Genomic DNA, 115,153 nt, shown 5'->3' with positions numbered 1-115,153 from the left:
ACAGTACAAATATCTAAACATTCTTAAAATAAATGAGTTTAGAGTTTAAAATTATATTAAGACTTGTTTTCAAAGAATATATCATGAACAATTAGGCATAAAGCTTTAAAATTTATGAGGTTTTTGCTTGAAACAATACAAAGTTGTGAGGTTTTTTTGCTTCAGTAACTTTATCTTGTTTTAATAATGGTTAGATATTTTTACTGGAAAACACACACACACAGGCCCATCATAATAGCGATATGTCGATTAGTCTTAAATTGGCAGGTTATATTATTGCAGGTCTTCTTTGTTTTTTTTAATACTGAAAGCACTTCTAGGTTGAAGAGACCACAATGGTGTGTGGAATTATTGATTTTTTTTTTATTACGCATACATTAATGAAAGCATATCTGTGTGACTATGTACTTTATGCCATTAAGAGACAGAAACAATTTGAGCCTGTAAAACGGGACGAGTAATGTTCCAGTTTGATATTGAAGAACGTTCCAATGGCTTGAAATCACATCAAGCTTTAATGCTGAAATGAGAAGATTCTGGATTTCCTGCTAAGAAACGTATGGTAATTCTAAACTCCTGGGATATGGTTACCATGCCATTGCTAAGTAACTGACCACATCACCTCATCGACACATTAAATGACATCATAATGCTCCACAGGAACCATGACATCATTTATTATAGCACAGATGTTCGTGATGATAACTGGACTGAGGTTTTCTATATCTCAACATCAGGACAAAAAGCACATCATATATTTGTTTAGTATTTTCACAGTGCCACAGTCACTTCCAGACGCCAGAGATCTGTGGGATATGGGAATTATGTGCAATGCAAAACTGTTTATACCTCCTTGTTTTAGTGTTGTGATAATGCATTTCATTTCAGCATAATTAACTTGTTTGTTTTCTGTGATTTATGTCGATATTACACATCTGTGAGCATGATTTATGAGAGTAGTCTTTATACAGACTACACCCCTTTTTAAAAAAAAACAACAACTGGTCTGTGTATATAAAAAAGCTGAGCAACCACCATATCTTATTTTGCACAGACTAAGGTGTCGCAGTATAGACTTTTGTAAATTAGTTTTTCTAATGCATCATTCAGTCATATTGTAATCTTCTGTTAATTAACTGTACTATAAAAACTGTAAAAAGTGTTTATTTGTTAACACTTGGTCAAGAATTCTGTGTTTAGTATTGCCTTTATATAGGTTTAAATATTTCTGAATATGGCATGGTGCTTTTATTATTGCCTAAAAAGTGTATGTCAAGTCATGTGGTATGTGACGCTATTCATAAGGGCTGCAATGTCATTAACAGCAAAACAAAGTATGGTAAATAATATTTAGAGGAACTTAAAATCACAAAACGATATATATATACAGTTGTCTTACCTCAATTTGGAGCATTAAACATTTGACAATTGGTATAAAATTTGTCATTGGAATAAAGTACTGTCTGTTTCTTAAATTGGAAGATTTGATTAGAGACAATTTGAGCGGAAAACAGTAGACCTGTTTGTGTGAATTTCGTATTGGAGGAAGTTTCTGACAAAATGGTTAGCTTTAGAATTTCTGAGTACACAGGCAAGTTTAGCTAGCTTTGTTTTGTTCACACAGTGGTCAGTGTGTACAGACCTGACAGTGCAATGTTAGTGTAGTCTTTTCAGAAAGCCCTTTGTTTACATAGGTCCATTGTGTGTATATGTGTGTTGACACTGCATTTCAAATACACTCCTCCTTTGAGCTCATCTCTATGGAGACAAGTTTACTGTATCATGGGAAAGACCTAAATGAATCTTCAGAAATGCATGTAAGATTGTTTGTTTGTATTCATTCGCTACTTTCTGAAGCAGAAAACATTATCTACTTAAAGAAAATCTGAATGAAAATGCGTTAGTTTTGCCATAAGCACAAATACAGTAAGTAAATGTAAAATTGGATCCATGTGAATAACTCTGCCGTTGTATAGGCAGGAGGGGGAGATGTTTCTCAAAGACTCTTTATCTAGTGAAAAATCAGTCCTGACAGCTCACTGAGAGAAGGAGAGATTGTTACAGGGATTGAGATTGAGCGCAGTGTGGCAGCCCCATCTTGAGGATACTGTTGAATACAATAGCTTAATTATGGACAAACTATCTAAATTCAATTTATTAAACACCAAAACAAGATTCAACGTACAACAATTTAGATGAATTAGTGTGTAGGCATAATGCAAATGGGTTTTTGTGTAGTTAATTTTAAGTTGAATTCATTTTAAAATGACTTATTTTAATTGGACGTTTTTATGATTTAATTATTAGGTTTTCATTAAACTCACAAATCCCCCCCCCCCCCCCACCTTCCCCCCTTGCAGTTAATTTGCGAATCCCAGTTTAGGAAACCTAGATGTAATGCAATGTTAAAGCACTGCATGTTATTAATTATAAAAAATTTATATATATGGTACAAGATTATCTTATTCAAATCAATGTGATAAACAAGTTAGGTCAAAAGTGATCTAAAGGTTGTCTGATTATATTACCTAAAATGTGTAATGTAATGGATTATGTGACTAACTACAATTTTTGTCATGTACTTTGGAATCAGTCATGGACTACAATTTGTAAGTAATCTACCCAGCTCTGTGTAGACAACTTCATCGATTATAAAGGAAATTTGTGCAGCATTTAGTGGTTATAGAGGAAGCGCACTCCATTCAGAATGTGAACAAAAGTTGTTTTTTATGCTGCACCACACACACAGTTTCGGGAGTGACATGTGCATGTGCGAAATTGTAATAAGTGAATTGAATCTGGAACCGAGACTGTCGTAAACATGAGCCACAAAAGCTTTTTAGTTTCATCACCAGCGACATAATCATATAAAACAATACATACATAACAATGCAAATGTGTAATGTGTGGCATATTAAAGCTCACACTCACCATTAAAACAGTTGAAGGCAGTGGGTCTCTGGATAAAGTCTTTCCAATGATGGCATTTTGCTACAAAATTTTATTTGTCGTATATATTGCCGAGATCACATCCGCAGATGAGCAAAGTTTTTTTCTTCAGAGTAATCATGACATAAACCTATCTTATATGATTTTATGCATCATGCTACACCCAAATTTCATGCGGTAATCTTATTAAACAAAACTACTTTTTAACACAAAAATATAAATACTGAAAATTGCTGGAGAATTGCCACTCGGTGTTGTATTTGAATAATTAATGAAGTAGGTCTGTTCAAGTTTTGAGTGCTATTTTTAGTAGTCATTTATAATAATAATTCATTACATTTATATAGCGCTTTTCTGCTTTTCTAAGCACTCAAAGCGCTCTACATTGTGAGGGTGGTGTCTCCTCGTCCACCACCAGTGTGCAGCATCCACCTGGATGATGCGACGGCAGCCATAGTGCGCCAGAACGCCCACCACACACCAGCTTACTGGTGGAGAGGAGACAGAGTGATGAAGCCAATCAGTGTAAGGGGATGATTAGGAGGCCATGATGGTCAGAGACCAATGGGGAAATTTGGCCAGGATGCCGAGGTCACACCTCTACTCTTTTCGAAAGACATCCTGGGATTTTTAATGACCACAGAGAGTCAGGACCTCGGTTTAACGTCTCATCCGAAAGACGGTGCTTTTTGACAGTATAGTGTCCCCGTCACTATACTGGGGCGTTAGAACCCACACAGACCGCAGGGTGAGCACCCCCTGCTGGCCTCACTAACACCTCTTCCAACAGCAACCCAGTTTTTCCCAGGAGGTCTCCCATCCAGGTACTGACCAGGCTCAACCCTGCTTAACTTCAGTGGGCAACCGGTCTTGGGCTGCAGGGTGATATGGCTGTGGCATTTATAAATATAATTACAGTACAATTTCCATTTTGTGTACTTTATGCATTAAATTTGTTGTTGTTGTTGTTGTTAAAGGTGCGTTACCCTCCTCTATAGTTCCTATAGTTAGTGTTCCTGTGAGCTAGATGCTGCTGCTGAATACCAGCAGATTCGTAGTTCATTAAAATGTTCATTTTAGGAATTTGATGACTGGCACCTGGTTTCTCACGTACTTCCGTAAAATAATTTTCTCTTTAAAAATGTAGTAAAAGTAAAAGTAAAACTCAAGTTTTAAAGTTGAAATATAGAAAAACTGTACTTAAGGTCAGCAAAGAAATGTTTGTACTTCATTTTTATCCTTCTCTGCCCACAGGCCGTGTCAGACCCTGTTCATTTATACAGAGCACACATGATCCATCTGAGAGACAAAGAGAGACTCATACAGCTATCTGCCTGTATAAAGTACAGTACGAATATTTTTATATGACATTTTTGTATTTGTAGAATCAAATCTTCACACTGACTATTTTATTGAAATAACCCCATTTTTATGTTAGTGCAGCCTGTGGCCACCAGATGGAGGTATTTCATTAAAAACATAATCACTACACAGCCTAGCACTAAGGTTTTATACTGTATAATTGAACCTGTGCACCCACCTTAATAGCCTGTGATCCCTTTCTTCATACTGTGCTTGATAAAGTAAATATAAGATAATATCAGAGTATTTTAACTTCTACTTCCACTCTGCCCATTCATTAGGTAGGTATATCAAATAGAGACAGAACTTTGCAAGAAATGTTTTACGGAAACATGAATCTCTCCAGTGTTTATTGAATATATAATTATTTACATATTTCTCAAAGCACTTTCTCACCTTATTGAGGCAAATTGTTTTCAAAAATAAAAGTCACATTTCAAATTCAGCCAACCAGTTGCAGTCCAGTGGGCGGGGCTAAGGCTACCTGGCTACAGCCTAGACAAACACACACACACACACACACACACACACATGGAAGGGCTTCTGTATTTACCCTTACACACACACACACTGAAATCATTTCCACTCTTCAGGCCATTGTGTCTAGAACAACAGTAACTGGGACGTGGACTGAGACATTGACATCACATCACTCCATTAACCGGTTTAAAGCTGATGCAGAAAACTTGACTGTGCTCTTTATTTATTTCTCCATATTGATCCTTAACATTCTGCATCTTCACTTTGATTGGCTGATAGATTGATTGACTGATATATTTGCAAGAGTGAGGTTATGAACAGTGGTTGTGCAGTTCTCTCGATGATGATGTATAAAATCTAAAGCCGTACCTTTATATCCAGTGACTGATGGGGGAAAGTATATATAGGAGGAAGTCTGAGAACATTTTCATTTTTCAGTTACAGTCTTTATGCAGTCTTTGTTTTAGCTGCATCTGAAGTTCAAGGGTCACAGTTACATCACCGTACCTCACTGAAAAAAAACCCTGACCTTTTGCAACAAAAATGTCATGTTGCCATGGACACACAATACTGCTTTGTTTGGATTTCCAGAGGCACCAATGATTGGTGAGTTGAATTTCTGACCTTTGCTCTGCAAGCTCACAGGTAGGTGGCATTGAATACCGTTCAAGTGTCTAGTTTCCATTGAGGGGTGAATCTGGATCTTTGACCCAGAGGAGCGGTGGTTTTGTTAGGGCTACCTGACCTTCTGTAGTTCCTCTCTGAGCCAGGCTGGTAGCGGCTGACCCAGTCTGTGCAGCAGCTTAGATAATTCAATGTTCTGATCCCTGTAGAATCTGGAGAGAAATGCTCGTGACTAGAAAAGGAAAGAGTTAAAAGAATACATTTTTAGTGTGCAGAACATCTACAGACTTTCGTATAGAATATAGGGGTGAAATGGGACACATTTTCAATTCGGTACGGGTCTTTAGATTTGGCATCATGCACCTGTACTGAACAAATGCAGTGTTGTTTTGACTAACTTAATTTTAAACTCAGTTTTCCCCCTAGCAACTTTCACAAAGGACCGGATATTGTTGGATTAGCTAGCAAGGGCTAGACGATATATAGATTTTGTAAGGTGTCAATTAATTTCAATAGCATTTATATTGATATAATTTGATGTTGTGAGCGAAAAATAACAGACTGAACTGATTCAGGAAAAGCAAACAATTTAAGTTGTCCTAAACAAGAGATGTGCTTTAAGTGCTTCAAACTAACTAAAAGCATACAGTTGAAATGTTCTTGACCTCATGTCAGATGCATGATATGTAATGCTTTTCTAAAGGTGTTTTCCTCAGCACATAGCTTGCGTCTTATGGTTGTATTCTTATCTGTAAATGTTAGAAAGTAACGTATTTCCATTTTACATAAAGATTGGCCCGTGTCTGTTAAACTTGTTAAAAATTACTGCAATAATTCAGGATAAAAAAAAACACATTTTGAGCAAATATTTTGCATCCAAAAATGGAAGCACTTCAGACATCTGTTTAGTAAACCACTGTTTAATAAAAAAGGAAAAACAAAAGGATTGTTTTGGCTGTACCAAAAACATACCAAAATATGACTTAGTACATACTAAACCATAATTTTTGTGTACCATTACACCCCTAATAGTATATATACAATATTATTAAAGGGATAGGTCACAAAAAAATAAAATAAATAAATTACAAAAAAAAAAACCATTTATTCATCCTCATTCCATTTCAAACCTGTAAAACAAGATGTTTTGGGTAATTTCTGTTTTTTTTTTTTTTTGCAACATACAGTGTTGTTTTAAAGTCCACTGACTTTTACAGTGTGGGCAAAAACAGTTCTAAAAACAGTTCAAAACCATTCTTCAAAATATCTTCTTTTGCGTTCATACACTCTCAGAAAAAAAGGTACAATAGCTGTACCTTTAAGGTACCATTATAGACTCTTTAGATACAAACGTGTAGCTTTTGAAAAAGTACCTCCAGAGCGTTTGTACCTTTTTTGTGAGAGTGTAGGTTTGGAATGACACAAGTGTAAATGTAAGATTTTTTTTAGGTGAAAAAATAGAAGAAAAAAATAGAGAAATAAGAAGCGAGAGTCAGAGCTGTTCTGTTGGTATCAGTTATTCAGTACATGAGCTACAGACATGTTAGCTGCTGCAAAATTGAACAGTCAGAGGTCAGAATGAGATTTCTCTCTCTCTGTGACCCATATTACTCAATTATGGCAAACCTCTATAATGCAGCTGTAATCATTAAAGATTAAAGGCTCCATTTTGCTCAGTTTACTGTTGTTAGGTGGTACCTCAGAGTCCATGGGTGGGTATTTGCGGCCCTTGCTCTTCCCCAAACATTTAGTCCTGCCCCCTTCCAACAGCTGACACCAAAAACCCTTCTGAGGATCAAACCTGTGAACAAAGAGAGAACTATTTACAATTTAAAAGACTTCTTTCCTCAAAAACACCTTTTCAATTTGCATATTCCTTGTAATATACAGGTGCATCTCAAATTAGAATGTCGTGAAAAAGTTAATTTTTTCTTGTAAGTTATTTCAAAAAGTGAAACTTTCATATATTTTAGATTCATTACATGTAAAGTAAAACATTTCAAAAGTTTTTGTTTTAATTTTGATGATTAGAGCTTACAGCTCATGAAAGTCAAAAATCAGCATCTCAAAATATTAGAATATTTACATTTGAGTTTCAATTAATGACCATCTCTACAGTATAAATTCACAAGGAGTGGACTGAAGCTGGAGTCAGTGCATCAAGAGTCACCACGCTCAGACTTCTTCAGGAAAAGGGCTACCAAGCCACTTCTGAACCAGAGACAACGTCAGAAGCGTCTTACCTGGGCTGTGGAGAAAAAAAACTGGACTGTTGCTCAGTGGTCCAAAGTCCTCTTTTCAGATGAAAGTAAATTTTGCATTTCATTTGGAAATCAAGGTCCCAGAGTCTGGAGGAAGAGTGGAGAGGCACAGAATCCATGTTGCTTGAAGTCCAGTGTGAAGTTTCCACAGTCAGTGATGATTTGGGCTGCCATGTCATCTGCTGGTGTTGGTCCACTGTGTTTTCTGAAGTCCACAGTCAACGCAGCCGTCTACCAGGAAATTTTAGAGCACTTCATGCTTCCTTCTGCTGACAAGCTTTATGGAGATGCTGATTTCATTTTCCAGCAGGACTTGGCACCTGCCCACACTACCAAAGGTACCAAAAGCTGGTTCAATGACCATGGTGTTACTGTGCTTGATTGGCCAGCAAACTCGCCTGACCTGAACCCCATAGACAATCTATGGGGTATTTTCAAGAGGAAGATGAGAGACACCAGACCCGACAATGCAGATGACCTGAAGGCCGCTATCAAAGCAACCTGGGCTTCCATTACACCTGAGCAGTGCCACAGGCTGATTGCCTCCATGCCACGCTGCATTGAGGCAGTAATTAAAGCAAAAGGTGCCCCTACCAAGTATTGAGTACATATACAGTAAATGAACATACTTTCCAGAAGGCCAACAATTCACTAAAAATGTTTTTTTTTATTGGTCTTTATGAAGTATTCTAATTTGTTGAGACGAATGTTGAGTGAATTGCCGGGTTTTTGTTAAATGTGAGCCTTAATCATCACAATTAAAAGAACCAAAGGCTTAAACTACTTCAGTCTGTGTGCATTGAATTGATTTAATACATGAGTTTCACAATTTGAGTTGAATTACTGAAATAAATGAACTTTTCCATGACATTCTAATTTATTGAGATGCACCTGTATACTGTATTGAGTTTCTATCCATCAGCCTATATCAAGTCTCTCAATGCCTTTTTGATTTCTACACTCAGAAATGGAGGGAATCTGGAAAACTCCAGAATGTTGTTCAACACACACACACACACACACACACACACACACACACACACACAACAGATCTGACTGACAGATGTCTGCTGTAACCTTGTCTGTCTGTCAGATGAGACATGGCCTAGTTTGATACACATTCAGAAACACATCAGCAATCTCTAACAGCTGTCAGCAAAATGTGATAGAAAGAGAGTATGTGTGTGTGTTAGTGTTCATTCTATGGCAAAGCAGTAAGCAGAGGGTACTTTGAAACATGACCTACAACACATTTGTGACTAATATATATATATATATATATTTTTTACTCTCTCACTGTCATTTTTTGGTCTCACCCAATCCTATTTCTTTTAGCTGCTCTACAGTTTTCTCAGATATTCTGTGTTTAGTCTCAGTCTCAGAAAATACAGAGAGAATAAAGAACATAAGAACCCTGGGCACTTTTATATCCTCAGGGTGATTTATTTTAAAAACTATTATTTTTTTTTTTTTGCTTTATGAGGGTCATATTAAAATTGCCTTGGAAACGTTTTACTTTGCTCTCTTTTTTTTTTTTTTTTTTTAGCAAGGTAGAAATATTTTATTTAAATGCCTTGGTTGCGCCCTTAAAATATTATTGTTATTTCACAAGTGATAATCGAATTAAAAAAATTATAAGTTAGTATATAATAATTTATAGTCATTTAAAAGTTTTATAAAGTCTTATTAAAAATAATATTTAATCATCTGTAATTTTGTCAAATTATCCATTCGAAGCTGATTTGGGAACATTCAGATCACACACTGCTCAGTAAATGAAGATTCTTTATTTATAAATCAAAGCCAGACAGAATGTTTAACAAACATCATTTGGATTCTTTGTGTGGTACAATCAACAAGCACCAGCTAAGGACTGCAGACCAGTGCCTAAAATTGTTTTATTATCGAATTACTGCAAATTTGTATTTTCTTGATTGCGTTTCCGGTGTGTTTTGATGCACAACAGTATGAAAATATAATTTAATTTTGTGTACTTAGGATGAATAAATTGTTAATAAATAAAACATTTAAAATGTCATTTCCATCACTGAATGCTATCAAACACATATGAGATGGATATAACATGGATATAGCACAGTTAGTGGATTTTAGGGCTGCAACAACTAATCGATAAAATCGATTATTATCGATTATGAAAATCATCGACAACGATTCTCATTATCGATTAATCGGGTCTGCCCACAGTGTACGTCCAACTTCAGCTGGTTAGTCAAATTACGGCACTGAATAATGCATTTCTATGGACAAAATGCATCTAAAAATAGTGGAGGAAACAGAATGAGATTCTGCCGGAGAAGCACGTGATCCAAGCTGCCCAAAACATGATAATTCTTTATTTTAAGCTTTAAGTTAATGCATAAGAGTAATGGCTTGCCCTGTCAGGCGCTTTGACAGATGCGTGTGCGTCCTCAGCGCAAAAACGTTCAGTTTACGGTCATATCCTTGTCTATAAATGCCACAAATTCACGCGAGCATTTCCATTTTTGCATAAAGGTCCGTCCTGACAGTCTGTGTTAAGTTTAAAATACCGAATGAGCGCCGGCGCGGCGGGCGCGCGCACGCGCGTCAGACGGACAGAACACAGTAGAGAGGGAGACAATTAATAGGCTTTTCAGCGCAAACATATCCATTGTGCTGAATTATCTGTTGTTGAAAGTTAATTTAAGGTTTAAAAGTCAACATGCAGTGCGAATATTTTATGAGAGTAGGAACTTTAAAGGGATAACAGCGTGTAATTGTCTGTCTGAATATAAACATGAGACGCTCCATAACGGCCTTTTACAGGATAAAGAAATGACGAGGTGACTGTGATCAAAGTAGTTCCTGCAGAACATTACTCTTACCTGTTGGTTAACACTGAGTTTGTGTTTTTATTCGTCTTTATTATTATCTTTATTATTTTAATTTTTAATAGAGGTTTAAACTATATTCAATTTTTACAATGCTTAACAAATTTATGTAAGTTTTTTAACAATGTGTTTATGTAAGGTTTGTGCCACTGCTGCTCTAAAGTAACAGTATTGGTGATAACCAAAATCATTTTTCGGCTTTCTGTACTGGTTAGTACTCCAATATGTGTAAGCTCTTTAGTAACAGTAGTAGGCTATTTTTAATGCTATAATATCATTATTGCTGTTATCTATGAAAGAAAACCAGAGCACTTATTTATTTTTATTTTTTTATTTGAGTATTTTTTTTTCGCGATACCCAATTGCAGTTAAAAAGTACATAAACAATACCAGCAAGAATGCAAGCTGTTATGAGGCCATTTTTTTATTATTATGTCCAATAAATGACAATAACATTTTTAAATTTAAACAAATTTTTGACAAATTTCTAAAATATGTTTTCTCTTTATTATAAGTGGTCTAATAAATTAAGCACTGTATGTTTTCATAGCATTCAGTTGTCACGTTTGTTTGAAGGACATTGGGCAGAATGTGGAATAGTGGTTTTTTTGGTCAATATTTTTTAATCCGATTAATCGATTAATCGAAAGAATAATCGGCCAACTAATCGATTATCAAAATAATCGTTAGTTGCAGCCCTAGTGGATTTTACAGATAAAATTAATTTTCAAAATTAATAAAACTACCCAAGAACCACCTTTAAAAGAGATGAAAGCACCAGAGAGGCAGAGGGAGTGATATGACATATGAGACGAGAGACAGGCAGTGGAACTGCAAAAGACAATTGTGGAAAGACAGAGACTAAAACAATATGAATGAGGAAGTGAAGCCACAAAAAAAAAAAGAAGTGATAGTAACTGAAACTGACAGAAAACAAGAAAAAGTAGAAACAGGCATGATGAGAGAGAGAAAGAGAAGAGATGTGTGGAGAGACGAAGTGAGAAAGACTCAAACAGAGGGAGGTTATTAATAAAAGCCAAAGATTGATGGAGCTGTCTGCCGTAGAGAACGCATGCAGAGACTCACAGAACGTTCAAACGAGAGAGAGAGAGAAAGAGAGGGAGAGAGAGAGAGAGAGAGAGAGAGAAAGGGAGAGAGATAGAGAGAGAGATATTATATCAATGGCTGTAGAATGAAAAATTTGACACAACCATTGCTACATTTCAAAATACCATGTTTTTTTTTTTCTTCTTTTTTGCATTTTAATGCATTTTAGGTTGTTTAGGACCCACTAAAAATATTTTATATTTATTCATTTTTATTAATCATAGTGTAAGCACATTATTTTAAAGAAAATATTTATTTTTACAATTAAAAATAATTACAATTATTTAATAATTTCTTCATTTTAATTTGATAAATTTTCTGTCCCAAAGATGAGATGAGCGAATGTCATTTTCACTGAATTTCATGAAATATATTAACTGTATTACAGTACAATATGATTAATACATATGGTCCAAAACAACATTTTAATCACTTGCCAAAGATGGGTGAAAAATGGGAGAAAATGTACCTGCCACAAACCTTTCTCACTGGCCATGTATTATGATTTTTTTAAATATTTATTTTTTGGTATGTTCAGCTATTTTTAAAAGCATGAATATCACATTTTTAATAAACATATGTTTTTGTCACTCTGTGAAACTGCACCTGGGACAAAAATCTTTTTATGCTTGTGGTTTCATGTGAGGAATATTCCAAACGTGTTCTGGAGAAGAAAAAAAAAACACTTTTGGTATTGGATAAACTTCTCGGGTAAAATTTGTTATAAATCGCGAGTTGTGATAAATGTTTTCTTTTTGGCAATCTATATGAAACTGATTTGAGTCACAAGTTATAACAGCAAGAGTCAGTTCAAACATGATTGAACATGCTGAGTGTTAATTTTGAAATATTAATTAGTAGAAGGCGTGGCCTCATCCTCTGACAGGTGGTTTTCCAGCTATTAAGAAGCATTGTTTGACAAAGAACAACACTGCAAATTGTTAGAATGACACTTTAAGAGCAATCTAACTCAGAGAGAAAGTGTCAGACGCCTAACGAGCCGTTTTTAATTGGAGAGGCAAGATGAAGTTAATCTAATCTCTCTTGCTGTGTTAATGGCTACAGCCAGATTATCACAATTAATCTCATTCAGGCTCTGTACAGATTATACAGGCATCAACTGCTGGGAACATGGATCTATCAAATCATTTTATCAGCTGATTCTCAAACACATGGGACCAGGGACAGCATGGATGACAGGCTCGCTCCTGTATCATATCTCTGGATGAGTTTGTGTCCATCTGTGTGTGTGTGTGTGTGTGTGTGTGTATGGTCTCGTTTGTGGATCCAAGTATGGACCAAATGTTTCCTCAGTGATGGTAAAACCTAAAAAAAAATCTACCATTTCTGGACCTACAGCTGCATTAGAGAAACATATTATTTATAGAGCTTTCAAAGTTAATGCTTGCAATTTATTAAATATGTTTTGTACTTCATACGGCAAATTCATTTATTGCATTTGATATTATAATCATTTCAATCATTTTCAACACATTCACCAGCAAAATGTCACCAATTAGTGAAACATCATTCACTGAAATGTTAATGCGAACACCAGAAGAGGACTGCAGGCTAGTGGCTAAAATATCTGTACATATTTAAGATTACATTCATAAAGTATGGGGAAAGTTATTTTATAATGAAATTTTGTTTAATGTTTGACATTTCTGTGCATTTTGATTTTGTTTAAGAGAATTTCCAATTTTGCACACCACCACTCAAATGTTTAGGATCAGTACTTTTTTTTTGAAAGAAATTAATACACTGTAAAAAAGAAAAAAAAAGTTGAGCCAACTTAAAAGTTTAAGGCAACCAGCTTCAGCAGATTTTTGAGTTTTCTCAACTTATTTTTTAGGACATTTCTCAACTTTTTGTTGCATAAACTTAAAACAAGAAGTTGAGGAAACTCAAAAATCTGCTGAAGCTGTTTGCCTTAAACTTGCCCAACTGTTTTTTTACAGTGTAGTTTTAAAGTAAAGTAAAGTAAAGTAAAGTCGTGACGTATTGTCAAGTATGGTGACCCATACTCGAAATTGGTGCTCTGCGTTTAACCCATCCAAGTGCACACACACAGCAGTGAGTAGTGAACAAATGCACACACACACACACACACACACACCGTGAACACACACCCGGAGCAGTGGGCAGCCATGCTGCAGCGCCCAGGGAGCAGTTGGGGGTTCGGTGCCTTGCTCAAGGGCACCTCAGTCGTGGTATTGAGGGTGGAGAGAGCGCTGGACATTCCCTCCCCCCACCTACAATTCCTGCCGGCCGGGGGCTCGAACTCGCAACCTTTCGATTACAAGTCCGACTCTCTAACCATTAGGCCACGACTTCCCCCGGAGAATTTTATTCAACAAGGCTGCATTATAAAGACCAAAAGTGTGTTACATAATATATAATAGTAATATACAATAATGTTAAATTTTTAAGTACTTGTTATTCTATTCATAAAAGATTCTTTATAAATATTTTGTATAATAATAAATATTTTCTACAAAAATATTAAGCAGCAAAAATAAATAATAAATTTTAAAAATAATAATAAATTGTTCTGTGACACTGAAGACTGGAGTAATGGCTGCTGAAAACTCAAGAATAAAAACATTTTCAAATCAATTAAAGTAGAAAACAATTATTTGATATTGTAATAATATTTAACAATTTAACTGCAATTATGGAAATTTGTGAGGTCCCTACTTCATATAAAACATATGGTGTGTGTTCATGTGTGTGTGACCCTTACGTGAGTGCCTGGGAGTAGTTGTAATAGGGAGTGACACCCAGAAATTTCTGAAGCTCGTCCATCACTTTAGCTGGGTCATTCCTCAGCTGCGGTCCATCAATAATCATCAGCTACAGGAAAAGATAAAGAGAGACAGACAGGTAGTACAAGATTCAGAAAATGTAGTGTAAAAATACTGAAATCAGCAAGGGTTGGTCCAGACTGGTTACCTGGTTTGGAGGGTAGTATGTGAGCCATCTCTCCAGGTGTGTGGCGTAGAGTCCAGGTACGAGACAACGGTTCTGGAGAGAGCGCAGCTCAGGTGGAGCGAGCTGGTCTGCTGAAATAACCTCATAGAAACTGAACTGCAATGCTGCTGGGTCTTCATGAGCCCTCTGATGCTGCCAGTGAAATTAAAACTATTTTACAAACCAAACCCAACTGCACAGTCATTTAAATATTATTATAAAACAATCTAACTCTGCATGTATTATATGTTAAGTAGCTATGTAATAAGCAAGATAATGTACAGGGCTTCAACCGTATTTAATTTGGAATAATATTCTTTTAATGCATTAGATAAAAACTCTTGTGGTGTGTGGTAGCAGCTTCATGCTGTGCCCTCCTGTGCATACTGTTGATGAGATTTCTGCCTCACACAAACTTGTGTTTACACCCAGTGATGTTCTCATTCACACTTACACATATTCAATCTCTCCACAGTATCACACATGAACATGTGCACGCTTGCTTCCTAAGGAAATCCACCAAGCACACCAACACGCATTCACAAAATACATGATTTCATGTGTTTATGCTGTGTATATACTTTGCACTAAAAGACTGAAAATCTGTATTAAAGGTGTAAGACAATAAACACACTGCCCTCTATAGGTCTGACAGAATAATGTGTATCTGCACAGTTATTTTTTGAGCTCCTTCAGATGCTTTTTCTCTTTTTTGGCTCTATTGATGTATTTGTATAGCCTTTTTATTTAAAATTCAAACCAGCTAGCTCTCCTTAAAGTCAAGTCTCCTAAAGTAAACATGCACATTACTTTCTGATTCAGCTTGATATTTTTGAATAATATATTTATAATAACACAAATAAGACAAAAAAATCGAAATAAGAAATTAATACACAACACCAGTCCCATACTAAAAAACATAATAATAAATAAACTTCAATTAAATTTTTTTTAATAATAAATGACAAAAAGTTCAAAACATCCAGAAGAATATTCTTATCATATTTCTCATAAAATAAACAATTAAAAGATACCAAATGCTCAGTAGCAGAACATAATTGCATCATATCTCCTATATTTTTTTATACATTTCTAAGAATTAAAAAAAAAAACATAATTGAAAAAAGGTTACAAATACATCAAAACATTTCTCATATTTTTATAATAAATTTTAAAATAAAATTTTAAATAATTTTTTAATTAAAAAAAAAAAAAAAGTTTCCTTTGAGATGTCCATATTTATAAAGCATATTGTATGACACTTTAGACAACTACATGCACACCTGTATCAGGCATTATGATGCAGTAACAATCTACCATTGACCTCTTTCTGAATTTCCCTTCAGTTTCTGGCTGATGAAAGAAAGGTTTATGTCACAAATAGGTCTCACAGGTCCTGAGGCCTGAGTCTATCTACACAATACTGATGACATAACACTGCAGCACACCTGCAGTACAGTCACTCCATTCTTAATCTGAGTGGTGTTTGTAGTTCCCCTTCCCCTTCCAAACCCCTCCGATTGTGCATTTATTCCCTCCATCCCCTCATCCATTCAAAGACACGTGAACATTGTCTACCTGGTGGTTCCTCCCCATCCCACTTTCCAAATCTTCCTTTTTATCCCCTTTTCTCCTTTGGGCAGTGAATATTGTGTTTATGCCTGAGTGGTGCTGCTGTTATTCTTTTGTTTATTTTTCGGCATTTATTACCCTTCATTTTTGTAATTCTGCACAGCATATTAATTCTCATTCTCATGTACCTCATTCTCACATTAAAGTTTTATGTATTCTGATGTATTTGTTTGATATCTTGACTTTTCACAACTGCCACTGTTGCAGCTTCGCAAAGCAGAATTATATTTGTCTGCATATGTATGATATAAATGACTACTTCACTGAAAATAGATATTTTCTATTTTAATATCTTTTAAAATATCATTCATATACTAGCAAAGCTGATTTGGTGTTCAAGTAAAATTTCTTATTATTATCATTAATGTTGAAAAGAGTGGTGTTGCTTAATTTAATATATTTTTCTTAGTATACTTTTTTTTCTTAAAAAAATAAAATAAAATTGAAGAGTAGTGTACATAATCAAAATCTGAATTAATCCTAATTAATATTGGATAACTCATGTGCATGTCAACATGGGCAAAGGCATTAACATTTTTTTTTCCTTTTTGCTGTACAGTAGTCTCTTCCAGCAATCCACATAACACTGATTGGGCAATTCTACTAGTCTTTGCTTTGTGATTGGTCAGTGTCATACCTGGTACCAGCTGTATGCCCTGTCTGAAGGGTTGATCAGCAGAGTAAGGATTTTGGCTTTAGGCAAGAGAGCAGCGGCTCGCTTGGGCGTCTCCTCAGAAGGAAAGTAATTTGCACTCTTCTCAAACAGGAAATCTGTGCTGACATTAGAGGGTACAGGAAAGAACTCCATGTACCTTTGAGAAGAGAGGTGTTTTGAGTTAGAGAAAACTCACACAAAGGCAAATGCACAAACAAGCATAGGTGTCATTTACAGTGGGACATTTTGTCATGGAAGATTCTGTCCTCACCACTTTATGAAAAGTGCTTGCGGCAGGAATACTGTATATCTAGGTCAATGACAAATAAGAATGTCCAATATAAAAAAAGGAAAATCTTTAAAATTCTAGTTTAACCATCAAGTAAAACATTTCCCTTACACCTTGTGTATGGAGCCCTGCGCAACATATTGTGTCCACAAATGAAGAATTTGTTCCTACAACTTATTAATTTGTTCCCTAGTTTTACATAAATCATGGCCATGTTGTACTAATTTGTTCCTCGAGGGAACAAATTAGTACAGTGTGGCCACATTTTACATAAAATGAAGGAACAAATTAATTAAATGTGTCCACGGATTAATAAGTCATGGAAGTGAATTTGTAATGTTAGGTCACATGTTAGTGTACACTATTATAAAAAAAAAAAAAAAAAAAAATCCACATATTTTGTTCGAAGTAAAATAACTATCAAATTATTTTAAGAGATATTTTTTATCAAACTTATCAACCTTGACACTCAGTCATGAGGGTCTTCAGGGGTTCTATCTATGATATCACATTCTGCCCGTGTAGGTAGCACTATATGATTTGATTTGGTCTATTTACAATTCAAAATATTAATAATGAATAAATGTCTTGTAATTAGCAGGTTGCCACAAGACATTAAGACTAGACCAACAATTTATAATATAATAATAATTTATCAACTGACTTAAACACTAAAATTGACAGTAGCAGATGAAGAAATGAAAGTTTCGCCACAAAAAATATGGCACAAACATATTTAAGCACTTAAAGGGATACTCCACCACAAAATGCAAATTTTGTCATTAATCACTTACCCAAATGTCGTTCCAAACCCATAAAAGCTTCGTTCGTCCTCGGAACATAATTTAAGATATTTTGGATGAAAACCGGGAGGCTTGTGACTAGGGATGTGCCCGAATCCGGTATTCGGAAAGTGTACTACGGCAACCGTAAAGGGAATAAATACGATATATACAAGAAAAATATATTTCAGTGGTTTCAGGGAGCTGTTATTAATATGCGGGACATTGAAATCACTTATAAATGCGCGTTTACTTTCACTTTTGAGATTCGCAATGACACGCAGCCTAATCTACTAAGGAGCGGCACTACTTACCACACATTTCACAAGATTAGATGTTTGTCAGTGGTGCTCAGGATCTGCAAATCATTTGACATCGTCCTATCGGTCATCTGTCCTTACCTCTCTGTTTATGTGGTAAGTTAAATTTTATGTACTGGAATGTAACAGGCTACTGTTCTAACCATTTCCCTTTTGTGGCTCCGTAGAACGCATTATTAATTTTCCGTGCCTTTCCGAATACGGATTCGCTATTCCGGCACATACCTACTCGTGACTGTCCCATTGACTGCCTAAATTACACTGTCAAGGCACAGAAAAGTATAAAAAAACATCATCAACATAGTCCATCTGCCAGTGGTTCAATCTGAATTTTATGAAGTGACGAGAATACTTTACGAGAATGTACGTATTGTTAGTTTATTTACGCTTTGTCATCAGTAACGCATGGATACGCTGTTTCTATTCAAATCAGAGAATAGCGTACGCACTTTGCGTCCATCGGATGCTCTCCAAAATGGCGCTACGGTGACACAGAGAGGAGACAAATTGTTGAATAAATGTTATTTTTATTTTCTTTGCGTACAAAAAGTATTCTCGTCGCTTTATCAAATTCAGATTGAACCACTGATGGCAGATGGACTATGTTGACGATGTTTTTTATACTTTTCTGGGCCATGACAGTGTAATTTACTTGGCAGTCAATGGGAGAGTCACAAGCCTCCCGGTTCCCTTCCAGGAACTCGAGCTGCTTCGAAAACACTAGGGGAACGCCTTCAGCGTGGCCGCGCTCTGAATACATGTGTAATCTGTCCAATGGAAGGGCGAGATGTTACGGGCGGGTGACGTAATCGACCAGGAAGCATAAAAGCACATGCGGTGGAACCGGCATCAGCTTTTTGTCATTCAGCAACCGCTACTCTGTGTGTGTGTCTGTCAATCTGTGTTGTGAGTCTTATTTAGTGTTGTTTGTCCCTTACAACCACTTGAAATATGCTCAACAATGTGCGCAAGCACTTGGGCGAGAGCAGATCGCATTACAGGCTGTATGTTCCTCCCTGCAAATGTTACATCACTGCTGGGGATACACACAGTCCGTGTGTACAGTCTTGAGAGCAGAGCACGCCGAGTCAGTTCTCGAGGGAGCTGACTCCCGCTTTGTGAGCGCTTGTCACTGCGTATGCTTGCTCTCGGAAGGCTCTCTTTGAGGAGTGAGCTTTCACTAGCGTTCCTCTTGGTGCCGGTCCCGCTTCTGCCGAAGAACAAAAAAAAAGGCGGAGCGGCGGCTGCGCTCGTGGGAATCGCAGATGGATCAGGTGGAGGGAATGAAGACGGGCGAGCCCCTATCTTCTTCCTTTCCCATCAGATCCATTGCCCCACTCTCTGTGTTCGGAAGCCCGCCCCGCGGTTTCTTCCCCCCAGAGAGAGGGCTCGACGCTCCGCCTGTCTTCCTCTGAGGAGGTGGACGTGTAGGACGTCGATGAGCTTCGTAAAGCTGCAGTGTTTGCAAAAGCATATTATGAATGACAACATCATTATATTCGCGCTGTCAGCTCTAAAGATAAAGGGCTGATTGTGCTTCACCCCGCCGTATGATCTTGCCGTTCCGGTCCGCCACTGCTGAGGCACGGCAGCGAGTGAGATCGCGGGGATCGCAACATGGATCTGGCGGACGGGTTGGAGACGGGTTTGCTCTATCTCCTCCTGCAATTCCCCAGATCTAGCACTCTCACTCTGTGCGGTTCTTCCCCCTTTGAGTGAGAGCTCGGTGTTGCAGCGTCCTCAGTGCCCTCAGGAGATCAGTCTGCCAACCCTGCCAGAGTTCCAGGGCACAGCTGGCTCCAGTGAGCGCTTCTCTCAGTCACTTCTGCCCGGAAACGTAACGGAGCTGAGAAGCTCTCTAGAGCTCCTGGTTCGGCCGTCTCCTGCCGGTCCTCCGCTTCAGGGCACCGAGCTAGCAGCTCTGAATACATCAGAGGCCAGTCTCGAGAGACTGGTTCCCTTAGTAGACCATCTGGCAGCGTGGAAACTACTGCCAATGTGTCTCAGCGGGTCCAGCGTACTGTAGAGAAAGGCTATCGTATTCAGTTCGGCGCTCCGCCGCTGCCTTTCAACGGGGTGATTCCCACATTGGTGGGCCCCGAGCAGGCTCTGGTCATGGAACAGGAAATAGACACTCTCGAGGAAGGAGGCCATCGAGGTGGTCCCTCCTCACGAAGGAGAGTCCGGGTTCTACAGCCGATACTTCATTGTTCCAAAGAAGGATGGAGGGTTGCATCCCATTTTAGATCTGCGTCAGTTGAACTGCTCAGTCATGCGACTGAAGTTCAGGATGCACCGTCAAGCAGTTTCAAAAACTGCTGGGTCTGATGGCAGCTGCGTCCAACGTGATATTTATTGGCCTGCCTCACATGAGACCCCTACAGTGGTGGCTCAGAACCAAGGGGTTCTCCCCGAGGGGAAACCCACTTCACATTCAAGGTCACGCGGCGATGCCTACGTGCCTTAGACATGTGGAGACGTCCTTGGTTGTTGTCTCAGGGCCTGGTGCTGGGAGCTCCTATTCGCCGCGTAATGCTAGCGACGGACGCATCCCTCACCGGTTGGGGAGTGGTCGCCATCTCACATGGCACGTCAACTGCCTGGAGATGCTGACCGTGCTTCGAGCACTCAAACATTTTCTCCCAGACCTAAGAAACCACCATGGAGATCTAAGAGACCACCATGGAGACCTACATTTCACTGCTGGTTATACTCTGTATAATTGTGTATGTGACAAATAAAAATCTTGAATGGAGAGCAGACATCCTGTCGAGGCAGGGGCTGAGGCCCGGGGTCATCCAGCTCCACTGGGACTGGATGCTAAGGTACAGACTTGGCAGAGGCTTCTACTGGTAGCACCGTTCTGGCCGGGCCGAGTATGGTTCTCGGACCTGATTTCTCTCCTCGACGGCTCTCCATGGGAGATTCCTGTCAGGAGAGATCTCCTCTCACAGGCGGGGGGCACTATCGTCACCCTCGCCCGGAGCTGTGGGTGTGGCCTCTGAGGAGGTTGCTGAGACCATCCTCCAATCCAGAGCTCCCTCTATGAGGAAACTGTATGCTTCATGGAGCAGAGACCGCCACCTCGACCCAGTTAACTGCCCGATTGGTACCAGAGAGCTTATGCTATGTGGTGGATCAGGATGCTATTCCATAGCCTCGAGTCCTCTGCTCTCCCCCTTCTTGGTGATCAAGACTTACTTCTCAGAAGTTGGCCTTTGGGACGCAGGCCCGACCACCTTAGCCACTCGTGGCCCTTTTTCTCTCGCCCTCGCAGTGCTCCTGAGGGATAAACACAGGGCAGGTACTTGGAAGTCTGGTGGCGTGGGCATCTCGCTCCCCTAGCGTTTTCGACGCAGCTTGAGTTCCTGGAGGGGAACGTCTCAGGTTATGTATGTAAACCTGGTTCCCTGAAGGGAACGAGACGCTGCGTCTCTAGGCCATACTTCCAGCATCCCTGCCGGCGTTTGCTTCATTCCTAGAAGCTGATGCCGGTTCCACCGCATGTGCTTTTATGCTTCCTGGTCGATTACGTCACCCGCCCGTGACGTCTCGCCCTTCCATTGGATACATTACACATGTATTCAGAGCGCGGTCATGCTGAAGCCGTTCCCCTAGCGTTTTCGATGCAGTGTTTCATTCCCTTCAGGGAACCAGGGTTACATACATAACCTGAGACGTTTTCATCCAAAATATCTTAAATTGTGTTCTGAAGACGAACTAAGCTTTTACTGGTTTGGAACGACATGGGGGTAAGTGATTAATGACAAAAGTTGCATTTTGGGGTGGAGTATCCCTTTAAGTCTGAGAATAATTGCTCCTACAAATGACTGTGTAATAAGAACTTAAGAATAGCAATTCAAACAGAAAGAGATATTATAAATGATTTTAAAACATTTCAATTTGTAATAATATTGTTTATATTACACTTTTGACTTAGAAAAAGAGACAATACTCCAGATGTGTCTTCCAGATCAATGCATCACACGGACACTGGAAGATCATGTTTAATTATTTGAGCTTGACCTACTTAATATTAATGAACTACGCCTTAACCACTTACGTAATTTCAGAACCATTGTATATTCCTCCAAAAACATTTTAACAAGTGAAACCCTCGCACAAATATGTCTGGTGCACAGGAACACACTTTTCACCCACCAGTCGATGCCTTTGTGGTAGTTGTTGGTGTTGAAAAACTGAACTTCCTCGAATGTTTTCACACTGGGGAAGTTGCTGGAGATGAAGGGATGCATGATCAGGAAGAGGTAGAGCGCTGTCGTGCCTGGTGAGAGAGAGAGAAAGAGATGAAGGGAGAAAGGAGGAGGGCAGGAAAGAAAGGAAGGAGGAGGAGAAGTAAATCAACGAGCCCTTCCCCTGCTAATGATGAAATTATATGTGCAGCTGATAGCGCTGAAGAGAAACATTTTAGGCCTGGAGATTCAGCCCACAGACCGAGAAACTAAGAGACATGGAATCAATACACCATTTACCTTATGGATTTTTTTTCTATGTGTGTGTTGTGAGTTTGTGATACAGCAGGAAAGAAGATGAGTGCAGAGAAGAGAAGTGTTTAACAAGACAGTGTCTTGACACCAATCAAAATCTTACAGCCCCAAAACAGCCCTCTGTCTTTTCCCTTGTTCTACCCCCCAGCCCTCTAGGGATGTGTCTGTATTGTTCTCCTCTAGAGCTGAACGCCCGTGGTTGCACTTTCATCATTTCCAGCGGCACAAGGTGAGATATGAAGCAGGATCAAGGGGAACAGCGAAGTGAGGAGATACGCACGCACACACACGCGGCTTTGAAGCCCTGCAAATGGAAAGACGCAAGAAACATGATCTCGTAACGGAAGAACAGACTTACCTGTTTTCTGAGGCCCGACCACCATGAACTTGGGCAGCCTGTCGCAGGTCTTCTCTTTGGACCAGATGTCCTTATGCCGTTTATCATCACATGGGTTCTGAAGAACAACACCGTAAATGAGATCAGGCATAAAATTCTATCAAATTAATACAGGATCTCTTAACTGAAGAGACAGTGGACGAGACAAGGTCTGCAGCTTGACGCCTACAGTATATGGAGATCATCTTCAGATTTCATATGACAGATATTAATAGATATTCTAGAGCCCTATTCAGATGGGATTTGTTTTCAGGACATACAGTATGTGTTTAAAAACATTTTTACTGCAGACGACTGTATGTGTCATCAATTTGCACATAATGAGAAATATGTCGAAAACAGAACAATACAAAAATTATTTTTTGTAGTTCAACAACTATAATGTAAACTGTACTAGCAAAGCTTTAACACATATATGCTGCATCTTTTCAATATAAAACATAATTGGAGCAACCAAACAAAAATATGATAAAATTGCACAAAACCCCCTTGAATCCAAGCGTTGTCCCTGTGAGAAGTTATAAAGTGCATCTTTTCATTTTCTGGTGGGTTTTCATTGGTCAACATTCACTTGAGACACATGGAGTGCTTCATGTACAACAGTTACAAGGCCTACAGGTCACAGAGAGTGGGCTTTTTGTGTCAGTTTGCACAGAATTGCTTTTACCTGTGATCATTTCTTAAGGACATTTTATGTAAGGTAAAAGAGGCTGTAATCTTTAAAGCAATCATAAAAGAAGCCTTAAATTATTGACTGGCATCCATTGAAATAAAATAAATAGATTGGGAACTGTTTTTAACTGTTTATTTATTTTTATAGTTTATTTTGTATAGTTCGAGCATATGGCTAAAATGACTGACCTGCCACATCGGGTGTCTCTGCTCTGGGAAAAGAGTGAAGTACTTGTGTGCGAGCTGCAGGGGAGGAAGTGTGTGCAGCCTCAGGTTGGTCCAGCATTTCAGGAAGTTAGCCAGATTAGTGAACGTATACAAGCCCAAGCGGTCGTTCCCATAGTTGGAAAGATGGGTCATAAATATACTGATCTACAGAGAGGAAGAAAAAGAGAAATTGAGTTTTCATTCGTTCGTCATCATTGAACAGCTACTATTCTAGTCTCTGCTACTATAACATTTCCGCTAATATAGTGAAATATGTGAATGTAATGACCTTAGTTGTAACACCCCAGTGTTTCCTGTAGGTAGCAGTATTGTACATATTAATGTTCAGGTTTTAAACCTTTGCTCTTCCATTATACTAACACCTTTTCTCATAACTGCGAGTCCATAAACGTGCATTAGTTGCATTTGTGCATGATTTCATTTGTCAAAAATGCATCGTAAACGGCCCAACAGATGTTGATCATTTGGTTTGGTGGCAGTCTTTGATAAAGGCTAAATGTCGCTTGGCAACCCTATACACTGCATCGGGGTGTGCTGATTTCCTGCGTCTGGCCCTTTATGGGGTGGTTCAGAGCACCCGTGGGGCACATTCAATTACAGCAGGCCGATCAGCGGTCTTTCATATGAGGTAAACCCAGCGGATGCGTCCACTTCATGTGGAGTGGAGCTGAAATTCTGATGTAATCCACTAGAGTAAGGTCACTCGCGGACAGTGTCTGTGGAGATTAGGATCAATACAATTAATAAGGGTCTGCTGAGAGAAGAGAAAAGATGAGAGGAATGAGGAGGGAAAGACAGGAGAAAAAAAGAAAAGCGACAAAGTTTTATTGGGTCTCTATGCTTGACTGGTTTAGTAGGTTGCATTGCGAGAGGAGAGGAGAGGGAATATGTGGCCTAGTTTAAAACAGACACTCCCGGTAATGCCAGGCAGGGCTGACGCTAAAATTCACCTGACCCAGGACAAAGTTTTTATGGGTGGGCCCACACTTGTCCAGGTGCAATGAGTAGTGCTATGAGATAGGGGCCCTTAGGGGCCTCCCCTATGTCCCCAGATGTCCCTCCTCAATGACGGTCTTGAAGCTGGGCAATAAAATCTCATATTAACCTTAAAGATAGACTAATAATTGATTTATATACTTTTACTTTTATATCTGTTCTTTTATATCAGATTATAAAGAATGGTACCCAATAATACCATTAATAATAATAATAATAATAATGTATACACTACCATTCAAAAGTTTGGTGTTAGTAAGATTGTTTTTGAAGAAATTAATAAGTTTTGCTAAAAAATTAAGCATTCAATTGATCAAAAGTGACAATAAAGACGTATAATATTTCAAACATTTTCTGCACAACTACTTTCAGCACTAAACAATAAGATAAGTTAAAATAATATTAATAAAGGATAACATTAATAAATGTTTATTTAGCACCATATCAAGGCAGCAGAAGTCAGTCAGAAGCTGCACAAGCTGTACAGCCAACTAAGCATCCACACGTTTTAGCAGAACTTTACCACTGACATCAATTCATTTTCCATATAACTCTTACATTTATCTCGAAATGAGATCAGCTATATTATACAACTGTTTATTAAATTGAAGGTAAAAGAGAAGACTATGATCCATTAGAACACACTGTCTCCTGTAGACTAAAAGTGTTTTATAATCAGCCAGGATCTGGTTGGAGCGTGTAATGGACTCTGTATCAGGGCCTAAGTGCTGCTCCCTCAGAAGGCTGCCGTGGATGTGTTGGAGGCACGGCAATGGCAGCAGGCTTTGATTGATGGATGGGATGCTAGGTGACCGTGAGCAGGGCGGGGAATATTTATGGGATAATGAGACAAGTTTAGCAGCTTCTGTCACACTGGCATGCTTTATGCCGGACCAGTGTAACACACACACACTCGTAGCGTACATACTCGCAGCCACCGAATTCAATTTAACCCTCACGGGAAAACGAATGGGAACCGTGATATTAAAAAGATGTCAAGCATTATAAAGTATTTTGGTGGGATTGTGGTGAATGTTCGCCTTCGCTCCACACACATAAGAACACAGGCTTTTCCCATATGTACAACATCAATCTGACCACTGAACAAGTTCTGCTGTACCACAAACAGACTGATCAAGATATGATTTATGCTGCGCTTTCAGCAATCAATAACAAACACACACATAAGCTTTGTAAAATAGACACCAGAAACCAACAACCCCAACACATACACACAGCCATAGGTCGTATGATTCATTTTACCTTGCGCTAGCAACCAGGGCAAAGAAAGAGAGCAAGCAAAAAGAGGAAAAGAGAGCGAGTGAGCGAGAAAAAAAAAGCGTCCTTAAAGGATCCAAAGGCATCTATCCTGCTTGTCCAACACACACTTGAGAATGCCAGCACAAGCCACCATTTTAACAGCTAAATTTGGACTACCTATTGAACATGCACACACACACACACACACAAACACAAACACACACAGCGAGAGGATCTAAAGGGTTCCAAACAGATGTTCCTTCTGGAAGAGGTTCAGGACCTGACAGAATTATAAATCACTAGCCTGGAAAAGACATGAAAATTTAACCAGCAAACATATATGCACACTCAAACACACACTCACAAACAAGGATGAGAGCCTTCAATTACCACTGCTCACCTTTCAGTGTGACTGAGTATTACAGGCTAGCGTTTCAGAAAGGTTACTTAAATTAGAATGTGAAGTTCACACAAGGGGAATAAAAACTACTAGTTATTGTAACTACAGTAATTGTGTACTTAATTTGCTTGCACCATTTGTCCTTAAAGCAAGACTTAAGCTTTCTGTAATGTCACATAACAGGACATTTACATTCATTAATCCAACAAACATCTTGTTGTAGCTGATGTTTCAAACTTCTTTTGTCTCATGTTTACAGTCAGTGGCAGCAAAATTACATTTCCATAGAGTTTAAACAGAAGAACTGGAAATGCAATACATAAATTATTAATATATAGTCAATTTAAAACAAATTTTAAACAACTTTCTACATCTAAAATTAAAAACAGTGGCAATAAGTAAAAAAAACCCTTATAAACAGTATTTTACGAATTAATTTAATTTATTATTTTTTGTTAAAATAAAGTACAATAAATTGGTTAATTTATTACTGTCACATTATTATAATTATAAAATGATATCATAATCTTTTAATATATCTTATTATATTGATGATTTTATTCCAACCGTTACTTCTGGTAGAAGGATAATTACTTTATATTTGGCATTATGTCTCAGTTAAAGCCAGATTCAAGCTATACAATTCTGGCCACGATTTTATCTGTCTGAGGCAAATTTTGATCCACCAATCGGCTGGTTAATTGCCTGCAATAAATGTAAGTTTAATGGTGCAACACATAAATACTCAGTAACCAGGCTAAGTTGTAACATAAAGCTTGTGCCCTTGCACAATCAAACTAACAAACAAACACAAACCCAAACACAACATAAGAGCAGGAAAAGTCATACTTCTATTGTATTCCCCATACAGTACACCTGCAAAATCCAACTTGATTTTCTGTTCTGTGTAGTATTAATCTAGACCTACTTGTTCAGATAGGTGCTACATGATTATCACATGTACTTATAATAACTCGGCCTGACCATGGCATTAACACACACACCTACACACACCTACACACATGTTGGTTTTTGTGGTTTATAGGGACTCTCCATAGGCGTAATGGTTTTTATACTGAACAAACTGTGTGTGCTATTGCCCTACACCAACCCTACACCTAAACTTAGCCCTCACAGGAAACTTTGTACATTTTTAGATTTTCAAAAAAACACCATTTAGTATGTTTTTTTTAAGCCTTTTGAATTACGGGGACATAGGCAGTGTCCTCATAAACCACCTTCATATTGTAATACCTCTGTCATACCCATGTCATTATACAAATTTGTGTCCTCATAAACCACATGAACATGCACACTCACACACACACACACACACACACACACACACACACACACACACTTCCTCTGCCAGCATATAATATTAAAGGAAAAGTTAACCCGAAACTGTTAACTGCTGCAGACCATTGATTCAGTGAGCTGAACTCAAGAATTCTCCAGAAGTCAGAATGATTCATGAGAGATCAACCAGTTTCATTCCAAATTTATATGACAGTCACTTCATGGGTTCAGATGCCTTGTGGACTCATGGTTTGGCATATTATGTATGTATATTTATATGCATGTATTTATTTATTTATTTTTAAGATTAAAATCTTCCCAGTCCAGTTCTTCAAAAATTGTGATTTTGCATTTCATGCATAAAGGTTGGCCAATTCAGCAATGCAAGAGGGGCATTCTACAGCTCTTCTGATGCTATTCTACAGCTGTTCCTTTCATGGCTAAATGTATTGGCATATTTTAATACAGATTCAAACAATAGTGGTGCTGAACAACCATTTTGTTGTTTGTATCATTCTCTAACTTTCCCTAAGCTAGCATAACTTAATAAGACCCAGAATCACACACACACACACACACCCCATCGGCTCATTTAACAGGAGAGTCCAGCTGGAAAATTTTGTCCTCAAGCGTTTTTCCTCTCTCTTTCTGTCCTTTATGCTTTCTCTCTCTTGCTTAGACACAAACAAACACATACTCCCTCTCTCTTTTTCTCTGATTTGACACCCTTCCATTTCCTGTACAAACTGCTTAGTTCCGCTTATAGTCTCTCTCTCTCAGTGCTGCTGTTCTATGACCATCCATTATCAGGATAATTGAAAGTTGACATTAACATACATAATGTTCTCAGCTGAATATGTTGTGTTGCTCTTAAAGGGACAGTTAAATTTTTTTTAATTCATCACCCTTATGTTGTTCCAAATTCTGGTATTTTTCCTGTTAAAATAGAATATATCTTAAGAATTATTTTCCAATGAATTTACCTAGAAGAATAACCTGCCACAGTCTAATCGGTTCTGCCACAGTTTCATGATGAACCCAAAATATATTTACACTTCTTATAATAACATAAAAGATAACATTGCATTTTGCACCATAGCTTTGGCAAAGCATGTCAATCAAACTAAAATCAAAACTGTGATATGGCTTAGTGTGCATATCAAATACAAAAGGCTGCAATTTAATTAAGTATATAGACTGTTGCACTGTGTGTTCCAGCGTGATGCGAGGCATTGCGTTCATTTACACGTGAACAGCTCATGAACTGCTATTTACATGTCACATTTTCACTGTAAATGCAGCGAACTCCATCTCTGCATGCCCTTTGAGTTTAATGTGCATTATATGCACTAGTTAGGTTTTATTTTCACATTCACACAATTTCCAAGATGTTTGTGAACAGTTGATCACAACATTTCACTAGATTTCCACTGAGAAGTGTTTGTAAACCTGTTGTCACAGATACTTAAAAGTCATATGGTCCATTATGTTAGGCTATATAGCCTAACGAAATGGACCATATATATGTATTTGATCTGAGAATATAAGGGGAATATAATATGAGTTAAGTGTATATAATGAAATAAATTTAGGTCTGTTCATTTCTCATTGGGTTCTACAGAAATAAAAAAACAGGATACGAGTTTGGTACAACATAATGTTGAGCAAGTAATGGCAGAATGTTCATTTTTGTGTAAAATATTCCAGTAACAAACGCCCCATGCATACTGTCCTGTTTTCTGGGAAGGGCATAAATGAGGGTAAAACGGACTGTCAAAAACATTGTGTTCTCCCCTCTGTAACTGATCTTATGCTCTGTTAACCTCATGCTCTCAAACACATACTACACACTACACACACACACACACACACACACACCTCGTTTCAGGGAGAGGACCTCAATAATGAATGGGCAGATAAATGAGTTTCTCTTAAAGCCCTCTGGACAGAAAGACAAAGAGAGCACAAGGCACGGTGGAAATTTTTTCCTTTTTCAATCAATGCTGTACCAATGTTTTTTCAATATAATAACGTTTTTATCACCGCCATAAAATGTTTAATCAATGCTGATACTGAATGAGTGAGGAGAAGAGAAGTGTGACGTATGTCATTAATAACTAGTGCTCTGTCTTCATGTTAACGGTGATTCATTTTAACACAGAAGAACGTGGCTGTAATGAATAAATCAGAGAGCCTACGGTCAGATTAATGTATGGATGTGATGGGTTTGAGTTTAATGTAGAAAGACAGATGTGTGATCATGTTACTGGTAATGCGCTTCTACAGAACTCTCACAGCACTTTTAAATTCAATAATAGTTTGGTTTGGGTGCCTATTGTAGAAAGGTATTCAAACAAAATCCACAAAGGAATCTAACTGTCTGCTTTAGCTTTCATTCGGTGTGATGTTCTGATTGAATTAGAACATTGGATTACTGTTGCTTAGGGATAGAAGACTCATGTTTAATTCACTAGGGGTGGAGTCCAGACTCTAAAGCCACACCCACATGACTTCACCTATATTCCTCAAAACATTACCAAACAAACTAAACACACATTTGACAACAATCACACCATAAATTGAGCAGATGCTACAAGTATTTAGAAATTCATATAGAACAATTGGTAACACTTTACAATAACAGTACATGAACAATCATGAACTAATACTAGTAATAAATATAATGTAAAGATTAAAAATGAAATATTTTGATATATTAAATCATTGGCAGAGTAAAATAAATTTTTTTAACCAAGCATAAAGCCAATATCACACTCCTGCAGTTAAATAATAATTAAATTAAATATAAAATCTAATATATAAATATAATTAATAGAAAATATAAATTAAAAATACAGTTAAATACAGTATACTGTTCCACACTATGAAGAAGAAAAATTAATCTCAATATCTTTTTCTCATCGACTTTTATTCAGACAACCACAAACACTTAACACACTATTAACACACACTATCACACACTGTTGGCTTTGGCAAGGTAAGTGTGAAGTGAACAGTCTCATTCCACATACACTGACTACAATATACTACATCTTCACACCTCCATATCTCCTTATGTTCATTTCACCCCCTCTCTCTATCTGTGGGTTGTTTATTATTGCTGGTATAAGCAGATGATCAGGATCCGTGCGAACATGAGAACACACACAATCTCTGATTACATTCAGCTTGTTTTTCAGGTCAGTGCTGCACCATGGGAATGAGTCAACCCTTACTCATGGCCTTTAGCAAAAGGAGAAGATTCACTCTAATGCTTTCTTCACACAAACAAACACACTGACTCTTACATTACATTTTCATACCTTATACACAAAGAATGCACAGGATGTTAGTGCAAGAAGTTCACAATATATATAGTACTCTATCTATTTGTCAACCCATTTACAGTATCCATAAATGCTCCACAGTAGTCCTTCAGGATTTTACATCAGACAACCAGTGTTATTTTAGTAGCATTTATAAATGATTATAGTATTTATTGATATTTTTTTCATTTGTATTTTTATACCAGCTTTCAAAATTTTGCTATGCACTTTTTAATATTTCTATTTAACTTTTTCAGTTTTAGTACTTCAGCTTATTTCAGTTAGTTAACAATGCAACATTTAAATTTTTTTGTTTAAGTCATTTATTTTTTATTTCACTTACCAATAATGATTTATAATAGAACAGTACAGCAACCAAACAAACATAAACCAAGCGGATTTGGGCCAAAATTGGATGCACGACCTTTGACATGCACAACAAAATGTGTGGGAAGCATTCTTTCCTTTTTTTCAATTTAATAACCTCTTTTTTCTATCCATACTATGCATTGTTATATGGTTAGATGCATTATTATTTTTTCCTACAGTCCATGACCCTATCAGGATAGACCTGTGAGTCGCAAACCACTGGTTGAGAAGCACTGAATTAATGTAGAAACACACAGTGCACATACACGATTGTACACGCACGCTATTGTTTTTCATTTGAATGCTGATTCAAGTAGAGCAGAGTTTCAACATAAGAACAGTGATTCATGCTGGGAGAACAAATCTATAAGCAACACTAACATGGAAACCCAGAGAGGGAGAGAGAGGAGGGGACATGAGGACATAATAAGACAGAGAAAAACAATACAACTGGCTGATAGAATGAAATGAGCAGAGACGACAGGGAGTAGCGGGGTGTGTGTGTGTGTCTGTGTTTTACACTCACAGGGTTGAGAAGAACGGTCAGAAACAGCTCTCCTCCTCGTATGCTTTTGTCCAGTTCTTTAGGGCCTCCCGGATACTCTTTATAGAAGATGGTGTGTGTGAATAAGCCGCATGTTTGACGGGGCAGCACCTGCTCTCACACAAACACACACAGACAGAGTTTAAGACTACAAAGATTTGCAGTCAATAAAGTGCAAACCAAATTATGAAACTTTTAATGGTGTATTAATAAACCTCTGTCATTTATCCTCTAATACTGCCAGTTTGAGTTCTACACATGACATTTTATTAGGTCTCATGTCAATGAATCTGTATTCAAGTGTTGCGAGGAAACAACTTCATATATATTCATCCATTCACTTTCTGTCTAGATCAGTCAAAGATAACAGAATCATTTCTCAGTGGGAAAAAGCTGAAAGCTTCAATAAAATATGTGGCAAACAGGCAAAGACTGACAAGAAGAAAAGAGAAATAGAATAAAAATATACAGTGACTCAATGTGACAAAATTACTGCTTGACAACAACAGAAAAACTGCTCTCGCCTTTTCTAGCTCATGTCCAGGTACAGTAAAGCACATTACATATGTGACATACGACAAAACAACTGCTCTTTTCAATGTAATTACAAAAAGAATGTGACTGAGGTTTATCATAAAATAGTCTATGAAATTCATTGTGCAGTATATTCTAAATGTTCTGAAGTTGTGAAATAGCTTTGTGTGAGAAACAGATTGAAATTTAAGTTTAGTAAAAATTCACTAGAAGACTAGACTGCTTATTTTTTTGTGCAACTTTTGTCCTTTTTGAGTTTTCAAAGTGTCTTGTTTCCATACAGCATTCCAATGAAGTAAGAAAAGAATATGGTTTAGAATAACGTGAAGGTGACTAAACAACGTTTAATTTTTTTTTATTGTAATTTTCCTTTAATATCTCAACTTTTCCCTTACAGCAATGAGATTAAAAGGAGAGGAGATTTTTCTTTGCTTTTTCAAATTTCTTGAACATTTCTCAATAGAGTCTTCCAAGGACTTATCTAATTTATAGCAGCATGACATTTTTGAACATCAAATATAATAATAAATATTTCTTGAGAACAAAATCAGAATATTAGACTGATTTTTGAAGTATTATGTGACACTGGAGAACTGGAGTAATGGCTGCTTTGCCATCACATAAATATTACATTTTAAAATATATTAAAATAGAAAATATTTATTTTAAATTGAAATGAATTACTCCAAGGCACTCGTAGTAACAATAAAAAGCCTTTAATTAACTGGGCTAAATCATTAAAATAATTAAAAAGGTAGATTGGGAATTGCATTTGAAATAAGATGTTCAAAAACATTAAAAAAAAAAAAATCTTACAAACTCCAGACTTGTGAACAGTATAGTGTATGTCTGACTTATTGTACTTGTACTTCCTCTGATAGACAGGTTGAGAGATGCTGGTACATGTATAAGAACCAACAGAGTCAATTTCTCAACACTGTAACAGTGTGTAAATATCAGAGAGGCAGCTAGACTCCTCCAACAAACTGCTAAAACAGCAAAATCTATTACATTAACACATCCACAAACACACTGGGCTCTAATGCACTGATAAGAGCTTTCATCACCCATATGCTTGTTTTCGGACTGCTTGATTGAGCTGGAACAGATCTTTGGGACTCTCTCCAATCTTTCCATCTAACTTAAACTTAATTGCTTTTCCCACTTTAACATCTATCTCTGTGTATTATTGTGTGGCACGCATGTTCCACTATACGTGTGCTGTTTGCTGAAACTATGCATAGACCCTTGACGGGCAAAGAACAATTGTATTGCACACATTTAGTCTTGATTTCATATTTTAATCTACTCCATAAACTGTCTGTCCCACTAACATGCCTGGAGAATTTATTAAACTCTATTCATGTGCTCTGTCCTTGCTATTCGCTTTTCTGCCACCCACCTTCCCTGCCGTTTCTTTTCATTGAATGCTACTTGCCCTGTCAGTATATTATTGTGGTGGTTTGTGAAAGAAGCAGTTAGTTCTATGGCATGCTGTCGACTTGCTGTATTGCAGAGCCAGCTCAGACTGTAACATTCTGAGATGCTTCATAGCCCCATGGATCCAGACTCATCAGGATTCAGTGCTCTGGATCTCTGATCTGAGACCGTCATGCTTGCACCGAGGAGGCCAGTACTTAGGCCACAGGTGTCCAAACAACTGACCTAAAACCTGTTTTGGAGCATCTGCTAAATAAAAAAAGCCAGAGATTTGGGCTCACAAACACCTGCTTCAAAACATCTGTCTTTGGCTAGATTTAGAATGCTCATAAAAAGCTATAGATGAAGACAGCTAAATTGCATGGCAAAAAAAAATCTGATCTGATTTAGGCCTGCCAACGTTTGTTCTTTTGTATTGTGAATGAGGAAAAAGTGACATTTCTAATTCACTAGAAAGAACAAAGAAAGACATGTTGTAGTGGGCTGGTGGTCACACAAAAGAGAGTACTCTAATTAGTTTGTCTGAACTTCAAAAAGAAGGCACAAATATTCATAAGAAACAAATAAAGGGTGCATTAATTCTAATTATTAATTAATTAATTTAAAATAATCTAATTTACTAAAATTGAATAAAGAATTAAAAGCGGTTTTATTTTTTAAATATTGCCTTTTCTGTTTCATGCATAAATCTAACAAAATCTAGTTATGTTTATGTTTGTCCTCAATGAAAACAATTTGGCAATTGGGTAAGAGAAATAAAATTATTTCAAGACATTGTTATATATTATTAAGAATTATTACGAAATTAAAGGTCTTCTACATTTATCTTGACTAAAGGAACTGGAAAATACATAAATGATAACAAAACCAATAAAAAGTATTATTGTATCAAAGAAAAAAAAATCTTCCTCCGTCTCTCATGCTGTTCCAAACGTTTATTACCTTATTTCTTTAGAGGAACACAAAAATGAGCTATTACTCAAAATGGTAAAAAAAAGAGTCCCAAAAACATTCTGCTTAACATTTCCGTTTGTGTTTAACAGAAGAAAGAAAGTCATCTGAGTTTGAACGTTACATGAAGGTAAGTAAATTATATACTTTTATTTGAGGGTGAGCTATCCCTATTTAAAAAAAATTGATTCAAAAAATTGATTCAAAGCTGATTCAAAGTTGGGGACATCAAAATCTGTGTGTGTGTACCACTACTAGATTTGGCTGTGGTGGATGTACTATGGGGTATTTCATCTGAGTCCCAGTGTGTCAACATTAATTCTTTTGGAGTGTATGTGTGTTTCATTGATTTGCTATGCTAGCTGTTGGCAGTCTCTTGAAGGCAAGTCTCACTGCTTTTTCACAACACTACCTGTGCAGCAACCAGTGGCAGATTGCTAATCTATACAGCCTCCTGCAAAGTATCAGATGGGTCTTGTCCATTATCACTGATGTTATGTATGTTAAGTAAGTTTGTTATTGACAGCTTAGCTTGCTAGCACAGCACTAAAGGGTTAAGAAAAGTTATTTTAGTTAGCTAGATCAAAATATTATAACGCTGCATTATTAATTAGGATTTGAGGAAGGATCTTGTACGACACTGCCTGTGGCTGAAATCAAATATTAAACTATTACACGCTCCAGTATTAATATTCTGTGATATTAACCTTTCGTGTGTGTGACTGTTTCCTGCAATTTTATGAATTTTATTCCACATCAAAAAAACGATAAACTTTTATCATACGCATATACAAGAATTCTGTGTGGTGCAATGATGTGTCCTCTTTATGTTGAGCCATACCATGATGTCGTTATGAATGAATCCCTTGCGGTGGCGTGCAGGTTTGAGGTGTGGGTATTCCTCAGTACTGGTCACTCGTATCCCCCATGCTTTCTTCCAAGCCTCATACAGCTGAATATGGACTGGATATACACCAGAATGATGAGGGGCCACGGCATATCCCAGATCTACTGGAATACCATGCTCCTGTAAAGAGAAATACACACAAATAAATATATTTTATAGCTGAATGTCATGCACATACACAAGCGTATTACAATCTTTTATAAACACATATACACACGTATTTGAATACTGAATTGGATGACTTACAACTTCAAAACATTTAACACCAATCAAAATTCAGAAAAGCTCCCACTCTTTTTCAGTGATCATTTTTTAGGACTTTGAGGACTTTTCCAGGACATTTTCAATTTAATTTATCTCAAACCTCTCCATGAAGTACCCCCAGCACTGCACATTCTGTATGTCTACCTATATCTGACACACCTACTTCAGTTCTTGCAGTCTCCACTAATGAGCCGATGAGTTGAATCAGGTGTGATAGATGAGGGATACAAGATTCAAGAGTTTTTATTTGTCACATACACAATTATACAGGGTATAACCAGCAGTGAAATGTAGGTCCAGCAGTGAAATGTAGGTAGAAATGTGCAGGGCTGGGGGTACTCCAGGACAGGTTTGAGAACCACTGAATTAAGGCATTGAATAAAAGACCAGGATCACTTCCTTAAAATATGCACAGTTTATGGCCATGACTTTAAAATCAGCTCATTAATATGAGCTCTTTTAAATTACAACAAATGATCTTTGGAACCAGTTTCAATATCAAATTAAAAACTATTTGAAAATGATTAATGATAATATGTGTGTATTATATATATATATATATATATATATATATATATATATATATATATATATATATATATATATATATATATATATATATATATACATACACACACATAATATTACACAAAGATAACCTGGGTAAAAACAAAATGCAGTTTTGAAATAATGATTTCATTTATTAAGAGAAGAAATCTGTCCAACCCTGCCTGGGACTAACTCTAATAAATGGTTGTGGGACCCTTTGCAGCAATAACTGCAATCAAGCCTTTGCGATAACTGGCAGTGAGTCTTTCACATCACTGTGGAGGAATTTTGGCCCACTCTTCTTTGCATAATTGTTTTAATTCAGCCACACTGGAGAGTTTTCGAGCCTGAATGGACTGTTTAAGGTCATGCCACAGCATCTCAGTTGAATTTAAGCCCGGACTTTGATTTGGCCACTCCAAAACCTTAATTTAGCCATTCAGAGGTGGACTTGCTGGTGTGTTTGGGATCATTGTCCTACTGCATAACCCAAGTGTGCTTGAGCTTGAGGTCACAAACTGATGGCCGGACATTCTCCTTCAGTATTTTCTGATAGAGTGCAGAATTCATGGTTCCATCAATTATGGCAAGTCGTCCAGGCCCTGAAGCTGCAAAGCAGCCTCAGACCATCGCACTACCACCACCATGTTTGACTGTTGGTATGATGTTCTTTTTATGAAATGCTGTGTTGGTTTTACCCCAGATGTAACAGGACACACACCTTCCAAAAACTTTTGTCTCAATATTTGCCCAAAAGTCTTAGGGATAATCAAGATATTCTTTGGCAAATGTGAGACGAGCCTTTGTGTTCTTTTTGGTCAGCAGTGGCTTTTGCCTTGGAACTCTCCCATGGATGCCGTTTTTGCCCAGTCTCTTTCTTATTGTTGAATCATGAACACTGACCTTAATTGAGGCAAGTGAGGCCTGCAGTTCTTTAGATCTTGTTCTGGGTTCTTTTATGACCTGGATGAGTCGTCATTGAGCTTTTAGAATAATTTTGGTAGGCCGGCCACTCCTGGGAAGGTTCACCACTGTTACAAGTTTTCTCCATTTGTGGAAAATGGCTCTGACCGTGGTTCGCTGGAGTCCCAAAGCCTTAGAAATGCCTTTACAACCCTTTCCAGACTGATACATGTCAACTATTTTGTTTCTCATCTGTTCTTGAATTTCTTTAGATCGCAGCATGATGCGTTGCTCGTAAGCATGCTTTACTTTGTCAGACAGGTTATATTTAAGTGATTTCATGATTCAACAGGTCTGGCAGTAATCAGGCCTGGGTTTGTGAAATTGAACTCAGCTTTCTAAAATAATGTGTTTAATCACAATTCTTTCATGATTTAACAAGAGGGGCAATTAAGTTTTCACGTAGGGCCAGGTAGGGCCATTTTGTATTTACTTTTATTATCTTTGTGTAATATTAAAATTAGTTTGCTGATCTGAATCTTTTAAGTGTGACAAATATGCAAACCCATAAAAAAAAACAGGAAGCGGGCAAAAACCTTTTCATGTATATACAGACATTTTTTATGTCTGCTACACTAAGTAAACATTGCTGTAAAAAGGAAAAATGAAAAGTGAGATGAATCTGAATAACTTGGCCATTGCGTTACTTCTCTAAAAGCTGACAACTGAACAGAATGTTGGGAAACTAATGTTAATTGTTTTTGGCCAGTGGTCTGTTCTTGGCTAAAGGAAAACACAATTACATTTTTTTTGGTAATACTTTTCCAGGAAAACTGAATTTTTTATTTTACATGATCCGATTTTCCATGTGTTTTCCAGAAGTGAAAAATATGTCATCAACTTTCCAGGTTCCACAGTGTAACCCTGAAATTTGGGTAAGATTTTTTTAATGTTTCTGAAGGAAGGCAAAGCTGAATTTTCATTACTCCAGTCTTCAGTGCCACATGATACATCAGAAATCATTGTAATGCATGGTATTGATTGCTGCTTGTCATGATTGTGGCTGGATATGACAAAAAAATCCCTCAGAATTACACTAAAGAGAAAGCTTGTTGTATGTCATAACTGGTTAGAACACATTGTGATGCATATATGTATATAGACAAACATTTAGAACTCAGTTAGTACTGCATTAATCTATCTGCTGAGTGCTCGAGTAAACAAAATCACCAAAAACCCCATTTCCCAGACAGAGATGCACACACATTTTTATAGCTGGTGTACTCATTCACACTTATCTTCAGAGTTACACGGAGCTACCTCAGAGCTATTGATTCGAGGCTTTATGATTTTTATGAAAAATCCATTTTCATTTTTAAATTTCTCTGGGCTAACTAATTAAAATCAGATAGGTGAGATAACAGACATCTAAAGAACAGCTGAGTCGATAACTGTATTTTGAGGTGAATTCTCACATTTAACTTCCATATCATGAGGATCCAGTAATCCACAGAATTTCCCTCAAGAGAATGTGCACACACACACACACACACACACACACACACACACACACACACACACACACACACACAAACACACACACACACACACACACACACACACACACACACATTCTCCATCCTCTCATGTACACTCGTCTGTTAGCTTAGCTGCACAGCTCTCTGATTTAATCAAACCCCCAAACCAATAAAGGCAAATCAAAGCAGTCTTCTCTAGATTATCAAACTTCTGCTCGTGGCCCATTAAAATTCTCTGTCAGCTCGACTCTCACAGTCTCTGCCCTCTGAGCTGACAGACACTAGTCTGTTTAACTCTGCGCCCAGAGTCAAGAGCATGCTAACTCTTTGACCTTGGTCACTCATGTAGGAGATTTTTCCTGGGAAATTTTTCAAGTGTGCAGTTTGTTGATTGTCATTGACTATGAACAGATCCTTATGGCAGCTCTGAGAGAGGAAAATGTATTAAAGTCAGCATGAAATGGAATCTATTTTCTAAATGCATATTGATCTCATTGTAAATGATTCATCCATGCATATGTTTCATTTTTTTAAGATAACATTAAGCCTGCCTACATCCAATCAGCAACCAATGAACTGAACCAAGACCCCATCCTACATTTTTCTTTTAAATAATCTGCTTTACTCAGATGTGCGTCACAATATTGAAAAGAGGATGCGTTGCTACTTCTGTTACATCTAGACTTCAAGAGAGAGAAACAACTCACACACATTCACATATTTGTTTTTCTATAATGGTGTAGACTTTTCACGGGCATCTATTTTTTTCATACCGATCTAATGATATTTTCTATTTCCTAACCATCACATAAACCTGCAAATCACATAACCATCACATAAATCTTAATTAAGATATTATTTTCTACATTTATTGTGCTTTTTTCCTTACAGGCACTGTTGGCTGCTCCCCAAAATGTAGTTGATTTCAGGATTTACTATCCTTGTGGGGACATTTGGATTGCATAATACCCTCATACACACAGAGCAATAAACACCAGTGTTGAGGACACTACTCACTACTTAGTATCATGCTGTGATTTTAAAGTAGTTAATTTAATCTCAAAGGAATTTCTATTTTCTGTTCATTTTCACAATAAACAGTTAAACTATTTATAATTATTCTACTTTATTTATTAATTATAAACCAATTATCATTTTTATGATGCATATCTTAAGATAGAAAGTCTGGGTTTGCAACAAAACAATGTTTTATGAATAGGGTAAATAAACCATTAAGCACACTTTCATTTTTGAGCTCAGATTATAAAAAGAAAAAACAATTTATTATCCTACTTGATGTCTTAACCAATTGATATGTTTGTTACTATATACCTCCTATAATTTCAAGTCATTTGGATCATTACACACTGAGATATGAGTCTCCTTAAAAGCTGTCTAAATACTTTCATCAAAAGAGGAGCTCCTTAAATGTGCGTTTTTTTAGATGTTTAAGCCTTTATTTTGGGTAAATTTCACTACTTATTGTAAAATTAAGAGATTAATGTTCAGACTTTTGCATATTATAACCTGTAACTTGGATGTGGGAAATAATTACATTGGATCCAAAAGATAGTTTTAGCAACACAGCACAGATGCTACAGAACACAGTTAGCTGACTAGCTGTATAAGATTGTGTGCTACGCTAACATATTACTTCACAGGCATTACTGGCTTGTGAAAGTGAAGTGACATACTGGCAAGTATGGTGACCCATACTCAGAATTCGTGCTCTGCATTTTACCCATCCAACGTGCACACACACAGCAGTGAACACACACACACTGTGAACACACACCCGGAGCAGTGGGCAGCCATTTATGCTGCAGCGCCCGGGGAGCAGTTGGGGGTTCGGTGCCTTGCTCAAGGGCACCTCAGTCGTGGTATTGAGGGTGGAGAGAGCGCTGGACATTCACTCCCCCCACCTACAAACCCCGAGACTCGAACCCGCAACCTTTGGATTACGAGTCCGACTCTCTAACCATTAGGCCACGACTTCCCCACTTTTGAACTTTCACATCCATAATACTATAAATTGACAGTTCATTGCTGGTCTGTGGTTTTACAGTGCTGTAATTTTGAAAGATTTCATATTATGCTCCAATTAAGCTCAGTGTGCTCTCTTTAAGCTCTTTCACATTAACCACCTATGTACATACTTCATAAACAAAGGGATAACCACCAGTTAACATTTAAAGTCTAAGGTAATCTTTATAAAATGTCTAATAACTTATTTTAACAGCTTTTAGATGACAAAATCGAGACATAACTATAGTTTATGCCCAAAGATGAAAGAGGCATGGCGTCTATCAGAAACCTGTCGTATCTCTCCAGGAAAAAAGCAACTAAAGGCTGGAATAAACTACATGTCTTTTAAAATGTGAACAAATCCCTTCCAATCACAACAAACTCACACAGAAATGTGAGCTTTGTTTCTGTGTTCATCCCCATGAATTAAATGTTTTATTGGTGTGTTTTATTTAATTTTTTAATATGTGTTATTTAGCTGAATGTGGACTAGTCTTGATGTTGCAGTGTGCTTAAATGACATTTCACTATGAATATATAACTGATCAAATTGAATGCCCTGTTGCTTGATTTTAGTGTTTTTTTTTTTCTTTTTGATTGACTTTGTACCTTCAAATAAATTTTTTTTTTAAGGTAACATTTTCAAGTTTTTTTTTTTTAAATAAACAAGAATTTTTAATAAAACCTGATGCGAGCTTAATGGGAACAGGGGTGTGCTTAATGGGTACACAAATGTACCCATTAAGCACAGCCAGACTTTTTGCATTTAATGATGTATATCTTAATCAGAATTATTTTGTCATTGAAAATAAAATTTTATATTTTTATGTGAGAGATTAATATTTTATTTTAACATTTTTTTGTACCAAAACCAATATCATGTGCACTAAAAATGTCTCAATGTAGATTTTGGTGAGCTTAATAGGTACGTTTACCCTAGACTTTTAATGTTTAAAGTGATTAAAACATTATTAAACTTGAACAGTTACATTTAAGGTCTTCGCACACTGAGTCCGAAATTCTCGTCCAAAATTTTCACCTGTTAAAAAATAAATACGACCTCATGCGGTGTCAATCACGTTTACACACTGCCTCCGAAACTTTTGTCCGTCATTAAAAAAATTGGACCAGGTTCGATTTTCTGCGTTTTTGTATCCATAGCAATATGAAAAACCTGGAAAAAAAAAACGCATAGGAACATTTTGGACTCAGTATAAAAGGACCTTTACACTAAATCACTTGAACAAAGTGAATCACTAAAACATATCTGACTCCAAAACTGCAAATGAAAGAGGGACATTGTGGGACAGCCTTATAGGAGAATGTGTTCGATTATTGTCTGAGATCTAAAGCAAACAATGTGATTTATAGAAATGTATTGTTTTGTTACACTACATCACTTGACAGAAAATAGTGGCTTGTTGCTGCTGAAAAATGTTGTTAAGATGCAGTTAGTTTTTGTGCAAAACAGTTAAACACAAACACACCCACAGTAAAAAAAAAAAAACATATTAGGCTAATTTAATTTAATTTCTAATATTTCTATTTCTCAGACGGCTAAACACACAAAGCCATTTAAAGTTCACTGTAATATGAAGACCTCTTTATGGATAAAGAGGAAATGATTGAAAATGATAATGTGGGGGAAAATAAACAACAAAGATAATAAGTAAATGGATAAATCAATCAGTAGCTTTATGAAACAGACTATTATTTTCAAAATAACTTTTGTTCAATCTTAATTTTAGTCACATTTTAATGCAAACTGCATTTGCATAAAAAACTATTAGCTAAACTGCTCAAGCCATAGCGCATGACTCAAATTATAATTTAGCTGGAGGTTATGTTTTCAGACAGAGGCTGTGCTTGTTTGTGACTTTCAGCAGGGGCACTTTACGCTCTGTAGTTTATCACTCACTCCGCCATTCACATCACACGGCTGTATTTGTAATATTCAAACAGCCAAGTGACAGTGATGCTAATACGCAACCTAACAGTACAGATGAAGTCTTGACATAGACAGCTAGTGAGTACACAACCATCTACAATACATTGCTGTATAAATATCAATATATAAACTGAATTTTGAATAATTTTTTCCTGTAACTCACCAATAAAGGAGTAGTTCACCCCAAAATGAAAATTTGCTGAAAATGTGAGATGGTCCTCACTGCAGAACACAAGATCCAGGGGGCGAGGTTGGATCTAGATCCAACTCCTCCCACCTTACATAGACCTAAACCTACCCGTCTCCACCCCCTGATCCCTAAACCTACCCATCTCCAGAGGTGGGTAGTAACGAGTTACATTTACTTGAGTAAATCTTTTAGAGTATATTTAAAAATGAGTACTTTTACTTTGTTATTGTGGGCGACGCTCCTCTCGTTACTTTATTTGAATGCAATACAAATTAAAAATGCTTCAATTTATTCCAAACGCGCCTTCTACTTTTCTCTGGGCAATAAGCGATGCCCGTTCGCGAATGATTTATTCTTTTGAGTCAATTCTGTTCGAAGGCTTGATCAAACCAGTTGGTAAACCAGTGAATTGGTTCGCGAATCAGTTTGAATGATTCATTCAGTTCCCTGCCGCACGCGTGAGTCGTCTGAAGCGGTTCTCACTCAGAGTTGTAACAGAAAGTTTAAGAACATCAAGAGCGTTGAAGACGTGGCTTTGGATCTACAGTCAGTTGAAAGCAAATCTGCAAAGGCTATAGTTTGCTAGCTATAATATATGTGTTGCTAGCTATAATATGTGTACATATATATGTATATGTATATATACATTTTAGATAAATATCTATATATCTAAATAACTGAAGTGACATACTGCCAAGTATGGTGACCCATACTCGGAATTCGTGCTCTGCATTTAACCCATCCAACGTGCACACACACAGCAGTGAACAACCGTGAACACACACCCGGAGCAGTGGGCAGCCATTTATGCTGTATTGGCATGAAAACCCCAAAACCCCACTTTTAAAAAAATATCCAAAACCCCACTTTTCTAGGGCGTTTCCAAACTTTTGGAGGTCAGTGTAGTTGAATTTGTTTCTTCATCAGAACGTATTTGGAGAAATTTAGCATTACATCACATGCTCAAAGTACTTGGCTTTTCACGTCACACACAGCTTTTCACTTTACAAGACATTAATTGTCTTGTCAAATGTCGATTATTGTGATGTTGTTATCAGCTCTTTGAATTCTCATTCTGTTGGCACCCATTCACTGCGATTGTGATGTTTTTATCAGCTGTTTGGACTCTCATTCTGACGGCACCCATTCACTGCGATCGTGATGTTTTTATCAGCTGTTTGGACTCTCATTCTGACGGCACCCATTCACAGCGATCGTGATGTTTTTATCAGCTGTTTGGACTCTCATTCTGACGGCACCCATTCACTGCGATCGTGATGTTTTTAACAGCTGTTTGGACTCTCATTCTGACAGCACCCATTCACTGCAGAGAATCCATTGATGTTCTGATGAATAAACAAACTCTTCTACATCTCGAATTGCCTGAAGGTGAATACATTTTCAGCAATTTTAATTTTTTTATTTGTAGGTGTTACAAAAAGAAAAGTGTTACAAAAAGAAACAAAAGGCCAAACTACACCACATGTGCATGAGTTGTACTGCAATGGATGGGTAGTTCACATGCGTGACAATTTACTTGTTTAGTGGGTCGTGCAGATATCCTCTCTAACGATTCAGCTGCAGTGTTTGGCTTCCAAACAACTCATAACTAAATAAAACAGGCTGTGTGACAATGAGAAATGCCAATGATCACCCCACTGTGTGCCAGCATACAGCTGGATTATTTTCCTTTGAAATTCTCTTGGAAATCTGAATGTTTTTGTCACGTTTTATAGGGTAATTCGTCATTTTTTAAATATGATTTAGGAGATATATCTTGTCCATTTAATAGACAGGGAACGAAAAGGAGCAGGCGGGTGAAAGGGATCAGGAAATGGAATGAGCCGGATTTACACTCGGGTCCCTTGCATCAATTTACAGTATGCGTATCACTCTGAAATACATGAAGGGTAAATATATGTGTCAGAGTATTACATTCTGCTAGCAAAGTGTCTTTGAGTGTGAAATGAGAGTGCTGCTTCACAGAAAAAGGGGACAAATAAATGTAGGAGTGTTACCGAGAGATAACTAAATGAGAGCACACACACGCTTACACTCACACTCTCCACCATTCGTGTGCAGGTTTCAATGATTCTGTCAAAATCATAAGAGGCACTTCTCTATTTGAGGAACAACTGAAGTCTCAAAGCACCTGTAAAACATGCATAATTAGTGTTCATTTTCTCACAGTAAATGACACGACTCGCTGGCAGGCTAATGGTTCCTCCAGGGTGGGTATTTTGCTGGATATGATAATACCTGGATGATGGTTTTGTTCACTGATTGTGTAGGGGCAAGTTAGAAGTGTAGTTTTTCTCACCAAAGCAAAGTCTTTGTTCAGGATCATTTGTTCCATCAGAGAGGATTCATTGTGGAAGAGATGAGGCTGCATATGACTCCACATATGAGGAAACCACCAGAACTCATCAACATATTTCAACAACAGATCATCTCCATCATCTTCCTCCTGCGTACCTATACAAACAAACATTAGCTCATTAGCATGCTGGGCATTTCCTTTGGGCCTGTGGAATTTAAAAAAATAAATATCTCTTAGTCAATGTCTAACAGCATCATAGAAGAACGAATGTAATTTCCATTGCATTATCACTTCCACCACAGCTCAAACATTTATTTAGTTTAATAGGATTCTGTGGTGGAAATGATGGTGAGGGAAATATCATTTTAGACTCCTTTGTTTTGCTAAAGATAGTTTCATAGTTAGCATTTTATGTATTCTTACACAATTAAATATTTTCACTTTTTATATAATTTGACAAAATCAGATTTGAATGGATATGCTATATGCACACACACAGACACGCACACACACGCACGCACGCACGCGCAAACACACATACACACACACATACATATACAGTATAATTAGGAGTTTATTGCGGCAAAAGTTTTAGTTAATGGTATGTTAATATAGGGAATTGGACCTTAAAATAAAGTGTGACTAATAAAACATAAATACACTTAAACTTATTTAATTTCTTATATACTTATTTAATTTTAATTTAATAGCTTGCCAAGGCAGCACTGATTTAAAAATCCATATAGACATTAAAATAAACAAAAAAATATCTTAAGTAAAGTATCAATGATACTAAAATAACACTGGTCTCTTTTTGTCTACATACGTGGTTCATGTCCAGAATAAGCTACAATTTGCAAAAGAAGTCAGTGTCACTAATATAAACTTAATTTAGTTATCCACACAAACACACATACACACACACACTTCAAAAATAGAACATGTGAACTTTAACATGATGAACCAAAGAAACTTCAGAGTTGCTATGGTAGAGTTCTGTTACCATGCCAATCAGAATATTACAAAACGCCTCTTTATAGCAGTGTGATCATGCATGTTGCAACAAATTAGTTTTTACATTTGATCTTTTAACATATTTTATCTTTAAACAGTTACCTGTATGGAAGAATTTCCCAGAAAATCCCAGGTTAAAGGTGAAGTTAGAAATGTATGACCTCAACATGTTCTGTGTTTCCAGAAGAGCCTGGAAGATAAAAACATCAACCATTAGAAGCTGAAGATTGCACTGTTGACTGCCTATCCACTGCTTAATACACGCCCATTTATCCATTATATATCAATCAACCATAATATACACCACAATATTGAACTTTTTGAATTAACATCATGCGGTAGTATATGTGTGCACGGTCTGAGTATACGCGTATAAGGATGTGATCGATCTTTCCGGGATGAGTAATTGCATTTGGGTTTGGCAGGTGCCTCATTGCAGCAGTTCCAATAAAACAGTCTTGTATATTTCTAGCCTAAGACACCATGCAAATACAATCAATATCTGTCTGACAACTGACAGTGAGTGTGAGCGTGTGTGTCACTGTTTTGTTGGATATATGGTAATATCGCAGAAGGCAGGAAGGGGCGTGTTGGCTGACTTAGACGGTGTCATCAAGTCATTACTCACAGAGCTCGGGGAGATATGCTGACACACACTCCGGCACACAAGCAGACACACATGGACAGGACCCAGGAGACAGGTGTAATATATTTGATTTTATCCTCCAGTGAGAGTGTGGCAGTTATCTCTGATGACATTTTGGTAATTAATTCCATTTACATTCAACTAAACAACTGCAACAAAATCAGCACAGGTACTCGCATCCTGGTAATCGAATCAACTCACCCACTTGACTGTGCGCCAGTCTATGTGCGCTTTGCATCTTAACCTAATAGAGTGGCATTTTGATCGAGCGCTCATTAATTTAAAATGATCTGGCCTCATCTAATTCAATGTTCATGTCGTGATGTGATATTACTAAAACGGAGGGTTTTGTTGAGATGCGTTTTTGAATACTGAGTGGAATGTGTTATGTGTCTTTTGGGAGATTCAGCCTGATGTTCGATGGCTAGTGGCTTGGTACGCAGGAAGCAAGGTAAAGGGGAGTGAGTAAGATGAACCTGTGAGTAAGTTAACCCAACTCCTGCATCAAGGTATTTGTACATGCTTTTTGTTTTTTTCATGTAATCATATAAACAGGAAGTATCCATCAGTATTCAAGCACATGGCAAAAGGTCTATGAAAGAAATTTGGTGTAGAAACAATTTTCGGTTACACTTTATTTTAAGGCGCCTTTGTTATGGTGTAATTATACATTTAAGTACTGAGTAATATTAATTAACTACGTGTACTTACTATATGGTTAGGGTTAGGATCAGGGGTTGGCTTAGGGTTACTTGCATGTAATTATGCACAATTTATTGTTATTATAATAGTAAGTACAAGTAACATGTAACAAAGACACCTTAAAATAAGGTGTTACCTAATTTTCACTCAGAAATTGCTAGTAGATTTTGCAAAAGAAGCAGCAAGTAACACATTGAATTAAACAATTTCTATAAGTATAAAAACATATTTTCTTGTAAAATGTACTCCAATAATCTTTGTTTTTTTGCAACTTTTAAAAATATTTTTTACAGTGTGTGATTTTACATTGGCCAAATTTTGGCCCCAATAACGGCCCAGTTTCTAATATTTGGAATTAATAAAAATACCTAAAGGAGCAGAGTTTTTTCAGGCAAATATTTTAGTCTAGCAACTGTATATGTTTTAATAATAATTTATAATGTTTAAAAGTAAAAAAATAAATATTTTTATGGCAAAACTTTCTGATATGTTCAGTTTGTGGTTGACCCAATTTCTCCATCACATTATACAAAATAAATATTTATAATTCAAATATTCATAAGAATAATTAAGTAATAAATATATATACAAAAAATGTATGTAAGTAGTAAAAAGCACCATGTGAGTCAAACTATGTGTTTTATCTTATATTAATATTAGGGCTGTCAATCAATTAAAATATTTATTTGCAATTAATAGCATGATTATCTTGGTTTTACTTGTGATTAGTCACAACTTAATTGCATATTTTTATTTGTTCTAAATGTACCTTAAATGAATATTTTTCAAGTTTTTAATTCTCTAATCAACATGGGCATGGACAAATATGGATGCTTTATGCAAATGTATGTTTATTATTATTTAAACCATAGTCAACATAGAGCATGAAGACTAGACATGTTTCAAAGGTCATAGATGTTTTTCAAAGGACTTGTTCGTGTCTATTAGACACACGAAAAAAGAAATAACAGGTCCCCATTACTTCTCTTTCTTTGCACTGAGCAATTTAGCCTGCTTACACAAACCTGTTTACATTTTTGCTCACTTCTTCTGAACATGCAAAATGTACATTTATTATTTATTATTACATTTGTTTGCCTTTCTGTGCCTACAGACTGTATTTTGATGCAGCTAAATTCTCAATAAAAATATTTTCATTGATATATTTTACTGTTTTTGTTGTCAGATAACAGAATGAATTTGAAATAGTGACTGAAACGCGACCCATTAAGACTACATAACCAGCTCTCCCTTTCAAGATGTTAATCTGCACAAAAATCCTGATATCGAGCCGTCGTTTGATGAAATCAAATACACATAAGATGGTCCCACTTTATATTAAGTGGCCTTAACAACCACATACTTACATTTAAATTAATAATTTAGTACAACACACTTATTGTGTAAATACATGTTTTTACCTTGTACTTATATTTTAAAAATACCTGCATGTAATTACATATGTAATTAATTTCTGTAATTACATTTATAATTACACTGTTGACCCGTCCCTTACACCTTAACCCACCCTTAAACCTAGACATACCTCCAAACCTGTCCCTAACTTTACCCGTATCACACCTAATAGCAGCAAAAGTGATTTGCAATACAATATGAACACAGTAAGTACATTGTACTTATTTTTTGATGTAAGTACATAGTTATTATGGCCACTTAATATAAAATGGGACCCATAAGATAAAGACAATAGCTGTGCTGTGATTTAGGCTATACTTGCATGTAAAATTAGAGAAGCAAGATAAAATCTGTTTAACTGAAAGCGCTGCTCCTCTCTGCCGCTCGCTGAACAATGGAGATGCACAGAGAGAGAGAAAGAGGTGCGTTTGAGTGCGATGGGAAACCAAGACCTCACCCGGCTTGTGCTGCAGTACCGGCGAGTCTCAGAAACTAAATAAGGTTTGTGCAAACCGTAAAGATTTGTCGCTTTTTTGAAGGAAAAAAAAAAAGTCGCTAAAGGGGTCTGCAAAGTTGCTAAGTTGGCAACACTGTGCATCTCCATTTCTCTAACTATGGGCTAGGCCATGGGTCAAATAGAAAATGCGAGCTGCATTAATCGCACGTTAATAAAATGAGTGCTGTTAAAAAGAATTTGCGTTAACGTGTTAATTTTGACAGCCCTAATTAATATACATGTAGAATAAAATGTAAATATTTCAATAAATGAAAGCACATAAGAAAAAGACAATTACTATATTATAATTAATAAATAGATGAAAGATAATTGATGTGGTATTTTACTTTACTTGAAAAGTACATCCTCAGCTTATAGCTACTTACCAGAAGCCACTACAGCCAATGAATCACATTTAAAAAAGCCCTATGTTTGTGACATTCTGTCACAGACACTACATTTTAATTTATCCAATGAGATTCTTGTTTTATCCAATGATAATAGACGCCTTCCTCTACGTTTTCTTTGTATAGATGACAACAAACAGGACCTCATCTTAGCCTGCAAAATGTAGATGGGATGTATTCCGTTGCAGGAGTGAGAAGGAAGAGTTCAAATAAAAGAAAGAGAGAGAACACATTTAATATTGATGTGGAAATCTGGGATGTTGGGAATCTGACATCATAAGAAAAGAACGGCAAGTGCAGGAGGGATGGGAGGGGAATGACAAGATGAGAGGAGAGAGTGAACCTGAAATGGATGACAGAAGGAATAAAGAGATAGACAGAGCTATTCTAGGAGATTTTTAGACACAAAGTTTCCTGTTCTCTAAGCAAGCCGCGACATGCGCATGCACACATGCATTAATCGCAAAACTCTTCCAAAATGTGACTCTAAAATAGCAACGCAAACAACAAACATATCGGAAAAGTTACCGAAACGTCCTCAGCTCATTTCTACGCTCTGCACTCGGATCCACTGTCAGGGTCCTCTTGATTAAAATGCAACAAACTGAGCTAAATTAATTATTTAACGGTTAGGTTTTAAACAGCTCTGTCTTAAATCGATTCCTTACGTTTACTGCGCACACTTCAAAAGAGTGCACATGAATCATTAATGCTTTAATAAGCCAAAGAAGCAGCTTCATAATGGCATCATAGTTCTGATGCTTCCCGTCAGCTTGGAGATGCAGTGCATAACATCAATCATAAGAGCCAAAAATTGTTTATTTTGAATAATCTATGTTTAATAGTTATTTATAATGACCAAAACCTTCACATGCTTTACCCCAGTATGATATTATTGCTGGTTTTGAGGTTTGAGGGTTACTGTAAATTTTGAACCTTCGGCTAAATTTTTATAAACCAGTCTTTTGGGTCTCACTCCAGGGATAGTTTATGGTTAAGGGTGTTTATAGGGTTCAGCCTATGATTATTTGGAGAGAAGGTTGTTCCAGGACAAATAAACAATATAAGACTCTGAATCTACTTAACACATTGTGCAAAGCGTTCACATGTACAGGATTTATCACAACAGTTTTGCACTGGGTGTGAATTACAAGGAGGTTGAGGGAGGACTGGGGGGATCTGGACCATCTAATTAAAGAGGAAACCTTCTACAATTGATGTCAAAATTAAAGATTTAAAAAGCATATATGCTTAGCAGCCTTATTTTTACATATTAAGTTTAAACAGCTTGTGAAATTTAATATAATTAATATATATTATATTATAACAATACAACATAATTTCATCTGCTCCTTTGAGTCATACTATTGACACTGCCTGAGCTGTCTAATATATAAATGCACAGAACAAAATGACATGGAAAAATCTAGACAATAAACCACTCAATGAAATTTGAATGAGTACAATTGTATCTTATTATACATTTGCCACGTGTAATATGAAGCAAACATTGTTAATATATTTTAAACTTCTTTTAAAATATGCGGTAAGACTTTATTTTAAGGTGTCCATAATAAAGAGTAATTACCTAGTTAAGTACTTAGCAGTAGACATTGTACTTACATGAAACAAAATGTAACTAAGTTATGGAACAGCCTGTAATTACAGTTTGTAATTATGTAGATGTAATAGGCAGCTACTGTTACACATACGTAACAGACTGAGTCTGTTACAGCTACTTATGTAACCAAAAGATTGTTACATATGCTTTGCAGACTTTATGCAACATAATTATAAAAGTACACAGACATACTTAAAATAAAGTGTATCAAGATTGTACTTAAGTGTACTTCATGTGTAACTATACTGTACACCTTATCCAGCTGCACCTTAGTTTGATTTAACCCACCTGTAAGTGACCGCAAAATGGTCATGTCACTTTGTTCTGAGCATGTTACGTGCTTATGCAGTTAGGGGTGTAAAAAACGCAAAGTAGTCAGATCACCAGAGAGGAGCGAAGATTCATGTTCCTCCATAGTACATGAAGATAATGTGGAGTTTTACTGTGAATGGTGCCTTGATTCTACTTAATTACAACTTAGTAGCCTTTGGTAAAGCGGAGTGAGGTATGTGAAGTTGATATACATTACGTTTTGTTGTTTCTTTCATGGTTTTATGAGCTCTGCTTGTTAATTAGTTGTTTCAAACTGTCTATTAATTTCATCGTTATTTTTTCTTCTGTTTCTCCTTAAATGTGTACTTTATTTATTGTATGTTTCTGTTTATGAGTTGTATTTATTGGTTTTGTTGTTTCTTTGTGTAGTTTCATGGTGCTAGCATATGCAGCGAAAGTTTAATGGCGCTTTTAACGGGCGAAATAAAGAAGCATCCGTCAGAAACTCTCTGTGTCCCGTTGATGGATGCCAAAGGGCAGCTACACCACCAGTACACAGTTTAAATACACGTAATACCTTTCTAATTACATTAAAATGACAGAATATTACACAGGCATGAGCTACTTAAAATAAAGTGTATCAAGATTGTACTTAACTGTACAAGTAGCTGTGTAACAGACTCGGCCTGTTACATATGTGTAACAGTAGCTGCCGATTACATCTACATAATTACAAACTATAATTACAGGCTGTTCCATAACGTAGTTACATGGTAAGTACATTTTATTTCATGTAAGTACAACGGCTACTACTAAGTACTTAATTAGGTAATTACTCTGTATTATGACACCTTAAAATAAAGTGTTACCAAATATGCTAATACTATCTACTGAAGCAGCATATTTAGTTTTAAAAAACTAAAAGTTAAAAAACATAAAAGTTTCAGACCTTCAGAAGACTAACCTCCACAGACTGTCATTAATTTTTTTTTTTTTTAGTTATTTTTACTTAAAACTTTTTACCCAACTGCAGTTTGATTGAGATTAATTGTAATCCACAATGAAAAAACATAATTTTTGAAAATGGTTAAAAATGGAGTTATCTGTTTTTGCAAATGAACTCTTCATATGAACATCAGAAAAACATATATATATATATATATATATATATATATATATATATATATATATATATATATATAAATATTTTATTTATTTATTTATTTATTTATTCTAATATTTTTAGCAAATCAAAAATGCCATAAAATATTTTTCTGCATAATTTGTCATTTTTTCTTGGATAACTTGTCATATTATATATATATAAAATATTTGTAACTTGTGTATATCAACATCAGCCACTATGAACGGGTGTTTCTGCCAAGTTTACAACCGTCATCACTTCTATATCCTTCATTAATCCAGATGCTGTGTCTGGATACTAGTGGCATTGGAAGCTTTCAGAAAACACACACATACACAAAAGCCTAATTTCCACACTCACAAGCTGTCTTTGCCAACTTCAAATAGAGATCGCACACAATTAAGCTCATTTTTAAACTTATTGTCTTTGGTTGACCTAAACTGTCTTGGATTAACTGAAGTGGTGGAATTGCTAATTTGAATTCATTAATCAGCTTCAGCCTAATAAGTAACCGCATACGCTCAGATCCACTGAGCAAGTAATCAGACAAAGTAATCAGAGCTTACAATAATACAGTTTCTTCAAGGAAAGTTCACTCTACTGACTTTTGCTCCACAGAAATTGAATCAGTGCCCTTAAGACGTAATGGAGAGATGTATAATTCACTTGCTCAATACAGGTGTGCAGTACAAATGGACAGTTTGATAAGACTTTTTTGCAAAATTGTCTTTAACTGAAGGCAATGTTTAAATAAAAGCTCAATATTCTTGCATAAAATAGACTTCATTAATATAATGTTGGAGAGTTTCATAAAAAAAGTTTTGAAAAGTAATATTTAGGGGCTTCTTTTCCTGGAGGCAACACTAGTGACAATGGCAAGAAATTAATCAAACTCTTTGCCATAGCTGAATATCAAACACTGCTACATGATGGAAACTAATGAAAATTGTCTTTTTTATTTTATTAAATGCTAAGTAAATACTGAAAGGTAGATATTTAATATTGGACGACAAAAACAAACAAACATGAATACCAATCATGCTGGCTTTCGTTATGTTCATATCCATTAGAGTGTCACACAAATTGCTTCTAGGCAAGATATAATTAAAGAACTGCAAATAACATACAATTAATTTAGATTAAATGTTTCAAATTGAAGTTTACTCATTAACAAATGTGAATGTCACACTTTCTTTACTGAACATATTATCGTACATGCATCATGTGTTTTCAAAGCAAACTAAATTTGGTGCAAAGTTTGTTACATATTGTTCAACAGAAGGTTAACAGAGACAGTCAATGTGTCAAAGTGATATGTGATACATAAAATTATTCCAAACGTTTCCCCTAAACTACAATCAAATGTAAACAACTGTAAGTTTATCAGTGAGTTCATAATGTTTAGATCCTCATAAAATAACAGTGAGGGGAGAAAGAGACTGATAACCAGAGTTAATCAGATTGACTGACTTTTATTAGACTGCAGAGTGAGCAAATTATATTTAAAGATTGCCACCACAGCTGTGCTTCATTTCATTTCACACACATATGTAGACAACCCTGTAGCGAGGGATAAAAAACACACATCCATGTCGAAAATGGCGTATGTTGTTTATCACTCATTCTTTATATCTTTTACCTATCAAACTCACTGTCCTCTTTTGGGTTCTTACATAATCTCTTCTCATCCTTCACTCTTTCATCTGAACGTTTCTTTTTCTCTCCTCTCTTTTCGCGTCTCTCTGCTGACATTGAGAGCCGATCAGGGAGAAGATAGAGTGACAGAGATGCATGTTAATGACCTGAAAGCACTGATCGATTCCTCACAGGGGAGAGATAGAGGGAGAGGGAAGGAGGGAGAAAAGAGTGAAAGTGGTGGAGGGAAGGAGGAGGGGACCTGTTGAAATGCTGACAAATAGCTGAAGACATCTGGGCAGGCAAGAAGACGAACATGCCCCCAGAGAATGACAGAGAGTGAGGGACAAAGACAGAGAGAGACAGCCATTTCTAGAGTTTTGTTAGCAACATGTTTCTTAAATACTAAACTGACAAACCAACATCTATCTATCTATCTATCTATCTATCTATCTATCTATCTATCTATCTATCTATCTATCTATCTATCTATCTATCTATCTATCTATCTATCTATCTATCTATCTATCTATCTATCTATCTATCTATCTATCTATCTATCTATCTATCTATCTATCACCTCAGCCAGTTCATGTTAGGTCTGTGTTTAATGACTTTCAAAAGCCATAAAGCTCAACATGGTCTGTTGTGGCAAATATATTTTTCGGTAACGCTTTAGATTACAGCCCGCAGCGTACCTATTTTGTAACTATACACTGTAACCGATTTTTGTAATTTGAACAGTATTATACTGTAATATGTACAGTTGTTAAGTGATGCTGATATTAACGCCGCCATAACGGTGATAACATCGACTGGTGAGTAAATGAAGGTCACCTATATTAGTCAAAATAAACCTTAGTTAAACCGAGAAACACGTTTGTAGGTTCTGCTGCCCTTTAATGAAAGTTAGTTAATCTGGCAAGACCTTACTTAACCTTAACAACGAACTAACCTGAAATAACGTTACTGAGGTAAAGTGCGTAGGCAACAACACTGTTTCAGTGGAGATTTTAAACAGTATTTTCAAGTAATTCTTTTGTTGGTTCTTTTCGCGTTTTTAGTCTAGATTTCGTCTGCAACGTCGGAGGTGTATTTTGGAGCCTCTTCTTGTGAATGCCATCGATGATAACATCAACTGGTAAGTTAATAATGTCAGTTAGCCGAAGTTGACGATCACAGAGAAGCATAATATCTTTTGTACACTGCCTCTTTATCGCAAGTGTAATTCTGTTCAAATGCTATTTAAGTTAGAAACGTGTGTACCAATGTTGTATGTAACTTTAGAGACGGTCCCTATTCAGTGAGAGACGTAAAATAAAACCACAAGCTAACATGAAATACTGAGGAAAACTGAGTTAAGAACTACCACTGTAAAGTACATCTTTTGTATTTTATTTTCAAGTTTGTGGTCTTGTCATCTGCATCGAAGGAGTATTGGAGTCTTTTCCTGTGATTGCCGTCGTAACAACAGGTGAGCTTTCATCAACTTAACTAATGTTACTAAAGTAGCCAAGTTAGCCACGGGCTGCTGTTCTCCACTAACTCCAGAACAAGTTTACTTTTTAAAGAGAGGAACGAGCTAGCAATATATTAATATAGTACGTTTTGCTTATAAATATTAAAAATGTGGTAACACTTTACAATAAAGTTCATTAGTTAACATTAACTTTAGTTAAAAACATTAGTAAACATGGAATAAGTATGAACAATACTTCTACAGCATTTATTAATCTTAATGTTAATTTCAGCTAGGGCTGGGCGATATGGCCCAAAAAATTATCACAATAATTTTTTTCATATCAGTCGATATCGATAATTATCACGATGCCTGTCAAATCTTTATTTCTTTCAAGTTTAAAGCCAGAATTTTGCTCCATTTGCTAATTTTCCGTAGCAAAATAAATATCTAAATTTCTTAGTTTCTGCACATTCTAGTGCATGTTCTAATGAGTGATATTGTTTCAAATCAAGAAACAGGTTTGGGTTGCCTGATAATATTGCTCTGGCTGATCTAGCCTGAAAAATAAGCTTCTTATAATGCTATTTGAGCAAAAGAAACAACATTTATGACACAGTTGTTGTCCAATTTCATTGGTGATTTCAAATATGAAATTTAATCGTAAGCTTAGTGAACAGTTTTGGAGAATTTGATGTTTCCCCATACAAAGTGATAGGAGCTTGGATGCCCTAGAGGCGTTTTAAAGATGGCCGCCGAGTGACATGACTTGTCTTAAAGAGACTTTGACTTTACAAAGTGTCAGGGCAACAAAATTCAATAAACAAGAAGTTAATATTAAGTGATTTAAATCGTGAAGAAAATATTGTCTTTTTGCTCTATTTTGCAAAAATGGTTCTAAACAAAGCCATGTTATGCATCGCTGCACACAACAGTGTTTCATTACTGAAAGAATTTACCTTTTTTGATGGCCTTGAATCAGTGATTCACTGATCCATTCATAAAAACTGTTTCTTCATTCCTGAATGAATCAGCAGTTTTTAACGAATTGATTGAATAAATTACTCAATGGCTCAGTCATTAAGACAGTGGCTTGCTGCCACCTACTGGTACTGGTTTTAGTCTAATTTTTAAAAGTATCATTCTATTTTTTTTTTTCTATCAATACATATTTTTTGTGTTCAAATTTTTTTGTGTTTATATTTAAAAGAAATTCTGTAAACACTGCTTTGAAAAATAATGTTTTTTTTTCTTGTGTTTGTGTTTGCAGGTTCATTCAGACAGCCAATATTTGTGGCAACAAATGCATTGAAAGTCACAGATCAGCTGGAATTCTGGAAAGAGGGTGCAAAGAAAAAGGATCTGTCTGAATCTCATCCTGCTGTTTCTCATCTGAGAGCTTGTCAACTTTGACTGTCAAAATTACTGAAATTTAACACAAAAACACAAAATTTTATTAACACTACCAGTCAAAAGTTTTTGAACAGTACGATTTTTTATGTTTTTAAAGAAGCCTCTTCTGCTCACCAAGCCTGCATTTATTTGATCCAAAGTACAGCAAAAACAGTACAATTTTGAAATATTTTTACTATTTCAAAATAAATGTTTTCTATTTGAATATATTTTAAAAATGTAATTTATTCCTGTCATCAAAGCTGAATTTTTTTAATTACTCCAGTCTTCAGTGTGTCCTGATCCTTTAGAAATCATTCTAATATTCTGATATGCTGCTCAAAAAAAACTATTATTATTATTATTATGTTGAAAACAGCTGAGTATAATTTTTTCAGGTTTCCTTGGTGAGTAGAAAGTTCAGAAGAACAGCATTTATCTGAAATAGAAATCTTTTGTAACATTATAAGTATCTTTATCTTCACTTTTGATCAATTTAAACCATCCATAAGAGTAGTAATTTCTATCCCCCCCCTGAATGTTATAGTGTATAATTTTATAACATCTTTTTATTTCAGATAAATGTTGATCTTTGGATCTTTCTATTCATCAAAGAATCCTGAAAAAATGTACTCAACTGTTTTAAATATTTATAATGATAATAATAATAATAATAAATATAGCTGCAAGCAGCAATTTTCGGGGGCTTTCTAATGGTTGGACATTAGAATTTTTCATTAGGAACTTTTTGAACATTTTGTAATTTACATTGGTTCAGCACTTCCTTCACACTGAATTTAATTTATCACTCAAGGATATAGCCTTTTGCATTACACAGTATATGCTGCTCATTGACTGTGGTTTGTTTAAGTTTATAGAGACTTTAGCTGTTGAAGGTAGAACTTAAGCAACTGGCTCCAAGTGACACATTACATGCAATTTTATAAAGTTGCAGTCTGGGCATGTGTCAACCGTGATTCGAACCCACAACCTGAAAGGTTCAGGGCCATTGGCTTAGCAGAGTGCGCCACTCGATCGCTGCACATTTGACAGGCTGCCGAGGAGAGGTTTAGGTGTGAAAATGAGCTGACAAAAAGTTCTTTAGCATTTTAACCAGCATAACACGCAAAGTAAAGTTAATTGTAAAGCAGCTTATGGTTAATTCGATAGCTGAAGAGTCACATTAAACAGAATGGTAATTGTTTAGCCTGTAACTTAGAAGAATGCTAAGATCATGGTGTTGAAGAAGCGTACCAACTTTTGTTTTGATTGATCAAAGTTTGGCTGAGATACAGCCTCTGAACCAATTTGGGTCAACCTCGTGAAGTTCACAACATCATAACTTTTGAACAAAGATGAATAAAAAAAATTTGTTCAGTCATTTCTGTGCGGCTCAGTCAAAAGATCAGGAAAGTCAGTTCTTGTTTTTATTTTGCAGTTACCTGTGTACTTTTGTAGTCCTTTGTTATTATATTATTTATTGCTTTACTGTATCACAGTGTTGGCAACTCTTACAGATTTTCCTTGAAACATTGCTGTAACACAGAGTCCTCACAGAAGTCCTTATTTTATATATTTGGTTAAATATAAGCTTTGTGCAACATTTCTTTACATTATGCAAACTTTACATGCATTAACAATTTTATTTTTATTTATTTATTTTTTTGCAGTGTATTTTTGTCTAATTGTGATCATAGGTGAAAACTGCATCAGAGGGGGAGGACTTTTCTGCTCCCTCATATACTGCAGGGACAGCGTTGCAAGCATATGCAAAATATCTCCAGAAATTCGTCGATTCCTGCCCACAGCTGAAAGGAAACATTGGCAATATGCCTATTAAAAATAAATGTAGAACATGATTTTTTTTTGTGTGTGTGTGTGTTTTTTTTTTTTTTTTTACAGTTGTTTGTATTTTGTATAAGTGGTTGCAAATTAGTTTTTTTTCTGCATTCTGTTCTTGGAAAAGATCTGTTAAAATTTTGTTAAATAACAAAAATATTAATTTGTTAACCTAAGGTCTTTGGACCTTACATTTAACTATGTAATACAGTTCATTGTTAATAAATTTGAAACACATCTATTGTAGCATAATAGGGCTGGGTATTGTGACCAATTCTGCGATTCGATTCGATTCTTATTTTTATGGTTTCGATTCGATTCGATTTCGATTTCGATTCGATATCGATTAGCTATCAATATTTCATTTAAAATGTTAGTTTTGCAGACATGGGATCCATATTTTGATATAAATGCTGGTAACTGAAACTCTCCTACTTAAGTTTTTTACTGAAATACACATCTACATTAATAATAGGGTGCACACAGGGTGAACCGCCTTCTTGATCATGGTGTCTCCCCTGCCAGGTAAGTATATCTATAGATGGTGACACCTTCAGGACGAGAGGTGAATATTCATATCCTCTTACGTGAAGCACGCGCATTAAGAATCGATTCGGGGATTTCCCGAATCGATATCGTTGCGTTAAACTGAAGATCGATTAAAATCGGAGAATCGATATTTTTTACCCAGCCCTATAGCATAACTAAAATTTTTCATGTTACACTAATGTTACACGGTAACTACATTTAACAAGAGGGTAACAAGGCATTGCTTTAGATTACAGCCCGCGGATGTTACACTTACTCATTAACTACACGTTACAAGAGAGTAACAAGGCATCACTTTAGATTACAGCCCGTGGATGTTACACTTACACAGTAACTAAACGTAACAAGAGAGTAACAAGGCATCGCTTTAGATTACAGCCCGCGGATGTTACACTTACTAATTAACTACACGTTACAAGAGAGTAACAAGGCATCACTTTAGATTACAGCCTGTGGATGTTACACTTACACAGTAACTAAACGTAACAAGAGAGTAACAAGGCATCGCTTTAAATTACAGCCCGTGGATGTTACACTTACACAGTAACTAAACGTAACATGAGAGTAACAAGGCATCACTTTAGATTACAGCCCGTGGATGTTACACTTACACAGTAACTAAACGTAACAAGAGAGTAACAAGGCATCGCTTTAAATTACAGCCCGTGGATGTTACACTTACACAGTAACTAAACGTAACAAGAGAGTAACAAGGCATCACTTTGGATTACAGCCCATGGATGTTACACTTACACAGTAACTAAACGTAACAAGAGAGTAACAAGGCATCGCTTTAGATTACAGTCCACAGATGTTACACTTACACAGTAACTACATGTAACAAGAGGGTAACAAGGCATCGCTTTAGATTACAGCCCGCGGATGTTACACTTACACAGTAACTACATGTAACAAGAGGGTAACAAGGCATCGCTTTAGATTACAGCCCGCGGATGTTACACTTACATAGTAACTACACATAACAAGAGGGTAACAAGGCATCGCTTTAGATTACAGCCCACAGATGTTACACTTACACAGTAACTAAATGTAACAAGAGGGTAACAAGGCATCGCTTTAGATTACAGCCCGCGGATGTTACACTTACATAGTAACTACACGTAACAAGCAGGTAACAAGGCATCACTTTAGATTATAGCCCGCGGACGTTACACTTACACAGTAACTACATGTAACAAGAGGGTAACAAGGCATCACTTTAGATTAGATTAGCCTCGTTACGTGTAGTTACTGTGTAAGTGTACACAATAACTACATATAATAGGGGTGTATGTTTGCAGAGTCGTTAAGAAAAAGGTTGTAGTACATTTTATTGTACTTGCCTCAAACCACATACGGAAGCCTTAAGTGCACCAACAGCACTACTAGGGATGTAACGGTATGAAAATTTCTAATCACGATTATAGTGACCAAAATTATCACGGTTATCAGTATTATCACGGTATTGTTAAAATGTGCTGGAGATGTTCAAAAAGTACCACACATAAATCACTTCACCAAGTTTCATACTTACAAATCAACAAACAGCAAATAAAATGACTTTTTGTTTGCATAATCACTAAAACAATAACATTACCAATGAAGTCTGTATTTTAAATGACAACTTGACTGACAACAGTTTAATAGCATGTTCAAATAAATAATGTAAATGTTCAAATAAAGCTTTGAAAAAGTTTAACATAAAGGTAGACCTCACATTTCAGCCTTTAAAGAAAAGGGTTAAGTTAAAATGATAATTGATTAATAAATGATTATATGTATTTTATCTGCTCCATAAATAATTCTATATAGCTTATCTGAATTGTTTAAATGTGTAGAATCCACATAAGCTTGGTTTTTATCAACCGGTTAAAATTTACAACAGGGCATGCAAATTTGGTCCGTTTTTTGGCCAGACAGAAACTGCACACAGGCTGAATGTAAATAAAATGTCTGTAAATCCAGTCTCTGACAGCAGGTGGTGCTTTATACGGAAAAGCTGAATTACAGCTGATTCCCGTGAACTCCGCAAACACTTCCTTTAGGTATTACATGGAGCGAAGATGAAAACAAAATGCCATCAAATCGTTTCTGAAGACAGTCAGAACCTTCAGAGGTGCATTCATATAATTAATTCATTGATATATTCAGTTGTATAATTCCCTTAGCACTCTTTTAAAACCTCCCAGCTTTTCCGTCCTGTTTTCACTCAGAACGAAACTACTGTGCGCACGTTAGACTGTTACTGAAAACTCTGCTTTATGCTGGACAGTATTTATTTATCTCGAGTTGTTCAAATCACGGTAATCGAATACGGTTTTAATGATAAATAAAATATGAAACGGTAATACTAACGTGGGGAATTTTATCATGATTTATCGTCAAACCGGTAATCGTTACATCCCTAAGCACTACAGCTATCAAAAAACATCAATTATACAGTAATTATACGTGTTGTGTATTATGCTGTTATTATATGGTATTATGTACTTTTCCACTGTATTGCACCTCGACAGTACAATGCTGGTGACCTGACTCGCTGCTGAGATGACCATAAGCAATATTCTTTCATCAGGTAAATTTTCATATGGGAACTTCTAAACCAAATCATATCAGAAGCTCATCACATAATTGCCCCATACTTTCAGCTGATTTGTTCAGTAATCTCCATGACCCCACATAAATAACACTAGTAAATAATATAGCTTATATTCTTTAGTAAACTGTGGTAAAATTTTATAAAGACTATGGTGGTTTTGAACTTCACTATAATTACTAAATTATACAATAGTTTACTATTTGTATTAATGCCATGTAAGATATATGTTGTAATAATACAATAAGTAGGCTACCCAGTACATAGTGTAAAAATATTTTTAATCATATATTTTGTGTTGTTACAATAAGGCAACTTGTTCTAAATCATAATATTGTTGCCTAACACAGTAGGATATAAATACCACATAATCTTAGAATAGTTACACCTTACTTTTAATTTTCCATGTCATTACCCCCTTATTTCCCAATTGTTTCCGTTTACCTACATGTACCTTCAGCTTTAAGTTATGCTGACGTGGAAAATCGCGGACTCTACATACAAGTAATTTCAGAATAGGTACCCTTTAGTTATAAAATAGTTACAGTATAAATGCTTTATAATTTTGCAGGTTATTACCCACTTATTCCCCAAACGTTGCACATTGTTCCCTTATATTTACGAGTAGGTACTGTGGAAGTACTCTATAGTTACAAAATAGGTACGCTGTAAATTCGGGCTGTACTCTAAAGCGTTACCTAATTTTCAAAGGCAGACTATGTGCATATGTGTACATGTGTGTGTGTGTACCAAGGAATCCGGGAAAGGCTCCACATGTAATATTTATTGGACATGAAATCATTGCTTATTCCTGAGGCCATGAGAAAAAGGAGCATGCGCATATATAGTACATGCCTATTAATCTAACACAGTGAAGCCTCATTCTCAGACTACTGGAGAAAAAAAATGCTACTTTTATGTCTGTCAATTGTTTTTTTTGTCTGTGTGTGTCTATGTGTGCATTCTTTATTTTTGGTAACACTATTCATTCGTTACGCATATATTCAAAACATGTTAGGGGTAGAAGAATACAGTGGGAAGATGAATCCATCTAAATGATGTAGGGTTGTGTGTGACATTGGACTGCTTCCTGTGGGACCAAAAGTGGTCTTCCACATGGGGGCTCAGAAAGCTGCTAGTTTTGTAAATTGAATTTTTTTCTAGTACACTAAAAGGTATAAGGATTTAAATTTCAATGACTGGTACCCATATATGAAACATATGAGCATAAGATATCATGTGACTATGCCATTTATAAGCGGTTTGAACTGTAATTCAGAAATATTTATTTATTTCTTCTTCTTTTTATATATATATATATATATATATCTCAGCAATAGCACTATTCTGTAGCGCAATAGAATGGGTGACACAATTATTCTGACTAAAATATACTTTTTTTCCTAATATATTTTGCATCCAAACATCCAAATGCATATATTTTCTTTCTTCTGTACAGAAAGCATACTGAACTGTGACTTCAAAACCAAAGCACACACTGAAGCATCATCAAATAAACAGCCAGTGATTACATGCAATGTTCTTATGGAAAACAGCAGCTCTGACATATGGGTGGACAGGTGATAAAACCTCCAAAAAAAGAAAAACATTTTAAAGCTGCGAAAAAACAAAAACAAATATCTTATCAAAAATGCAAACATTGTTTTTTGCCTCTGAAGTTGCATTTAGAATTCACTTGGCTCAGAAATCTGAGGAGGCAAGTGCTCACTCAGTTTGAATGGACATGACTCTTCAGACGCTGTTACTATTATTATATGGTGTTGACAGATGAATGTTTTTAACAGATCTTTCCTTTAGAGGTTTATTGCTGCAACAAATAACACTCCATCTGACCTGAGATGCAGTGGAAATGACAGCTTTGCATAATGTGTATCTTTCTTGCTCACACAGGGGCATCTCTACAACGGGACTTTAACACATCCGCCCTACATGTACAAAGCACTTCCTGTCTTTTTTTGGGGTAAGATCTGGATTAGAAGGGGCATGAACCATGATACAGATGCAGAGAGGATGAGTATCATCTAGATAAACTATGCTTTTTTTCAGCAGGCGATTGCTAAAGCTTGTACACTTGTATTAGTATAAAAAGGGGGGATATGAAGAATAAGAAGACAAAAATAAAGGTGGAAGAGAAGTAAGGGTGGCAAAAAGAAATAATCCCACACAAATGCCAAACATATTGTTGTCACAGCAACACTCTTTTCTCAGCAACAGCTTTCTGTTTCCCCTCTCCCTTACCACCCTCTTTCTGTCTCTGTGTCTCTATCCATGTATATTTATACTGGCATATTATCTTAGCAAAACTTTATTTAACAAAACTATAACCTACCCAGAGCTGTGTTTATATAAATTTTTATGCCTTCAAAGGTTTTTTTTTTTTTTGCAATAAATTTAACATTGTTACAAATTCAACAGAATTAAATATGTCAACCTGCTGAAACTGCAAGAAAGATTTTTATAGTCTTGGAATATAAAGCCCACAATGCCCTCCACTAAAATATCTGTTTATCACACACATTGTAAGTCAGATTCATTTTAGAGAGTCATTTTCATTCAGAAAGTTCATTCTAAAGAACTGGTACAAAAAATACATTCATTGATTCAATTGGAATGTATGCCTTCTTTTATATAGTAAACTGAAAAAATACATTTTGTTAAACACTGCTATTTATCATTAAGTTTTCAACTCCAATATTGCACAGTTTTTAGTTTTAAAGGTTTACTGTAAATCTATGTGTATAAATATACTGAGATTGGTGCCCTTGTTGATTTAAAGATATCAACCCCTTATCTTCAATGTAGTTAGCTACTTTTTGTTATTTGTAAAAAAATTTCTTAAGGGTAGCTTGTCTGTACTTTAAATTTGATGTAGCTTGGCAAGTAGCTTCCCCAACACGGCTCATAATGTGTCAAGTGCTAGAGGACACACATGTGTGAGTGTGTTGTTGACGTGAGTGTGCGGCTGAAAACGAAGACAGCTGCTTAGCAACCTCCGTAGCCCTTTAACGGAAACACACATACACCAGCTCCATCTTACTCAGAGCAGAAATATCATTGGATCAATACTTTCTGAAAATAGGTCTGGTGTGTGAGTTTTTCTCTGGTTGGTCTGTATTTGACCTCTTGAAGCTCAGATTTAACATCAGACTGATGCTTCAGTTTCAATCTGCTCTAAAAGTGTCAGCTTCACATGACTTTCAAACTACCAAAATCACTGCACTGTTCACATTATTCAACATTCTTTCAGTCTGTCGACTTGATAGCATAACGGAGCGCACAATTTACAAAATCTCTTTTCCCGTTCAGAGGAGTCTGTTTATACAAAAGAAATGAGAAATTGCAACTGAATTTGGGACTTTGCCAGAAATGTAGTCTAAGAAACAGGTGGCTGTCCAAGTTGGTGTGTGCACTCATTTTGGTTTTTTTTTTGCCTTTGTTTAGACTTGACTAATTAGATTGGACAGGAAGCAAAGTGGAAAAATGGGGGGGGGGGACATAAACGGGTTCTCAAACCAGGTCACCCAAAGTACATATGTCACACATTCTGTGCGAAAAAAAGAAAAAAGAAAGCAATTCTTAATTTTCTGCTTCATCATTGACTGCAAGTTTATGCACCAATAAGAGCAAACATTAGGATTTTGAAATGTGTCAAAATATCAGAATTAATCACTGAACAAATGCAAATAAATACGTAGCATAGCTATTACTGTAGAACTGTTCTACATTCACAGACGGCATGAACCACCCACAGTCAGATGCATATTGCACACAAAACTGGAAAGCACTTGCTCAATCTGGCAAACTCTAATCTGACAACTTCCGTGAGTAAAGGCCATTGCACACTGAGTCCGAATTTTTCGTCCGAAATTTTCGCACGTTGAAAAATAAATACGACCTCACGTTTTGTCAATCACGTTTGCACACTGCCTCCGAAATTTTCGTCCGTCAAAAAAAAATTCGGATCGGGTTCGATTTTTTTGCGTTTTTCGCATCCGTATAAAGCATTTTGAGATGCTTTGAGAAGGTGTTTTGACAATTCAGAGCCACCGTAGAAGCGAAAGCCAAAATCCAAAATAGTGTCAGACAAATTAATACACTTCGTCTTGCAGCACAGAGCACTTTATGACAAACAAATTGCGGAATACAAACATACAGAATATAAAGAACTGCTGTATCCATACCTCAGACAGTCTCTGTTCAGGATAAATTGGTTCACGGAAATTGGTGGTCTTCTTTTTAATATGTGGATTCAGTATCGCTAGCAAAGTATCAAACTGAGGCACTGACATCCTGAAATAAACTTTGAATCTCTCGGGATAATCCCGCTGCTCTTTGATAAGGAGGTGGAACTGTCCTTCCTCTCTGCGCAATCTAAGGATTGGATGGACCCAATATTTCCTTTTTCTTTTTTTAAAAAGAGAGAGGACAACAAAATCATCCTCACTGCTTGAAGACATTTTGTATAGTTTTGCGATTTTTTTCGCAACGGATTAATTAAAACGCATCGGACTCAGTGTGCAAGGTCTCTGTGTGTGACAAATTTTTAAGATTGCGAATGCGAAAAAACGCATGCGAAAATTTCGGACTCAGTGTGCAGAGACCTTAAGGGCTCACAGGGGATTTTTATCAGTCCACAGATAAGAGAAGTCATGTTAACAAGGAACTGGTTGATTCAATGAGCACTTCAGGGCAGAATTTGGGATGAAAATAAATTCCTACATATTTTCTGCTACTTTTTCTCCAAAACAGTTTGTGGAGACTGATGCATATCAGAAAAGTTGCCCCTAAAAAGCAAGTAAAACATAAAAATGGCAGCTGGTAAGGTAGCTTTATAGCTTTACATGTCGGACAAAATGTGTCTTCCAGTCTAAGTGGGTGGTTCTTGGTCAAATGCAGCTGTACTGTGGATTAGACCTCATGACATTTAGTCATGAGATTAAGATTTTTTTTTTTAAACAAGACAACATTCAAATTTCACTGTACGTTTGCTATGTTGCTATGTTGAAACAGAATAAATTCACAAGGAACATTCTAGAAATCCATTTCCATAAGTTCTATGGACCTCAGAAGGAATAGCTCACCCAAAAGTGAAAGTTTGCTGACAATTTACTCACCATTATGTCATCCAGATGGTTTAGAGAAATATAGCATTATATCTCTTGCTCACCAATGGATTCTCTGCAGTGAATCGGTGCTCTCAGAATGAGAGACAAACATGTGATAAAACATCACAATAATCCACAATAAATCCACCTAATGCCATGCAGTCCATCAATTAACATCTTGTGAAGCAAAAAGCTGTGTGTAGTAAATATATTCATCAATAAACCATATTAACTTCACACCATTGCTTCCGGCTAGAATATTCCTCCATTATCCTAAAAAAATATATGTTATATTGCTTTCTCCAGTGAAAAAGTCATCTCATCTAAATCAGGAGAGAAATATACACTGTTTAGAAGTGAAAACAGTCCAAAAGAGTTCTAAACAAATATGTTGGATTTTAATATGACAGGGCAACATGGGATTGACTTTTTTTTACAGAAGAATGCATTATTATGGATTATCATAATCCATAATAATGCATCCTTCAGTAAAAAAGTATGTTTTGTGAAGTAAATAACTGTTTGTAACAAATCCATCAAAAAGGCATTTTAACTTTAAACCATTTAAAGTTTTAATATTCCGTAATTGGATTTACCAGATGGACTGGAGTGGTGTGGATTGCTTGTGAGGTATTGTGATGTTTTTATCAGTTTTTTGTACTCCTTTTCTTATGGCACCCATTCACCCTAGAGGATCCATTGGTGAGCAAATTATGCATTTCTGAATTTCTCCAAATCTGCTGCGATGAAGAAACAAATTCATTTATATCTTGAATGGTCTGAGGGTGAGTACATTTTCAGCATACTTTTTTTTCATTAAGGGTGAACTATTTCTTTAACTCCCTTTAAATCACTTTTTCTCTCTTCAGAAGTGTCTGTAACGGAAATGAGTGGCTGTTCTGTTCTTCTCTCTCATTTCCCTTGTTTTCTAACCCATATTTGTGTGTATGTTTGAGCTGGGGTGTGAGAGGAAGGCTTCAGGAGTCACTTTGATTCTGCACTGTGTCTCTGGCTGAATATGTGCAGCTATAGCTTTGATATTGTGATTCTGTTCGCTGTGATTCTGTCTTACAGTACATGTTGAAGTCAGTGTGCAGTTGAAGAAGTGGCAGCTTTGTCTTTAATCCTCATCTATATGCTGTTTCAAAGCCAAGAATCATACTCACCATGCAGACTCACACACACACACACACACACACACACACACACACACACACACACACAATGACCAGATGTAAGTGTACTAGGGCCACAAGCTATAGCTAACAGTCTCGATATTTATGCATTTGCTTTGAAATGAAAAGAGTGATTTTTTTCAGAGAAATCGTCATTTCGACCAACCAGCCTTTGAAGCCAATTAGAATTCATGCAAGATGTCAAATACAATCAAAATCCAGTTAAACAATAATTAAGTCATTCCATGGTTTTCCACAACTGTAAGCATAGCAATAAACTGCAATATTTATTTATATATATGTGCCTCAACATTTTAATAAATAAAAAACTGCAGAGGGACTTTTTGAGTGATGGCAAAAATGAATCACTGAATTCATTCACTGAAATAGATAGTCTGATTCACCTAAATAAACTAAAACAAAGTGCGGCTGAGGAGATAATAGCCGTCTTTTTTATTTGTTGCTTTTTGATTTTAGCACCGTACCTGATATAAATAGGCATTAAATGCTATCCGTGTTTGATGTTAAATTCAATATCTTTAAAATGTTTGGGGTTAGTAAGATGTTTTTTTAAAGCAATTAATACTTTTATAGGGGTTATGCACAAAAACTTCCATATTCTGTAAAACAGGTCACATCCCTTCTGGTTTAGGTCATTGTGTATGCTTTGTTAAATATAAAGCTGTTTTACTCAAGATACCTTCAAAGGAGATACCAAAGAGTATCATAACAGGTGATGTTTGACATATATCTCATTCACCAAGGATGCATTAAATTAATTAAAGGCACAGTTAAGGCATTTACATTGTTACAGAAGATTTCTATTTCAAGCAAAGACTGCTGAAAATTCGGCTTTGCCATAACAGGAATTAATTCAATTTTAAAATATATTAAAATACAAACAATTAAGTTTAATTAAAATAATATTATTGAATTTATGTATTCCCCAAGTGTACATAAGGAAATTCATAAATACTCAATTATACTATAGTTTAAGTTCAGTACTACACATGCTGTCACTTACACAACTGCCTTACACACACAACTGAAATGCCCTGTTATACAATCACCAACACAAGGTCACTTTAACTGCAGTTTCAGCAAAATCTCTGCTTGGGGAATCCACACACACATACACACACACACACACACACACGTAAAGTGAGGGTAAATCCCATTTGTGTTTGTGAGTGTGTGCAAGTGTGCATCAAGTAATTTATCACTGGTGCCCCCTGTTTTTTCAGCCTGCCCCATGGGCTGATGGGAGATATGGCAACCAGTCACTAAGAGTGACATTCTAATCTACAACACCTACATCTAGAGCACACAGGGTTCCTTTCTCTCTCACTCTTGCTCTTGTTTTCTCTCTCTCATCTTTATACTCTCTACAAATACATGAGATGAGCCTATTCTAACAAAAGTCAAGAAGTATCTGTTGTATGATTGTTACAGTAGTCTAACAGAGAAGATGTATTTTGTGATATTTTACAAACCAGTGGTTCTCAAATGGTTTTGCTTTAGAATCCAAAATATATTCAATTTAAGTGAACACATATTTGACATATATTTGTCTGGGTGTGTTTTAATATTTTTTTATTTGGTTTTTGAGAATGAAGACATGTTGTCTACTTTCCACAAAGCAGTTTCTACTAATACATAGCAAAATGTTTTCTCCTCCCTTATAAGTTATTTTGCCTAACAGTGTGTGATTATATGATTATTTCCATTTTATTCTTAGTATTTAGCATTGCTTATTCCACCCTGACCCTATCAGAACAGACTCGTGTCCCATTTTTGGTTCGTGACCCACCAGTTAAGAACCATGGGTTTCCATTGATTAGCTGTTATCTGCCATTTCATTCCACTGGCTTAGTATCGGCCTTTCCTCACACATGCACAAACACATGCACCTGTTCTGGATTCTGGAACAGCCCGCCATAAACGGTCAGAGGCTTCTCTATAACCAGCAGTAACAGTGGCTAAAAACAATGGCTGGTGGATCAAAGCCTTCCCACTTCTCTCCCCCATCACTACACGCCTTGTTTTTCCCCAGAATCCTTCGGGAATTTTCCGCTGACATTTCCAGTCGTGCACCAGAGCGACTAGCTCTAATTCTCTCCCTGAGCTCCCCCTCCAGAACCTCCATCTTACCGCTGGCTCATTTGCCAGGTCTAAATTAGCTCAGACCAATCGGGAAGAATTTGACAGTGCACATTCTTAGCTAGCAACATCTGGGGAGGTGTCACGTGCTTAGCCACTAACCTTTCTCTGAGAACATTAGATTCAGAAATTAAATGTGTACCCATGCTAGGTATAATGGTATCATGCTGTTCATAGAGTCTTTTTGTTTGAAATTGGAGGGACCGTTAACAAGAAAATGACCCATAAAGAATGTGCCATTTCTGTGTCCAGTGGGTTCAATATTTTAAAATATGACAAAGATATGTGAATGTTAGGTACCTCATTTATAATTGTCCTTATTAAATATTTATGGGAATCGCTACAGAAATATGTGTATACTCAATTTGTACTTACCAACATGTCCATTTAAATGTTGTAAAACTGCTTAACAAATGCGATGACAAAGTTTCACCCAAAAAGTCCAAACCTGACACACAAGTTCCTTAACATGATAAATGATGGAATCCACTTAGCCTTAGATTTAGGGTGCGTCTCAATCAGCTCCCTTGTTCAGTAGTCAGGGCACTGATCAGGGAGTCGGACATTTTAAGGGCTGTCTCAATCGCAAAATCCTTCCAGTGCACTGGAATGTTCGCTCCCTGAAAAATCCCACAATGCACCACAAAAAATAGGGAGCATCGGAGTTCACTATGCTCCCTTACTGGAAATAACGTCACAATTTTGGAGAGAGAAACATAAACCACACGAGCCTCGATAATTATAATGACACGCGATAGAAGATTTGAAAAGAAATTCAGCTGAAAAGTTGTAAGAACATGTAACAGAACGATGTGTTTAAAGAGAATAAAATATAATATCAAAAAGAGGTCTGTCATGTCTGTTGTTTATTAATTCAAGCGGTGACGTTCTACTATGTTGTCCGTTGACGTTGTACATAATCATGTCACTGGAATGAGTGCAGTGAGTCAGGGAACTTACCAGTGACCGAATTCATATTCACGATCTACTGATTCACAAACTCGGGAGCTAGGGAACTGATTGAGATGCACCTTTAGTGTGCGTTAAGGGCTCTGAGCTTTGACCTGGAACCTTTTTTTGGTGGCACTCTTTAAATTCTCTGTTATGCGTTAAAGTGAGTCACAATGTACTGCCATTGTACTGAATTTCCCCAACTGGATATTCATTAAATTTTCATTCATTTAATTTCATTTTAGTCTGTTCCTCACAAAAGCCTATCAGATAGCTTGAGAAGACTTTTAGAAGTTGTATGGACTACTTTTTATGGGGTTTTCTGTCTTTCAGTTCACTGCAAACTTTGGAAAGAGCTGTGTAACAATTCTTCAAAAAACAAAACTTTACTGTGAGTTCCACAAAAAAATTATAAATAACATCATACAGGTTTGGAACAAAATCAGTACATTATGACAGAATTTTCGCTTTTTAGGTGAAATGTTGTTTTAAATATTTGACTCTTTCCTATCAGTGTATCCATTTCTAATTGCTGCATAATGCCTGCATTAATTTATGTACACTCATGTGCATGCACTTGAATCTGAAAGCTCTGGAAGTCATGAAGTCATCTCACAATGGAGAGTGAGCGGCCCTTCAATCTGTTGAACAGCCTCAGAGAGGGGCCAAACGTGGGAACGAGATTATGAATGAGTGTGTGAAAGAGAGAATGAACACCATTTTACTGCTCTTGTCCCTCTAAATAGCCTCTTTATACTGACTGAGGCCAACTCAAACACCCACTCCAATTCAGTGACGTACACACACACACACACACAACATCCCCTTCTTGTCCACAAAAACATTCACATTCAGTAAATCAGACGTGAACACCTGCGAAGGGGAACTCAGACTAAAATCAACCAAATGCTTCTTCCAAATCCCACACAACTAATTAGAGCTTGGGTACTAGTCTTTGTTTTGTCTTTGGTGATTAGTTGAAACAGATTGCAAATAATTTTGTGGTTGATGTGTGTGTATAATGTAGAATGTCTTTGTTGACACATCCTATCATGACACCATTTAAATGCGCTAATTAATAATTTATTTATTTAGAAAATTATAGGGAGCAATTCTCACTTGTTTTCTAGTTGCTTATTAGCATGTATATTACTAGCATATTGACTATTTATTAGTACCTATAAAGCACATATTCTGCATGACCATATTCTACAGTACATCCTTAATGATACCCAATACCTAAGCTAAACAACTACCTTATTAACTATTAATAAGCAGTAATTAGGAGTTTATTGAGGTAGAAGTCGTAGTTAATAGTTAGTTTGAGAACTGGACTTTAAAATAAAGTGTAACTGAAAATTTATTTTGTTTGAACTTTTTTTCATATTTTAAAAATTTCTCAAATTAAAAGACAAATTCTTCAAACTGTTCTCTTACCTTTACGTCATTCACATTCATTCTTGTCCCTTTCTTCCCCACGAAAATATCATCTATGTCAACCAGGATGTATCGTTCCAGAGATCGTGACAGCTTCCTGCCTGTGAGATAAGCGATGGCATCCACCAGTATAAGTCTGTGTAACCAGTAGCTCAGCCCATGTCCAAACAGCACACGCTGCACCCCATCGTACAGGCCCAAGTCCTGCACGACGGAAGCATGGAGACCCTGGGGACCTGGTATGATCTGGGCCACTCCACTCTCACTGGGTCGAGTTTTAGCCAATAGGACTGGTTCATATGTGGAATGGTTGAACTGAAACACAGTCCAGTCCTCTCCTGGTAAGTGGCTACGATCCACTTCCGCCCGCGTTATGTAAAGCAGAGGTGAGCGGGGGTTTACACAGCAGTCTCGAAGTGCAACATTTGTTCGCAATGTCAGAGGGAAACCCCTAAGCTGCAGTGCAGGCTGGGAGTTTTCACTTGCCCGATGAAAAGCGATGACTCCAACACTGTATTCAGCACAGTATTTATCCAGAAGGTCACGGTTCCATGCGTCCATCCCGACATACTTGAGAAGGTTCTCGTAGATGACCAGTGCATAGCGTCCACGGCCTTTGTGCGTTAGAGGTGGGATGTCACCCTTACCTGGTGCAATTTCGGCGTGGTAACGGAATTGGTTGGATTCTAGAATGGCAATGATGTCCTGTCCCAGTTGAGAATACTGACTCTCTACAAATACCAACACCACCGGATCCTTACGTGACGGATCGATAGGTTTAGGCGTCCGAGGTTCTGACTGTCGGAAAGGGAGCGCCCGGAGGTCAGCACAGTCTGGACCTATGGCGCGATCCGCAAGGTCCAGCTCTTGGGTTGAGCCTGTGTAAAGGTAGTAGGCGGAGACTAAAACGCTAACCATACAGAAGGTGGCGAGGAGGATGACCAGCCTCCTCAGATTCCTCCGCAGCTTGGTGGCCAGATTCATGGCAAACGGCGCACATGTGTGGGAGTGTGTGTGGGTGGGAGTCTCTGATTGTTCGCTGAGGCGGGCTAAAGCTGCAAATTGTCTTTTTTGGTAATCATGCTGCAGTCATGTGACCATCTCACAAAACTGGCAAATTCACTTCCAAGACAGGGCACTAAAAGAGATTTTGGTTGAAAATGTTACACAACACTTTCAGTTTCTCCCGAAATGAATCCTTATCCAACTAGCAACCCTCCATGTCCTGAGATTTCTCCTAACCCCCAACAAACCTGCAGAGAATACAAATGACAAAAGACAAGCAAGTTCATATTTTATTATAACTGTAAGCATCTCTGAAATGTGTGTGTGCGTTTCTGTCACAGAAGTGTTCATCAAGGGTGTGTATGGATGCTCTTGAGGGGCAATACAGCCGTCAGCCTTCAGGTTGTTTTCAACACTTCACCAGCTGTGGCCAACACTTCCCAGGAGGAGTGTGTGATTGGCCATATATCAATAGGAAGTTGGAGGATGAGCCAATAGGAGCCTAAAGGTGGCTCTAAGGGAGAAATTCATCATTTGTCTAATGGGAATCAACTGTGTCACACATACTTTGTGTACATCAGGTAATCCGCACGACTGCATTTTATCTTTAAAGTTGCTTCCGCATAAAAAGGAGATGGCGGCTAAAGCATACACTTTCGTTTTCCTTTGTAGACACCCTGAAACAGGTAGGGGCAAATACAATGAGATTTGTGAGAAAATGAATATATATTCTCATTAAATGCATTGACTAGTACATGCATTAAATGCATTAGCACATCAAATCTAGTACATCCAACAAGTGCACTTGTTCACTCTCTGTTTATGTGTGTGCGACTATGTGCACGTCACGGTCTGTGTGATATCAGAGTATGTAATTAAAGGGACATGAATTACACAAGATTGAAATAACAGATTACAGCGTTGTGCGAGAACATCACAGGGGAATTCAAGAAGGTGGGAATGTGAGATCGAGGCGCAGGATGAATTTCATAGAGGGAGAAAATGGAGATTGCCAAAAGAACATTTTTACACAATATAACTGTGACAGGCTTTACTTAGAGAGTGGATTATTAGACATTCTAGAGATTCTAGATTTTGGGATGTGCATTATTATTTTACTGTTCAGCCAGGTTTATTAATAACTGAATAATCAGCTATTCTGCCTGCAGCCTGTTCTGATTTGGTGATTACTTGCTAATACTTCGGAAAATACATTGAAATATTTGATGTGGCCCTCACAATTTAAAAGGCTCATAAATCAAGCAAGTCATATTTAGGTTTAGAACTAACGTCAGAAAGTTTGTGAAAGGGTTAGGTTTAATAAATAGCACCACTAACAAAAAAAAAAAAGAAAAAAAAAAAAAAAAAAAAAACGCGTCTATGAGATGTCCTCACTAATATAGTACAACAAACTTGCGTGCGTGTGTGCGTGTTTCCCCGCGAGGCGGCGCATTCTTTGACCTGGGAAGCATCGCAGAAGATCTTTTGCCTGCTTTACTAATAATATCGTATTAACGTCTTATACACTTCTTGGCTCGGTCCTCTCATGTTCAACAGACTAAATACATCAATTCATTTTGAACAAGCTACAGTGTCTGTACAATTTTACGCAAATGATAACCTGAGATTTTTTGTCTAAAACCAAAAAAAGAAAAAGAATAAAAGAAAGAAAGCCGACTATTTAATAAAAAGGAAACAAAGCCGGATTAGTCTAAAACAAGGTTTCTAAAAAAGACCAGTAACTGTTGAAATGTTTACGATGTTATGTTATCTAAAATAATATTTCAGGAAATGTTTTTCAAATACTTTAAATTAGTCCAAGACACTGATATACAGTGGCGAAAAACATAGGCTACACATGTGCTTGTGCTCTAACGGTTGCTCTTTAAAAACTAAACCTGAGACCGTTATCAGTCGCGCTTAAAGAACTGATTTAAGATAATGGTAATTGAGTAAAAGATCGTTAACGCAAGTAAAATTAAGCGCACAGCATCTCCGGTCAGCCCCGGTAACGTGACATTCCAACACAGCGCATCTCTAAATCTCTCACACAAAGACGTTCAGCACAAAGTTACAACACTAAACGTAACTCAAAATAAACCTCACTTTCGCTATCTCCAGTCGGCGAGACCTTACCTTAATCCGAACCTGGGGCACTGCTGAGCGGGAAGCTGTCACACCAAAGCCGCCTCTCTCTGGAGCACCAGCTCCTTACAGCTCTGAACCCGAGAGCCCAATCTCATCCGCTGATTCAGAGGCAGCCATCTGGAATAATGCGGAGACCGGTCCGCTATTCTCTCCCCGCCCTCTTCCCCTTTTTCCCTTTCTCTCACTGCGACACGGATTAAAGGAGCGCGGTGGGGAGACAGGACCGCAGACAGGAGGAGAGACAGGACTGGAGACAGGAGGAGCGCTCAAAAGACAAACTGAAGAGAAAATCCCGAGAGGAGCGCTGAGACATACGACTCCCCTCCACTGTCACCAGTGACTGAATAGTGCCGCTGCCGCTCTCTGCGCTTTAGCTCACCTACAAACCACAGAGAGAGAGAGAGCGGAGAGAGAGAGGGAGGGATAGATGCTGAGTGATTGGCACTTTATGTTATGATATGTAATGTAATGTAAGCTGTATGGTATGACATGGAAAATGTGACAAATGCTAATAGGCTACTTTTTTTTATTGCAGAATCCCTAGTTACAAAATAAATTCTTAGTTTAATAATGATAATTATAACAATATAGTAGTGTTGTTTAAATTATAATGAGAAAGCAGCAAAATAATACCACATCAAGGCCCGGTTTCACAGACAAGGTTTAGACTAAGCCAGGTTTAGGTCATAGTTCAAATAGGACATTTAGGTAATTTTTATAAACATGCTTAGAAAAAAAAATACTGGGGTGCATCTTGAGACAAAAAAAAAAAAAAAAAGGCACTGATATATTTTAAGATCAGCCAGTGAAAGTTTATTTAAGTTTAAACAGCTCAGACTTACGTTTTAGTCTAGGACTAGGCTGAAGCCTTGTCTGTGAAACCGGGGGAAAGTCTTTGTATACAAATTCATAAAAATTAGCTTTACTAATGGAATTTTTTATTCTATTTTGTCAGACAAAATGTAACAACGAAAGAGCAAAATCCTGTTAAATTACCTTACCATAAATTATACTGTATTTTAAAAGACAACACATGTATTTTTTCTTTAACATATTGTTCAAATGTCTTATATTTATTCATAATTTATATATTATGTAAAAATTAAGTAAATAGTAAGGATGTGTAACTTATATTTCAGGAAATACTTTATTGGTAAAATATTTTTAAAATTATGATTTGATAAGTAACATAACAAAAAATAACATGGCTAAATGGGCATTCCCAGATTTCTCTCCATGAACATCAAATTTGTTTGTATTTTTTAGAATATATTGGTTTATGCTGAATGCATACATTTAGCCTATGCATATTGTTTATGTTTATCATCACGTGCATCACCATGATGGGGTTTTATGATGGTAACACTGTGACCTGTCGTTATTTTATTTTGATATATTTAAGCCATCATATTATGTTGTAGCCTACCTGTATTTTTTAATATCTCAAAGATGCTGATTTATTGACATAATATAATTTAATGACAATTAAAAAATGGAATCCTGCAATGCTTATAAACAGCTGCCAGTTTTTTTTTTTTTTCTAAACCAAAGAGGTGTATGATCCATAATATTTCTCAGACAAACACATTGCCCCTGCTGGGCAGTGTGGTGGTGTGTAATTGGACCACTATATTTTCCTCAACAAGCATGCTTGCTTTAAATTCCTGTTATTCCAGAACATTACAAATAATAAAATTCCAATATTAAAAATAGCCACAGCAAGGAGCACTGTGGGACAGATGAGAATAAAAACAAAAACAAGAATGTATTTGTTAAATAGACACATGTGATTTTCTTTTTGCTTTTTTTAAGAAAAAAAAATCCTCCAGTTCTAGATACTTAAAACCCTAACATCATACTTCTCTTAGCATTTAATTCCAATGTCCTTTGGAAGCACTCAGTCTGGTTTCCATGAGTAGGATTTTCTGTTTTGCGTTTTGTAAATCAAAAGGGTTTGAGGGTTTAAATCAAAATGAAACACGACAGTGCTGACTACTGCGGAAATGCTAAAGGCAGCATGGACCAAACTGTTCTGCAGAATTAACCACAACTCGGATAAAGAGATTGATGTGATTTTACACAGGTTGAAGGGAGGTGCAGTTTTGGTTGATGATTAGAGATATTTTAAACTGATAATATAAGAGGAAGCAAAAACTATTGTACTCATAAACAACCAAGGAGGTCATTAGAGACATGTTTACAATGCAATACAACAAACAAGAGTGCACTCCACAATTTAAAACCCTGTGTGATTTGATTAGAACAAACCAGCACTCACTATGGGCATGCAAACACATACACACGCTCAAAGTTAAACAGCTATTTAAAGCAGGATGAGAGCTTCTGTTGGGTGGCCTGCAAGTCTGATGAGTTGATACAGACAGGAGCCAAAGAATCTCTCTCTTTAACACACACACATACACAGTTCTTAGATACTCTGAAGAGGCAGCATTAGTGTATGCCTCATTTGGGCCAAATGTGATGGTCTGGCAAGCGTTCAGCTCTCCTTCCTCTTGCTCTCCCACCACTCCACTCCATCCCTGTTTCCCTCCCTGTCCATTCTTCCCCTTTCTCCTCTCTCCCTCCTTCCTTTCTGGAGCTAATGGGGCTGAAAGCTTCCAGCAGTTCTCTGCTAAAACATGCGTTTAATTTGATTATTTACTACCTATTGTTTTCTGCCCTATAGAGTCTGAAGAAAGTGAAAAAGAGAGAGAAGGTATGTTTGTGAGAGAAAGACAGAGGGGAATATGTGTGTGAAAATCGTAAGTGAGAGAGACGGAGAGAATAGTCTGAATGTCTATGTGTGTGTGTGGTGTGTAAGACGGTAATTGTGTGTGTGACAAGTGTGTATTGTGTGTGTGTGACAGGGGAAGCCCAGCTCGTATTTGTTATTCTAATTGAGGCTCCTCAGTTGTCTATGGATCCATTGTGTTGCACTCAAGTCAACCGTTCAGATTTAAACCCAGGACCAACACTTGCACAACACAACACCAACAAGCAGAATTTTTCTAGCACAAATTTGGAACTTTGTATTGCACTATGTTGCATGTTATGTAATGTCTCATTATGAATTGCATAAATTATACGTTGAAAGTCTTCATAAACAGCTTTACATACAAGCAACTGCCCTGCAAGCTTTGTAAATTCATGCATTCAGGTTGATTCAGTGATATTAAATAAGGCTTTTGATTGAGATAAAACCAGTTATCTATCAAGTTGTTACCATTTTAGGTTACCATTTTCAGTGTGTTGTAATATAATATAAATGCAACTCAGTATTTTAAGATTTGATACAGCTCTGAATGCCCATACACATGGGTAATTAACAAATTGCAAGGTTGAAGTTTAAAAAAAAAAAAAAAATTGTATCATATTTTAAAAGGTATTTTGACGTATTTCCAACAGAAACAGAATAATGAGGAACAGTGATTGGGTTTAGAAAGGATACAGCTAAAGTCCCTTTCAAGGAAAGTCTGTTCACTTGGCGGCCATATTTGCAATGCCTCTGGGCAGCTCAAAGAAGACCAAGAGGAGGAATCCTGAAATCTCAAAAACTGCTTGCTGAACTCGCAATTAAATTACAGATTTAAAATCAGCAACAAAATCTAAAATGGACTGCCCCATGAATGTTGTTTTTGCTCAAATAGTGTTTAAAAAGCTTATTTTTCAGGCTAGATGCTAGATTTTCCAGCCAATGCACCTGCACAGACATAGCTGCAGGCTTCTATGGGAACCAGAGCTTCTAACGGCTGCAGCAGTGACGCAATTACTTTTTAGAAGGTGGGACTATTCATTTAGAAGGTGGGACTATTGTGCTTTGCAGTTTCTCCCATTCATAATTATAGGAGTGAACTGTCTTTGTATTTCTATAGTCTTTGATATACAGCTACGGCAACCAGCACTTACTGGGCAAGCGCACATAAATATATTGCATAATTTTTGTCATGCTGAACAACAATAATTACTGTATTTGCATAACTATAAGGGCAGGTTTAGAGTTGGGGTAGGTTTAGACGTTAATAAAACACAATGTGATATAGCAAATGTAGCATCTGCCTTGATGTTCATTGAGACTTTATGTCTTAAGAGACCCCTTTTAGCCTTTTGACATTTGCATATAATTCACAGACCTGGCCCCACATTCAACCTTTATATGGGTGCTAAATTGCCAATGGTTGTCCCCCCACTGTCAAAAAGACGCTAAACAGATTGACTATCTTTTCTCTCAATCGGACTTCAAACTAATTAAAAACAGAACTAAATGGGCCTCAGTACCAGCCCTGGCTGACCAGTAGACTACCCCCCACGATTACAAGATATACATAACACACACACGTAGAGACATTTTCTTTATTTAGACCATAATTAATCAGTTACAAAGATATGTGGTGTTGTTTGTATGTTTCCTTATTATATTAGCCTAGTGACCACTCGTTATTTGCATTAGTAAGCTCTAAACACTCATATTTAGGTGTATGAATGTATCTCTGGTTTAATATCTTTTAGATATATCTTTCTTGATATCAAAATGCTCTGCTCTTTATTTCTCAAACAATGATGTACACTATGTGATCGTGAAATGTATCATACGATTTTTACTGTACTGTGGGAAGAATTACACCGATTGAGCAGAACAGTCATAAAACATGCAAATGAGGTGTCAAGTGGGACAAAGAAACACTTTCCCGCTGAAACTATGTGCCTTGTTCTTGGTCAAACTAACCAAAATGGGTGTTACAGGGTAACCAGATAAAACTTCTCCCAAAAGGCGAGGTCTTCTCTTTACTTTCGGTGCCCTGGAGACACACATATCACCTTGGAACCCTTTCGGGGGGGAGTCCAAGCTTCTGGCAGTTTTAAGTCCAGTAACTTTGTCGATTCACTTTGGACCAATCAATCCATGGCTGGAATGACGAAGCTTTCACTCCTAAAGGAATTCATCAAGAATCTACGCATTATACACCAGGACACCAAGACATTTTACTCAGCATCAACAAAACCAATATGCAAGTAACCGCTTGTTAACTGTTTAGATGCGCTTCTAGACTTCGACCCCTTTTAATTAAGGTGATGTGATTCTCCGATGGTTCTAACAGGTTGTGTTTAGCTGACATGTTTACCTGCTATTACACTCTACTCTCTTGCGTGTGAGCGCTCTCTCTCTCTCTCTCTCTCTCTCTCTCCATGTATTCCTTGCATTGGCATCTATGTTTAATGTGTGTATGCTTGTGTCTAGTTCGATGTTGCATGTTCCCCTGTAGTGTAGTTTAATAAAGATCCATATGTATTCGCGCCTGGTTGTCTGTGTCTGCTACTAACAGAACGAGGTCACTTTAACGTTTCGGTTTTGTTACATGCTCTATGAGCAATGTATTAGGGAGGAAATTATTTTTCGTGGCCAGAGAAATTATTTTCCTTGGAGTCAATAGACGATTAAAACTGTCCGTACTGCGGACGAACAAATCATCTTATTGTACTATTAATGCTATACTTCCTGAAGATGAATATATAATTGATAACAACCCGCTATGATTAATTATGTTCATCTCACTTTGAGCTAATTTGCTACACAAATTGAATTTAGTATTATTTTATGGTGAGATTTTGCATCACTTCTTGTTTATTATAAAATAAATATTATAAATTTGATTTCATGCAGACTTTAAATTTTGCTGCAAGCTGTTCACACACTAGCAATAAATATGCCATTAATGCGTTAAAAATCTAAAATTTAATCAACCTTTAATCAACTAGTTCAATATTTGAAATGGTTCTATATGGTGTGCTAAAATAATTTAAAAGTACTATTATATGTAGATTATAAAAAAATTTATACGCAAAAATAATACATTTGTAAAAAATGATTTAAAAGTAGTTTTTTAGTCACATCACAAAGTAAAAATAAATAAATAAAAATGTGGTATTTAGTTGTATTTGTAAAATAAATGTATACAAATTAAATGTATTATTTATTTAAATGAGGTTGTTTAATATGAAGGAATTTTAACCTGGACAGTCACACCAGTGAACATTGATTAAAATGATTCAATTTAATAATAATATTAAAAAAGATAGCATAGCCAACATATGTTGTGTTTTGGATACTTGTCCTCAAGCACTGAATAATGATATGATGTTTGTCCCACAGAAGGCTGCCTCAATAGCTAAATCAGCAAAAAAGAAAAAGAAAAAAAGATTGAGCGAACAGGCTGAGCTGGTGAACCAGCTATACCAGCACCAAACTAGAATTAAACAGCATGAACCAGCATGGAAATTCATACTGTTGTCAGCTTTTTTTCAACGTCGAAATGTCTATGTGATATTTCACTTGTGTGCTGGCTTGCCATCAAAGTAGGGGAAAAACCATGAACATTTTCCTGGGTCTTGTAAGGGGGACTCAGCAAGGTCCTCTACCAATTAAGCCCTATGCAGAGGTGACCCATTAATAAAAATGCCTCACTTAAGAAGAAGAAGAAAAAAAGTTGATATTAAGACTTGGTTTTAGATAGTATATATTAAATTAATTTCCTGTCCTCACTGGAATTTTTAAACAAAATTTAGTTAAGTTTCGTGAAAACTTGAAAAACTATTTTTCAATTGGGTAAGACACATGAATATTTACTCTAAAAACAAGCCTTTTAATTTCATAATTTAGCTTATGTAAATTTATCTGTTTTTTTTGTTATTTCCAATGACAAGAATACAAATTTTTATTAACAAAATTATTTTTCCTTCCTCTGTTTGAAATGGTACATATCAGATGGAGCTTAATTTTTATGCATACTAACAATAATTTTAAAGTGTCAAATTTTAGTCTCACATTTTAAGTATGTTGTACTTTTCTCTTCTAGTGTCTGTTTCACTACCACACACACACACACACACACACTCAAGCACATCCCTACTGTGTGATCTCGCTATCAAGGCTTCAAAAACCCCTGCTTGCTGTCAGGGTATTGCTGTTGATTCATGTCTTTCTTCCTCTTTTACACCATCAAAAACACACACACGTACATACACACTCCTCTGAATGAAGGCTTAAAACTCTATGCTGTAATTGAGGGCATGAGATATAGCGCTCTCTAACACAGAGATAAATTCCCTGTCATCCCCTACCTGCGCTTTGATTGGTGAAGAGATAGCATCCCTATGACAGCCAACAACTATACTTCAAGCAGCCTGTCAGCAGACACACATCATTTTCCATCAGCAAATCAGCCAGGCTTATCTGGGAAAGTTCTCTTAACGTTTTTGAGTGTTCTTCAGGCATCCTTGACAAGCACTTTAAATGGCTCTTTAATAGAAGCAGATTAACCTAGGAAAAAAATAAAATAAAAAATCATACGGTAGTTTTTGTTGGTAGACAGTTTACAATAAAGCTGAAATCTTTTTAATAATACAAATACTTTATCTAATTCCTGTTTAATGTGCAGAGACTAAGCCATTTATAGTTGCATTTTCAAAACATTTGCAGAGTAACCCATAAATTAAAGTGAAATTTCTTAAATTAAATTTAAAACGTTTATGATATTTTATACAAATTAAATAAATTAAAATAATTATGAATGATATTCACATCAGAAAAATCATCTGGTTATTTACTGGAAATTACACTTTCAATTGATATTTTTATATCATGTATAATTTTTTTGTTTATTTTTTTTAAGTTTGTTCAGTTATTTACATTAACATATGTTAAACTTTTAGAAGCAGCATTGTACAAAATAAAATAAAATAATGACCTATTTGCATAAAACAAACTTTTGGTTGTCTATTGAAAATGAGCATTTTAATCAATATTTTTATGTGTAAATATATTTGTAAATATGCTTATTTCCATTAGACTCATTTTTAGGTTAACCTTAACCCTACACCTAACATCCAGTGAGCCTTAAATAAAGCAATAAAAAATGAATTAAAATGAAATACACAATAAATAAAGATGGTGGCATCTAAGGTTACATACTGTTGGGGCTGAATGCACCAGCCAAGCAACTGACATTGAAATGAACAAGAATGCTAACAGATCCAGATACTATTTATTTATTTATTTTGCAGTTCTGTTTGGTGCTGCAGAAATGATCCACAACAGATAAAAGTTTCATTGCTAATACACTTAAGACGTCTTTATGAACTAAGGTTATGGATGCAGAGAACTAGTTATGCCTGAGACTAACAGACCATGATTTTCCTCAGCATTACCCATCATTGAGAATGTCCCACTAATGCAAATGAAATGCCTAGAATGTAGCATGTCTGAATTGATTAGCTATTTTTAACTGGTTGGTATGTTTTCTGTGCTTCAGTTCACTTTAATTGGAAGAGAAGGTTATATTAAACTTCACAATGTATAATCTTAGTCAGTGTCAGGTGAAAATAGCACTTTTAGAGATGTAAAGACACTGTGAGCTTTGTACTACTGGAGAAAGTACTGAATTATTCTATTCAAACTGAATCTAGTGGAGTAGAATTAAAAGTGCTTCCTGCATGCAAGACTACACAAATACAAGTTTTTGAAAACATAAAAAAAAAAAACTAGTGTGAAACAATCAAGAGAAAGTGCATTTCCATTTCAGTTTTGACAAACAACATGTTGAATTTTTTCCATTTCAGTTAGTCACACAGGAAGTCACTTTTTTTGCAAAGAAGATACTTTGTATCATTAATAATTGATGTTGCCTCCATTTCTAAATAATTCTGATAGAGTTTAGTGTTGACTAAACTGATACTATATGCAATGTTCTAATATTAAAATAATTATTTTTCTTTGGTCAAGTAAAATAGCATAAATATTACAAGACACAGAAATTCTAAGGAAACAATAGTGCTTTCATTTACAATACACCAAATTATACTGCAAACAGCAATACAGCCCTTAAAAATGGTGTATCCTTCTTATAGAGCACTTGTAATCAATCACATTGTACCTCTTATTTTATGAACCTGTCCTCAGGCCAGGGCAATTGGCACACACATATTTTCAGTTGATCAATGCCTAAATGACTCCTGAAATGACTTTCTTTATTGATCAGTTTCAGTCTAACTGAATCAAAGTAACCACAATTGCGCACATCCACCTACCAAGTAACAGATGAGAATGAGCTAAGCACATTAGGTTTACCCTAGTGTCATCTGAAAGAAACCCTTTTGTGTAAGGAAGATTTCACTGGAACTGCAGAGTTTTAACTATTCTGATCAAATATAAAAGTATTTATCAATGAGTTTAGTGATATATTTCAATATTGCACCATGTGTTTCAATATTACAAAAGCAATGCAGATTCTTTTCATATTTGTCATATTTCATTCCAGTTGGTGTGAATGATTGCGTGTTTTTAGTAGTTACGCTTGTCATTGTGCTAGGATCCTTGCAAATATTCTAAGATATTTAGTCCTACAGCACTGGTAAGTTTCACTGATTGGAATTTTTATTTATTTTATTTTTTTGTGGAAGTGACTGTTTTCTCTCGTTCCAGGATTGCTTGGAGACAGGGTTCCTACAGAGACAATATATAGCTGAGACAAGCCACTTAGAATAAATGGGAGAATGCCAATATGGTGGCTCTCGCACAGGAAGCCCTGCCTTCCAAATAAAAGAGCCAATTACCAAATAACAAATTCATTACAGCAGTTCTTGCTGTTTGATGGTGATTGGAGTTATGAAACGTATGCTCAACATATACAGATTTTGAGTGTCTTTTGAGGGTAAAATTTTATTGCTGATTTGAAATATTTTAAAATGTGACTTTGGCAAGCAGTTTTTTGAAATTTCTGTATTTTCTATTCATTTATAGGAGCTATACAGACCTTGTACATTAGAATGGAGGGGAAATCTTGTTGCTCTTGAACATGGTCCAGATCGTCTTTTATCCAGGGGTGCGTTTCCCGAAAACAACTATGGTCGCAAGTTCCGTCATTACCAATAGCGTTCAATGGAACTAACGACCATAGTTAGCTAATGATGCTTTTGGGAAATGCACCCCAGGTCGGTATATAAAGTTGGAAATATGTGCCTATGGTGACATTTCAGCAAAATTATGTTGCTTTCCTGCATATTTGGCAACACTCTAAGTGAAAATGTCCAATGACTGTGACTTTCAGTTTTATCTGAAAAAATGAATGTGAATTACGTTGAATTACCTTTGTATTACGTTGGTTATTGAAAGTGAAAGTGAACGTGATGTGACATACGATACTTGGAATTCGTGCTCTGCAGTTAAGCCATCCAAAGTGCACACACACAGCAGTGAACACACACACACACCGTGAACACACACCCGGAGCAGTGGGCAGCCATTTATGCTGCAGCGCCCGGGGGGGCAGTTGGGGGTTCGGTGCCTTGCTCAAGGGAACCTCAGTCGTGGTATTGAGGGTGGAGAGAGCGCTGGACATTCACTCCCCCCACCTACAATCCCTGCCGGCCTGAGACTCGAACCTACAACCTTTGGATTACGAGTCCAAATCTCTAACCATTAGGCCACGACTTGTATAGCAGCATTTGAGTGGAGCTATATTGCATTTGAAAATAACATACCACCTACACCAAACACTACCATAAACCTATAGACAGTATTAACTCAATCAAACGTGAGATAAAAACATATTTGCTGAAGCAACCATGCCATTTTTACTTGCTTCTGCAAATCGTTTATCATGACTTGTACTTGAAGGCTCTGCATCACAAGTGCAGTACCGTACTAGGTGAGCTTCTGAGCAAGTTTACCACCTCAAAAAACGAAACAAAAAAACAACAACTTTTGAATCAATAAAAGTAATCATTATATCTGAGAAGAGGAATAAAAGTTGTATTACAACCACTGGTGTTCATTGTATGTACAGGTTTGATTTTGGAGTTTTGCAAAAATGTTGCAAGAGGCATGTTTTTCTAGTGAGCGTATGCTCACTAGAAATATAAAACCTAATAGACATTTTACAAAATGTGTTCCACAGTAGAAAGGATGTCATATTGGTTTGGATCAACTTGAAGTATAAGTAAACACTGACTGATTTTTATTTTTATTTTATTAACACTTTAAGTATGCATTATTTATGTGTGATTTAGTAGAAACTCTGATTATTATTTTGTGTTTGAAGTGTTGAATGTACCTTGCTGCTTTATTTTTTTGATAGAGTCACGGTAACAAAGTTAAAGGTGCATGGTGGCTGAGGCTGTCGATAATAACAGAGTGGTTTCCTCCGGCAACTTCTGGGCCTTATTCATTATTCGACAACCAAAGCAGAGCTTCACCGCTTAAGGAGAAGTGCTCATCTTCCCTCAGCCTACACCCACCTTTTCACTTCTGCCCCACTGATAGATACATCTAGAGAGATGGGCTGACTGTAAAAGGTTAACTGAAAGAGATGAGAGAAAGGGAGGTAAAAATGAGAGAACGACGGAAGGAATGAGGGTGAGAGAGCTGTAGAGAGGAGGCAGAGAGAGGAGAGAGAGATAGGGATCGATGGACTCTAGTAATTACATGGTGATTTATGACTGAGAGGTGCAGTAGATCGCCTTTAATTTCACACCGTAACGCAAGGTTTTTTTTATTTATATATATATTTTTTCTTTTTTTTCCCCATGACTGAGCAAGGTCAGTGTGTGTGCATGTGTATGCGTGTGTGTCCAGGGACAGATCATTTACACACTCCCCACTTCTGCTGAGTAGCTTCCCTGTCACTGAGATATGATCATTCTGGACACGTTTTTCACTGCCAATACAAGTCATCTCTCTTTCTCTCTCTTCCTTCCTCTCTCCCTCTCCATCTCTCCCACCTCACATTGTCTCTCCTGTTTTACTTCTTTTTTCCTCCATCTTTCTCCCTTCCACCTCCCTTTTTGTCTCTCTCTCTCCCCATCACTCTGGCCAAACCATTTTACTTTTGGCAACTGCTCTTTTGCTGAGTGCAGTAATATGAATATGATGACACGGAGGGCTCAGGCAGTAATCGCATATTTGGGATCTGATAACTGATTTATTAAGCACCCGTGACAGCGAAATGTTTTCTCAGCATAAAGTAAATGTTTCATCTCACAGACCTAAAGCAGTAAAATCAGAATCGACCAGTGATTTTGCAGTTTCTTGAGCTTGTATTTTTGACCATCATTGTTTACTGGTAAGTTTGTTACAGTGGTTTATGCAGTGATTTTATATATATTCAGTGTCACATGATTCTTCAGAAATCATTCTAATTTGCTGATTTGGTGCTCAAGAAACATTTCTTCTTATTATTATAGAAAACAGCAAAATAAATAGAACGTTCAGAAGAACAGGAATTCTGTCGGAATAAAAGTATTAATTTCTTAAAAAAAAAAAAAAAAAGTACTACCTCATACACACACACACATAGTATTTTTGTATTGTCATATTTTGGTCAAGATTATTAAATTGTTTTATCATAATGACACATTTTTAAACTTTCTCTTTGTTATTGAAATCTAAAAACATCCCTCAACAAGCATTTTTGTTAATAATTACGACAATGACATTAACACTGGTCTCGTGAGAGTGTTTTGTTATCACTAGTGCTGTACCAAAGGGCCTCATCTCCCAAGTAACAACCTTTCATAAATCCAAACAGCTTTTCCCAAACTGAAATAATCACTAACAATGATGCTAATAATATATGTAATACATAAACAGCACCAAAGTTCCAAAACTGTCATGCACTTCATTGAAATTACATCTTTTAAAGAGTCACTTAGACATTAAAAACATAATTTAATCATTATGTGAGACAGAGGACATAATATTCACCTCATATTATACTGAGAAAAAAATAATGTGACTGCTATGACAGTTTGATGAGTTGTATCTTTTTAAAATGCCTTCCATTCAGAGTGCAAAATGTAATTATATCAAGTCAAAAGAAATTATACAAAATCTGGGGAAAAAAAGCTGAGAAAATTAAAACGGATGTGTGGGAGACGTGTTTTTTTTATCTAATCATGAACTGCTGTTTGAAAACTCTGAGGAGTAACACTGATATAACATAGGCGTACCGCTTTATAAATTGCCATGTGGCTGTGTAACATTGTGTTTAGGGGGTTATTGTGTTATTAGTGTATGGTTAAAGTGTGTGTCAGTCACAAGTGTTCTTGTGGCTTAAACTGTAAACATGTTTAAGAAAGCACGTGGGTCTGAGGGTGTTGTGGAGCTGCGTGGGAGTTTGACATGGTGTGTGTGAGTGTGTGTGTGTGTGTGTATGTGTACGCGTACATGCGAGTATTTCTGTGTGTTAAGGTAGATCGTCTCCTCGGTTGCTGTTGTGGTGAACCACATCCCTCTCTCCCCTCGTCCATGTTTGTGAGGAGGACGTAGGCGTATAACTGCCGACACACACAACCTGTTCAACACACACAGCTTTTTCTTATAAGTGTTGATCATTCCTTCACCAACTCTCCGTCTTTTGCTTTCTCTTTTGTACCAGTCATAAATGAACGAAAATTTGGCCATAATTGACTCACCCCTATGCTGCTGTAAACCCATTCTCTTTCTTAAGGAGAAATTTTGCAGAATGTCCAGGCTGTTTTTTTCATACTATGAAAACTTACAGCAGTGTTGTGGAAGTTGTAATTTCACACATTTAGTTCAATTTAAATTTAGTTAAATAATTAAATTAAACATACATTTACAAACAAACACACAAATGTTGGTACACCTATCATTACAAGGAGTTTAATATTGTTTTTATATTGAGGATATATAAGATTATATATAGGATATATTTTTATATATAGGAGTTTTTATATTGAGATAATGATATTTTCTATATACATGCACACACACATGCGCACACACACACACGCACATAAACAAACACACACACACACACACACACACACACACCTAGAAAGTAGAAAATACCCTCTTTTATCATAGTGATGTAACGCAATAAATAAAATAAAATAATAAAATAAAATAAAATAGAAAAATAAACTAAACCAAGAACTACACACTACCATTTAAAAGTCTGAGATCAGTAAGTAAATAAATAAATAAATAAATAACGTACAATAAACAATAATATATAAAATACATTTAAATGTTCATAGTTCATAGTAATAATCATATTTCATACTCATAATTCAAATCACAGTTAAAAAATAAAAAAAATAAATATAATTAAAAATAAAAGCAGAACAACTGTCTTCAGCATTTATAATAATAAGAAATATATATCTTTAGCACCAAGTCAGTATATTAGAATGATTGTAACGATCAGTTTCAAGACAAATCAAAACAGTTTGTTTCAAATCTGGCACAGCATGGTTTCAGATTAGATAGAGCTTTGCAGTTGTAAATAATATCAAATAATCAGTTATTATCACAGATACAAACCTCTTTCCAACAGACAAAAATACACGCACACACACAACATCTCCGAAGCTAACCTCTGTTGCAAAATATATGAAAGTGGGGCTCTAGAGCTTCACCAGTGCTTAACCCTGCAAGAGTGTGTCTATGTGTGTAGGTTGTAGTAGCCTGTTGTGCCCCAGGCAAGGCAGTTAGCATTCAGCTCAGAGGCTTGCAAAGCCTTTCAGGAAAAAAGGGCTACACACCACACTCACACACATACATGCTGAACTCATGCACAGGAAGACGTCCACACTTTTTTGACTAACTATCATACATTAGCATATGTGCGTTGTTTACACTCCTGTCTCATGCTGTGTGACTGCGGGAGCGTGTCTGGATCGTAAAGAAAATCAGCCACATAGATTAGATTCACTCCGCTGAAAATTAATAGACAATAGTCTCCTTCACACTCTCCTGATAGATGCACACACATACGGCTCTCACTAGGATCCCTGCAGAGTTTTTATTTTCCTCAGAGGCCAAAACTTTCCCATAGCACCTGCCGCTATAACAAAGCAGACATACAAAACTAATGTTACACACCACACTCATTTTAAGTGGAAAAAGTCAGATGTGAAGCACTAGGAAATACACACACACACATACACACACACTGGAGTAGTGCTGTGGCTGATTGGATTGGCTAGTCCTGCACCCTTTATTTCAATTTTAAGGGCTTCAGTGGCTTTCTAGGTGAGATAGAACACTAATGAGGAAAAAACTTTTATCTACTTAGTAATTTTTTTATAAATGCATAAGATATGTTTATGTTCATTCAAACACTGACTTAACATATTTTTAATAAACAAAGCAATTACCACTGAATTTGAGATGATGAAAGACATTTACATTTTAAAATACATAGTCAGCACAAGGTGAATCTCAGTTTGACTAACCAAATTTAAACCTGTGAATGGGTGATTTCCACGGACGCCTGTTCCTATCTGAGAGTAAAATATGAAAAAGGTGACTGAGAAAAAAGTATTATAAAGAATTGCACTGTAGAAGTCACAATTACAAGAAATAAAGTTGCAATTTATATAGTCAGTTTGCAATTTATATAGATATAGTTACACTGTATAGTAACGTTTATGATAAATAAAGTTGAAATTCTGAGAAGTCTCAATATTAAGAAATAGTGAAATTGTAAGATATAGTCACACTGCAAGATAAAAGGTTAACTAATATAAGTTGCATTTCTGAGAAATAAAGTCAGTTATGATATATAAATTTGCAATTATACTTTTGTTTATATATTATTATTATTTTACTGTAAAAGGTGGAAATGTGCTTCCTTAGAATTTTGTCATAGCATAATTCCTTCACCAAAAATGAAAATTGGCTGAAAATCCAAGATTGTTTCTTCATCGGAACAGATTTAGCGAAATTTAGCATTATATCACTTGCTCACCAACTCAATCCTCTGCAGTGAATGGGTGCCGCAAGTATGAGAGATGATTAAAATGTCACAATAATCTATTATTAATCTATAATATCTCTATCTTTTGATTCAGATGAGATTACTTTTTCAATGGAGAAAGCCGAGTAATGGACATAGAGCTCATATTTTAGCTGGAAGCAATGTTTTGAAGTAAAAAAAAAAACATCCTGATGAATTTGTTTATTACAAAAATGTTTTTTTTTTTCGCTTCACAAGATGTTAATTGATGGACAGGAGTGGTGTGTATTACTTGTGGATTTACCTTACTTTTGGGTACAAATTTGTCCCCAAAATGATACGGTTAAATAGGTTCACAGTTGTCTCTCCATCACACTAATGCCTTTTGAATCTCTGTGAAATGATCATACCCTTTCTCCATATTTCAGTTTGTGTGTTCTGCCTTTCTTCTTTCATCTAGCCCACCTTTATAATAAGTTTGCCTTTATTTCCTCCATCTTCCAGAGCCCTCATTTTCATCAGTTCTTTCTCATTCCCTGCAGCAGTGTTTGGCCAGCAGTGAAGGACTTTAATTTATAACTGCTGTAGAAAGATTAATTTCAGTAGCTGCTTAATTGGCCTTGAAACAAATTCCATTTAGAAACCAATCACAACACTGCCGCCCACCACTTGGCATGATGGGTAAAATCTCATAGTCACCTCCTTTAAAGAGTCTGATGGTAAAAAATGGTTATGATTTAATGGTAAAAGACTGTAAAAATACTACAGTAAAAACCTATTAATTGGTTAACGGTAAGTAAAAACCTATTAATTGGTTAACGGTAAGTTCCCTTACTATATACGGTGAAAAACTGTAATGGACATTTCATGTAATTTTACATTAAAATACAGGGGGAGTGAAAAAGAACATTTAATTTTCAGTGAAAACCCCAAAAATTGACATTCCCAAGAATTCATTTTATATATATTAACATTATATCAGTTAATAAAATACAGTTTTTAAATGTAAAGTTAAGTTGAATCCGTAAAACCTAAAATGTTGCTACCATATCATATTTTTTTGGTAAAATTCTGGTAACCACAGCTGCCAGTTTTTTACCATAAAGTTTACAGATTTATTATTATTATTTTGGTAACACTTTATTTTAAGGTTAGTTGCTTATTAGCATGCATATTACTAGAATATTAGCCATGTAAGAATTTATTGAGGGAAAAGTCATACTTAATAGTTAACAAGTGTTACCTATTCTAAAGTGTTACCCAAAAAATAAATGTAAATAAAATGTAAAATAAATAAATAAATAAATACAATTCTATAAAAGGGTGCACTAGACTTTTAGAAATATGCTCTGGTTTAGACACCTAAATGTTTATAATTAACTTGATTATATAGTTGATTAATAATTAACTTAATTAAAACACAATAATTAACTTAAATCTTGATTATTAACTGTTGATTATAATAAATTATGTTTAACAAGATGGAAATAAAAAGCTAAGGTTATGCTAATTTTTTTAATATATTTTACCAACAGCTTTGTCATCAGATCAAAATAAAGTGGAAGGGTAGTGGATGACATTAAGCATTTAAGGGCTGAGGAAAAATAATATTTAAAACACACACACAGACTTGTTTTGCTATCCTTGTGGGGACTTCCATAGGTGTAATGGTTTTTCTGCTGTACAGACCGTATATTCTATTGCCCTACACCAACCCTACACCTAAACTTAGCCCTCACGGGAGACTTTTTTGCATTTTTAGATTTTCAAAAAACTTAATTCTGTGTGATTTATAAGCTTGTTTACCCGTGGAGACCTCAATTTAGGTCCCCACCGTGACACAAGTCCCCATGAGTCTGTGTGTATTCAGGTTTAAGTCCCCACCGGTATATAAAAACAAACACACACACACACACACACACACACACACACACACACACACACACACACACACACACACACAATATACATCAAGAAGACACATGATGGGTATTCTGCATGGGATATTTCCCAGAAAGATTGGTATGTTTTACAATATCTGTTGTAATAATGTATATTGTCAACAGTTTTGAAAATGCCCCCCCCCCCCAAAAAAAGACCAAAAGAAGAAGCAGATGGTGCACCTCGAATCAAACTAAGGCTGAATCCCACACTGAGCCAGCGGAAGGTTTGAGACTTACTTTCAATAAACCAGTAAGCTCAGTTTACTCTTTACTTGGTGTGACTTGGAGCTGATTTTGCAGTTTTCCACTACTCTCTCCTCACAGAAAAAAAAGTAAGAAAAAAAAAGAAGCTAGTATGCCGGAATTTGATTCTAGCCTGCTGTACGTAATGCTGAAATGTATCTATCTGGCAATTTTAAAAATATCCTCAGAGCTTATAAAATTGACTCAAAATACATTGCTACATGAAAATTTTATCAGCACATCATTTTGAGCAAAATTTAAAAATACAGATGGATCTTGGCTTCAGCCTGAGCAGCCTGCAGGCTGTATCTTTTATGAATATCCACATATTACAAGAAAAAATATGTTCTTTCATATTATACTGTTTAAATGCAGACTAAATCATTCTTTCCTAGCAATGCTTGCATCACTGCTAGGAGACTGTTATACCTACAACTAAAAAAAGGAATACCAAAAATAGATTTGTTCAGTGAACAGTTCTTTAATAAACCTTTTTTTTTCTTTGTGGTACAGAGCATTTTAAAAATCTTAAGAACCCCTTTCCTCTATAAAAAACATTGTGTGCAATAGAAAGGCTCAAGGATGTTAAACGTTCTTCATGGAACCAACGCCAGTACAGAACGTTTATTTACAAGAATGTATAATACCTCTTTGTTTTGCGATCCTTCATAAATAAATCTAATATGCTGATTTTGTGGTCAATAAAAAATGATTGTTATCAGTGTTGAAAACAGTTGCACTGCATCATTTGTTCATGTTTTTTTAGGATTTTTTAATAGATAGAAAGTTTAAAAGTAACAATATTAATCTTACTACTGTACGTAATATTAATCTCAATTTAAACTGTCTAATATTTATTACAGCAACATATCAAACCAGGCTTTAGAGCATTCCTTTAACTTCCTGTCATCTTCTTGAGTGCCGCCCACTCTCTTCTGGAACTACATGGAAGACACTCGAACAAAACTGAAGGAAATGAAGAGGAGTAGACTTGGCAACAAATGCGACACGGTGACATGCAGAAAGAATATAGAGGTACAGCAGTCTACCAGAAGACATTAAAGGGCATGTCAAATTAACTTTCAAAAGTTCAGGGATGTGATAATAAGTCCAGCAAACCTGTGATGTGTGTGAGGAGAGCTATGCCTATAAATACAAGAGTAATGGCAGTGGTATTCTTTCATGACAATAAATTAATGGAACCCAAGGGACTTTTTATACTGACATTTTAAACTAACTTTTCTAGGGTTTTTTGAGGAAACAAGAACTGAGGAGAGAGAAAAAAAGAAAGAGTTTGAAAAAGGTGAGAAAGGCAGTTTGCCAGAGAGTTGAGACGTTCCAGATAGATAGAGACATTTGAGTCCATCTCTATAATATACAGCACATATCATTCACAGCACTGCCTAATTCATTATCCACACTGCTGCACAATTATGCAGCGTCGGCAATCCGGAGCACACACGCGCGTGCGCACACACTTTGTGTGTCACACTTCATCACCCTAGCTGAGGTCCGTCACACTAAATTACATCGCCAATAAGACCTGTAGGCCAAAGCAAAGGGCCAGCCTTCCTCACACACACATACATACGAAATGCTATCACCTCCTGAAAGAGAGCGTATGGTTACTCATTACGTCTCCGTTTATAAATGTCACGTCACATGCTCGCATCGCACCTGTACGGGCCGATTCGAGAAGCAGCTTTTTCTCATGCAACCCTTTATCCACCTTCAATCACTCTGCGTCTTTCAATTTGGCACTTTGATCACCCCTTTCTCTCGGCATTTCATTGTCTTTCCCTTCCCGCTCTCTCTATTTCCCTCTCGCCTCAATAAATGCCTCCGTAGAGACAATAAACAAAAACAACGACCTCTTTAAAAACTCTCAATATGGCTCACTAGCAAATGAAGTCGCAGGGGACAAATTACCGCGGCTCTTGTTAACGCTGACCTGCTTATTAATTCCGCATGTTTTTTTAAACGTCGGGTTGGGGCTGTATTTTAAAACGTCTTAATGGCCTCTGCCATTCCATTAACGTTCTGTTCCCCTTCTCTGCACTCTGACTGATGTGCAAGTCACCTAATTGCAGACAAATTGCTTTGCCACACACAATAATTTGGGAATTTTTGATGTTTAATTTTAGGAGCTGATTACGTGCAGGTCTTTTCCTTCTTTCTCGCTCGTTGTTTAACTCGAAGGCTATTTTTCTTTTGCATAAGGTGTGTAGTTTGTGTCTGTCTCACAGCACGCATACACAATGAGGGGCACTGACTGCGCGGGAGATTGATTTCATAAATCACGCGCTTGTTTGTAATGGCTTTCTTTCCCTGGTGCTCTTTTTTCACCCAGCAGCAAAAGCCATTCAATAAATGGCACGTCACTGTTGTGTGTAATGCACGGAGACAAACAGCAAACTAATGACTGTAATGGGCTTCGCTGAATGCCAGGGTTGCCAAGTTTCAATATGCACAGGGGTGGGTTATTGTATGTAACCTGCTCTGTGGAGGCTGTTTGCATGTACATGGCCTTGGTGTATGACGGGACGGTGATATTTGAGTGAAGTCGGGTGAGTGAGTGAGTGTCTGTGCATGCGTGATTCCTCTTACGCAAGCAACCCAAACAACTCTCCATCTTAAGGGGAGTGGCGATGAAACATCCACTTAATTGTCACTTTAACCTTTAGACTTTTTAAATGCTGGCTGCCATCAGTGACAGCCCGTTTTAATCGATATTCTCAGTGGAGAGCACACTTTGGTAAATCACTGTGTGTGTCATCTAGCCTCCAAAAATAGTAAAAAATAAATAAAATAAATATTGGTCACATTGTATTTTAAGGTATTTTAAGGATTTTTGTCTCAATAAACTCCAAATTAGTTAAAATAGTTAGTAAAGTAGTTGTTAAGGATAGGTATGGTTTAGGATTAAGGGATTTAGAATATGCTCATGCAGAATAAGGCATTAAAATGTGCTGTATTAGTACTAATAAACAGTTAATATGTTATTCATGCTAATAAGCAAGTTAGGTAACACTTTATTTTAGTGCCCTTGTTACACGTTACATGTACTTACTATTATAATAACAATAAATTATGCATAACTAGCTGCAAGTAACCTTAAACCAACCCAAATCCTAACCCTACCCATATAGTGAGTAAATTTAGTTAATTTATATTACTCAGTGCTTAAATGTATAATTACACTGTAACAAGAACACCTTAAAATAAAGTGTAACCGCAAGTTAATAGTGAGAATTGGTCCCTACGCTGTATGAACCTTGTGAGATAATCTATAGAAGACCATTTCCACCATGGAATAACATTTTATTAAATTATTATAAATTATATTTATTATTTTTCATTATTATAAACAAGGTAATTGTGGCTTCACATCAGAACTGCAAAAAAAAAAAAAAAAAAAGATTTGTGGAATACAAACTCAGAATTGCAAGAAAAGAGTATTAATGAGAGATTTTGAAAATAATTTTGAAATATAAAGCTTTTTTATTATTACTATTTTTTTTTTGTCCTGTGGCAGAAATGAGTTTAAGTAAAATTCAACTTAGTTTTGTTTCAGTCAAAAAATGTCAGGATGATATACACAACTGTCCTGATATCATATGAAGAAAAAGAGCCTCATTAAAAGAAAGTCTTGATTAAAAATTAAAACCTTGAGTAGACTGGCATGATTTTTTACAAAGCAGTGAAGTATTGTTCAAATATTCTAAATGTATTTTTAAATATTTGTCCACCAGATGTCATGTGGTGCAACCATCGGGCAGAAACAAAACATAAAATTAAAACATAAAATATCATATAGAGAAGTCAAAGGTCAATAAGTCTCTTAATATCTTAGATCAGGGGTGTCAAACAGAGTTTTGTTCCAACCCTGCTCCAATAGACAAATCATGAAGTTTTAGTCTTAGATGATCAGATAATTTGATCATCATAATTGATTAAAATGTGAATAATAAAATATAAAAACAACATTGATACAAAGAGTACATTTCTCTAAGAACTTGTCGGATGCTTTAAAATATTTATAGTTCTATAGCTTTTGAATATTTCATTTTCGTTTATCATGGAAACTCTTATTTGTCACTGACCCTAATAACAAAAGATGTCAGTGGTAAGTCCCTACCATTAAATAAAGTACTGGAGATGTTCTAAGCTGTAGGGAACAACTGACGCACAAATAATAATAATAAAAAAAAGTCTTTACGTAAGGCAGGGTCTGAAAATAAGACTATACACAATATCTTTTTCCAAAGACAGCAGCATGTTTCCAGCTCACATTCCACAGCCAGTGTATGTGTCTATATACATGATGCATTTGGTTTGAACAAAATGTTTCATGTGCTGACTGCAAAAATAGCACAAATGCAAATTATTTCACACCATTTAGACTAATCATTTGAAATTCTTATATTATGCTAGTTTATTCTTTAGATACTGTATCTTGAACTTTGAGAGGAAAAAAACTACATAGAAAGGTTAGCTTTTGACCCCTCTGTGAAATGTGTGTCTGTGTGAGTGGAAATGATTCCCATTCATGATGGGAACTAAGAATTTGATTCCTGAAGTGACCAGCCTCAGGACAGCAGTTAGCTATTGCTAGGCTAACAGACATGTTAATGAGGCTATGAAAGCATTACTCTTGACTGCTAATCATTAAAACCCATTAGTAAAGCTCCTAAATAAAACAACAGGAACATTATACTGCAGTCCCTCTCACTTTGACTCTACTCACAATACAAGACCAGGAAGTTCACCATATCAGCATTCAAACAGAGACTCTCTCTATTCCTCTCTTTTCTTCCCTGCTGTAAATGTCAGCATGTAGATTTTGCTCCATAAAACTCACTCAACAGCACAGCTTTTCTATAAAATGAAATTCAGACCTGTTGAAATCTCTCATTTACACTTAATAATATGATTATTTATAGCTGGGCCCACATATTGGCATTTATTCACGTGATCATTAAACTGATGCTAAATCTGTCAAAACACAGCAGTTAGCCATTACAGCCTGTATACAGATACGTTAATGACAGCAAGAATGCTACACCATTAATGCTCAATTTCCCCAGAATCATGCTAATGATGGAATATGTTTGTGCTATTAATTGGTGGTGCCCAAATCATAGAAAACGTTGCAGCTCAAGTAGCACCAAAAGCCCATACTTGCAGAGATTTGACGGCACTGACAGCATTTTTTCTCAATACTTATAACTGGTAACACTTTAGAATAGGTAACACTTGTTAACTATTAAGTACGACTTTTCCCTCAATAAATTCTTAATTTGCTGTTTATTAATAGTTAGTAAGGTATTGGGTGGGATTAGGGATGTAGAATAAGGTCATGTAGAATAAGGCATTAATATGTGCTTAATTAGCACTAATACATGGCTAATATTCTAGTAATATGCATGCTAACTAATAGGTGTAACCGTAAAATAAAGTGTTACCGATTTTTTAATGCAAAAATACAGTAAAATTGTGGAATATTATTACAACTGTATTAGTATTTCAGTAATTATATTAATTTGGTGCATTTCTTATTATCAGTATTGAAAACAGTTGATTAATATTTTTGTGGAAATCATGATTCTGTTTTTAATGATTCTTGAATAGAAAGTTCAAAAGAAAAAAACATTTATTTGAAATCTTCTGTAACATTATAAATGTTTTATTGTAAATTTTGATTAATTGAATGTGTTCTTGTTCTCTTAAAAACAAGCAAACAAAAACAAACAAACAAACCCAATCTATAGTGTGAATAAAAAATAAAAAATTTAAAAAATCTGCTTAAAACAGCTTAATTATGGCCAAAAGCAATTTACTATCACTGATCAATTGGTCGCACTTTACTTTAAGGCCCAATTCTCGCTATTAACAAACCAACTAAACAAACCTCCAATTTGATGCTTATTAACAGTTAGTAAGGTAGTTGTTAAGTTTAAATATTGGGTTCGATTAGGGATGTAGAATATGGTCATGCAGAATATGTGCTTTAAAACAAACAGCCAATATGTTATAGGCATGCTACTAAGCAAATAGTTAATATTGAGAATAGGTCCCTATACTAAAGTGTAATTGTTTCTGCCATAATTTCTTTAAAAATGACATGCCCAACTTGGAAAGTCTCTCCCATGAGATTTGTATTGCTGTTCATGTGTGCTCATCCCATAAATACAACAATTCCAGCATGGCTAAGGAAGCAGTAGAAAAGGTTTGTTTTAACACTATGGTGTTAAAGGTCTCTGTCGAGGAGTTGAGCGGTACATGTGTCCTATTTGTCTGGACATTTTAGCTGCAGTGACTGTCTGGACTCGGTGCAGATCCAGAACTCCCCTGGGCATCTAATTAAAACAGGTCACAGGCATTTATCTAACAGTAATTACCCCTCACTCACTCACTGAGGAGAGAGAGACTGTTACAGACCAGGGTTCATAAAGGAATGAGAGAGAGAGAGAGAGAGAGAGAGAGAGAGAGAAAGAATGGGGAGAGATGGATAAACAGTATTGATGGCTGAACTGTGAAGCAGATAAATCAAGATTTTTATCTTATTTCTTTGAAATTATAACCAAAAAGAAAATGCATATCTACAGAGCTGTACAATTCTGATTGGTCTTCTATAGCCACAAAAAATACAATTATCAGTGATGCTATTACTTTTTAAAATAGCAACATTTTCACTTTAAAATCTAATAAAATGTACCATTTCATTTGATTTTGATTTTAATTTTTTTTTATTATGCAAGTAAAGAATGTGACAATGTTTACATGTGCCAAAAATAGAATCCCATGGACCAAACATATAACATTTAATTAAAAAACATAGGCTTAAGTAAAGAAAGTGACAATATTTACATGTGCCAAATATAGAATCACTTGGACAAACAAACATATATACTAATAGCCAACATTTCAAGTCAGTTCTGATCCTGTATTTTCAGCTCCTGTATTTGCATTCATGTGTCAGTGAGCCTATATTTATATATATTATATTATATTTAGTCATTTAATTCAAAGCGACTTACAAATGAGGACAACCGAAGCAATCAATTGTAGTATTAAAACAACTAAAAACAGATCCAAAACTAAAGGCTAAAACTTTATAAAGACTACATTTACACATTTTAAAAATAAAGATATTAAATAAAAATACAAATGCATACAACAAAATTTCAAAACTTAACATTTAAACGAAAACAAAAAATAAAGCTAAAAACAATTCAAAATATTAATGTCAGTCCTCTATCGTGTGTGTCATATGTTCCCGCCTCATGTTTCCATATTTGTTTTTTTCCTGTCCTTGTTATATGTAATCATTAGTTAATTCTTGTCCAGCCATGTTCGTCTCATTATCTATGATTATTCTGTGTATTTATAGTCCTGCCTGTTCAGTTTGATTTCGTCTGGTCTACTCGTTACTCCCCGGTGTTCCTGTCTGTGTCAGCCCTGCCTTGTCTTGCCCTGCCTTGATGTCTTCATTAAAGACTGTTATTATTTGAGTTACATCCTCGTCTGCGTGTTCCTGTTCCTCCCTGCTGTGTGCACCGTGACAATTAATGCGTGTGTGTGTCAATTTATCAAAATTATGATATAACTCACCAGTCCTAAAACAGAATACTCAGACTTAATATCTCATATAGATTTATATTAAATGTACAAAAACAGACATATAAATGTATTTTAAACAGACATACCTGCAGCTTTCTGAGTTAAATTAATTTCAAATTTTAGGTTAATTTTAAAATTACAGTTTTTCCCTATGAAAAACATTGAAAACATTTTAAAAAGTACAAAAGACTCAATTCATTAATTTTATACATTTAAGTGAATGGTAGATTTATCAACATTTATAAACTGATCCATATAGAGTTATAAGCAAGTAAAAATCACACAACTTGTAAAGAAAATGAAATAAGCAGTAGGCTGCACCTGGACATAGATGAATATACCTCTGAACATGCTGAACAGACTAATCCAGTACTAACCCATTACTCAAAAATCAGAAACGGAAAAAGATGCCATGTGTGTGCATGCCCAATGTCACCGATGCCTCTGTCCAGACAGAGTGTCTGGCCACCAGGTGAGTGATAAATTGCACTGCTAAGAAGGAGGGATGCCTGTCTCACACACACACACACACACACACACACACACACACACACACACACACACACACTCTCTCCTGACAGCTGATGTGTGTCTCATCTAAACACCTCAGTATAGAGACATCACGTCAAGGTCACCTGTGCCAGCTAATCAGGCGTGGTTGTGTGTGACCTGAAAATCACATTCATTGTGTGGATCAGCCAGCGGTTCCCACAAGGCTTACTAAACATACTAAATAATGTTACTAAATCTAATGTTACTAATCTTGTGTAATGTTACTAATCTTAATAAAATGTAAAAACAGAGGGTTGGAGGATAGAAAATAGCATTAGCTCTGTATTTAAATAAAATGTCAGTGGAAATTGTGTGCATGTCAACTGACATTAATGCATACACAAACATGTCATTATTTAAATATAATTAAAGGTAACACTTTAGTATAGGGACCAATTCTCATTATTAACTAGTTGCTTATTAGCATGCATAATATTGAAATATTTGCTGTTTATTAGTAGTTTTAAAGCACATATTCTGCATGACCATATTCTACATCCCTAATCCTACACGATACTTAACAACTACCTTACTAACTATTAATAAGCAGCAAATTGGGAGTTTATTCAAAAGTCATAGTTAATGATTAGTTAATAGCGAGAATTGGACCTTAAAGTGTGACCTAATTAATTAACCAATATATTTTTTTTCCCAAATTCTGTTTATAATTTTCTGTATTCTGTTTTTCCCCATTTAAATTGTTCTGTAATCTGTTTTAATCATTAAAAAGCATGTCTAATTAATTTAAATCACAGAACTTATACAATTTAACAATTTATTAAATGTTTTTAAAAATAAAATTTTCACATGTTCATGTTCAATGCATTTTCATCTGTGTTTTCAGCATCATGGAATTCACAGGGCCCTGTTTATCATGTTACTTTAGGTAAGTTTTAGATGTGGTTAATGTGTAAAAAACTATTTTCAAATAAAAATATCTAAATATTTATTAAAAATAAGTGAAAATTACTTGACAAATAACACTGGATAACACGTTTTTAAACAATAAAATATTATTTTGACTAAAACATTTTATCAGACGTTAAATTCAAAATTTTCATTTATCTCAGACTATAATCTTTTTATTAATTTTTTCCAAAGATATTTTCTAAAGATAATCTGAAAACATGTTTTATTATCTTATAATTATGCTTGCAAATGAAAAAGGGATATTTCTTCTGGAAAGCATGACAAAAATAATTATTAGAATTAATTTTTGTAGGTCTGTGTGTGTTTTCTTATCTTTCCTCATGCTGACATTTAAATTTAAGTGTTTAAACTGATTGGTGTCCTCAGGTAAACTCTATTCTCTATGCAGAATAAATAAAGAATGATGTCCCAATTCAAATCATCTCAGATAAAGCTTCTCAGGTAAATCTCTCGCTCTTTTCTCTCTCTGTTCTTGTTCTCTTGTCTCTTCGTCTCTTCGTCTCGCTGTCGCTCATTGTGTCACTGATGAGGCTGAAGTGTAAATAGAGACAGGGAGCGAGGAGATGTGACGGCAGTGTTCATGTGTTAAATTCAATAGCTTCGTCTCAGATAACGCACTGCACTTCCTTTCCTGTTCCTCCACATCAGAAGATCAAAGACAACAGAGATGCATGTGTATGTGTGTGAAAGTCGCCCCCTCTAAACCAGACGAGCGAATGGGTGCTTTGAATTGCATTCTAAAAACATATTTGCTTGCAAAGTATATGACAAATCTCTTCCACAAACCCTAAGGGTAGAGAATATGTTCACCTTATCTGGAAATTAAATACATTGATGTGTGTGTGTGTGGGTGTACATACTTAGCTATACTTTGGGGACAAATTTGTCCCCAGAAGTTAGCTAAAACTGACAAAACCTTCATTTAGGGAAATCCTGAAAGGCCTTCATTTGTAAAAAAATTAAAATAAATAAATAAAATGCATTAATATTAATAATAATATAATATAATTAAAATAAAATAAAATAAAAATATTTCATTTAAAAAAGATTTCTATTACGGTTAAGGTGGAGGTCTGTATGGAAGCCACTGGATAAAAAATAAAAACGGTAATTGTGATTTTTTTTAACTCACAAATCAGACTTTTCCTTGAAATTCCAATGAAAAAAAATTGCGAGAGATTAAAGGAACACTCCACTTTTTTTGGAAATAGGCTCATTTTACAAATCCCCTAGAGTTAAATAGTTGATTAAACATTTTTTAATCCATTCAGCAGATCTCCGGGTCTGGCGGTAGCACTTTTAGCTTAGTTTAGCATAGATCATTGAATCAGATTAGACCATTGGCATTTGGTCATCAAAAATAACCAAAGAGTTTCGATAATTTTCCTATTTAAAGCTTGACTCTTCTGTAGTTACATTGTGTTCTAAGACCGACAGAAAATGAAAAGTTGCGATTTTCTAGGCCGATATGGCTAGGAACTATACTCTCATTCCGGCGTAATAATCAAGGAACTTTGCTGCCGTACCGTGGGTGCAGCAGGCGCAATGATATTACGCAGCACTTGAAAGTAGTCCCCAGCTAGGTAACTAGTTATGATATAGCCGGGGACTACTTTCAGATGCCAGAATGAGAGTATAGTTCCTAGCCATATCGGCCTAGAAAATCGCAACTTTTCATTTTCCGTCGGTCTTAGTACATGATGTAACTACAGAAGTGTCAAGCTTTAAATAGGAAAATTATCAAAATTCTTTGGTCATTTTTGAGCGAGAAGCTAATGGTCTAATCCAATTAAATGATCTATGCTAAACTAAGCTAAAAGTGCTACCGCCAGACCCGGAGATCGGCTGGATGGATTCAAAAATGGTAAAACTCAACTGTTTAACTCTAGGGGAGTTGTAAAATGAGCCTATTTCCAAAAAAAGTGGAGTGTTCCTTTAACATTTCTGAAATTGCAATTCCGACATTCTTGCGATTACGAGTTTGTATTTCACAATTCTTTTCCTTTCAATTCTGACTTTTCCTCTCAGAACTGTGAGTTTATATATACAATCAGATAAAAAATTAAATTTGTAAGATATAAACATGCAATTATGTGACAGAAAGTTCAAAAGTCAACACCTCGCAGTTCAGAGTTGAAGACTAAGAGTTTATTATATTTCACAAATCAGACTTTTTTTTCTCAGAATTGCGAGATATTAACTCAGAATTGAGAAATATACATTCAGAATTGTGAGATAAAAATGCGCAATTACCTTGTTATTAAACAAGCTTCCATAGATTTGTGTCAGCCTGTTTATCAGTATTTAAAATGATCTAAAAACAATAGATGTATTTCCCATTTAAATATCTAGTCAAACTACTTCCCTTCATCAAAACTATCCAACAACATATCAAAACAAGATACAAAACTGCAAAATTATTAATGTACAAAGATGAAAGTAAAAAATGAGTTTTGCTTTGGTCAGAGTTGGAGTGTGGGTGAAATCTCTGTGGGAGTTCAAAACAAGCTCTTTAGCTTCATAGTGCGCAAAACTGCTTCATGCAACTGAGTGAGTGTCAGGCTTATTTAAGGTTTCCGTCGATGAGAGAGTGAGAGAGGGAACGAGAGAGAGAGAGTAATATTGATAATAATTGAGGGGTTTGGCAGGTCTGGGATGTAGAGAAAGTTCAAAGCAACAATCACTCACCATTCAGTCAAACTGACATGATCTATGTGACAGGCCTTGCCAAATCTCTTCCTCACACACTTAGAGATAAGTTAAAATAAACTCACTGCATATTGGCTCAGCTGTTTACTAGAATGAACTCAGAACATTTCTTTACTCCCACACACATACACCTCATGCATACATACATACAGTATATATATATATATATATATACACACACACACACACACACACACACACACACGTAAACATAATTATGCAAGCAGATCTGTATGCTATAAATTATAGATGTTTGTTGTTTTTCTATATAATGTGTTTGTCTACTCAGTGGTTCCGAAAAGTATTTGGACACTTTTGGACACCATATATGAATTTCTGTAGATAGATAAAATATTAAACCAAGTGGCGTCTGAAAACCAATTATTCAAGAGATTATACTTTTTTGCACTTGACATTTAAACCTATCTAATAATTTATTTAGATTCCAAGCAATTCATGCATGCAATGACTGGAATACATATCTTATAAGATAAGCATGTTTTACATTTCAGCTTTCAAAATGAAGAAAAAAAAAACTGTATAAAAAACATCTATTTCTTGAAAAGAAAACCTTAGGTTTGGCAAAACTTTTTTTACAATATTTGGTAACACTTTATTTTAGGCTCTCTTAACTAGTTTCTTATTAGCATGCATATTACTAGAATGTTAGCCATTTATTAGTAGTAATTAAGCACATATGAATGCCTTATTCTATATGACCTTATTCTACATCCCTAATCCTATCCAATAGCTAAACTTAACAACTACCTTACTAACTAGTAATAAGCAGCAAATTAAGAATGCATTGAGGGAAAAGTCGTAGTTAATAGTGAGTAAGTGTTCCCTATTCTAAAGTGTTACCCAATATTTAAACAACAATTATTATTATTATTATCATTATCAGAAATATATGATTAATATAAGCCAAAAAGAACACAAAATATATTTATGAATTAACAATTCCTGAAATAACTGAAAATAAGTAGTAAAAAAATTTTTTTTACCTTCAAATATACATTTAAAAACATTTTTTAATGACAGAGATGTAAAGTACATTCATATATATTCAAGGCATCTTATTACTTTTTGACATTCATTAAATTAAATGGAAATGAGAGAGAGCATTTAGATAACATCTAAAAAATAATAATAAAATTAAAGAACATTTAAGAAAAAATATTGTTTTAATTATGAAAATGTTTTGTTCTGCCACTGGACGTACAAGTGTTTCTGTGTTTGACACAGACTTCTTAGTTATTTTATGAACACAAAGATTGCATTTATAAAAACTGTGTTTTAAAATATTTTTTCAAAGATTTCCCTCTATTTTTATCATGGACACTCTTATATTTTCTTTATGAGATCAATTCTTATCGTCAATGTCTTGTCTAACAATTAGAAATTAAATATTTCATTAAAAGGCATGCATATATTGTAACTGTTGCTTAATTGCCCAAACATGTTTTGGGCCCACAACAACATTTTTGTTTTATTCTAAAAACTACTGACAACATTTCTCCCAAATTTCAAACAAACATACATTTAGAGCATTTATTTGCCGAAACATTATAACTGGTCAAAATAACAAAAAAGATGCAGTGTTTTTAGATCTTAAAGGTGCAATAGGTGATTGTCTTCAGAAACATTTTTTGTTATGCTGGTTGAAAGTCTCTACATATCCCGATAGCAATCATTAAGTTAAGTGGTCTAAATGTATTTATCTGTATTTATATATTCTGTGGAAGGCGTAGGACCAAGAAATGTTCGTCCAATCAAAACGCTTGTTCTGAGCGTTTTTATTGACTTTCCTACCTGCCTGTCAACATATGTATTTGCATACCTCTGCGCACCCTGTTCATGCAGACAGGATATGGCATCAGCGCGTTGACGTACGCTATGCTGACAGATGCAGATGTACACTATGCTGGCAAACATCAACAACCTGATCTTCCTTCCTGGTATTGTTGTACTTTTATTAACTGTGCTATAAAGTTTTCTCACCGGTGAATGATACATGATGTATTGTAGTAATGTTGTCTCTGATTGTCTGATCTGTGTGCATCTGTGCGTTCAGGGGGTGTGGCTTTGAACGGCGATCAATGTTTGGTGGAATAACCCTGATTTTCAATGGCATGCTCTCCACCAGTCTTTCACATTACTGTTGGATGAATTTATGCTTCTCCTGGCACAAAAATTCAAGCAGCGCAGCGCAGCTTTACTTGATGGCTTGTGACCATCCATTTTCCTCTTCACATTCCAGAGGTTTTCAATGGGGTTCAGGTCTGGAGATTGGGCTGACCATGGCACGGTCTTGAACAGGGGGTCTTCTCTCCACACCTTGACTGACCTGGCTGTGTTGTCCTGCAGGAAAAAAACAATCCTCAGAGTTGGGAAACTTTGTCGGAGCAGAAGAAAGCAAGTTCTTCCAGATCATCACCGATTCTCTACCAAATTTCACAATGGGTGCCTTGTAGGCTTGTCCAGGCCTCTATCTAACCATTAGACCAGGTGTTGGGCAAAGCTGAAACCTGGACTCATCAGAGAAGATGACCTTACTCCAGTCTTCTACGGTCCAATCCTTATGGTCTTGCAAAGCTAAGCCTAGCTCTTCTTTGCTTCTCATAGATGAAGGGCTTTTTTCTAGCTTTGCACGACTTCAGCCCTTTCGACTTCACGACTTTGCCATGCACTTCATCCCACCTGCCATTTGCCATTCTTTTTGTAGGTCACTTCATGTCATCCTATGGTTGTTAAGTGACCTTTGAATGAGTTGGCTGGTCATCCTGGTCAGTGGAGAGTCATTTTTGCCCTTTGCCGGTCTTTGTTGTCCCCAATGTCTGCAGCTTGACCTTGTTCTTATTAAGATTTGGTTTAGGTGATCACCTAATCAGTACTTCATTATGCAGAGTGAAGTGTTAGAATTCAACAAACACTGGAATGAATGGCTGCCACACATGTAGAGATGCTGATTTAAGAAAAATTTGGAGTGGTCTCTTAATTTTCCCAGAGCTGTATGTGCATTCACTTCAAATGATGAGTAACAAAGGAACTAAAGGAACAAAAAAAAACTGAATTATCTGTTGCTTTGTTCATTCACTTTTTGTTCTTTTGTTAGCTGTATACATGAGTCATCTCCAAAAAGATATTCACCGCCTCTTAATACCAATTACATTAGCCTCTCCTACCTCATAACGTAATGTGTGTGTGTGTGTGGTTGAAGCAGGGAGGACATGTGAAATGCGGAGGATATTTAGGATTGGACCGTCTCCTTTGATCAGCGTTTCACAAAAGTGCCACGGGCTGCCTGCAAACCTCACCACTCTCTCTTTTCCTGACACAGATAGACATGCACGCAATAGAGTGACAGGGGGAGAAAGGGATGAAAAAGCAATAAAGAGAGGTAAATGAATGAAGTTGCTGGGTTTATTTGTAACATCATGTTTGATATGACAGGTACTGTGCATCATAGACACAATGTGCTCCCTGGTGTGTGAACTCCACAGATTTGCAATGTGTGCTAGACACAAAAGCCTGATGTAGGATATACCAGTCTCATGTGTGGCAACAACTTCTCCCAGATCTCATCAAACTGATTTGAGAACAGCTTTGAGAGTATAATAGAGAAGGTGAGGGGAAGAGGCACCTCAATTGCTGTTAAAATTGGAAAAGGATGGCTCAGCACAATAGCACACGCAACAACTTTTATTTAGTGATGCTCAAAAATAGGCATAGTCATGTAAAAAAATAGATAACAGTGAATAAAAAAATGAAACTCTTTTGAGTGTTTTAAGCATACTTAAGCACTATCATTATCATTGCACTGGTGTGCTATTTTGTGCAATCCTGGAGTTCCTGAGTATTAAAAAATTAACTGTGTAACTTCATGCATCTTGAGGAAGTTGTCACAGCTTTTCTATGGATTTATAGTGTCTCATATGCTTCTGTCTCCATGTAATCTCAGATGGATTCGATTATGGTTAGATCAGATCTCTGTGTGGGTCATACCATTTGCTGTAGGGCTCCTTGTTCATACAAAAAATCACACTAGATTATTCTCAGAAGGGATGTGGGAATCTAAATGTGATATTTCCTACTAGCACACTAAAGCAAAAGTTAACCACCTTAAAGGGACAGTTCACCCCAAAATGAAAATTCTTTCATAATTTACTCCCCCTCATGTCATTTCAAAGATTGGTTAATCTTCGAAACACAACTGAAGACATTGTAATGGAACCTGAGAGGTTTCTGTCTCTTCACTGATAGTCAAGGTAACCAAAATTTAGAATAAAAAGGTCATATAGGTATTGTAAAATTAATCCATGTAAATCGAGCCATATAATTCAAGTCTTGTGACAAGATTCGGTCACTTTGTATGATGGACAGGTTTAGTTTAGGCTTTTATTTATTTACGAGGCCTTTAATGACCTTACTGGATCTTCTAAGTTTGGGTTACCTGGACTTTTAATGGAGAGACAGAAACCTCTCAGGTTTCATTAACATGATCTTAATTGTGATTAGAAGACTAACCAAAGTCTTATGAGTTTGGAACGAAATGAGCGTAAGTAACTGATGACAGAATTTAAATTTTTGGGTGAGCTATCCCTATTAACATTTGCATATTACTGTATGATTGTGTGGCACATTTTTGGATCGCTTAAACACTGTAAATAAATATCTGTAATGGAACTGTCGGACACAAAGGTAAGTGATTCAAGTGAAAGGGTTTATTCACAGAGTTGAGGAACACACAGCAAAGGTGGACGACGTGGACATAGGTGAGTTGTGATTCTTCGTGAATATGGGAATAGATAGTCAGGTTTCCAACAGTCTCTCTTTTCTTTGCAGATCCGTGGATAACTGGAGTCCCAGAGAGCTTGGGGAAAGATGGTGTTCAACCAGGAGCTGGATTCTGTGAGCGAAGAGGATGAAGAGGAACAGGGCAGAAGGTAAGTATAACAGGTAGGGAATTTCAGGTAGTATACTCAGCCAGTAGCTTCGTACGATGTCGGGGTTGTGGTAGGTTCAGGCCTGAGACTGGCTTGTGCTCTTCAGTCAGCAGACATTTCAAACAAGGAAGGTCTCATTAACTATCAGCTACAGAAAATATATCAGCTAATCTGACTCAGCTTTATTTCAGCTGCTGTCCTCTAAAACACCCTGTCTTCATGTCTCTCTTTCAACACATCAACATCTTATTGATTCAATGTCAGTTCAATTATGCTTAAACTGTATTGCCTAATCATTCCAATGCTACATTTTATCCAACACGATAAACTAAAACAAATAATTGAATTTATTTACATATTCCATAGGCTATAAATTAAATTTATATTTGTAGCTAGCATTTCAGTGACATTGTCTTTTCCAAATATATAAGGGAGTATTTCTCATATGTCTGAAACAAATGATAAATTCAAATAAAAAAACTAATTAAAAAAAATCTCTCTATCAGTAAGCAGTATTTGGAATAAATAACAAGAAAATTACTTTTTATTAATATCATTCATTCAAATATTTCACACACAAATGAAAATGCTATCATCAATTGCACACCCTCATGTTGATTCAAACCCGTAAGACTTATATTCAACTTCGAACACGAATGAAGATCTTTTTAAATGAAGCCTTCCATTAAAAATCCATGCAACCAAAATATTGATGCTACAAAATGTTTATAAAGACATCATAAAGGTAATCTATATGAATCAAGCAGTTTAATCATATCAAGTCTGATATGGTGAACCAATTTAATTGCGGCTTTTAATCAATCTTATTCAATTAAAACACTGACTAATGCATATACATAGAGCACATCAAATATGGTAAACAGAAGCTCAAATGTGCATGCTTGACATGCAAGAACTAATGAGGCGTGCTATCGCACATCAAACAAGCAAAATTAAGCTTATGTAGATTTTCTGTACTTACTTTTCAATGCGTGAAAATTTTGGTTGCGTGGACTTTCAACTGACAGACAAATAAGAATATTAAAAATATGTTAATTTGTGTTTCAAAGATTAAGTGTTATGTGTTTGGAACGATCATGTAAACTGATGATATTCACAGTGTTAAACGACTTGGCACAAACTGATTGGTTTACGCATACACAGCCAATGAGCTTGCTGCTTTACATTTAAATGGCTGGTAAGCATTCACTTGAGCAGCACACTTTCAGAATTCGTCTGAAACCCTTCACCTTCCCCAGCTCCACCTGTCTAGATCTACTACGTGTTATTTTATATGCTATCTGTGCAGCAGCATTATTTCTTAAATACTCAGCAGCATAACAGTGTAGGTATTGGCAGTAGCAAGTTCCTGTACTTGCTTGCAGTAGCAGCAGCAATAATCTACAGCAACAGCAATAACCTACAACAACAGCAATAACCAACAGAAACAGCAATTCAACAGTGTAGCACATCTATACAGACCAGAGAGTTGTCATGATAAAACTAACTATTAACTATGACTTTTGCCTCACCTTCTTAATAGTATTTGTCAAGGGTAGGATTATGGGATCTAAAATATGGTCATGCAGAATAAGGCATTAATATGTGCTTTATAAATACTAATAAACGGCCAATAAGCTAGAAATATGAATGGCATGCTAATAAGAAACTTGTTAAAAGTGAGAATTGGTCCCTATACTAAAGTGTTACCTAAAACAATATCAATTTTCTTAGTTTTGGACTAAATTTACTGTAATCTACATGCTGTTAATTTCTTGGGGAAATTTTCATTAGTTTTATGTTTATAGCGTTATAATTACAATCTGATTCAGAGTGTGAGAATGATTAAAGAGATGATTAAATAAAATTTAATTTTGCCATCATTTACTCACCCTTATGTCAACTTGTATGCATTAATTTCTTTTGTGGAACACACAAGATGCTATTTTGAATTTAAAATGTTTTGGTGCGCCACCTCTTTAAAGAGAAGCCAAAATGTAGCCCTTTTCTGCATTTTTTTTAAAACAGAAGTTTTATTCCAGTTTTAACATTGTGCCATGGGTCACAACCTTTTTAGTTCTTCTGTCTCTGTCTCTCACCCTGTCTCTGTATTTCGCCTGCCTATCTTTGTGTCTCCGTCTATCAGCCTATCAATGTCTCTTTGTCTCTCAGGTATCATGTTATGTACATGAGTGTGTAATGAATAATACTGTAGTTCCTGTATAGAGTATCAGGTCAGATCGATATCATCAACCTCTCCCTGTCTGCCCACTGCAATACCAAACCGCTGTGTGCCTGTGTGTGTGTGTGTGTGTGTGTGTGAGGGAGTGTGCCAACTTCTGAAACATCTGATACACAGACGTTCAGATTTTAAAACATTGTCTAACACACACTTACACATGGACAGGAAGCTGGTCATCCTGAGATAAGATGACTTTTCTGACTCCCATTTCATGCAACGGTTTTTGAGCTACTGAAAAATACAGCACCTTCCTGTCATCTTTTTTTCCCCTCTTGCCTCTCTGTCTCGCTTACAGGTGAATGGAATGGAAAATGTGGGAAACATGAAAGGTGATACCCGCATACAGACCGTTTCATCTGCTGAGTGCGGCGAGATGGAACTTTGGGACACCAAACTACATAACATTTCATTAGAAACACTGAGAAGGAGACTCCTGACTGATATTTTCACATCAACACCTGCGGTGAACAGTTTACAATGAACCAAAACTGAAATGAGTGTTGTATTTTCATACGAAATCAACTGTTTCATGCTGAGTTTTACATTTTCAACAAATTTGAATTGCTATTGATTTATTTTATTTCTCACTACCTACCAGTATTAGAAGTATTCTCCTTTTAAAAGACCCCCAAGGGCAAACATGCTTTGGCATCAGGAATTATTCTTTGACTCAGTGATCTTAACTGGTGGGTCACATCTGTTCTGACAAAACACAAGGAAAAAAAAAATAGGCGAAATGCAAACAATAAATGTCAACTAAACATAAGTGCACAAAGTTAAACATAGCTGCTCATCAAAGGTTGTGTGTCTAATCAGACTCTATGGTCAGTGGTTCTCAATTCTGGAGAACACCTCTGTTTATATTATTAGCATGTTAGTAGAGATTCCAAGATCTGAAATGGCTGAACATGCGTACTTCTGTACTTTATAGTATGTGAAAAGCAAATATTGTATGTTCTTAGTATGCACTTCATATTAAGATACTACTGAATGTACTTCATGAATGGTCAAAAGTTTGGGGCCAGTAAGATTTTTACAAATATTTGTGAAAGACGTCTCTAATTCCTTATTATTATCAATGCTGAAAACAGTTGTGCAGCCTAATATTTTTGTTGAAACTGTGATGCATTTTCCAGGGTTCTTTGAG

General features: G+C 36.1%; 1 protein-coding gene across 1 annotated transcript; it reads right to left on the bottom strand.

The window, feature by feature from the left end:
- Positions 1 to 4,621: 4,621 nt before the first annotated feature.
- On the bottom strand, positions 4,622 to 77,412 carry LOC306872506 (bifunctional heparan sulfate N-deacetylase/N-sulfotransferase 4-like). Its single transcript, XM_079421095.1, has 14 exons — positions 77,052 to 77,412; positions 73,911 to 75,163; positions 46,989 to 47,076; positions 45,873 to 46,027; positions 36,070 to 36,255; positions 32,286 to 32,414; positions 24,071 to 24,253; positions 23,171 to 23,267; positions 22,466 to 22,589; positions 16,896 to 17,070; positions 14,609 to 14,779; positions 14,400 to 14,509; positions 7,114 to 7,216; positions 4,622 to 5,647 (listed from the first exon to the last, which is right to left on the bottom strand). The coding sequence occupies exons 2-14, from the start codon at positions 74,892 to 74,894 to the stop codon at positions 5,528 to 5,530; spliced, it is 2,625 nt and encodes an 874-aa protein (XP_079277221.1). The 5' UTR covers positions 74,895 to 75,163; positions 77,052 to 77,412; the 3' UTR covers positions 4,622 to 5,527.
- Positions 77,413 to 115,153: the final 37,741 nt, after the last annotated feature.

The sequence above is a fragment of the Barbus barbus genome (genome assembly GCF_936440315.1).
Source record: "Barbus barbus genome assembly, chromosome: 7".
Lineage (NCBI taxonomy): Eukaryota > Metazoa > Chordata > Actinopteri > Cypriniformes > Cyprinidae > Barbus > Barbus barbus.
This window is presented reverse-complemented; position numbering and strand designations above follow the sequence as displayed.

Excerpts from the sequence above, each read along its gene's own strand:
- LOC306872506 (XM_079421095.1), bottom strand. The coding sequence starts at position 74,894 with ATGAATCTGGCCACCAAGCTGCGGAGGAATCTGAGGAGGCTGGTCATC. Across the intron at positions 24,254-32,285 it reads TGACCGTTCTTCTCAACCCT|ATCAGTATATTTATGACCCA; the intron begins GTGAGTGTAAAA and ends TCCTCTCTGTAG. Across the intron at positions 5,648-7,113 it reads ACCCACCCATGGACTCTGAG|TCACGAGCATTTCTCTCCAG; the intron begins GTACCACCTAAC and ends TTCCTTTTCTAG.